Below are 144,179 nucleotides of genomic sequence, written 5' to 3' on the forward strand. Positions count from 1 at the left end.
AAGGTGTTTATTCTTCAACTTCCATATCCTTAAACACCAAGTTGCATCTGTTCTTGATTTGTTTCCTCTAGGATGAGTTTTTCTTTAAGATTCCTCAGTTGTGTGGATTTTCAATCTACACAACTCTAGAACCTAAGACAAGAACACTTAGTGAAATTCCTCAAGACATCCATGGTCAAATTCCTCAAACTTGATTCTTTTTAAAAAACAAATTCTGAGAACACATATGACCTCTCCAAATTCTTCACACCTATACTCTATTCACAGGTACACATGTCCGCTGTTGAATCACTAGGTTCTCATCAACTTAACTCATTTGCAACGTTCCTCGAAGACAAACTGCATACCTCCTCAGAAACTTCGATTGTTCAAAATCCTCAAGTGCAGAAAATGGTAGATGGTAAGCGTCCACAGAAAGGAGGAAAGAGGCCTAAAACAAATACTGCTTTTGAAATCCCTGAAGAAATCTGTGATGAATATTGCACTCTTGATGAAGCCACTCATGTCAAGGAGAACGAAGATCAGCGCAAAGTGTGCATTCAGCGGATTGAAAGAAGACGGGCAAGAGAATGGAGGGAATATCGTTATGTCACTCCAAAATACATGAAGAAATTCGTTGTTAACCTTCCATGCCCAAGACCTCCATTGGCTCCATGCCAAGAAGCTGATCCCTCTAGCATCAGAAGAGGTGAGGAATTTCCCAAGGAATGGGGCAAACGACATGCCAAGTTGGCTAAAGTAGCAAAAGAAGCAGTGAACAAATTCAACGAAGACTCTGCTGCTGCCGCTGAGGCCTTTGCTAGCAATCCCATGAAGGCTTTGCCGAAGAAATATGCTGTAAAGCCGAGTTCCTCAACTACAATGCCCTCAAGGCCAAGCTCTTTAAAGCCCTCACGGCCAATTCCTCAAGCAACATCTTCAAATATAGCTCCAGCTCCCTCAGTTGCAAAATCCTCAGCTACACCTGCAAACTCCTCATCACCTGTGCATCTTGTCACGTGCCAATGGACAAATGGAATCTCTATTGCTTCAGGAGCCTCTGCAAGTTCCTCAGCTCTGAGTTAGTCCTCAACAGGTCCAACCTTGCTAAAGAAAAAGGCTACTGCTGGACGCAACACAAGGCCAAGTCCTCACAAGAAGTAGGTTGCCTTTCAAGTTCCATCAAGTGACGATGAGGCTGATGATGAAGAACTCACTGAGATCATCAGAGACCGACAACAAAGGGACGCTAGAGCCAAAGGCAGTGTTGTGCCTCTCTTACTGGATCCGAAGAAGATCCTGGATTTCATCGACCTATGGCACAAGGACCCCAACACCCCTCTTCCTAAATTAAACCTCTCGCCTGGCGAAAGTCATATGTTGACTGCCTTCATTAGTGAATAAAAATGGAAATTTGACAAGGCCAGGCAAGTGAAGAAAGCTTAGTACAAGAAGGAGCGTTTTCAGAAGAAGAATGTTGTAAACATGTCTCCTGAAGAACTTATGACTCTAGAAACTAAGATTAAAGCTCTTAGTGATGAATTTGACGCATATCGTGCAGATTGGCTAGGTGCCAAAGTCAGATTCATTAGAATGGCGAAGGGTTTCAAGACAAATGTTGCAGCTGCATCACAACAATAAATCCCTCAGGCTGAAGCATCTGCTCAGCCTACTGAAGAAAATGCTAGCATAGTTGAGGAAAATCAGGCTGTTGAAGAAACTGAAAGTACCAGGGGTGCTGAAGAAATTCCAGCTCCTGAAGAAACTGTCAGGGAAACCTCCATTGTTACGCCCGAAGAACAACCCAGGCTAGCTGAAGAATCTTCTGTTGTGCCTCAAGAATCTGAACCTACCAGGGCAACTGCATCAGTTGTGCCTGAAGAAATTGAACCAATTTCATCTGTTCCTCCTGCAAAGTCATCACAGATGAAAAGTATCAACCTTCCTTCTACATCTGAAGCGAAGAAGACCAAAGCTACGGAGAAGGCAGCAGTGAAGAAAAGAAAAGCATCAACATCTTTAGTGTCTCCAGCTCCTAAGAAAGTGAAGACTTTCACGAGTTCATACACCAACCCCATTGATGTTGTTCCTCTCTCAAGCATGCCATCAAAGGAGATTGTTCCCTTTGGTGTGGAATATGTCATTCCAGATGACAGTGATGAAGAAAATCCCTTTGCTACAACTTCAGAGTGGTTGGATGAAGAAATGGATAACCTTCAACTCTGTAGGTGTCATCGCCCATGCCTCAGTTCATAGAGGAAGAGGCAGGCGTTGAAGAAATTGATGATGAAGATGAGGATGTGGACATCGGGTCTACAACTCCTATTCTGAATGATGATTATTGGGAAAGACATCATCCCAATTCACCATTGACCACTCCTCTACATCAAGTTACTCAGTCCCATGTGCAGACCGAAGAAATTCATATGGGATCTAAAGGATGTCAAGCTTCTCTTCATTCTATTCCTGAAGAAGCTCTAGCTATTATGCTGAAGAAATGGAGACCAAGACTGTTGCTGATGAATCTGCCGCTAAAATTCCTTAGTCTATGGATCCATAGGTTGTGCAACAAGAGACTGTGAAGACTTCAACTCTTAATCTTCAGCCCAAGCCACAAAATCCTCATACAAAGAACCAGAAATTCAAAGTTGATGATTTCTTTGCTGAGCATCATTTCTTGACGGATTACAATCCATATGACTCTGCAAGACTTCAATGCAACCGCTTCTGGACAACCAGTCAGATGAACTTTTATTCTACAGTCCTATTTGACAAAGACAAGGTATTTGAGCATCAGCAAATTCCTCATGTGGATATGGAATCACTTCCTTGCTTCCAACCTGTCCTCAGTGGTCTTCATGACGCTGGACTTCTGAACTTCTGCACTGATATCTATGACTGGAATGAAGAACTTATTCTTCAATTCTATGCAACACTGCACCTCACTGGAAATGTGCAAGATGTGAATTCAAGGGTGATTGACTGGATGACTGAAAATACTCATTACAAAGCACCGGCCTCTGAATTGCTTCATGCGGTCCTAGTCAGTCCTCCCACAGAAGGTGCACTACTTCTCTATGAGGAACCTGAACTTCCAAATCATTTGATGCAAGTACTGATGAAGCCTTTGAAGGCTGGACAAGCTCCAAGGACCACATTCCTCGTGAAGGAATTGCTCTATGTGCCACGGACAGTGTACCGCATCTTGACCAAAACCCTCAGTCCAATCAAGGGCCACACCTCTGATGAAGAAGAGGTTGTTGGCATCATGAAGAATTTGCTTTTCAATATCATGCACGGTATTCCTATCAACTACCATGATTTCTTCATGAGGACTTTGGCCAATGTTGCTCTGTCACCTTTTGAGTTGAAGCCTTATGCTCTCTGGATCATGAAATTCATCAGATCAAGGTCTCCAATTCATTACAAGGCTGACTTTCAAAATCATCTCAGCTATTTGCCACCTATTGAAGTCCTCAAAAGGACTATTTCCTCAGCCGATGAAAAGGGCAAAGCAGCTGTTATTTATGAAGGCACTAGTCCATTGGATGGTCAGTTTCGCAAGGCTGCATCATATTCTACCAATGATGACTCTGCACCACAAGATTCTGCCGGCAAAGCTTCAAAGCAATATCCTCAAGACACTGCTCCGCGTGTAATGACTGATCTTGAGCTTCTCATTAGTCTTCACCAAAAAGTTGATTGAAATGACAAGTGGGTCAAGCGTCATTTTGGTGTAGTCCTTCAGAAAATGACAGTCACTCAAAACACTATGAAGAAGAATCACCATTCTCTGCATCAAGTCTTCGACTGAACTTGGGCTATTCTTTCACATCTCTATAGTGCTGAAGAACTCAAGGAAATGGACTTCCCACAGGACTTTGACTGGTCTCACCCACCTTCGAAGAAATTCAAGAAGGACAAAGTTCCCCAGCTGGTCGCCAGTTCATATTCTTCATCGTGCGAGACGGATGAAGCTAAAGATTTGAACGACACTGCGGCAGGCCCTAGCTCAACGGACGACCCCAACAACGCTGGCGCTCCTCTATCAAACATCATGATGATATTCTACAGGGGCATTAGTCCTCTTTTTTTCATCCCTTTTGGTCATTTGATGAGAAAGGGGGAGGAATTTGAGTTAATCTTAAAGCGGGTCTCTTATATATCGGCGTTTTTTTTGTCAAGTCACAACTCTTGCTCTTCTAAGGTGTTTGCTTTGATGAGTTGCAAACTTAAGTCCTATGGTGCTCTGATACTTTTGACTGCTGATAAGCCACAAGTATAGGGGATCACAATAGTTTTTGAGGGTAGAGTATTCAACCCAAATTTATAGATTCGACACAAGGGGATCCAAAGAATATTTGAAGGTATTAGCAGCTGAGTTGTCAATTCAACCACACCTGGAGATTAATTATCTGCAGCAAAGTGATTAGTAGCACAATAGTTTGATAGTTTTGATGATAGCAACAATAGTAACGGTAACAGTAACAGTGATAGCAGTGATATTGTAGCAGTAATGATAGCAGTAGCAATAGTAGTAACTTAGTAAGAACAATATAAGATAAATTCGTACGCATTGGATCGGTGACTCGTTGGATGATATTCATCACGAGACAGTTATAACCTAGGGCGATAAGGCACTAGCTCCAGTTCATAAATATAATGTAGGCATGTATTTTGTAAATAGTCATACGTGCTTATGGAAAGAACTTGCATGACATCTTTTGTCCTACCCTCCCGTGGCAGCGGGGTCATATTGGAAACTAAGGGATATTAAGGCCTCCTTTTAATAGAGAACTGAAACAAAGCATTAACACGCGGTGAATACATGAACTCCTCAAACTACGGTCATCACCGGGAGTAGTCTCGACTATTGTCACTCCGTGGTTGCCGGATCATAACACGTAGTAGGTGACTATAACTTGCAAGATCGAATCTAGAATATGGATAATAAGGTGATAACATAAATGGTTAAGATATGAAATCATGGCACCCGGGCCCAAAGTGTCAAGCATTAAGCATGGCAAAGTCATAGCAACATCAATCTCAGAACAAAGTGGATACTAGGGATCGGGCCCTAACAAAACTAACTCGATTACATGATGAATCTCATCCAACTCCTGACCGACCAGTGAGCCTACGAAGGAATTACTCACTCCCGGTAGGGAGCATCATGGAATTGGTGATGGAGATGTGTTGGTGATGATGAAGATCAAAGATCCCCCTCTCCGGAGCCCCAAACGGACTCCAGATCTGCCCCCCCCCCCGAGGAAGAATAGGGCTTGGCGGCGGCTTCGTCTCGTGAAACGCGATAATTCTTTCTCCCTGATTTTTTTTTCTGGAAATATGGGATTTTATTGCATCGGTTTGAGGGTCAACATGGCCACCAGGTGGGCAGCACCCACCTGGGCGCGCCTGGGGGGCTGGCGCACCCTGGTGGGTTGTGCCCACCTAGGTGCCCCCCTCATGTCCATCCTGGCTCCAGAAATTCTCTTATTTGATATAAAAAATCCTCGCAAAGTTTCATTCCATTTCGAGAACTTTTATTTCTGCACAAAAATAACACCATGGTAGTTCTGCTAAAAACAGCGTCAGTCCGGGGTTAGTTTCATTCAAATCATGCAAATTAGAGTCCAAAACAAGAGAAAAGGCATTAGGAAAAGTAGATACGTAGGAGTCATATCAACTCCCCCAAGCTTAAACCTTTGCTTGTCCTCAAGCAATTCAGTTGATAAACTGAAAGTGAAAAAGAAAAATATTTACGAACTCTTTTGCTCTTGTTTCATAAATAAGCTTAAACAACACCCAAGTTTTTAGAAAGGATTATAACTAACCACGTTGACAATAACTCTTAAAAATTATATTAACTCATATCAATGACATGATCAACTGGAGAGCAATAACAAGATATCTCAAATAGCAACCATGATATAATATGGCAATAGTGGTATCTCGCTAGCCATTTCTGAGACCGGAAAACATAAACGAAGAGCAACCCCAAAGTTCAAGCGGCAACTAAACATTGTAATTCATGGTAGAAAAGATCCAGTCATGATGCACGCAACATTAGCTATACACAATGCATCAACATGACAACAATGCTCTCAGGTTCTCGCGCTTATTTGAGAAGGTGATGACACAACATAAAAGTAAATACATAGTCCCTTCATAGAGGGAAGCAGTGATTTGAAGTGGTGCCAGAGCTCAAGTTTTAAAGTAGAGGTAAATGATTTTTTGAGATATGCACCCTTCTCATTTACTCCATGACCATCAGTTATCAATATCTTCCATGCTAAGCACGCTAGTAGCAGTTCCCAAGCGGAAAGGTAAAGGTTATGACTCCATTGGGAGTTTTTGTTTGATTATTTGTAAGTTGTTTCTTTTTGCAGTTTGGGACTGGGCATCCCTATTACCGCCCTTTTCTCGTGCAATGGCAAGTGAATAAACACTCGACCTGAGAATAACCCGCTTAGCATGGAAGATACCGACTACCTCCTGTTGTCCCATGAACGATCCAGGCACACAAAAATGATATTTATTTGAAGTTTTTAGAGGTGGCACATGCAAATTTACTTAGGACGGCAGGGTAATACCGCATATAGGTAGGTATGGTGGACTCATCTGGAATAACTTGGGTTTCAGGTTTTTGATGTACAAGCAGAGTTCCCACATAGTACAGGCGAAGGCTAGCAATTAGGTTGAGAAGCGGACAGCTAGAGAACAACAATGGTCATGAACATGCATTATGCATAAGTAACATTGGAAACTAGCATGAGTAGGATATGAACACCATAAACATAAATATCATAGAGGCTATGTTGGTTTTGAATCAACTACATGTATGAACATGTGCCAAGTCAAGCCACTCGAACATTCAGAGGAGGATACCATATCATCATACTACATCACAATAATTTTAACACAATGTTGATATCCAAGATAAGTCATTATTCACTCCTAGCTACTTATGCATGGCATGAGAAACTATAATCTCTAATTGTCATTGCAAACATGTTTGAACATAATAGGCTAAACCATGGGTACTAGGTTAAACATATTTACAAAAACAGAACAAGTCGAGTTCATACTCGTTTCTCTCTGCCACGGCCAGTTCATCTAATATCGTCATCATTGCCTTTCACTTGCACGACCAAATGATTTGAAATACTCCCTCCGTTCACTTTTATAGGTCGTTTCAGACAAGTAAAATTGTGTTGTTTTGCACACTGTCTGAAACATCTACAAAGCCTTATAAAAATGAACAGAGGGAGTAATAATAGTGCAAGAGTGTTGTGGACTAAGCTGGAATATACAAATATTTTATTCAAGAGGAGAAGACAAGGTAATATGGGCTCTTTGTTAGATCAACAATAATGCAAATGAGAGCCACTCAAAATTTTCATCGTGGACTTCTCCTCGGTATGATTTGATAAAAGAAAAAGAATATTAGAGAAACACACTGAAATATTTTTGGAGTTTTTGATTTTTCGAAGGCAAGCAAATGGAAAAGGGAAAAGCAAGAACGATAAAAACTATTTGCACGGGAAACCTCCCAACAAGTAAAAAAAGAACAAGGAAATATTTTTGGGTTTTCTTTTAGTGCTACAATAATTTAAACTAGAAAGAAAAATCTAAAAGAAGCAAGAAACATATTTTTGGATTTTCTCAAAGTTTTTCAAACACGCAAGAAGAAAGCGAGAAAAATAATTTAAGCATGGATGATACAATGAAAAAGTGTGGAAAACAACAACTAGAATGAAATGTGAGAACATGAATGTAATGTCGGTGGAAATACGTACTCCCCCAAGCTTAGGCTTTTGGCCTAGCTTGGTAATCAGTCAGTAGCCGGGATGGTAGTTGGCATGGTATCTCACGGAGGCCCTCGTTGTCGATGCCTCAGCCCACCGCGCCGCCTCCACTGCTGCACTGTGAGCTCGAGCCTCTCTCTCCAGAACATAATATCTTCCGTTGCTGTGATAGTCAAAAAGAGCAGGCGTAGGCAAATATGTGTGCACAACAGAGGATTGGTTAAACAACAAATTATAAGTGAAGTCATGAATTTTTCCTTTGAGAATATTATGGATTTTTAAATCCTCAAAATCTAAATACTATGTGGGTAGGATAAGGTCAAAGGGCAAATGTGAAACACCCAGCTCTCGTGCTAAACGTGTGGCATAAATTCCACCATAAAGATAGCCACTGCTAGAGTTGTGCTGCAGTCAGCGTGGAACAATCGCTGCAAGATTATAAACCTTTTCACTGGTGAGAGCGGCACGTATGAGGCTCAAGTCTGGAGCACAAAGTGTACTATAGTCTTGCTTGCCTACTATGCATTTTCCATTGAATAATGCAAAGTACTGAATTGCAGGAAAATGTATGCTCTTTATTCTACCTTGTGCCACCCCCCTAGTTTCACCAAAGCAAAGGCTAGTTAAGAAAGACTCAAACTCATACCTAGGTGGCTCATCGAGTAAACCACAGAATGGGATTTTTGTAGAGGTGAGCAAACCTTTCTAGAGAAATGGTAAACGGATTGCAATAAAATCTAAAAGACACCCTAGACTCCCGGGGGAAGAATTTAAATTCTTCAACAAATGATTCAGTGAGGATGAGGCGTTGGTCCCACTTATCTGAAATGTAGGGACCGAGTTCGGCATTGTGAACTAGTTGCTCAAATTCTTCCTTAATACCCACTCTCGCCATGTAATCGTCACATGGCCATAAGCATGTTTTAGTTGTGGCACTTTGAATGGATTTTTCGCTTGGTTCAGCATAGGACTGGCGAACGGAGCTGCTAGTAGAGGATGCATCCGAGGATCTCCTCCTCGAAGAACTCCTTCCAAAGAAGTTCATAATGTTCGTGTACAATTTTCTGAAAATTTTTGCTCATGAAAAATTTATTAACAAAACTTCACAAGATTGATATCAACTACTCATAGGGATGTGTAGAGGCCATAGTAAGCATTCAAACTACTTAGAACTCTAAGAATTTAACATGCAAGCTCATCTACAGCAGAAGCAAGAATAGATAATTATTCTAAATATAAACCACAAAAACAAAAACTAATTAGACACATGGAGGAGTCACATACCAAGCAACAAATTCCCGAAACAATTTCAGAAACGGAGCTTCGAGCAAAGAGATCGAAATCCGCGGTCTAGGGAGCAAGAACATGAGAGAGAGTGTGTTGGTGATTTTTTTCTGGGTGAATGGAGTGGTGTTGGAGGAAAAAGTAAGTGAGGGGGCCTACCAGGTGGGCAGCACCCACCAGGGCATGCCTAGGGGTGCTGGCGCGCCCAGGTGGGTTGTGCCCACCTGGTGCACCTCCCTTGGGTATTATTTGCACCAGAAATTCAGAAAAATTCAGAAAAAAATCATGTCAGGTTTTCAGAGCATTATGAGAACTTTTATTTTTGGGTCATTTTTTATTGCACAGAAAAAGCAGAAAACAAAGAAAGCATGGCATTTTATTTTATTTGACTAACAAAAACAGAAAAACAAAAGGTAGGGACATAAGGTAGTGCTAACTAAATTCATCAACTTCATACCTCTCAAAAATGATCCATTAATAAGGTTGATCAAGTCTTATTAACAACCAATTTCGATTAGCATGAAACCAAAGAACTTTCGTAAATCACTAAGTTACCTCAATGGGGATATGAATGTCCATACAATAAGCATTTAAGATTTCTTTTTGACAGTAGGTAGAGGTAGTTGAAAACTTCCAATAGTGATTGTCGGAGATTTTTCAATGACATTAATACCATTCACTTGGAATTGTCTCTCCGGAAAGTGCACTGTATGCTCATTACCATTGATATGAAAAGTGACCTTGCTTTTATTGCAATCAATAATAGCCCCTGCGGTATTAAAGAAGGGTCTACCAAGGATAATCGACATGTTTTCATCCTCGGGCATCTCAAGTATATCAAAGTCAGTCAGAATAGTAACATTAGCAACAACAACGGGCACATCCTCACAAATACCGATAGGTATTTCAGTTGATTTATTAGCCATTTACAATGATATTTCAGTAGGTGTGAGTTTATTCAAATCAAGTCTCTTATATAAACAAAAAGGCATAACACTAACACTATCTCCCAAATCACATAAAGCAGTTTTCACATAATTTCTTTTAATGGAGCAAGGTATAGTTGGTATTCCCGGATCTCCAAGTTTTTAGGTACTCCATATTTGAAAGTGTAATTAGCAAGCATAGTGGAGATTTCAGCTTCTGGTATTTTTCTCTTATTAGTGATGATGTCTTTCTTGTACTTTGCATAAGGAGGCATTTTCAAGATATCAGTCAAGCATGCGCGCAAAAAGACAAGCCTAATCATTTCAGCAAAGCGTTCAAATTCTCCATCATCTTTCTTTTTAGTTGACTTAGGTGGAAAGGGCATAGGCTTTTGAACCCATGGTTCTCTTTCCTTTCCATGTTTTCTAGCAACAAAGTCTCTTTTGTCATATCTTTTATTCTTAGGTTGTGGGTTATCAAGATCAACAGCCGGTTCTATCTCAACATCATTATATGGTTCTTTATCATTAGGTTGAGTGTCTTCATGAACCTCATCATTATCTTTTTCATTATCAGAAGTTGAGTGTTCATTACCAGATTGAGTTTCAGCATCTGATATAGAAACTTCATTATCATTAATAGGATTTTTTTCTATTTCAGGTTCACTAGAAGCAGGCAAAGTCTTATCATTTTTCTTCTTCTTTTTCTCTTTAGAAGAACTAGGTGTAGTGGTGTTGTTCCTTTGAGAATATTGTTCAATTCTCTTTGGGTATCCCTCAGGATAAAGTGGTTCCTGAGCCATTTTACCTCCTCTAGTTTCTACTCTAATAGCAAAGTCACTTATATTATTGTTCATTTCATCAAGTAACTCTCTTTGAAATTTAGCAACTTGTTCTAATTGAGTTTGAACCATAGAGGCATGTTTTCCTACACCTCTAACATCATTTGAGATTCTAAATAACAAGCCACTCAAGCGGGCAATCATATTAGAGTTGTATTTCAGTTGTTTCATAACATTTGCATTGAAGTGATCTTGCTTTCTAATGTAATTATCAAACTCAGAAAGGCATTGACTAGGATGTTTATTATGAGGATCATAACTATCATTGAATTTCATTAAAGATTTTACCTCTACCACCTTGGGTGGTGGTGGTGCTTCAAGCCCACGTATTTCTTTGATAGGTGGTAAATTTTTAACTTCCTCGGCCTTAATACTTTTTCCTTCATATATTTCTTTGCCTCTTGCATATCTTCAGGACTGAGATATAAGATACCCCTCTTCTTTGGAGTGGGTTTAATAGGTGCTTCAGGAGGAGTCCAATCATCATATTTTTTCAATATGTTATTCAATAATTCCTTAATTTGTACAATAGTTCGTTCCCTCAAAACACAACCAGCACAACTATCTAGGAAGTCCCTAGAAGCATCGATTAGTCCATTATAGAAGATATCAAGTATTTCATTTTCTTAAGAGGATGATTAGGCAAAGCATTAAGCAGTTGCAAAAGCCTCGCCCAAGCTTGTGGGAGACTCTCTTCTTCAATTTGCACAAAGTTAAATGTTTCCTGCAAGGCAACTTGTTTCTTATGAGCAGGGAAATATTTCTCAGACAAGTAATAGAACATATCCTGGGGACTACGCACACAACCAGGAGCAAGAGTATTGTACCAAGCTTTAGCATCACCCTTTAATGAGAACGGAAATAACTTGAGAATATAGTAATAGCGAATCTTCTCATCATGAGCAAAAAGGGTAGCTATATATTCAACTTAGTAAGATGTGCCACAACAGTTTCAGTTTCATAACCATGGAAAGGATCAGATTCAACCAAAGTGATTAACTCTAGGTCGACATAGAATTCGTAATCCTTATCAGCAATAACAATAGGTGAAGTAGCAAACTCAGGATCACATTTCATTTTAGCATTCAGAGATCTTTCGTTATACTTGCATAATTATTTCTCTAGATCATATCTATCCTTACAAGCAAGAATATCTCTAGTTGCCTCCTGACTCATAGTGTAATGATACGTCTCCAACGTATCTATAATTTTTTATTGTTCCATGCTATTATATTGCCCGTTTTGGATTTTTATGGGCTTTACTGTACACTTTTATATCATTTTTGGGACTAACCTACTAACCGGAGGCCTAGCCCGAATTGCTGTTTTTTTTGCCTATTTCAGTGTTTCGAAGAAAAGGAATATCAAACGGAGTCCAGACGGAATGAAACCTTCGGGAGCGATCTTTTTGGAACAAATGCAAACCTGGAGACTTGGAGTGGACGTCACGCAACAAACGAGGCGGCCACGAGGGTTCCTGGCGCGCCCCCACCCTTGTGGGCCCCACGAGCGTCAACCGACCTACTTCTTCCTCCTATATATACTCCCGTACCCCGAAAACACCGGGGAGCACCACGAAAACCTAATTCCACCGCCGCAACCTTCTGTATCTGCGAGATCCCATCTTGGAGCCTTCACCGGTGCTCCACCGGAGGGGGAATCAACCACGGAGGGCCTCTACATCATCTCCAAGGCCTCTCCTATGAGTTGTGAGTAGTTTACCACAGACCTTTGGGTCCATAGTTATTAGCTAGATGGCTTCTTCTCTCTCTTTGAATCTCAATACAAAGTTCTCCTCAATCTTCTTGGAGATCTATTCGATGTAACTCTTTTTTGCGGTGTGTTTTGTCGAGATCCGATGAATTGTGGGTTTATGATCAAGTTTATCTATGAGAAATATTTGAATCTCCTCTGAATTCTTTTATGTATGATTGGTTATTTTTGCAAGTCTCTTCAAATTATCAGTTTGGTTTGGCCTACTAGATTGATCTTTCTTGCAATGGGAGAAGTGCTTAGCTTTGGGTTCAATCTTGCGGTGTCCCTCTACATCATATTGCATGAGTTTATCCCTCTACATCATGTCATCTTTCTTAATGCATTACTCTGTTCTTCATGAACTTAATACTCTAGATCCAGACAGGAGTCGGTCGATGTGTGGAGTAATAGTAGTAGATGCAGAATCGTTTCGATCTACTTGTCACGGACGTGATGCCTATATATATGATCATGCCTAGATAATCTCATAACTATGCACTTTTCTATCAATTGCTCGATAGTAATTTGTTCACCCACCGTAATACTTATGCTATCTTGAGAGAAGCCACTAGTGAAACCTATGGCCCCCGGGTCTATCTTTTATCATACAAGTTTTCCATCTACTTTTATTTGCATCTTTTACTTTCCAATCTATATCATAAAAATACCAAACATATTTATCTTATCTTATTATATCTATCAGATCTCACTTTGGCAAGTTACCGTGAAGGGATTGACAACCCCTTTATTGCGTTGGTTGCGAGGTTCTTGTTTGTTTGTGTAGGTGCGTGGGACTTTTGAGGAGCCTCCTACTGGATTGATACCTTGGTTCTCAAAAACCGAGGGAAATACTTACGCTACTTTGCTGCATCACTCTTTCCTCTTCAAGGAAAACCAACGGAGTGCTCAAGAGGTAGCAAGAAGGATTTCTGGCGCCGTTGCCGGGGAGGTCTTCGCTCAAGTCAAGACATACCAAGTACCCATCACAAACTCATTTCCCTCGCATTACATTATTTGCCATTTGCCTCTCATTTTCCTCTCCCCCACTTCACCCTTGCCGTTTCATTCGCCCTATCTTTACCGTTCGCCTTCCCGTTACCATGGCTGTATCAAAAAGAACTAAGGGTTCTTTCTAGGGTTTTAGTACCTTGGACAGTCCTTCTATCCTCTCTAAGCTCATAAATAATGATGCTATGGAAAGACCTACCGGGGTCGCCAATGAGAGTTTGAATAATTTTGATGAAGATGACTCCTGAATTTTTCGTTATTTACTTGACGAGTCTTTGAAAGATGCTTGGGATAGGTTATTAAGGATTCAGGCTAGCTATGTGCCACAATATCAAATTGAGGTTTACTTAAAAAGTTTCTATGTTCGCTTACCCGCTTCTTTCAAGCAAGTTCTAGATTCTATTTTGAAGGAGGTTTTCTTGAAGGGGATGCTATAGATACCTATGAAAAATGAAAACTATATTTTGGCATCCCATGAATGATAAGGTTGAATCTACCACTCTTTTATGCTTTTATCAAAACGAAATTATTAAAGAGATGAAGGCTAGCTTAGATGCAAATATCTGTAATGTGCTTAATCTTACTTCCTCCATTAATGGCAATGTACTTTCCCAAAATAGAAGGATGAATGCCATATAAAGGAAATTCTCTCTTTTCTTTCCTAATATGAAAGATGGCACTACTTAGATCTATTCTCGCTTTTATGCCTAGCTAGGGGCATTAAACGATAGCGCTAGTTGGGAGGCAACCCAATTTTATTTTTGTTTCTTACTTTTTGCTTCTGTTTAGTAATAAATATTTCATCTAGCTTCTGTTTAGATGTGTTTTCATGTTTTAATTAGTGTTTGTGCCAAGTAGAACCTATAGGATAACCTACGGTGATAGTTAATTTGATTTTCCTGAAAAACAGAAACCTTTGGCTGCATGAAAATAATTTTAGTAAATCACAGAAACGTGCTTTTGCGTTGATTCTTTTTGCTGTAGATCAATAGACGTATTGCCCAGGATTTCCTATTTTGGTAGGATGTTTAGAGTTCCATAAGTATTCAGAAGTTACAAATTGCTACAGACTGTTCTGTTTTTGACAGATTCTATTTTTCGTGTGTTGTTTGCTTGTTTTGATGCATCTATGGCTAGTAACGGGGGGTATGAACCATAGAGAAGTTGGAATACAGTAGGTTTAACACCAATATAAATAAAGAATGAGTTCATTACAGCACCTTTTGTGGTGGTTTTTCTTTCTTGCACTAACGGAGCTTATGAGATTTCCTTGTTGAGTTTTGTGTTGTGAAGTTTTCAAGTTTTGGGTAAAGATGTGATGGACTATGGAATAAGGAGTGGCAAGAGCCTAAGCTTGGGGATGCCCATGGCACCCCAAGATATTCAAGGATAACCAAAATCCTAAGTTTGGGGATGCCCCGGAAGGCATCCCCTCTTTCGTATTAGTCTATCGGTAACTTTACTTGGAGCTATATTTTTATTCGCCACATGATATGTGTTTTGCTTGGAGCGTCTTGTATGATATTAGTCTTTTAATTTTAGTTTACCACAATCATCCTTGCTGTACACACCTTTTGGGAGAGACCCACTTGATTTGGAATTCATTAGAATACTCTATGTGCTTCACTTATATCTTTTGAGCTAGATAGTTTTGCTCTATGTGCTTCACTTATATCTTTTAGAGCATGGCGGTGGCTTAACTTTGTAGAAATTGTTGATCTCTCATGATTCACTTATATTATTTTGAGAGTCTTTTAGAACAGCATGGTATTTGCTATGGTTATAAAATTGGTCCTAGAATGATGGGCATCTAAGTTGGGTATAATAAAAACTATCATAGAAAGTGAGTTGGATGCTATGATCAATTTGATGCTTGCTAATTGTTTTGAGATATGAGGATGGTGATATTAGAGTCATGCTACTTGGGTAATTATGAATTTTATGAATATTTGTGTTGAAGTTTGTGATTCCCGTAGCATGCACGTATGGTGAACCGCTTTGTGATGAAGTTGGAGCATAATTTATTTATTGATTGTCTTCCTTATGAGTGGTGGTCGGGTACGAGCGATGGTCTTTTCCTACCAATCTATCCCCCTAGGAGCATGCGCGTAGTACTTTGTTTTCAATGGCTTGTAGATTTTTGCAATAAGTATATGAGTTCTTTATGACTAATGTTGAGTCCATGGATTATACGCACTCTCACCTTCCGCCATTGTTAGCCTCTCTTGTGCCGCGCAACTTTCGCCGGTACCATACACCCACCATATACCTTCCTCAAAACAGCCACCATACCTACCTATTATCGCATTTCCATAGCCATTCCGAGATATATTTCCAAACAACTTTCCACCGTTCTGTTTATTATGACACACATCATCATTGTCATATTGCTCTTTGCATGATCATGTAGTTGACATCGTATTTGTGGCAAAGCCACCTTCATAATTTCCATACATGTCACTCTTGATGCATTGCATATCCCGGTACACCACCGGAGGCATTCATATAGAGTCATATTTTGTTCTAAGTATCGAGTTGTAATCTTGAGTTGTAAGTAAACAAAAGTGTGATGATCTTCATTATTCGAGCATTGTCCCAAGCGAGGAAAGGATGATGGAGACTATGATTCCCCCACAAGTCGGGATGAGACTTCAGACTTCACAAAAAAGAAGAAGAGAAAGGCCAAATAAAAAAAAGAGAAAGGCCAAGCAAATAAAAAAATGAGAGAAAAAGAGAGAAGGGACAATGCTACTATCCTTTTACCACACTTGTGCTTCAAAGTAGCACCATGATCTTCATGATAGAGAGTCTCCTATGTTATCACTTTCATACTAGTGGGAATTTTTCATTATAGAACTTGTCTTGTATATTCCAATGATGGGCTTCCTCAAAACGCCCTAGGTCTTCGTGAGCAAGCAAGCCGGATGCACACCCACTTAGTTTCTTTTGTTGAGCTTTCATACATTTATAGCTCTAGTGCATCTGTTGCATGGCAATCCCTACTCACTCACATTGATATCTATTAAGCTTGGGGATGCTTGATACGTCTCCAACGTATCTATAATTTTTGATTGTTCCATGCTATTATATTACCTGTTTTGGATGTTTATGGGCTTTACTTTACACTTTTATATCATTTTTCGGACTAACCTACTAACCGGAGGCCCAGCCCGAATTGCTATTTTTTTTTGCCTATTTCAGTGTTTTGAATAAAAGTAATATCAAACCGAGTCCAAACGGAATGAAACCTTCAGGAGCGATATTTTTAGAACAAATGCAAACCTAGAGACTTGGAGTGGACGTCAAGCAACAAACTAAGCGGCCACGAGGGTGCCCGGCATGCCCCCTAGGGGTGGGCGCGCCCCCACCCTCGTGGGCCCCTCGAGCGTCAACCGACCCACTTCTTCCTCCTATATATACTCCTGTACCCTGAAAACATCAGGGAGCACCACGAAAACCTAATTCCACCTCCTCAACCTTCTGTATCCGCAAGATCCCATCTTGGAGCCTTTGCCGGTGCTCCACCAGAGGGGGAATCGACCACGGAGGGCCTCTACATCATCTCCAAGGCCTCTCTGATGAGTTGTAAGTAGCTTACCACAGACCTTCGGGTCCATAGTTATTAGCTAGATGGCTTCTTCTCTCTCTTTGAATCTCAATACAAAGTTCTCCTCAATCTTCTTGGAGATCTATTCGATGTAACTCTTTTTTGCGGTGTGTTTTGTCGAGATCCGATGAATTGTGGGTTTATGATCAAGTTTATCTATGAGAAATATTTGAATCTCCTCTGAATTCTTTTATGTATGATTGGTTATTTTTGCAAGTCTCTTCAAATTATCAGTTTGGTTTGGCCTACTAGATTGATCTTTCTTGCAATGGGAGAAGTGCTTAGCTTTGGGTTCAATCTTGCGGTGTCCCTCTACATCATATTGCATGAGTTTATCCCTCTACATCATGTCATCTTTCTTAATGCATTACTCTGTTCTTCATGAACTTAATACTCTAGATCCAGACAGGAGTCGGTCGATGTGTGGAGTAATAGTAGTAGATGCAGAATCGTTTCGATCTACTTGTCACGGACGTGATGCCTATATATATGATCATGCCTAGATAATCTCATAACTATGCACTTTTCTATCAATTGCTCGATAGTAATTTGTTCACCCACCATAATACTTATGCTATCTTGTGGAGATCTATTCGATGTAACTCTTTTTGGATCTCAATACAATGTTCTCCCCCTCTCTTGTGGAGATCTATTCGATGTAACTCTTTTTTGCGGTGTGTTTGTCGAGATCCAATGAATCGTGTGTTTATGATCAAGTTTATCTATGAGAAATATTTGAATCTCCTTTGAGTTCTTTTATGTATGATTGGTTATCTTTGCAAGTATCTTCGAATTATTTGTTTGGTTTGGCCTACTAGATTGATCTTTCTTCCAATGGGAGAAGTGCTTAGCTTTGGGTTCAATCTTGCGGTGTCCTTTCCCAGTGACTGATAACCCACAAGTATAGGGGATCGCAACAGTTTTCGAGGGTAGAGTATTCAACCCAAATTTATTGATTCGACACAAGGGGAGCCAAAGAATATTCTCAAGTATTAGAAGTTGAGTTGTCAATTCAACCACACCTGGATAAATTAGTATCTGTAGCAAAGTATTTAGTAGCAAAGTAGTATGATAGTAATGGTAACAATGATAAAAGTAACGGTAGCAGTTTTTTAGTAGTTGTAATAGTAGCAACGGTAAAGTAAATAAGCAAATCACAATATGTGAAAAGCTCATAGGCATTGGATCAGTGATGGATAATTATGTCAGATGCGATTCCTCATGTAATAGTTATAACATAGGGTGACACAGAACAAGCTCCCGTTCATCAATGTAATGTAGGCATGTATTCCGAATATAGTCATACGTGCTTATGGAAAAGAATTTGCATGACATCTTTTGTCCTACCCTCCCATGGCAGCGGGGTCCTAGTGGAAACTAAGGGATATTAAGGCATACTTTTAATAGAGTACCGGACCAAAGCATTAGCACTTAGTGAATACATGAACTCCTCAAACTACGGTCATCACCGAGAAGTATCCCGATTATTGTCACTTCGGGGTTGTCGGATCATAACACATAATAGGTGACTATAGACATGCAAGATAGGATCAAGAACTCACATATATTCATGAAAACATAATAGGTTCAGATCTGAAATCATGGCACTCGGGCCCTAGTGACAAGCATTAAGCATAGCAAAGTCATAGCAACATCAATCTTAGAACATAGTGGATACTAGGGATCAAACCCTAACAAAACTAACTTGATCACATGGTAAATCTCATCCAACCCATCACCGTCCAGCAAAACTACGATGGAATTACTCACGCACGGCGGTGAGCATCATGAAATTGGTGATGGAGGATGGTTGATGATGACGACGGCGACGAATCCCCCTCTCCGGAGCCCCGAACGGACTCCAGATCAGCCCTCCCGGGTGAGATTAGGGCTTGGCGGCGGCTCCGTATAGTAAAACGCGATGAAACTTTCTCTCTGATTTTTTCTCTGTGAAAGCAAATATATAGAGGTCGATGGAGCACCAGGGGGCCCACGAGGCAGGGGGTGCGCCCAGGGGGAGGGGGCACGCCCCCCCCCCTCGTGGACAGGGTGTGGGCCCCCTGGCCTTGATTCTTTTGCCAGTATTTTTTATATTTTCCAAAAGTTATCTCCGTGGATTTTCAGGTCATTCTGAGAACCTTTATTTTCTGCACAATAAACAACACCATGGCAGTTCTGCTGAAAATAGCGTCAGTCCGGGTTAGTTTCATTCAAATCATGCAAGTTAGAGTCCAAAACAAGGGCAAAAGTGTTTGGAAAAGTAGATACGTTGGAGACGTATCAACTCCCCCAAGCTTAAACCTTTGCTTGTCCTCAAGCAATTCAGTTGATAAACTGAAAGTGATAAAGAAAAGATTTTACAAACTCTGTTTGCTCATGTTGTTGTAAATATGTAAAGCCAGCATTCAAGTTTTCAGCAAAGATTATAAACTAACCATATTCACAATAACACTTAGGTCTCATGTTTACTCATATCAATGGCATAATCAACTAGCGAGCAATAATAATAAATCTCGGATTAAAACACTTTCTCAAAACAATCATAATATGATATAACAAGATGGTATCTCGCTAGACCTTTTTGAGACGGCAAAACAAAAATGCAGAGCACCTTTAATGATCAAGGACTGACTAAACATTGTAATTCATGGTAAAAGAGATCCAGTCAAGTCATACCCAATATAAACTAATAGTAATGCATGCAAATGACAGTGTGCTCTCCAGCGGGTGCTTTTTAATAAGAGGGTGATGACTCAACATAAAAGTAAATAGATAGGCCCTTCGCAGAGGGAAGCAGGGATTTGTAGAGGTGCCAGAGCTCGATTTTAAAATAGAGAGGAATAACATTTTGAGCGGTATACTTTCTCTGTCAAAGCAACAACTATGAGATCTCGATATCTTCCATGCTACATACATTATAGGCGGTTCCCAAACAGAATGGTAAAGTTTATACTCCCCCACCACCAACAAGCATCAATCCATGGCTTGCTCGAAACAATGAGTGCCTCCAACTAGCAACAACCCTGGGGGAGTTTTGTTTAATTATTTTGATTTGCTTTGATCTTTTTGATCATGGGACTGGGTATCCCGATTACCAGCCATTTTCTAGTGAATGAGGAGTGGAGTCCACTCCCCTTGAGAATAACCCACCTAGCATGGAAGATACATACAGCCCTAGTTGAAACATGAGCTGCTCGAGCATACAAAACAGAATTTCATTTGATGGTTTGGAGTTTGGCACATACAAATTTACTTGGAACGACATGTAAATACCGCATATAGGAAGGTATGGTGGTCTCATATGGAATAACTTTGGGGTTTATGGGGTTTGGATGCACAAGTAGTATTTCCGTTTAGTACAGGTTAAGGTTAGCAAAAGACTGGGAAGCGACCAACTGAGAGAGCGACAACAGTCATGAACATGCATTAAAATTAATCAACACTGAGTGCATGCATGAGTAAGATATAATCCACCATGAACATAAATATCATGAAGGCTATGTTGATTTGTTTTCAACTACATGCGTGAACATGTGCCAAGTCAAGTCACTCGAATCATTCAAAGGAGGATACCACCCTATCATACCACATTACAACCATTTTAATAGCTTGTTGGCACGCAAGGTAAACCATTATAAGCTCCTAGCTAACTAAGCATGGCATATACAACTATAATCTCTAATTGTCATTGCAAACATGTTTATTGATAATAGGCTGAATCAGGAACGATGAACTCATCATATCTACAAAAACAAGAGAGGTTGAGTTCATACCAGCTTCTCTCATCTCAATCAATCCGTTATATATCGTCATTATTGCCTTTCACTTGCACGACCGAATGGTGTGAATAATGATAATAGTGCACGTGCATTGGACTAAGCTGGAATCTACAAGCATTCAATTCAAGAGAGAATGCAAAGTAATATGGGCTCTAAGTTAAATCAACAATCATGCATATGAGAGCCACTAAACATTTTCATTATAGTCTTCTACTGTCGACCCCCAAAGGAAAGAAAAGAAATAAAACTATTTACACGGGAAAGCTCCCAACAAGTCAAAGAAGAACGAGAAATATTTTTGAGTTTTCTTTTTAATTTCTGCTACAAGCATGGAAATTAAACTAACTATTTTTTTGGTTTTTCTTAAGGTATATCAAACACACAAGAAGAAAGCTGGAAAAAGAAATTAAACTAGCATGGATAGTACAATGAAAAGGTACGAGCACCGACGACTAGAATAAGTGTGTGAACATGAATGTAATGTCGGTGAGAAATACGTACTCCCCCAAGGTTAGGATTTTGGCCTAAGTTGGTCTATGGCCATGGACCGTGGCTACTCTCCCCGGTGTACTGAGGAGTGTCATCTGGATACCACTGGCTGGCGATCTCCTCCGGATTCCACTGATAACATGATAGTCAACAAGGGTCAAGTGGTGGTTCCGGCTCAGGCTCTGGAGCTGATGTCTGGCCTCAGTGCGCGTACACTGCCGACGGCAAGACGAGGTAGTGGCCTACAGTTAAATCAAACAAATAAGGTGCAGGCGGGGTAATAATCTCATTGTGTTTCTTATTAAATCTCAGGTTGTACAGGAGCATCTTATCATCATTGTCAACAATAAACTCATGCGCTACCATGCTCCTATAATCTAAAAAGGTAAGAGGCAGTAGTGTCTCCTCTTTCTCATAATGCCTAATAGGTATCTCAAAATTTTTAGCAAGGCGTGCAACATAGATACCTCCAAAGATGGGGCCCTTGGTACGGTTTAGGCTTAATCATTTAGCAATAAAGGCACCCATACTAAAAGTGTTGTCACCAAATAAGGCATGGAATAGAATAATAATATCAGGAACACTAAGGTTTCCACAGTTTCCGTGACCAATTAAGCATCGACTAGCAAATATGGTAAAGTAGCGTAAAACAGGAAAATGTATGCTAGTTATTCTCGCATCAGAAACCTTCCTCGATTCCCCTACAGTAATAGTGTCAATAAAACCATCCACATCTTTACGATGTGGTTCATCTAGGCTGCCCTCAAAGCGTATTCTACAAACCACGCAAAAATTATGTAATGACATTTCCTTAGCCTCATCATATAAATGAAAAGCTACTGAAGGAGGTGAATTCTTAGGATAATAGTACAAGTTTTGCACGAAAGTATTGGTAAGTAAAAGATACTGTTCGACCCGATCATGGAGGAAGTCGATGAGGCCCGCATTATCAGCCAAAGAATAAAAGTCATCATAAATCCCGGCTGCTCTCAAGAAATTATCACAAGGCCACTCACACGGCCTTACTTCCGCTACGCGAGGAAGATTATACTTGGCCTTTTCTTTCTCCTTAGCTTGTTTATCTTTGGAGCCTTGGCTACAAGAGCCCCTCAATAATCTCCTCATCATTTTCTGAAAATTTCTGAAATATTTAGTAACTTTGAAATAAAAGTGAATCAAACTAAACAAGATTGATAGCAACTACTCCCACAAGTGCCTAGAGCCTATATCATGCATTAGAATTACTTGGGACCTCATAAATTTAACATGCAAGCTCAAGAACAGGATCACCTAGGTAGCAAAAATTTGCAATAAGTAAAACACTAGAACAAAAACTAATTGGACCAATGGAGTAGTCACATACTAAGGAACAATCTCCCAAAGCAATTTTGTGAATGGAGCTTTGAGCAAGGAGATCGAAAATCGTAGCAAAATGAGCTAGAACTCGTGCTTGAGCTGAATGGGGATTTTTTGGGAGGAAGATGGAGTGCATGGCTGTAGGAATAAGTGGAGGGGGGCCACCATGGGCCCACGAGGCAGGGGGCGCACCTAGTAAGAGTGGACGCGCCCTGGACCCTCGTGGCCAGGTGCTTGCCCCCCCTGCTGTGTTCTCAGTGCCTAAAATCCTCAAATAATCCATAAAAAATCAAACTAAATCGGCAGGGCATTTGGCTAACTTTTATTTTCGGGATATTTTTTATTGCATGGATAATTCAGAAAACAGACAGAAAATACTATTTTCCCCTTCTTTAATCTAAATAACAGAAAGTAAAAAGAGGGTACAGAAGGTTGTGCCTTCTAGTTTCAGCCATCTCATGATCATCAAAAGGAATCCACTAACAAGGTTGATCAAGTCTTGTTAACAAACTCATTCCTAATAGCATGGAACCGGAGAAATTTCGAATAACACTAGGTTACCTCAACGGGGATATGAACATCCCCAATAATAAGAATATCATATTTCTTCTTGACAGTAGGAAGAGGAAATTCAAAACCTCCAATAATGATAGTTTGAATTTTTCCAATAGAATTGATGCTATGAACTTGAGGTTGTTTCCTCAGAAAGTGTACCGTATGCTCATTACCATTAACATCAAAAGTTACATTGCCTTTGTTGTAATCAATAAAAGCCCCTGTAGTATTCAAAAAGGGTCTACCAAGGATAATCGACATACTATCATCCCCGGGAATATCAAGAATAACAAAGTTCGTTAAGATAGTGACATCTGCAACCACAACAGGCACATCTTCACAAATACCGACATGTATAGCAGTTGATTTATCAGCTATTTGCAAAGATATTTCAGTAGGTGTCAACTTATTCAATTCGAGTCTACGATATAAAGAGAGAGGCATAACACTAACACCGGCTCCAAGATCACATAAAGCAGTTTTAACATAGTTTCTTTTAATGGAGCATGGTATAGTTGGTACTCCTGGATCTCCAAGTTTCTTAGGTATTCCACCCTTAAAAGTGTAATTAGCAAGCATGGTGGAAATTTCAGCTTCCGGTATCTTTCTTTTATTTGTAATGATATCCTTCATGTATTTAGAATAAGGGTTTATTTTAAGCATATCAGTTAAGCACTTACGTAAGAAGATAGGTCTAATCATTTCAGCAAAGCGCTCAAAATCCTCATCATCCTTTTTCTTGGATGGCTTAGGAGGAAAAGGCATGGGTTTCTGAACTCATGGTTCTCTTTCTTTACCGTGCTTCCTAGCAACAAAGTCTCTCTTATCATAACATTGATTCTTTGATTGTGGGTTATCAAGATCAACAGCAGGTTCAATCTCTACATCATTATTATTGCTAGGTTGAGCATCAACATGAACATTTTCATTAACATTATCACTAGGTTTATGTTCATTACCAGATTGTGTTTCAGCATCAGAAATAGAAATATCATCGGGATTCTCAGGTGTGTCTACAATAGGTTCACTAGAAGCATGCAAAGTCCTATCATTTTTCTTTTTCTTCTTTTTAGAAGGACTAGGTGCATCTAAATTATTTCTCTGAGAATCTTGCTTAATTCTCTTAGGGTGGCCTTCAGGATACAAAGGTTCCTGAATCATTCTACTAGTTCTAGTAGCCACTCTAACAAAAAATCATGTTTATTATATAATTCATCGAGAAAATCACTTTGAACTTTAAGTACTTGTTCTGCTTGAGTGGTAACCATAGAAGCATATTTGCTAATGAGTTTAAGTTCACCTTTATCTCTAGCCATATAATCACTCAAGTGTCCAATCATGTAAGCATTATTCTTTAATTCTCTACCAACATAAGCATTAAAACTTTCTTGTCTAGCCATAAAGTCATCAAATTCATCTAAACATAGGCTAGGAAATTTAGTAGACGGGATTTCAACTTTATCTTATCTATAGAGAGAATTTACCTTTACTACCTGTGTCGGGTTATCAAGACAATGTGTTTCTTCAATAGGTGGTATATTAAGACCATGTATTTCTTCAATAGGAGGTAAATTCTTAACATCTTCATCTTTAATAACTTTTTATTTCATTGATTTCTTTGCCTCTTGCATATCTTTAGGACTGAGAAATAGAACTCCCCTTTTCTTCGGAGTTGGTTTATGAATCGGCTCAGGAGTTAGCTCCATTGGCTCAGGAATTGCCTTAGGAATTGGCTCAGGAATTGGCTCAGGAAGAGTCCAATTATTTTCATTAGTCAACATATTATTCAATAACATTTCAGCTTGGTCGATTGTTCTTTCCCTGAAAACACAACCAACACAACTATCCAAGTGGTCCTTGGAAGGATTGGTTAGTCCATTATAAAAGATATCAAGTATTTCATTTTTCTTAAGAGGACGATCAGGCAAAGCAGTAAGTAATCGGAGAAGCCTCCCCCAAGCTTGCGCAAGACTCTCTTCTTCAATTTGCACAAAATTATATATTTCCCACAAGATAGCTTGTTTCTTATGCGCAGGGAAATATTTAGCAGAGAAGTAATAAATCATATCCTGGGGACTACGCACACAACCAGGATCAAGAGAATTAAACCAAGTTTTAGCATCACCCTTTAATGAGAACGGAAATATCTTAAGGATATAATAATAGAGAGACTTCTCATCATTAGTGAACAGGGTGGCTATATCATTCAATTTAGTAAGATGTGCCACAACAGTTTCAGATTCATAGCCATAAAAAGGATCAGCTTCAACCAAAGTAGTTATCTCGGGATCAACAGAGAATTCATAATCCTTATCAGTAGCAAAGATAGGTGAAGTAGCAAAAGCAGGGTCATATTTCATTCTAGCATTCAGAGATTGCTACTTCCATTTAGCTAATAACTTCTTAAGATCATATCTATCATTGCAAGCAAGAATAGCTCTAGCAGCTTCTTCATCCATAACATAACCCTCAGGAACAACAGGCAATTCATACTTAGGGGGAGAACCTTTGTCATCACTCTCTTCAATAACATCATCTTCAATAATTTCATTCTCTCTAACCTTAGCATGTTGTTCATCAAGAAATTCACCTACTGGCAAAGTAGTATCAAGCATAGAAGTAGATTCATCATAAGTATTATGTATAGCAGAAGTGGCATCATCAATTACATGCGACATATCAGAATTCCTAGCAGTAGCAGGTTTAGGTGTCGCAAGCTTACTCAAAACGGAAGGAGAATCTAGTGCAGAGCTAGATGGCAATTCCTTACCTCCCCTCGTAGTTAAGGGGAAAATCTTAGTTCTTTCATCTTTCAAGTTCCTCATAGTGATCAGCAGATATAAATCCCAAGTTACTCAAAGAATAGAGCTATGCTCCCTGGCAACGGCGCTAGAAAATAGTCTTGATAATCCACAAGTATAGGGGATCGCAACAGTTTTCGAGGGTAGAGTATTCAACCCAAATTTTTTGATTCGACACAAGGGGAGCCAAAGAATATTCTCAAGTATTAGCAGTTGAGTTGTCAATTCAACCACACCTGGATAACTTAGTATCTGCAGCAAAGTATTTAGTAGCAAAGTAGTATGATAGTAATGGTAACAATGATAAAAGTTTCGGTAGCAGTTTTGTAGTAGTTGTAATAGTAGCAACGGTAAAGTAAATAAGCAAAGCACAATATGTGAAAAGCTCATATGCATTGGATCAGTGATGGATAATTATGTCAGATGTGATTCCTCATGTAATAGTTATAACATAGGGTGACACAGAACTAGCTCCAGTTCATCAATGTAATGTAGGCATGTATTCCGAATATAGTCATACGTGCTTATGGAAAAGAACTTGCATGACATCTTTTGTCCTACCCTCCCATGGCAGCGGGGTCCTAGTGCAAACTAAGGGATATTAAGGCCTCCTTTTAATAGAGTACCGGACCAAAGCATTAGCACTTAGTGAATACATGAACTCCTCAAACTACGGTCATCACCGAGAAGTATCCCGATTATTGTCACTTCGGGGTTGTCGGATCATAACACATAATACGTGACTACAGACTTGCAAGATAGGATCAAGAACTCACGTATATTCATGAAAACATAATAGGTTCAGATCTGAAGTCATGGCACTCGGGCCCTAGTGACAAGCATTAAGCATAGCAAAGTCATAGCAACATCAATCTCAGAACATAGTGCATACTAGGGATCGAACCCTAACAAAACTAACTTGATTACATGGTGAATCTCATCCAACCCATCACCGTCCTGCAAGCCTACGATGGAATTACTCACGCACGATGGTGAGCATCATGAAATTGGTGATGGAGGATGGTTGATGATGACGATGGCGACAAATCCCCCTCTCCGGAGCCCCGAACGGACTCCAGATCAGCCCTCCCGGGAGAGATTAGGGCTTGGCAGCGGCTCCGTATCGTAAAACGCGATGAAACTTTGTCTCTGATTTTTTTCTCCGCGAAAGCAAATATATAGAGTTGGAGTTGAGGTCAGTGGATCACCAGGGGGCCCACGAGGCAGGGGGCGCGCCTAGGGGGAGGGGGCGCGCCCCCACCCCCGTGGACAGGGTGTGGGCCCCTCGCCTTGATTCTTTCGCCAATATTTTTTATATTTTTGAAAAGTAATCTCAACAGATTTTCAGGTCATTCTGAGAACTTTTGTTTCTGCACAAAAATAACACCATGGCAGTTCTGCTGAAAACTGCGTCAGTCCGGGTTAGTTTCATTCAAATCATGCAAGTTAAAGTCCAAAACAAGGGTAAAAGTTTTTGGAAAAGTAGATACGTTGGAGACGTATCAGTGACAGCAGGGGCAGCAAGGCACGTATTGTATTGTTGCCATCGATGATAAAAAGATGGGGTTTATATCATATTGCATGAGTTTATCCCTCTACATCATGTCATCTTTCATAATGCGTTACTCTGTTCTTCATGAACTTAATACTCTAGATGCAGGCAGGAGTCGGTCGATGTGTGGAGTAATAGTAGTAGATGCAGAATCGTTTCGATCTACTTGTCACGGACGGGATGCCTATATACATGATCATGCCTAGATAATCTCATAACTATGCACTTTTCTATCAATTGCTCGATAGTAATTTGTTCACCCACTGAAATACTTATGCTATCTTGAGAGAAGCCACTAGTGAAACCTATGGCCCACGGGTCTATCTTTTATCATATAAGTTTTCCATCTACTTTTATTTGCATCTTTTACTTTCCAATCTATATCATAAAAATACCAAAAATATTTATGTTATCTTATTATGTCTATCAGATCTCACTTTTGCAAGTTATGGTGAAGGGATTGACAACCCCTTTATTGCATTGGTTGCGAGGTTCTTGTTTGTTTGTGTAGGTGCGTGGGACTTTTGAGGAGCCTCCTACTGGATTGATACCTTGGTTCTCAAAAACTGGGGGAAATACTTACACTACTTTGCTGCATCACCCTTTCCTCTTCAAGCAAAACTAACATAGTGCTCAAGAGGTAGCATGTAACCTTCCGGTACCTTTGGCAATTCATATCTAGGAGGACTAGTTCTAGTAGGTGTTTCAGTAGTTTCAGTTTCAAGTTCATCATCATATTCAACAATATCATGTCGTCTTACTCTAGCAATTTGCTCATCAATAAATTCACCTAGTGGCAGATTATCATCAAGCAAGGTACTAGCCTCATCATGATCAACATTCATAGCAAAAGTAGCATCATCAATAACTTGTGACATATTAGAATTAATAGCATGTTGTGGAGTTGCAAGTTTACTTATAACAGAAGGTGAATCTAAAGCAGAACTGGATGGCAGTTCCTTACCTCCCCTCGTCTTTGAGGAAAAAATCGTAGTCTTAGCATCCTTCAGATTCTTCATAGTGATAATATGATAATAAGCGCAAGAGACCCAAAAAATATAGCTATGCTCCCCGGCAACGGCTCCTGAAAAAGGTGTTGATAACCCACAAGTATAGGGGATCGCAACAGTTTTCGAGGGTAGTGTATTCGACACAAGGGGAGCCAATGAATATTTGAAGGTATTAGCAGCTGAGTTGTCAATTCAACCAAACCTGGAGATTAATTATCTGCAGCAAATGATTAGTAGCATAGTAGTATGATAGTTTTCATGATAGCAGCAGTAGTAACGGTAACAGTAATAGTAACAGTGACAGCAGTGATATTGTAGCAGTAATGATAGCAGTAGCAATAGTAGTAACTTAGTAAGAACAATATAAGATAAATTCGTAGGCATTGGATCGGTGACTCGTTGGATGATATTCATCATGAGACAGTTATAACCTAGGGTGATGTGACACTAGCTCCAGTTCATATATATAATGTAGGCATGTATTCCGTAAATAGTCATACGTGCTTATGGAAATAACTTGCATGACATCTTTTGTCCTACCCTCCCGTAGCAGCGGGGTCCTATTGGAAACTAAGGGATATTAAGGCCTCCTTTTAATAGAGAACCGGAACAAAGCATTAACACACGATGAATACATGAACTCCTCAAACTACGTTCATCACCGGGAGTGGTCCCGACTACTGTTACTCCGGGGTTGCCGGATCATAACACGTAGTAGGTGACTATCACTTGCAAGATCGGATCTAGAACATGGATAATAAGGTGATAACATAAACCGTTAAGATCTGAGATCATGGCACCCGGGCCCAAAGTGTTAAGCATTAAGCATGGCAAAGTCATAGCAACATCAATCTCAGAAGATAGTGGATACTAGGAATCAGGCCCTAACAAAACTAACTTGATTACATGATGAATCTCATCCAACTCCTCACCAACCAGCGAGCCTACGAAGGAATTACTCACTCCCGGTGGGGAGCATCATGGAATTGGCGATGGAGATGTGTTGGTGATGACGAAGATCGAAGATCCCCCTCTCTGAAGCCCCAAACGGACTCCAGATCTACCCTCCCGAGGAAGAACAGGGCTTGGCGGCGGCTCCATCTCGTGAAACGCAATAATTCTTTCTCCCTGATTTTTTCTGGAAATAAGGGATTTTATAGCGTTTGTTTGAGGGTCAGCGGGGCCACCAGGTGGGCAACACACACCTGGGTGCGCCTGGGGGGCTGGCGCGCCCTGGTGTGTTGTGCCCACCCAGGTGCCCCCCTCAGGTCCATCCTGGCTCCGAAAATTCTCTTATTTGATATAAAAAATCCTCGCAAAGTTTTTTCCATTCCGAGAACTTTTATGTCCGCACAAAAATAACAGCATGGTAGTTTTGCTGAAAACAGCGTCAGTCCGGGGTTAGTTTCATTCAAATCATGCAAATTAGAGTCCAAAACAAGAGGAGAAGCGTAAGGAAAAGTAGATACGTTGGAGACGTATCAACTGCTTTCTGCTTGCTTATTTCCTCAAAATACTTCAATGCACGCATGCTGAATTTCGTCAGACACCATATTTGATCATGCATTACAAATTCTTCATATTTTATGTCAAATGCATGTATGAATTACAATTTATAGGGGGGTGGGGCTCTCCACGATATTACTCTACAATGTGCATTTGCTATCCAAAGCAAATTCCTCAAATATGCACATTTTCAGGGGGCGATCTTGTATATCTTGCAATCAAATTCCTCATTATTAGCATTTACACTTCATATTATTATCCCCGTTGAAACGTTAACCTATTTGTCACTCAATTACCAAAAAGGGGGAGATTGTAAGTGCATCTAGTGCCCCTTAGTGATTTGGGTGTATTGAAGACTTATAGGCTAAGGGACAAATATGTATGTCTTCACTTGAAGACTTTGGTTTTCTTGAAGACTTTGAAAGTGACGACATTGGTGTGACCTTGAAGAGGACTATGATGCGTGAAGACTTTTGTTTTTCACTTTCTCTTTCTTAAGTCATAGGAAACACCATACTGTTAAAGGGGGTCGAGGTAAAACTAAGGAAACACTTTCCAAGTGATGCTCATCTCAAATCCTACACCTACCCAATTGATGAGGACATCAATACCATTGTTACACCCACAGCCCCTACTGCTACATATACGGGACCAATTACTAGAGCTCGCGCACGCCAATTAAATTATCAGGTACTTTTGTTTCTTGGTAATGATTCTAATGTTCATGAGAATATGATGCTGCCTAAATTGGATACATTTGTTTTGCTTACAAATGAAGGGCCTAGCTTGGAGAAGGATGAACATTGGAGCAAGAACAAGCATGGAGATGATGCCATGCGCAAGGGGAACAAGAACGGAGTTACAAGTGATGATTTCAGGACTTTGAAGCCACCATAATGGGTGCATGAAGCCTTGGACGAAATATACAAGATGCCACTTCATAAATTTCGTCCCGAGGCTAATATAGGTGCTGCGTCACCTTTTTATTGGGCCAGGCCCATGTAATTTCGAAATACATAGGTATAGGCTATTTTTAGAGTCCGTATGTGTGGGGAAACAAGAGATAGGGTTGATTTCGGACCCCTCCACCAAGGGCCACGAAATTCCCCCTCTCTTCCTCCATATATACAGCCCTTAGGGCACCGTTTAGACTTTGGGTTTTGTTTAGATTAAAAGTTCGCCATAGCTGCAACTTCGCATACTTCGTTTGTGTTCAACGACGAGACAAAGGCGTCACAGAACCCCACCTTGATCAATAAAGCTTTCATCTTATATTCGCAATATCCAGATTGCAATCTTAGTTTCTTGCTTGTTCTTCGTTTGCTCACAGGAAACAGACCCTCGTGGTCAGGTTGATCGTGCTCCGACGTGGTCAATAACCTCTCGGAGTTGGTTTAGCGATTGCTAAGGCGCGACGTCCTCGCACGTTCATAGTCGGATCGTCAAAGTCGACTTCCACCAAAGCGATATCCATCATCTCATCGAAAGATGGGACACCTTTGCCTCTATCAAGTGGTATCAGATTTCCAGGTTGCTCGGTGAGATTTTACAGTTTTTCGTAGTTTAGATCGAGTCTGTTCTTCATACCTATAGTCCACGAAAAAGCCAAAAAAAATTAGGGTTAGTTCATCCCATCCGAACCAATCTGAGCCTTGCATAATCTTTTCTGTATTTGCTTTGTTGAATTTGCGGTTGCATCGTCGTGTCCAGTTGCTGGTCTTAGCGTCTAGTCTTTTAGAGTTTCGAGTTCTGTTCACAGGTTGTCACGTCGCCGCTGCCATATATCACCACCGCATCATCATCGTCGTTGTTGCCATATACCACCACCACATATTCATCGTCAATCCGAATCCATATACGCCACCACATATCCGCCGCCATCACGCCAATCCGAGTTCACCTGCAACATATATTCGCCACCTGTCCGTGTTCCACCAGATTCATCTTCGCCACCAGTCCGAGTTCCACCAGATTCATCTCCGCCACCAGTGCTAGTCCGAGTCCAGTAATTGTTGCATTGTTCTCGATTTCCAGATCACGCGATACTCCGAGTCGTGACAGAGAAGGACTCCCCAACTTCCGAGCCATCCACAGAAGAAAAATAGTTCCAATTTAAAAAAAAAACTAAGTCTGGAAAATTCTGGCTAGGCAGTTTTTAGACCATTTGTAGACTTTTTCGAAAAAAAATTGTTGCGGAGCAAAAAAAAAGAGGAAAAAAAGTGCAAAAAAAAGAGAAAAAAAATTCAGAGTGTGCTCTTCCCTTGTTTACGTGCCGCGCCATGCTTTTGTTGCTGTTCTAGGCTCGCGTCTCTAGCACAGTCTAGCCTAGGACCAGCACAGTACCGTCGTTGAGCATTTATTCAACTTTGCATCTCTGAATTGATTATTGCTGACCCTTTTTGCTACCATATTATAAGCCTTCCCAGCTCCACATACATCTACGTCGTGCGTTTGACTCTCCCTGGTAATCGCTCTATCCAAGCTTTGAGAGTTTTGACTACAACGGTTGCCGATCACCGCCTGCTGCTGGGTAAGAACTGGTAAGAATTTGAGTTTTGCTTGACGGGTTTGTGACACCCACCACCACCACTTGTTCGTAGTCTGTAGGATCATATTCTTGTGTGTTTCTATTGCTGCTAACCATGCCAGGATCACAAGCCGACGAGATTGACTGGGAGAATTTATCGAACAAGGAGCTTCATGATAAGTTTCAGCAAATGATGACTGAACAGGTGCAAGATGTGCTGAACAATTTTGAAGAGGCCATGGAGAAGATCACTGGCCTTGAGAAGACGTTCGAAACAAAGCTCAATAACAAGTTTAATGAATTGCTCGCGCGTCTTCCACCACCACCACCCGCTGCACCTAACGCACCTCTCCAACAACAACAAGAACGACTACCTCCACGTCGCGAAATAGACCTCCACCGAGCAAGCCGTGTTCCTCTTGCGTTTGGCCAAACTGTTGGTGCTGCTATTGATACTTCTATGGCTCCTGCTGCTGATGCGAAGGAGGATGATTATGTGGGAGATTATGAGGATGAGGTTGATCAAAATCAGCACTACGTGCAGCCACCTGTACCACCACCAGCAGGTCGACCTCAGGTATATATTCGTAATGGTAGGCCTGCACCACCACCTCAGGTACGAGATGATGTCCATATTCCTAAACTGAAATTGAATATTCCACCATTTGAGGGTAGATATGTTCCTGATATATATCTTACTTGGGAGTTAGAAACTGAACAACGATTTACATGTTTACAATATCCTGAGGAGAGACGAGTTGTTGCTGCTGTTTGTGCTTTCACTAGTTTTGCATGTGTATGGTGGTCTGAACATTGTAGATTATATCCTATTCCAACTACTTGGGCTGCTTTGAAAACTGCTATGCGTACGCATTGGGTTCCACCATATTATCAACGTGAATTGCTTCAAAAATTGCAGCGTTTAAGACAAGGGAAAAATTCTGTAGAAGAATATTATCAGGAATTACAAACTAGCATGATTAGATGTGGTATTGTTGAGGAGAATGAAGCTATGCTTGCACGTTTTCTGGGTGGATTAAATAGAGAGATTCAGACCATTCTAGACTATAAGGAGTATACTAATATCACTCGTTTATTCTATCTTGCTTGTAAAGCTGAACGTGAAGTGCAGGATCGACAAGCATTGGGGCGAACTAACTTTTCTGCAGGCCGACCTTCATCACGGACACCACGTGCATCTTCTACTTCAACTGCACCAGCACCTCCATCCGGTGCCACCTCCAGCCGTGATACAAGAAAACAGGCACAACCACCATTATCTGCCAAGAGCGCACCTGCGGGGCCTGCACAACATTCTTCTTCTTCCATGGCATCAACAGGGCACACAAGTGATATTATTTGTCGTCGTTGTAAGGGAGGAGGTCATTATGCGAGAGAATGCAGATCTCCGCGTGTGATGATTGCTACCGCGGATGGTGGATATGAGTCTGCTAGTGACTATGATGAGGAGACTTTGGCTCTTATTACACGTGAAGAACATGGTGGAGATGATTCCGATCATGAGACGCAATACATGGCTCCTGAAGACGCTGACAAGTATGAATGTTTAGTTGCTCAATGTGTTTTGAGTGTGCAGATCACACAAGCTGAGCAAAATCAGAGGCACAATTTGTTCCATACCAAGGGAGTTGTGAAGGAACGTTCTGTGCGCGTCATCATAGACGGAGGGAGCTGCAATAACTTGGCTAGCATGGAGATGGTGGAGAAGCTTTCTCTCACCACAAGACCACATCCACATCCTTACTACATCCAATGGTTCAACAACAGCGGCAAGGTTAAGGTAACACGTACTGTTCATGTGCATTTTAGTATCTCTACATATGCTGATTATGTTGATTGTGATGTGGTACCTATGCAAGCATGTTCCTTATTACTTGGTAGACCATGGCAATTTGATAAAAATTCTATACACCATGGTAGAAACAATCACTATACTCTTGTTCATAAGGATAAAAATATTACTTTGCTTCCTATGACTCCTGATTCCATTTTGAAAGATGATATTCATAGAGCTAATAAAGCAAAACAGGAGACGAATAAGAGTGAAAATCAGATTGTGGCAAAAGAATTTGAGCAGCAAATGAAGCCTAATAATAAACCATCTAGTGTTGCTTCTGAAATTAAATTGAAAAGTGCATGTTTATTTGGCACCAAATCGGATATTGATGAGCTAGATTTCAGCAACTCTGTTTGCTATGCTTTTGTGTGCAAAGAGGCATTATTTTCATTCGAGGACGTGCCTTCCTCTTTGTCTCCTGCTGTCACTAACATTTTGCAGGAGTTCGCTGACGTCTTTCCACAAGACGTGCCACCGGGATTACCGCCTATTCGAGGGATTGAGCATCAGATTGACTTAATTCCCGGTGCTTCACTGCCAAACCGTGCACCATACCGTACCAATCCAGAGGAGACGAAGGAGATTATGCGTCAAGTACAAGAGCTTCTCGACAAAGGTTATATACGTGAATCCCTTAGTCCTTGTGCTGTTCCTATTATTCTAGTGCCGAAAAAGGATGGTACATCACGTATGTGTGTTGATTGTAGAGGCATTAATAATATTACTATTCGTTATCGTCATCCTATTCCTAGGCTAGATGATATGCTTGATGAATTGAGTGGCTCTACAATATTCTCCAAAGTTGATTTGCGTAGTGGATACCATCAAATTCGTATGAAATTGGGAGATGAATGGAAAACAGCATTCAAAACTAAGTTTGGATTATATGAGTGGTTAGTCATGCCTTTTGGGTTAACTAATGCACCTAGTACTTTCATGAGATTAATGAACGAAGTTTTACGTGCTTTCATTGGACGATTTGTGGTAGTTTACTTTGATGACATATTGATTTATAGCAGATCTTTGGAAGAACATTTGGAACATTTACGTGCTGTTTTTATTGCTCTACGTGATGCACGTTTGTTTGGTAACCTTGGGAAGTGCATCTTTTGCACCGATGGAGTGTCTTTTCTTGGCTATGTTGTTACTCCACAGGGAATTGAAGTTGATAAAGCCAAGATTGAAGCTATTGAGAGTTGGCCGCAACCCAAAACGGTCACACAAGTGAGGAGTTTTCTTGGCCTCGCTGGATTCTATAGGCGTTTTGTGAGAGATTTCAGCACCATTGCTGCACCTCTCAATGAGCTTACAAAGAAGGATGTGCCTTTTGTTTGGGGTACCGCACAGGAAGAAGCTTTCACGGTGTTGAAAGATAAGTTGACACATGCTCCTTTACTCCAACTTCCTGATTTTAATAAGACATTTGAGCTTGACTGTGATGCTAGTGGAATTGGATTAGGAAGTGTGTTATTACAAGATGGCAAACCTGTTGCATACTTTTCTGAAAAATTGAGTGGGCCTAGTCTGAATTATTCTACTTATGATAAAGAATTATATGCTCTTGTTCAGACTTTAGAAACATGGCAACATTATTTATGGCCCAAAGAATTTGTTATACATTCTGATCATGAATGTTTGAAACATATTAAAAGTCAAGCTAAACTGAATCGCAGACATGCTAAATGGGTTGAATTCATTGAGACTTTCCCTTATGTCATTAAACACAAGAAGGGTAAAGATAATGTTATTGCTGATGCATTGTCTCATCGCTATACTATTCTTTCACAACTTGACTTCAAAATATTTGGTTTGGAGACCATCAAAGATCAATATGTGCATGATGCTGATTTTAAAGATGTAATGCAGAATTGTAAAGAAGGAAGAATGTGGAACAAGTTCGTCGTTAACGATGGATTTGTGTTTCGTGCTAACAAGCTATGCATTCCAGCTAGCTCCGTTCGTCTTTTGTTGTTGCAGGAGGCGCATGGAGGAGGATTAATGGGACACTTTGGCGTGAAGAAGACGGAGGACGTACTTGCTACACATTTCTTTTGGCCAAAGATGAGACGGGATGTTGAGCGTTTTATTGCTCGATGCACTACATGTCAAAAAGCTAAGTAACGACTCAATCCTCATGGTTTATATATGCCTTTGCCTGTACCTAGTGTTCCTTGGGAGGATATATCTATGGACTTTGTTTTAGGTTTACCTCTAACAAAGAAGGGGAGGGATAGCATATTTGTTGTCGTGGATAGATTCTCGAAAATGGCACACTTTATACCATGTCATAAAAGCGATGATGCTGTTAATGTTGCTGATTTGTTCTTTCGTGAAATTATTCGCTTGCATGGTGTGCCAAATACTATTGTTTCAGATCGTGATACTAAATTTCTTAGCCACTTTTGGAGATGTTTATGGGCTAAGTTGGGGACTAAACTGCTTTTTAGTACTACTTGTCACCCCCAAACTGATGGACAAACTGAAGTAGTCAATAGAACGTTGTCTACTATGCTTAGGGCTGTTTTGAAGAATAATAAGAAAATGTGGGAGGAATGCTTGCCTCATATTGAATTTGCTTATAATCGTTCATTGCATTCTACTACTAAGATGTGCCCTTTTGAAGTTGTGTATGGTTTCCTACCTCGTGCACCTATTGATTTGTTGCCTCTTCCATCTTCGGAGAAGGTTAATTTTGATGCTAAACAACGTGCTGAATTGATTTTAAAAATGCATGAGTTAACTAAGGAAAACATTGAGCGTATGAATGCTAAATATAAACTTGCTGGAGATAAGGGTAGAAAACATGTTGTGTTTGCACCTGGAGATCTTGTTTGGTTACATTTGCGTAAGGATAAATTTCCTAATTTGCACAAATCAAAGCTAATGCCACGTGCTGATGGTCCCTGTAAGGTGTTAGAGAAAATAAATGATAATGCATATAAACTTGAACTGCCTGCAGATTTTGGGGTTAGTCCCACTTTTAACATTGCAGATTTGAAGCCTTATTTGGGTGAGGAAGATGAGTTTCCGTCGAGGACGACTTCATTTCAAGAAGGGGAGGATGATGAGGACATCAATACCATTGTTACACCCACAGCCCCTACTGCTACATATACGGGACCAATTACTAGAGCTCGCGCACGCCAATTAAATTATCAGGTACTTTCGTTTCTTGGTAATGATTCTAATGTTCATGAGAATATGATGCTGCCTAAATTGGATACATTTGTTTTGCTTACAAATGAAGGGCCTATCTTGGAGAAGGATGAACATTGGAGCAAGAACAAGCATGGAGATGATGCCATGCGCAAGGGGAACAAGAACGGAGTTACAAGTGATGATTTCAGGACTTTGAAGCCACCATAATGGGTGCATGAAGCCTTGGACGAAATATACAAGATGCCACTTCATAAATTTCGTCCCGAGGCTATTATAGGTGCTGCGTCACCTTTTTATTGGGCCAGGCCCATGTAATTTCGAAATACATAGGTATAGGCTATTTTTAGAGTCCGTATGTGTGGGGAAACAAGAGATAGGGTTGATTTCGGACCCCTCCACCAAGGGCCACGAAATTCCCCCTCTCTTCCTCCATATATACAGCCCTTAGGGCACCGTTTAGACTTTGGGTTTTGTTTAGATTAAAAGTTCGCCATAGCCGCAACTTCGCATACTTCGTTTGTGTTCAACGACGAGACAAAGGCGTCACAGAACCCCACCTTGATCAATAAAGCTTTCATCTTATATTCGCAATATCCAGATTGCAATCTTAGTTTCTTGCTTGTTCTTCGTTTGCTCGCAGGAAACAGACCCTCGTGGTCAGGTTGATCGTGCTCTGGCGTGGTCAATAACCTCTCGGAGTTGGTTTAGCGATTGCTAAGGCGCGACGTCCTCGCACGTTCGTAGTCGGATCGTCAAAGTCGACTTCCACCAAAGCGATATCCATCATCTCATCGAAAGACGGGACACCTTTGCCTCTATCACCAATCTTTTGAGTGAAGCCTTTGGAAATCTCATACAGTTCAGTCAATTTCTTCAGTGACAGAGACGAAGATCTTGTTCTCTAAGAATTAGTTCTGACTGAGGAGTTACGAATTCGCCAGTGCAGATTGCTTACATAGTGAGGAACATCATAGCCCTGAGGAATTTGAGAGATCAAATCTCCGATTGTTGTTGTGCTACGCGCTAGCTGTCCAAAATATCCTACCAACCTAACGGTCATATCAATCAAGGGCATTTATGTCTTATCATGTCAGGCTGCTCCCTAGGCTATAAATAGCCGCCCCCTACAACCACTTGCTGGTTGGCTGCTCTGAGAGAAACTGACACTTGTCACTGAGAGCATCCCATCCTCCAAGGACTTTAAGTGAAAATCATCTAGTGAGGAAAAACCAAAACCCAAACACCTAGAACCCAAAGTGAATGAGGATCACTGAAGAGATTGTTCCTGTGTGGAATAGACGCTTGTTACCTTTGAGGACTGTGCATCCTCCAAACGGTTAGGTGTCATGGTCTAGAGCGTCCAAGAGGAATTGTGGATCGCCAAGTGACCAACTCTGTGAAGGTTCGGAAGTCACCTGAAGACTTACCACGAGTGATTGGGCGAGGTCGTGTGACTTTAGCTCAAGGAGAATATCGTGAGGACTGTGTGTCCGGGATTGTGTGTCCTCAGGTTTAAATTCCCAGCCGCTCCAACCAGACGTACAATTGTCACAACAGTTGGAACTGGTCTACCAAATCATCGTCTTCACCAAGCTACTGGTTCTATTTCCTCAACTCTTTCAGTTCCTCATTCATGTGTTGATGAACTTGATCATTACTGTTTGAAGACTTTGACTGAAGACTTTCTCTATTTCCTCAACCCTATTTTTTCAGTCACTTTGTCTTCAGCCTGCTTATCATGTTTTCACACTACCTGTACTCTGTGCTTGTTTTCATTTCATCATGATGACTATGCTATTGCTCTATTATACTTGTACCCGAGTACTTATTCCACTGCTAGTGTGTCGTTGCTTAGGAAATCCTCACTTAGAATTTCCTCAGTGATGAATTTGTAAAAATCGCCTATTCACCCCACTCTAGTCGATATAACGCACTTTCATGAATTGGATGTACAAGCAACATTCCGCTTAGTACAAATGAAGGCTAGCAAATAGATTGAGAAGCGACAAACAAAAGGCAAAAACGGCCATAAACATGCATTGAACATAACTAACACTTAATAATGCACCATAAGTAGCATATAACTTCGTTGCATAACTATTGACTTTACGTGCATGCATAGGGAATCACAAACCTTAACAGCAATATTCTTACTAAACCACAAGTACTCACTAACATGACACACATAGTATCATCTCCATATCGCAAAACTATTGCAAAGAATTAAACTTATCATATCCAATGATCTTTCATGAAAGTTTTTATTATATACATCTTGAATATTCATCACTTTGGGACCTGTCGGGGAAATCCATCACCTATGGGGTCACAAGGATCCCTTCTACGTTCGGCGGGGGATTAGTTGCATGAAGAGCAAGTCGAGCCGTTAGGATAAGAGGATTTTTATCCACGTTCGGGCCGCAGAGACGCGTAATACCCTAGTCCTGCTTTATCTGGTTATAATGAGTGTTCTTGAGCTTTTGAACAAGCTATGATGCATGCTTTGTCCAAAAGTCTGAATCCCCTCTCTGTGTGCCTTGGGCCTCCTTTTATGCACAAAGGGGTTGCCACAGTGGCACACAGGAGGTGGCAAGCTACAGTGGTACGAGCTTGCGTAGGGCAAGCGCATTTAATGCGATGCCTATGTGTCCTCTTGCTTTATTGGCGACGACAACTGAGGCCATCCCGTCCTTCGCCGCTTCCCCTCGCCTTGCCACTTGTCTGGGCCGACGAGGCATGCAGCACCACGCTAGCCAACCAGCTGCTGTGTTGGCAAAGTGGTAAGATTCCACGAAGATCTGCATGCCGCCATGTAGGCGCCTGCTTTGCTGGCATGCTTATCGCCGCGTTGGAGTGGTGGTGAGGTGGTGGAACCCTACCGAGCGCGGGCCTGGCCGCGGCCCAGCGATCATCCCCGGCAAGGCTTGCCGGGGGCCTTGGAGTCGTCCCCGGCAAGGGTCTTTTCGAGGGTCTTCATCATTTGATCCCACGTGGACTCATGGGCCATCAATCTTCGTGGGGAGCCGCATGCTACCAGGCACGTGCTCTTCAAATCTTGGTCTTCATCATTGTCGATGATGTCAGAGCTCTCAATCCCAAGGGTGGCGGTCCTGCCGGTCCCTTCGCAAGTTGCCCCGGCAAGGGGCTTGCCGCGGACCTCGCAGGTCGCCTCAGCAAGGCTTGTTGCCGGGCGTAGTCCTACTTGCCTCTTGCTACTCGCTACTCTGAGCACTTGCCTTGATGTTCTTTGTTCTTGTGTCCTGTCGTCTTCCTTTGCCTCGCCAAGCCCTGCTATAGGGGTGGTTGCGACCGTCCGTGCACAAGTAAGGGGTACAGAAGTACCCATACTTTTGTACACCGGCAGGAGCCCCCGGGCCTGGGCCACATATAAGCGCAAGGCGTAGTTGGGCCAGGCCCAAAGCAGTGCGCGGGCAGGCATGGCAGAGGCGAACCGCCACGATTTTTCTGGCAGTTGCGTTTCCCCACACCCCGCATCGCGTGCGTGACATGGGGGTCATGCGTGGACTGATCGTAGCATTCTTGCATGACCCCATGGCAAATGGTAAAGAGGCGGCCCGTTTCCGCCTCAAAAGAGTGGGGGAGATCGTGGGGTCACTACTCATGTACTCTCCTTGCCTTCCTCAATCTTAGACCCGCCATTCCAAGTTTCCTCCTACGCCCGCCTTTTCCGCCATGTACGCCGCATGCAAGGCGCGGGGTAGATGATGGACGCATGTGATACAGGAAAGCGCGCCATGGTCGATACCCATGTGCCTTTCATTGGCGGGGGGAGGGCGGTCGACGGCCCTGCTCGTTATCAGTGGCCTTAACGAGCAGGATTTGAAAAGGGTTTTCAGAGGCGCAAGGCCAGCCTTCTGTCTCCTTGGTTTGGCTATAAAAAGGGGTCCAGGAGGAGGAGGGGAGGCATCTTCTCGCGTCTTCTCCTTTCCCCGTCCTCCATCCGACACCATGCCGAGAGGGCGAGGCCGTGGTCGTCACTCCGGGGAGGCGACATGACCTTCTTACCGCCAGAAATCCACGATGGTCAAGGAAGAGCCAGATGCTCGAGGCGAAGGCGTCGGACGGGGCCGCGGTCGGCGAGGTGGTCGATGCAGAGGTGGGCGTGGAAGAGGGGTATCCGTTGCGCCACCTTCTCCACCTCCGTCTCCTCCTGCCTTGTTGAGCGTCCATGTCGGAGACACGACGCTGGAGTTTATCCTACAGTTGCACGAGCCGCCATGTAACCGCCTCCGCCTCCCCGAGGCATTTTCAAGGGTGATGGAGATCGACCAGCCGCCGAAGTTGAGGCTTCACATGAAGGGGTGCTGCAATGGCGACATGTGGGCGAACACAAGGTTCCCTGTCCCTCATGTAATGCTCCTTTGACAGGGTTGGAAAACGTTCGCACGCGCCCACTGCTTGATGAAGGGGAGCGTTCTCCACTTCAAACTAGTGGAGAGCGACCTGCTCTCCGTCAAGGTCTTCGGGTGCTCGGGACACAGGTTAGGATGCTGTGCAGAGAGCTCAACCAATGACGAGAGCTCCTCCTCGAGCAACGGCGACGAGGAGGGCGGCGACAGCAACAACGGGAGTAGCGGGCGGGAGGATGGCGGGTCTGACTAGGTGTCGGACATACCATCCCTGGGCGACGCCGGCAGCACCATCACCTACACCTGGCCTCCCCTCCGGCAGAGCAATTTACCGGGGAGTAGTTCTTAGCGGTGGCTTCCTAGACCAGCTCCTTGAACTTCTCAGGGTTGCCGTCCTTGGTGGCTCACGCTGGAGGGCCAGAGAAGACAAAGAAGGCAGGTGGCGGGCCGTCAAGTTGGAGGACGATGGCATCGGCACCTTTGTCTCGTATTAGCGAGCCGCTGCCTCATCTTCCAGCTTCTTCCCCGGCACCGTCATCACCAGCCCTCTTCTCGACGGCCGCTGGGAGGCTCTCTTGGTGCCTTCTGCTGCTCGTACCTCGCCTAGGCGCTCTTTTTGCCCTCGTGCTATCTTGGTCTGCTTCCTAAGGAGAGGAACAAGAAAGGGATTGCGGGCACCTTATCTTTTTAAAAAAAATCTTAAGCCCGTGGGCACTTGTCGAACTTAAACTTTGCAATTCCTTGCTCATGTTCAAATCCTGTGTGAACTGCACTTGTAAACAACATATCAATGAAGAAAAGGGTGCTTGTCGGGTTCTTTTGTGCGCGAGCGAGGCTCACACCAAGGGGCGAGTCCTCGTTATCTTAAGATAAACATCGTCACCCGGCACAGACCTTGCCGTCCTCCCGCTCCATAGCTTGTCTACACTCATACCCTTGGCGGGAGTAGGAGATGAGAAGGATCAGGCCCTTCATTTATTTCATTCCTAGCACACTACAACCAAGTTCCGGCCCAAGGAAGGGTTTCTGGGTGTGGAAAAAGGGGGCACGGTGGTATAGGAATGAACGAAGTTTCGTACGTCCATGTTTCATGGAAGTACATGGCATGGGACAAAAAGACTTATCGAAGTCCGTAGCCCCCGGAAACTTTGGCTCACTATGGATGGATGCTTGAAGTTGCAGCCCTCGGCAACATTGGCTTGCCGGGGTCGGGACAGCGATCTATCTCCTCTCCTCCAAAGGGTTTGGTCGAAACGCCTGGGCAGCCCACAAACCAAAAAAGACCGGAAGGGACAGAAAGACACGCACTCGACCTCTGTGCTAGGGATTAGTTGTTGTTGAGCACTATGGACCCTAACATAGAGGGAAAAAGACTTGACCTAGCATGCGTGCTAAAATTCAGGGCGCCAGCGCTTCATTTATTTATTTGTTGCTCAGGGTCTATGTCTGGCTTGTAAAAAGGGTGACATGCCTTGCCGGAAAGGCTTGTACGAAAGGTGGTCTGCCAGGGGGCCCGACAACCGCGCCTTATGGGTAAAATTTACGAAGATGTTTACTGTTCCAGGAGTTGCTCACCGGAACACCATCTTCGGTCCCCAGGCAGACAGCGCCGGGCCTGGTGACTCGTATTACCCGACAAGGGCCTTCCCACTTTGGCGTCAACTTGCTAGAATTCTTGGCCGACTGAATGCGCCGAAGAACAAGGTCGCCTCCCTCAAAGCTTCAGGCATGAACCTTGCGGCTCTGGTAGCGGCACAAAGCTTGCTGGTAGCACGCAGCTCGCACAGCCGCCCGAAGACGATCTTCCTCAAGGAGCACTGTGTCATCTTGCCGCAACCGCTCTTGCTCAAGCTCGTCATAAGCGAGCACTCGAGGTGACCCGTATGTGTGTTTCATGGGGAGAACTACCTCTACCCCAGATAAGAGGGAGAGGGGTGTCTGGCCGGTGGCTCGATTTGGCGTCGTTCCGACCGACCAAAGAACCACCAACAACTCATCAATTCGGCGCCTTCTGCACTTGCTTGGCTTGTCCAAAGTTTTTGTCCTTGACGCAGAGGTCTTGGAGGTACTGCATGATGGTGCGGCTTGAGAATCATGTGCCGTTGTCAGTGGCGACCCTATTTGGCACACCAAAATGGCAGACTTAACCCTTAAGAACTTAACCGCTGGTAACCTCATAAAAGGGACAATTACTCAAGGTTAAGATAACTTAGCTTTTTGGTCGCTATGTGGATCATCATTGCGGCCATGGGCACCACCGCTTGCCTGGTCCTTCAGATCCATGGTGACGAAGGCGGCGCCGCCCTAACCAACAGAATAGATTCTCGCAACTAACCGCCCCCTATCTGGCGCGCCAAAGATGTCGGGGAAACCAATCACCTATGGGGTCACAAGGATCCCTTCTACGTTGCAGGGGATTAGTTGCACGATGAGCAGGTCGAGCCGTTAGGACACAGAGAATTTTTATCCAGGTTCGGGCCGCGGAGACGCGTAATACCCTAGTCCTGCTTTATCTAGTTATATGAGTGTTCTTGAGCTTTTGAACTAGATACGATGTGTGCTTTGTCCAAAAGTCTAAATCCCCTCTCTATGTGCCTTGGGCCTCCTTTTAAACACAAAGGGGTTGCCATAGTGGCACACAGGAGGTGGCAAGCTACAGTGGTACGAGCTTATCGCTCGATCAACGTAGGACAAGCGCATATAATGCGATGCCTACATGCCATCTTGCTTTATTGGGTACGGCAACAGAGGCCATCTCGTCCTTCACCGCTTCCCCTCGCCTTGCCACGCGTCTGGGCTGACGAGGCATGCAGCGCCACACTGGCCAACCAGCTGTTGTGTTGGCAAAGTGGTAAGCTTCCATGAAGATCTGCATGCCGCCACGCTGGCATGTTTATCACCGCGTTGGAGTGGTGGTGAGGTGGCAGAACCCTGCCGAGCGCGGGCCTTGCCGCAGCCCAACGATCATCCCCGGCAAGGCTTGCCGGGGGGCTTGGAGTCGTCCCCGGCAAGGGTCTTGCCAAGGGTCTTCATCATTTGATCCCACATGGACTCGTGGGTCATCAATCTTCGTGAGCAGCCGCATGCTACCAGGCATGTGCTCTTCAAATCTTGGTCTTCATCCTTGTCAATGATGTCAGAGCTCTCAATCCCAAGGGTGGTGGTCCTGCCGGTCCCTTCACAAGTTGCCCCGGCAAGGGGCTTGCCGGGGGACCTCGCCGGTCGCCTCGGCAAGGTTTGTTGCTGAGCGTAGTCCTGCTTGCCTCTTGCGGCTCGCTACTCTGAACATTTGCCTTGATGTTCTTTTGTTCTTGTCTCCTGCTGTCTTCCTCTGCCTCGCCAAGCCCTGCTATAGGGGTGGCTACGACCATCCATGCACAAGGGGTACAGAAGTACCCATACTTTTGTACACTGACAAGACCATATTCATATCTTTTGCAAATTACCATTACTATTATCAATTCTCAAAAAGATATAAGTGAAACATGAGAGTGCAAATATTTCTTCAAAATTTAATCACCACTGTGCTCAAAAAGATATAAGTGAAGCACGAGAGCAACTGCCTAGCTCAAAAGATGTAACTGAAGCACATAGAGTATTCTAACAAATCATGGTAAATGTGTGGCTCTCTCAAATAGGTGTGTCCACCAAAGATGATTGTGACAAAATAAAACATAAACAAAGCAAAGACTCATATAATACACGACGCTCCAAACAAAACTCATAATATGTGACAAATAAAAATATAGCTCCAAGTGAAATTACCGATGGTCGGTAGAAGAAAGAGGGGATGCCTACGGGGCATCCCCAAGCATGGGAATCCTTGAATAATACCTTGGAGTGCCTCGGGCATCCTCAAGCTTAGACTCTTGCCCCTCCTTATTCCTTCATCCATCGTGATCTCACCCAAAAGTTGAAAACTTGAATCACACAAAACTCAACAAAACTTTCATGAGATCCGTTAGTATAATAAATCAAATCACTACTTTAAGTACTGTTGCAAACCCATTCATATTTTATTATTGCATTATACCTACTGTATTGTAACTTCACGATGGCTTATACCCCCGATACACTCCATAGATTCATCAAAACAAGCAACAGAGCAACAAAAATTGTATCTGTCAAAAACATAACAGTCTGTAATAATCTGAACATTGACCATACTTTAGTCACTTCAAAATTCTAAAAAGTTAGGAAATCATGGAAATTTGTATATCAATCATGTGTAAAAATTTCAGAATTTTATCATGCTCCAGGAAATTCTAAAAATACTGCTACTTGATGCAATTTTTTTTCTGTTTTTGCATAGAATCAAAGAAACTATCATCCAAATCATCCCAAAGGCTTTACTTGGCATAAACTCTAATTTAAACTCAAAAAACAAAAACCATAACAGTACCATAATTTTGCACACACAAGAAAACACAAAAATAAACACAAAAATAAAGATAACTATTGGGTTGGCTCCTAACTAGTGCTATTGTTTTACGCCCCTAGCTATGCATAGTGCATAGTTTCAAGTATTGTCATCTTTTTTCTCCTTTCCTAAGGATGTTTTCTCATCAGGAGGCTTTTCAAAGATTATGTGAAACACATCATCCATGGGAATTTTAGCATTACTAAGTTGACCATCTCTAAATCCCTCTTGATTCCCTTTTACAATCCAAGAATACTGTTTATTAATACCATTGAAAACTTGTTGGATTATGTTTAAGGGAGGGACCTCATTTTTGGTATTCTCATCAAAATTGTGATCATTGCAAAGTAAATATCTCAACAAGTAATCACTATTGTATAAAATCTCATCTATCACTGGTTTTTCAGGGTTCATACCATAAAAATAAAGATCTCTCTAGCTTCTCGCACTATGTAATCAAATTCATTTATGAGGACAAGGGTAGCTATTTTCTTAGCTCTAGGATTTGTAATAACTGGCAACTCATAAAACAATCTTTGCAAAGTAGGACGGGTACAGATAAATCTTCTCTCGAGTTTAAGAACAATTGCAGAAATAACTTTGGCATAATTTTTTGTTCTTTTAAGTATAGGAGCATCATCACAAGCCAAGGTTCCAATCCAATTAAGGATTCTTGGATAACACTTTTTCCTATAACATTCCCTTGTCCCATCACAAAAATTTTAGCATCAAGATTGGCAGAAATTTCAATTTTAGGAGTTTTACCATCGTCGTTTCCCGCCATGCCAAAATCACCCATGATTGCAACTTCAAGCAAACAAACAAGAAAACATGCAAAAAGGCAAAAGGAAAATATTTTTATAAATTTTGTTAAAACTTTTTAGAAGTGTGTGTGTGGAGGGGATGAAAACGAGAGGCAAAGACAAATAAAATAAATGCAAGGAGATGAAACTTTATGCGTCGGTACTTGATATATGTTGATGATGTCTCCCCGGCAACGGCGCCAGAAATACTTCCTGCTACTTGTGAGCTGCATTGGGATTTCTAAGAGGAGGGGGTGGTGCAGTACAGAGATAAGTATTTCCCTTAGTTATGAAACCAAGGTTATCAATCTAGTGGGAGAATCATGCAAAAACACGTTAACAACACCTGCACACAAAATAACAAATCCTTGCACGCAACGCAAACAAGAGGTTGTCAATCCCTTGACGCTTAATTTAAAGATTAAATTGTATGGTGATAGATAGATAGATAGATCAAACAAAAATAAAATTAATAAATAAAGTAAAATTGCAGCAAGGTATTTTTAGGATTTTTAATATATGATAAATGTAGACCCGAGGGCCTTAGTTTTCACTAGAGGCTTCTCTCTTGAAAATAGCATACGGTGGATAAACAAATTACTGTTGGACAATTGATAGAAAAGCAAATAATCATGACGATATCCAAGCAATGATCATGTATATAGGCATCATGTCCAGACAAGTATACCGACTCCTACCTGCACCTATTACTATTACTCTACACATTGACCACTATCCAACATGCATCTAGAGTATTAAGTTCATAAAGAACAGAGTAACGCCTTAAGCAAGATGACATGATGTAGACAAAGTAAACTCACACATGAATAAACTGTCGGATTCCGGGCTCCGTGGACCCAAGAAAGGTTCAAACTTAGGGGTGTGTGCGAAGAACTCAACCTCTCATGCCGATTGACTGATACGTCTCCAATGTATCTACTTTTCCAAACACTTTTGCCCTTGTTTTGGACTCTAACTTGCATGATTTGAATGAAACTAACCCAGACTGACGCTGTTTTTAGCAGAACTGCCATGGTGTTGTTTATTGTGCAGAAAACAAAGGTTCTCAGAATGACCTGAAAATCCACAGAGATAACTTTTGGAAAATATAAAAAATACTGGCGAAAGAATCAAGGCCAGGGGGCCCACACCCTGTCCATGAGGGTGGGGGGCGCGCCCCCTCCCCATGGGCGCGCCCCCTATCTCGTGGGCCCCCTGATGCTCCACCGACCTCAACTCCAACTCTTTATATTCCGTTTCACGGGGAAAAAAATCAAAGAGAAAGTTTCATCGCGTTTTATGATACGGAGCCGCCGCCAAGCCCTAATCTCTCTCGGGAGGGCTGATCTGGAGTCCTTCGGGGCTCCGGAGAGGGGGATTCGTCGCTGTCGTCATCATCAACCATCCTCCATCACCAATTTCATGATCCTCACCGTCATGCGTGAGTAATTTCATCGTAGGCTTGCTGGACGGTGATGGGTTGGATGAGATTTACCATGTAATCAAGTTAGTTTTGTTAGGGTTTGATCCCTAGTATCCACTATGTTTTGAGATTGATGTTGCTATGACTTTGCTATGCTTAATGCTTGTCACTAGGGCCCGAGTGCCATGATTTCAGATCTAAACCTATTATGTTTTCATGAATATATGTGAGTTCTTGATCCTTTCTTGCAAGTCTATAGTCACCTATTATGTGTTATGATCCGACAACCCCGAAGTGACAATAATCGGGATACTTCTCGTTGATGATCGTAGTTTGAGGAGTTCATGTATTCACTAAGTGCTAATGCTTTGGTCCGGTTCTCTGTTAAAGGGAGGCCTTAATATCCCTTAGTTTCCATTAGGACCCCGCTGCCACGGGAGGGTAGGATAAAAGATGTCATGCAAGTTCTTTTCCATAAGCACGTATGACTATATTCGGAATACATGCCTACATTATATCGACGAACTGGAGCTAGCTCTGTGTCACGCTATGTTATAACTATTACATGACGAATCGCATCCGACATAATTATCCATCACTGATCCAATGCGTACGAGCTTTTCATATATTGTGCTTCGCTTATTTACTTTTTCGTTGCTACTATTATAACTACTACAAAACTGCTAACCTTACTTTTATCACTGTTACCATTACTATCATACTACTTTTCTACTAAATACTTTGCTGCAGATACTAAGTTATCCAGGTGTGGTTGAGTTGACAACTCAACTTCTAATACTTGAGAATATTCTTTGGCTCCCCTTGTGTCGAATCAATAAATTTGGGTTGAATACTCTACCCTCAAAAACTGTTGCGATCCCCTATACTTGTGGGTTATCAAGACTATTTTCTGGCGCCGTTGCCGGGGAGCATAGCTCTATTCTTTGAGTAACTTGGGATTTATATATGCTGATCACTATGAGGAACTTTAAAGACGAAAGAACTAAGATTTTTCCCTCAACTACGAGGGGAGGCAAGGAACTACCATCTAGCTCTGCACTAGATTCTCCTTCTATTTTGAGTAAGCTTGTGACACCTAAACCTGCTACTGCTATGAACTCTGATATGTCGCATGTTATTGATGATGCCACTTCTACTATGCATGATACTTATGATGATACTACTTCTGTGCTTGATACTACTTTGCCATTAGGTGAATTTCTTGATGAACAACTTGCTAGAGAATGAAATTATTGATGATGAAATATTGATGATAGTGATGATGAAGGTTCTCCCCCTAAATATGAATTGCTTGTTGTTCCTGAGGGTTATGTTCTGGATTAAGAAGAAACTGCTAGAGATCTTTTTGCTTGCAATGATAGATCTGATCTTAAGAAATTACTAGCTAAACTTAAGCAGAAAAGTCTGAATGCTAGGATGAAATTTGACCCTGCTTTTGCTACTTCACCTATTTTTGGTACTTATAAGGATTATGAATTCTCTATTGATCCTGAGAGAATTACTTTGGTTGAATCTGATCCTGTTTATGGCAATGAATCTGAAACTGTTATGGCACATCTTACCAAGTTAAATGATATAGCCACCATGTTCTGTAATGATGAAAAGTCTCTCTATTATTATATCCTTAAGATATTTTCATTCTCATTAAAGGGTGATGCTAAAACTTGGTTTAATTCTCTTGATCTTAGTTGTGTGCGTAGTCCCCAGGATATGATTTATTACTTCCCTGCTAAATATTTCCCTACTCATAGAAACAAGCTACCTTGCGGGAAATATATAATTTTGTGCAAATCTAAGAAGAGAGTCTCCCACATGCTTGGGGGAGGCTTCTCTGATTACTTAGTGCTTTGCCTGATCATCCTCTTAAGGAAAATGAAATACTTGATATCTTTTATAATGGACTAACCGATGCTTCCAAGGACCACTTGGATAGTTGTGCTGGTTGTGTTTTCAGGGAAAGAACAGTCAACCAAGCTGAATTACTATTGAATAATATGTTGACTAATGAAAATAATTGGACTCTTCCTGAGCCAATTCCCGAGGCAACTCCTGAGCCAATTGAGCCAACTCCTGAACCTATTCTTAAACAAACTCCGAGGAAGAGGGTGTTCTATTTCTCAGTCCTGAAGATATGCAAGAGGCAAAGAAATCTATGAAAGAAAAAGGTATTAAAGCTGAAGATGTTAAGAATTTACCTCCTATTGAAGAAATACATGGTCTTAATATACCACCTATTGAAGAACCACATTGTCTTGATAACCCGACACAGGTAGTGAAGGTAAATTCCCTCTATAGATATGATAAGATTGATATCCCGTCTACTAAATTTCATAGCCAATGCTTAGATGAATTTGATGACTTTATGGCTAGACAAGAAGTTTTAATGCTTATGTCGGTAGAGAATTAAATAGTAATGCTTTCATGATAGGACGCTTGAGTGATTATATGGCTAGAGTTAAAGGTGAACTTAAACTCATTAGCAAATATGCTTCTATGGTTACCACTCAAGCTGAACAAGTACTTAAAGCTCAAAGTGATTTGCTCGATGAATTAAATAATAAACATGATTTTCCTGTTAGAGTGGCTACTAGAACTGGTAGAATGACTCAGGAACCTTTGTATCCTAAAGGCCACCCTAAGAGAATTGAGCAAGATTCTCAGAGAAATAATTTAGACGCACCTAGTCTTTCTAGAAAGAAGAAAAAGAAAAACAATAGGACTTTGCATGCTTCTAGTGAACCTATTGTAGGCACACCTGAGAATCCTAATGATATTTCTATTTCTGATGCTGAAACACAATCAGGTGAGGAACATGAGCCTAGTGATAATGTTAATGATAATGTTCATGTTGATGCTCAACCTAGCAATAATAATGATGTAGAGATTGAACCTGCTGTTGATCTTGATAACCCACAATCAAAGAATCAACATTATGATAAGAGATATTTTTTTGCTAGGAAGCACGGTAGAGAAAGAGAACCATGGGTTCAGAAACCCATGCCTTTTCCTCCTAAACCATCCAAGACAAAGGATGATGAGGATTTTGAGCACTTTGCTGAAATGATTAGGCCTATCTTCTTACTTATGCGCTTAACTGCTATGCTTAAAGTAAATCCTTATGCTAAAGATATGAAGGATATCATTACAAATAAAAGAACGATACCGGAAGCTGAAATTTCCACCATGCTTGCTAATTACACTTTTAAAGGTGGAATACCAAAGAAACTTGGAGATCCAGGAGTACCAACTATACCATGCTCCATTAAAAGAAACTATGTTAAAACTACTTTATGTGATCTTGGAGCCGGTGTTAGTGTTATGCCTACTGAAATATCTTTGCAAATGGCTGATAAATCAACTGCTATACCTGTCAGTATTTGTGAGGATGTGCATGTTGTGGTTGCAAATGTCACTATCTTAACAGACTTTGTTATTCTTGATATTCCCGAGGACAATAATATGTCGATTATCCTTGGTTGACCCTTTTTGAATACTGCAGGGGCTGTTATTCATTGCAACAAAGGCAATGTCACTTTTCATGTTAATGGTAATGAGCATACGGTACACTTTGGGAGGAAACAACCTCAAGTTCATAGCATCAATTCTATTGGAAAAGTTCCAACTATCATTATTGGAGGTTTTGAATTTCCTCTTCCTACTATCAAGAAAAAGTGTGATATTCTTATTGTTGGGGATGTTCATATCCCCGTTGAGGTAACCTAGTGTTATTCAAAATTTCTCCGGTTCCGTGTTATTCGGAATGAGTTTGTTAACAAGACTTGATCAACCTTGTTAGTGGATTCATTTTGATGATCATGAGATGGATGAAACTAGAAGGCACAACCTTCTGTACCCTCTTTTTACTTTCTGTTATTTAGAATAAATAAAGCAAAAATAGTATTATCTATTTGTTTTCTGAACTATCCATCCAATAAAAAATATCCCGAAAATAAAAGTGCTCCAAATCCCTACAAATTTAGTATGATTTTTTATGGAATATTTGACGATTTTAGGCACTGATAACACAACAGGGGGGCAAGCACCTGGCCACGAGGTGGAGTGCGCGCCCACTCCCCCTGGGCGCCCCCCCTGTTTTGTGGGCCCACGGTGGCCCCCCTCCACTTATTCCTGCACCCATACACTCCATCTGCCTCCCAAAAAAATCCCCATCCAGCTCAAGCACGAGTTCTAGCTCATTTTGCTGCGATTTTTGATCTCCTTGCTCAAAGCTCCATTCACAAAACTGCTTTGGGAGATTGTTGCTTGGTATGTGACTCCTCCATTGGTCCAATTAGTTTTTGTTCTAGTGCTTTATTCATTGCATATTTTTGCTGCATAGGTGACCCTGTTCTTGAGCGTGCATGTCAAATTTATGAGGTCCCAAGTAATTCTAATGCATGATATAGGCTCTAGGCACTTGTAGGAGTAGTTGCTATCAATCTTGTTTTGTTTGATTCACTTTTATTTTGAAGTTACTAATTTTTTTAGAAATTTTCAGAAAATGATGAGGAGATTATTGAGGGGATCTGCTAGTCAAAGCTCTAAGGATAAACATGCTAAGGAGAAAGAAAAGGCCAAGTATAATCTTCCTCGCGTAGCGGAAGTACAATTGTGTGAATGGCCTTGTGATAATTTCTTGAGAGCAGCCGGGATTTATGAAGACTTTTATTCATTGGCTGAAAATGCTGGCCTCACCGACTTCCTCCACGACCGGATCGAACAGTAACTCTTACTTACCAATACTTTCGTGCAAAACTTTTATTATTATCCTAAGAATTCACCTCCTTCAGTATCTTTTCATTTATATGATGAGACTAAGGAAATGTCATTACGTAGTTTTCGCGCAGTTTGTAGAATACCCTTTGAGGGCAACTTAGGTGAACCAAATCATAAGGATGTGGATGGTTTTGTTAACACTATTACTGTAGGGGATTCGAAGAAGGGTTCCGATGCGAGAATGACTAGCATACACTTTCCTGTTTTACGCTACTTTGCCATATTTGCTAGTCGATGCTGAATTGGTCGTGGAAATAGTGGAAACTTCAGTGTTCTTGATATTATTATTCTGCTCCGTGCCTTACTCAGTGATAACACTTTTAGTATGGGTTCCGTTATTGCTAAACGGAGCTTAAACCGTACAAAGGGCCCCATCTTTGGAGGTATCTATGTTGCACATGTTGCTAAACATTTTGAGATACCTATTAGGCATGATGAGAAGGAGGAGACACTAGTGCCTCTTTCCTTTTTAGATTACAGGAGCATGGTAGCGCATGAGTTTATTGTTGACAATGATGATAAGATGCTTCTGTATAACCTGAGATTTAATAAGAAACACAATGAGATTATTACCCTGCCTGCGCCTTCTTTGTTTGATTTAACTGCAGGCCATTACCTCGTTTTGTCGAAGGCCATGTACACGCACCGAGGACAGACATCAGCTCCAGAGCCTGAGTCAGAACCACCACTGGACCCTTATCGTTCATCCTGTTATCAGTGGGATCCGGAGGAGATCGTCAGCCAGTGGTATCCAGATGACACTCCTCAGTACACTGGGGAGAGTAGCCGCCATCCTTGGCATTAGACCAAATTAGGCCAAAAGCCTAAGCTTGGGAGAGTACGTATTTCTCACCGACTTTACATTCATGTTCACACACTATTCTAGTTGTCGGTGCTCATACTCTTTCATTGTATTATCCATGCAAGTTTAAAATTTCTTTTTCTAGCTTTCTTGTGTGTTTGATAAACCTTAAGAAAACCAAAAAAATTAGTTAGTTTAATTTCCATGCTTGTAGTAGTAATTAAAAAGAAAACCCAAAAGGATTTATCGTTCTTCTTTTGCTTGTTGGGAGCTTTCCCATGTAAATAGTTTTATTTCTTTTCTTTCCTTTGGGGTCGAGAGGAGAAGACCATAATGAAAATGTTTAGTGTCTCTCATATGCATGATTATTGATTTAACCTAGAGCCCATAGTACTTTGTCTTCTCTCTTGAATTGAATGCTTGCAGATTCCAGCTTAGTCCAATGCACGTGCACTATTATTATTATATACACCGTTCGGCCGTGCAAGTGAAAGGCAATAATGACGATATATAATGGACTGATCGAGATAAGAGAAGCTGGTATGAACTCGACCTCTCTTGTTTTTTTAAATATGATGAGTTCATCGTTCCTGATTTAGCTTATTATGAATAAACGTGTTTTCAATGACAATTAGAGATCATATTTACTTATGCCATCCTTAATTAGCTGGGAGCTTATAATGGTTTACCTTGCGTGCCAACATGCTATTAAAATGGTTGTGATGTGGTATGATAGGATGGTATCCTCCTTTGAATGATTCGAGTGACTTGACTTGGCACATGTTCACGCATGTAGTTGAAACAAATCAACATAGCCTTCATGATATTTATGTTCATGGTGGATTATATCCTACTCATGCTTGCACCTGGTGTAGATTAATTTTAATGCATGTTCATGACTATTGTCGCTCTCTCGGTTGGTCGCTTCCCAGTCTTTTGCTAGCCTTCACCTGTACTAAGGGGGAATACTGCTTGGCATCCAAACTCCATAAACCCCAAAGTTATTCCATATGAGTCCACCATACCTTCCTATATGCGGTATCTACCTGTCGTTCCAAGTAAATTTGTATGTGCCAAACTCCAAAACTTCAAATGAAATTCTGTTTTGTATGCTCGAGCAACTCATGTTTCAACTAGGGCTGTTTGTATCTTCCATGCTAGGTGGGTTATTCTCAAGGGGAGTGAACTCCGCTCCTCATTCATGAGAAAATGGCCGGTAACCGGGATGGCCAGTCCCATGATCAAAAAGATCAAAGCAAATCAAAATAATTAAAACAAAACTCCCCCATGACTGTTGTTAGTATGGACGGTACCCCGTTGTTTCGGATGGCCGTGGAGTGTGATTGTTGGTGGTGGGGAGTATAAACTTTACCATTCTGTTTGGGAACCGCCTATAATGTATGTAGCATGGAAGATATCGAGATCTCATAGTTGTTGCGTTGACAGTGAAAGTATACCGCTCAAAATGTTATTCATCTCTATTTTAAAATCAAGCTCTAGCACCTCTACAAATCCCTGCTTCCCTCTACGAAGGGCCTATCTATTTACTTTTATGTTGAGTCATCACCCTCTTATTAAAAAGCACCCGCTGGAGAGCACACTGTCATTTGCATGCATTACTATTAGTTTATATTGGGTATGACTTGATTGGATCTCTTTTACCATGAATTACAATGTTTAGTTAGTCCTTGATCTGTAAAGGTGCTCTGCATTTATGTTTTGTGGTCTCAAAAAGGGCTAGCGAGATACTATCTTATTATATCATATTATGATTGTTTTGAGAAAGTGTTGTCATCCGAGATTTATTATTATTGCTCGCTAGTTGATTATGCCATTGATATGAGTAAACATGAGACCTAAGTGTTATTGTGAATATGGTTAGTTTATAATCTTTGCTGAAAATTTGAATGCTGGCTTTATATATTTACAACAACAAGAGCAAACAGAGTTTGTAAAAGCTTCTCTTTATCACTTTCAGTTTTATCAACTGAATTGCTTGAGGACAAGCAAAGGTTTAAGCTTGGGGGAGTTGATACGTCTCCAACGTATCTACTTTTCCAAACCCTTTTGCCCTTGTTTTGGACTCTAACTTGCATGATTTGAATGAAACTAACCCGGACTGACGTTGTTTTCAGCAGAACTGCCATGATGTTGTTTATTGTGCAGAAAACAAAGGTTCTCGGAATAACCTAAAAATCTAGGAGATAACTTTTGGAAAATATAAAAAATACTGGCGAAAGAATCAAGGCCAGGGGGGCACACCCTATCCACGAGGGTGGGGGGCGCGCCCCTCCCCCTGGACGCGCCCCCTTATCTCGTGGGCCCCATGGTGCTCCATCGACCTCAACTCCAACTCTATATATTCCGTTGCACAGAGAAAAAAATTAGAGAGAAAGTTTCATCGCATTTTACGATACGGAGCCGCCTCCAAGCCCTAATCTCTCTCGGGAGAGCTGCTCTGGAGTCTGTTCGGGGCTCCGGAGAGGCAGATTCGTCGCCGTCGTCATCATCACCCATCCTCCATCACCAATTTCATGATGCTCACCGCTGTGCGTGAGTAATTCCATCATAGGCTTGTTGGACGGTGATGGGTTGGATGAGATTTACCATGTAATAAAGTTAGTTTTGTTAGGGTTTGATCCCTAGTATCCACTATGTTCTGAGATTGATGTTGCTATGACTTTGCTATGCTTAATGCTTGTCACTAGGGCCCGAGTGCCATGATTTCAGATCTGAACCTATTATGTTTTCATGAATATATGTGAGTTCTTGATCCTATCTTGCAAGTCTATAGTCACCTATTATGTGTTATGATCCGACAACCCCGAAGTGACAATAATCGGGATACTTCTCGGTGATGACCGTAGTTTGAGGAGTTCATGTATTCACTAAGTGCTAATGCTTTGGTCCGGTTCTCTATTAAAAGGAGGCCTTAATATCCCTTAGTTTCCATTAGGACCCTGCTGCCACGGGAGGGTAGGACGAAAGATGTCATGCAAGTTCTTTTCCATAAGCACGTATGACTATATTCGGAATACATGCCTACATTATATCGATGAACTGGAGCTTGTTTTGTGTCACCCTATGTTATAACTATTACATGAGGAATCACATCCGACATAATTATCCATCACTGATCCAATGCCTACTAGCTTTTCATATATTGTGCTTCACTTATTTACTTTTCCGTTGCTACTGTTACAACTACTAAAAACTGCTATCCTTACTTTTATCACTGTTACCATTACTATCGTACTACTTTGCTACTAAATACTTTGCTGCAGATACTAAGTTATCCAGGTGTGGTTGAATTGACAACTCAACTGCTAATACTTGAGAATATTATTTGGCACCTCTTGTGTCAAATCAATAAATTTGGGTTGAATACTCTACCCTCGAAAACTGTTGCGATCCCCTATACTTGTGGGTTATCATTGACCCGCTGCTCTCACGACCTAGCTCGATGAACATGAAGGAAATGAAAGTGGCAGTTTACCCAAGTTCGGGCCACCTTGCGGTGTAAAACCCTACTTCTGCTTTGTTGGGGATTAGCCTCGCGGGGGGCTGAGGATGAACTAGTACAAGGGGAAGAACAACCTCAGGAGGCTTGTTATTGTGATGAGCTCTTGGGGTTTTGTCTCTCAAGGACTCGATGATTCTATCCCTTCTACGGTGGTGGCTAGGCTATATTTAAAGGAGCCTTGGTCCTCTTCCCCCAAAACATAGGTGGGAAGGGATCCCACAATGGCCAATTTTGAAAGGGGACAAGTAGTACACTTGGTCCTGACGAATGGTGGTCTTTGCCTGCAAAGCTTCTAATCATGATGTCGTGGTGGGCTCGACGAAGACATCCATCCTGCTGTTCTGGCAGTCCTGGTCTTGTTGCATGCAAACGACAACCTTTGGCTGATTCCTTGGGACTCCACACCTGCGCTTGCCTCCTTTGCACCAAAGAGGAAACCTGCCGCTCTATGCCCGCTGGCGCACGCCTGGCCTTGGTCGTCCTGGCTGATGTCATTTCAGCCTCATGAGGTGAGGGCTTGCATAGAAATCCCCGCTCCTCCGAAGGCTGCCTGAGGAGGCCGCTCCTTTGTGAGGTCTTGATGTCGCCCACCTTGTGAGGCTTGGCCCCTCGTGAGGGTCTTGTCTTGTCGGGGTTGAATATGGGCCATACCAGGTCGTCGATGGAGCCATGCTGTGGGCTGCAGACAGGCAAGTCTGGGTACCCTGGTTCCCAGAACGCCGACAGAAGCCCTGGGTATTAAATAGATCAGAGGGTATTAAATAGCATAATGGATCTGAAGATATAATCTTCCACCAAATAAACCATATAGAAATCAACTACAAGATGTAATCAACACTACTAGTCACCCACAAGCACCAATCTATAGTTTTGATACAAAGATTGAACACAAGAGATGGACTAGGGTTTGAGAGGAATTGGTGTTGTGAATATGTTGATGGAGATAGCCCTCCCCAAGATGGGAGAGTTATTGGTGATGATGATGACGATGATTTCCCCCTTCGGGAGGGAAGTTCCCCCGGCGGAATAGCTCCACCGGAGGGCAAAAGTGCTCCTGCCCAAGTTCCACCTCGAGGCGGCGGCGCTTCGTCCCGAATGTCCTCCCCTTATTTTTTATAGGTCAAAATGACTTATATGCCAGAAGATGGGCACCGGAGGTGGGCCGAGGAGGGCAGCACCCACCAAGGCGCGCCTAGGCATCCCGGCGCGCCCAGGTGGGTTGTGCCCACCTGGTGGCCCTCCTCTGGTACTTATTTGCTCCAATATTTATTAAATATTCCATAAAAAATCCTCGGGGAGTTTCAGCTCATTTGGAGTTGTGCAGAATAGGTAGCTTGACATAGTTTTTTCAGGTCCAGATTTCTAGCTGCCAGAATTCTCCCCCTTGGTGCATACCTTGCATATTATGAGAGAAAAGGCATTAGAATTACTCCAAAAAGCATTATTATACAATAAAACAACATAAATAATAGTAGGAAAACATGATGCAAAATGGACGTATCAACTCCCCCAAGCATAGACCTCGCTTGTCCTCAAGCGAAAACCGAAATCGAAAAACATGTCCACATGCTTAGAGAGAGAGGTGTCGATAAAAACAAAAACACGGACATAGCAGCATCATGTGACTTGTTATAACAGCAACAAATTTTAATATAAAACTTTTATTATAGAACTTTTATCATAGACTTCTCATGAACAAGTGAAAATTCATCACAACATTGAAGTATAAAGAATTAACTCTATTGTAAACCAACAAACTATGTTCTCAGTCAACTTTGCAACTACAATTCATCGTCTTTTCAGTAAGGGTCACGTATCAGTGCTTTTAGGCAAGTCCACATACTCAACCAGCATTTAGTCTTCTATGACTGCTAACACTCACCGCGTACACATGAGCAAAACGTTTCAACCGGACACAAAGAAAGATAGGGGATTATAGTTTCGCCTCGCAACACACTCACCTCAAGGGTGATGTCAACAATAATAATTTATGCCACCCATATTCAACTGGACATATGTGCCTAGATCTTTCCTCACCACATCATGCTTTCTAAAGGCGAAAAATAAAAGGAAAAGAGAGAAAAACTTTGACTCTTGCATGAAAGTAAAAGATAGGCCCTTCGCAGAGGGAAGCAGAGGTTGCCATGCGCTTTTTGTTTGTATGCTCAACCCCTTAGTGCAAGAGAACGTCACGTTATATTGCCCCTTGTGATGGCAACCTTTATTATGCAGTCTGTCGCTTTTATTCTTCACCATCACAAGTTCGTACAAGACTCAATTTTCCCTTACAGTAAATGATCTCACATTTTTATAAGCAATTTTTATTGCCCTTTTTGCACCGATGACAACTTACTTGAAGGATCTTACTCAATCCATAGGTAGGTATGGTGGACTCTCAAACAAGTTAGGGTTTAAGGGTTTTGGATGCACAAGTAGTATCTCTACTTAGTGCGGAGTTTTTGGCTAGTGAAGATAGGGGCAAGCACCACATCTTGAAGGATCTATGACAATATGACTTCTATGTGAATAAGAACAAACATAAATAATTAGGTTGTCTTCCTTGTCCAACGTCAACAATTTATGTATATAATATTTGATGGGTGCTCACAATCACAAAAGATTTCCATGATAGTGTATTTATATGTGAATCTTCTCTTCCCTTATTAATTCTTTCATGTGTTGCATCATTGACCAATGCTATGTTTGTCAATCTACAATACAATTTTCTACTTATACTTTTCCTTGTGTAATGTCATCACTTACCATAATATTAGCATATGATATTTTCTTTTATTTCCTTTCTTTTTATTGCAGCAAGAAAGTAAAGAAGGCAAAAACTCAAACTAGACTTTATTATATCTTGCACACGATTACAAGGATTCATCACTAAGCAAACTCATAAAAGAAAGGATCGAACTAAACTTTTATTCATCTAATAGCAAAAGATAGCCATTGATCGAACTAACAAAGTAAAGGCAAAAGACAGTAGAGATGATACGATACTGGGGCACCTCCCCCAATCTTGGCGAAAGCCAACGGGAGTGCCCATACCCAATACTTAGCTTTCTTTTGGTGGTGATGAAGAAGACGGTGGTGATGACGTAGATGGTTTCTTGTCCTCGCGTCTCCACGGCAGAGGCTCACCATCATAAGAGGAGGAGTAAGTCTCCCGGATCCTGCAACTAGCAGCCAAACTCATACCTTTAAACCTTGCCTCATATTCAAAGACTTGGCTCTGAAGGTCATGGATCTGGCTATGGAGGAAGTTTATTTGCTCGTTGAGGAAGAAGATGCTGTCCTTTATGGGCTTGCCATCCACCTTGAGATCACGGGTATAGTCCGCGATCATGAGGTGATTGGCATTGAGTCCATGCTCCACCATCCCCTTGCACTTGAAGATGTCCTGCTCCATGGCTCCAAGCCTGGCCTCCACAGATCCAGTCCACCTGGGTCCTTGCACATCGCGGATGTGCAGCACCCCATCGTGTATCTAGATAGCTTGAGGGTGCTGCATCACCTCCCGCAGATATGGGTTGATGACATTGTTGAAGAACTTGTCCTTGGAGGAGCTTGAAGAGGCCATGGTGGATTGGATCAGACAGAAAACAACAAGAAAAGAAAATAGGAGATTTCTCCGTGCTACGGAGGTTAACAAGTTTGGGAGGTATATATAGATTTTTTTATCTTAGGGAACAAGCAGAACGGAAGAAAAACAGATATTGGAAAGTACCCAAGGTGGGCACAACCCACCTGGGCGCGCCAGGCATGGCTGACGCGCCCTGGTGTATCATGCCCACCAGGGTCACTTTCCTGGAAGTTTCTTATTTTCAAATTTTTCTTAATATTCCAAAACTGACAAAAAATATTTTTGCGGATTTTTTGGAGTCCGTTTACTTACCGTATCACGTACCTCCTTATTTTCACGATTTTGGAGTATTCTGGAAGGACTCTTTTATGTGATCTTCTGGTGTCAAAGTTTGGATAACATTGCTTTCTGCATTAATGGGCGTACCTGAGATATAGTGGTTTATTCGTTGCCCATTGACAACGTTTGTGTTAGTCCCTTCGGCAATATTTATTTTGATAGCTCCGGATCGATAGACCTCCTCGATGACATAGGGTCCTTCCCATTTGGGGAGGAGTTTTACTGCAAAGAATCTAAAATGAGAGTTGTACAAAAGAACATATTCTCCGACTTTGAACTCACGCTTTTGGATTCTTTTATCATGCCATATTTTAACTTTTTCTTTGAATAACTTAGTATTTTCATAAGCCTGAGTTCTCCATTCATCTAATGAGCTAATATCAAATTACCTCTTTTCCCAGCAAGTTTGAAATCATAATTGAGTTCTTTTATTGCCCAAAATTCTTTCTGTTCTAACTCAAGAGGTAAATGACAAGCTTTTCGATAAACCATTTTATATGGAGACATACCCATAGGATTTTTGCAAGTTGTTTTGTAAGCCCAAAGTGCATCATCTAATTTCTTATACTAATTCTTCCGGGACCTATTGACATTCTTTTGTAAGATTAGTTTGATTTCTCTATTGCCAAGTTCAATTTGACCACTAGACTGAGGATGAAAAGGTGATGCAATTCTATGGTTAACATCATACTTAGCAAGCATTTTACGGAAAGCACCATGAATAAAGTGTGAACTACCATTTGTCATTAAATATCTAGGGACTCCAAACCTTAGGAAAATAACTTCCTTAAGCATTTTAATAGAGGTGTTGTGATCAGCAATACTGGTTGGAATAGCTTCTACCCACTTAGTAACATGATCAACAACAGCCAAAATATGTGTATACCCATTAGAGGAAGAAAAAGGTCCCATGAAGTCAAATCCCCAAACCTCAAATGGTTCAACAGCAAGTGAATAATTCATAGGCATTTCTTGACGCTTACCGATATTACCTATTCTTTGGCATTCATAATATGATGAGATGAACTTACGGGCATGCTTGAAGAGAGTAGGCCAGTAAAAACCAGATTGCAATACCTTGTGAGCGGTTCTGTCTCTCGTGTGATGTCCTCCATAAGCTTTGGAGTGTCATTTCCGTAGTATTTGTTCCTGTTCATGCTCAGGTACACAACGTCTAATAATACTATCTACTCCTTCTTTATAAAGATGTGGGTCATACCAAAAGTAATGTCTTAAATCATAGAAGAATTTTTCTCTTTTGTTGTTATGTGAAGCTAGGCGGTATGTATTTAGCAACAATATAATTAGCACAGTTAGCATACCAAGGTGTACTATGAGAAACATTTATTGCAACTAGTTGTTCATCAGGGAAGCTATCATTAATTGGTTGTGGGTCATCAAGAATATTTTCAAGTCTACACAAGTTATCAGCCACTGGATTCTCTACTCCTTTCCTATCAATGATATGCAAATCAAATTCTTGTAGCAGAAGAACCCACCTAATGAGTCTAGGTTTAGCATATTTTTGTTTTCCATAAGATATTTTATAGCAGCATGATCAGTGTGAACAATTACTTTAGAATGAACAATGTAAGATCTGAATTTATCACAAGCAAACACCACTGCAAATAATTCTTTTTCCGTAGTAGCATAGTTTCGTTGAGCACTGTGTAGAGTTTTACTAGCATAATGAATAACATTTAGTTTCTTATCAACTCTTTGTCCTAGAACAGCACCAACAGCATAATCACTAGCATCACACATCATCTCAAAAGGCAAATTCCAATAAGGTGGTTGAACAACATGTGCAGTGATTAAGGCTTTCTTTAGTGTTTCAAAGGCTTCCATGCAATCATCATCAAACACAAAGGGAATATCCTTTTGTAAAAGATTAGTAAGAGGCCTAGAAATTTTAGAAAAGTCTTTGATAAACCTCCTACAGAAACTTGCATGACCAAGGAAACTACGAATACCTTTGATATCTTTAGGACATGGCATTTTCTCAATTGCATCAACCTTGGCTTTGTCCACCTCAATGGCTCTTTTAGAAATTTTATGGCCCAAGACAATACCTTCATTAACCATGAATTGGCACTTCTCCCAATTCAAGACAAGATTTGTTTGTTCACATCTCTGCAAAACTCGGTCAAGATTGCTTAAACAATCATCAAAAGACTTCCCATAAACAAAAAAGTCATCCACGAAAACCTTAACAATCTTTTCACAAAAATCAGAGAATATAACAGTCATATACATGTTTGAAAGGTAGCAGGTGCATTACATAAACCGAAAGGCATACGTCTATAAGAAAATGTTCCAAATGGACAAGTAAAAGTAGTTTTTTCTTGATCAGATTGTAAAACAGGTATTTGTGAAAAGCCAGAGTATACATCAAGGAAGTAAAAATGTGTGTGCTTAGATAATCTTTCTAACATTTGATCGATAAAAGGTAGAGGGTAATGATCTTTTCTAGTAGCTTTATTTAATTTTGTATAATCAATTACCATTCTATAGCCTATGACAATTCTTTGTGGAATAAGCTCATTCTTATCATTAGGAACAACAGTAATACCTCCCTTCTTAGGGACACAATGAACATGACTTACCCTTCTTAGGGACACAATGGACAGGACATATTATTAGGACTTGTCCGGAAGTTTCAATATTTCCGTTCTTACCACTTCTTTCATCTTCGCATTTAACCGACGTTGGTGATCAACAACAGGTTTAGCATCAGGTTCCATATTAATCTGTTGCTGACATAGAGTGGGACTAATGCCCTTAAGATCATCAAGAGTATATCCAAATAGCAGCCCTATACTTCCTTAGAATTTTCGATAATCTTTCTTCTTCATGTTTTGAAAGGTTAGCACCAATAATAACATGATATATCTTCTTTTCATCAAGATAAGCATATTTCAGAGTGGATGCCAATTGTTTTAATTCAAACATAGGATCACCTTTAGGTGCAGGAGGACCTCCTAGAGTTTCAATAGGCAAATTGTGTTTAAGCAGAGGTGGTTGTTGGAAAAAGATTTTATCTATTTCATTTCTTTCACGTATATGCAAATCATTTTCATGGTCTAGCAAATATTGTTCCAAAGGTTCAATGGGAGGCACAACAATAGAAGCAAGACCAATAATTTCATCCTTACTAGGCAAATCCTTCTTATGAGGTTGTTTACCAAACTTGGAAAAATTAAATTCATGAGATTCATCACCAAAGCTAACACCGACAGTTTGTTTCTCACAATCTATTTTAGCATTGACGGTGTTCTAGAAAGGTCTACCAAAAATAATGGGACAAAAGTCATCTTGTGGGGTGCTAAGAACTAGGAAATCAGTAGGGTATTTTATTTTCCCACATGAGGCTTCAACATCTCTAAGAATCCCAATTGGTGATATAGTATCTCTATTAGCATGTTTAATAGTAACATCTATGTCTTCTATTTCAGCAGGTGCTATTTCATCTTTAACTTCTTGGTATAAGGAGAAAGGAATAGCACTTACACTAGCACCTAGGTCACATAACCCATGATAACAGTGGTCTCCTATCTTAACTAAGACAACATGCATGCCAACAATTGGTCTATGTTTATATTTTCCTTAAGGTTTGGCAATTCTAGAAGCTTCATCACAAAAGTAAATAACGTGCCATCAATATTATCAACTAAGAGATCTTTAACCATAGCGACACTAGGTTCAACTTTGGTTTGTTCAGACGGTTTGGGTGTTCTAACATAACTTTTGTTAACCACAGTTGAAGCTGTAGCGTGTTCCTTCATCCTAACAGGAAAAGGTGTTTTTTCAATATAAGTAGTAGGAACAACTGGATCGTCATTGTAAATGATAGTTTCTTCTTTAGCTTTTACCGGTTCTTTAACTTCTTCTTTAATTGGTGGGTGATATTTAAACCACTTCTCCTTAGGGATATCAACATGAGTAGCAAAAGATTCACAAAAGGAGGCTACTATCTCAGAGTCAAGTCCATATTTAGTGCTAAACTTTTGAAAAGCATCGGTATTCAGAAAAGAATTAACACAATCAAACTTAGGTACAATACCTGACTCTTTACCTACATCGAGTTCCCAATCTTCAGAGTTGCGTTTAATTCTTTCTAAAAGATCCCACCGGAATTCAATAGTCTTCTTCATAAAAGAACCAATACAAGAAGTATCGAGCATGGATTGATCATTACAAGAAAGCTGAACATAAAAATTCTGAATAATAATTTCTCTCGAGAGCTCATGATTCGGGCATGCATATAACATTGACTTAAGCCTCCCCCAAGCTAGAGCGATGCTTTCTCCTTCACGAGGCCAAAAATTATATATATAATTCCGATCACGAGATAAAATTTCTGATGAAATTCCAATTTGAAATGGTTCCAGTTCCAAGATCCAATAATATTGCATAGCCTGTACCATGTCAATGCTTTTCCCTTCAAAGATAAAGGGAAAACCTTCTTATTAGCTTCATCTCCGGGCAAACCTGCAAGCTTAAATAATTCACAAATTTCATCCACATATATCAAGTACATATCAGGATGTTTGGTTCCATCTCCTGCATAAGGATTAGCTAGCAGTTGCTCTAACATGCCAAAAGGAATTTCATATTCAATATTTTTTCAGTAGGTGCAGAAGGTTGAGGGGTAACTAATTGTGGTTCCGGTCGAGGTGAAGATACCCCGAACAAACCCCTCAAACGATTGTGTTCCATAGTAGCAAGTGACAATAAATTTCAGCACATAATAATAATGTTTCCTTACCAATTTCCACTTACCAAGAGCGCCTCACTCTCGGGAAATGGCGCCAGAAAGTTTCCTTGATGACCCACAATTATATGGGGTCAATTGTAGCCCTTTTCGATAAGTAAGAGTATCGAACCCAACGAGGAGCAGAAGGAAATGACAAGTGGTTTTCAGCAAGGTAATGTCCGCAAGTGCTAAAATTGTGAGTAGCGGAGTAGTTTGATAGCAGGATAATTTGTAACGAGCAAGTAACAATAGTACTAACAAAAGTGCAGCAAGGTAGCTGTCGGTGTCAAAACCGGCGGATCTTGGGTAGGGGGTCCCGAACTGTGCGTCTAGGCGGATGGTAACAGGAGACAAGGGACACGATGTTTTTACCCAGGTTCGGGCCCTCTCGATGGAGGTAAAACCCTACTCTTGCTTGATTAATATTGATGATATGGGTAGTACAAGAGTAGATCTACCACGAGATCAGAGAGGCTAAACCCTAGAAGCTAGCCTATGGTATGATTGTTGTTCGTCCTATGGACTAAAACCCTCCGGTTTATATAGGCAGCAAAGAGGGTTAGGGTTACACAGAGTCGGTTACAATGGTAGGAGATCTACATATCCGTATCGCCAAGCATGCCTTCCACGCCAAGGAAAGTCCCATCCGGACACGGGACCAAGTCTTCAATCTTGTATCTTCATAGTCCAGGAGTCCGGCCAAAGGTGATAGTTCGGCTATCCGGACACCCCCTAATCCAGGACTCCCTCAGTAGCCCCTGAACCAGGCTTCAATAACGACGAGTCCGGCGCGCATATTGTCTTTGGCATTGCAAGGCGGGTTCCTCCTCCGAGTACTTCATAGAAGATTTTGAACACAAGGATAGTGTCCGGCTCTGCAAAATAAGTTCCACATACCACCATAGAGAGAATAACATTTGGACGAATCTAATCTGCTGATGTATTCCGCAGTGCGACATCATGCTGCGGCCAAGCCTTCATTCGAATCGTTTTATTGTCCCACCTCAGCGCGTTTAGCGAGGCGGTTTCCTTGGCACGTCTTGTCAAAGCAGAGATCGTGTCCCCTTATTCCAGGATTCTCATCAATACGGGCGTGGGTAACCCAATCATGCCCGTTGGTTCGCCCCCTCTATCGAGGGCGAGTCCCAAATGGTCACGGGGAAGGCTCTTGGTATTCAACCTCTTTATAAAGAGACCAAGGCCCCGCTCCTTTATTTCAATCTCAATCGAATCCGCCCCTCGCTTCGAGTTCCAACAACCAAAGCTCCAGATTCAGGCGCTTCGGACCTTCGATGATGTCCGGCTCCAACCTGCAAGGCCGATGGATGCCTTCCTCCCTTACGAAGGAAGACGTGCTAAGGTTAAGAGATGCCAGGTATCTAACTGGCGAAATTTCGCATAGGCTACCTGCCCAAGGGCAGGTTATTCCCACTCCCAGGCCCGGCGAAAGCGTGGTGTTCGCATCTCACTTTCTTCGGGGGCTAGGCTTCCCAACGGAGCCCTTCGTGAGGGGGCTCATGTTTTATTATGGGTTGGAATTTCATGACTTGGATCCGGAGTCCATCCTCCACATCTCATCGTTCATTGTCGTATGCGAAGCCCTCCTCCGCGTTACCCCTCACTTCGGATTGTGGCTCAAGACCTTCAAGGTGGAGCCGAAGATGATTAAGGGGTAGCAGGCAGAGTGTGGAGGGGCTGTTATAAGCAAGAATGCTGATGCTCCGTGGCCCGAGGGCTTTTTTCAAGAGGAGCTCGGCCTATGGCAACAAGAGTGGTTTTATATCACAGTTCCCAGGGGCACCAAATGGGTGGCGCCACCTGCCTTTCGCTCGGGTCCTCCACCGCGGCTGGCGTCATGGGTTAATAAAGGACTTGACTGGGGGCCGTCCAAGGACGTGCCCTTGTTGCAGGGCCGCATTTGAGACCTCCTAGAGAGGGAGATCACTTTGGTCGTAGTAGCGCAGGTCATGCTGATTCGTCGCATCCTGCCCTACAAACGTCGCCCCCTCCGCCTGTGGGAATTTAACTCGGAGGGACCACGAGCTCTCCAACACTTTATGGGCGTGACACCCATGGAGATGTACAAGCTTCTCTCCGGATCACAAGCGATGTGTCCGGACTTGACCGAGGACGCAGGTCTGAGCTGCAATCGCCCGGATACTCAAGTAAGTAGCCCTATATCTGAACACACTATCCCGTATTTATTATGAACTTTGCCCTTTGAAAGAGCTGCTCCTTGAACAGGAGTGGATAGCGAAGGCAAAGTTAATCAGGTTTCCGTCCCCCCTCCCTGAGACCATGTCGGATCCCGTGTTAACCAGGATGCTGGAGGTTGCGCCTCCGGAAGAGGGCAAAGGGGGGAACAAGGAAGCTACCGCCTCCGCGAAGGAGGCTGTCAGGAGAGGGGGGATCGAGAATCCCTCCCTCCAAGGGAAGAAGAGAACCGCCTCTGAAAACCCGAAGACAATGGTCTCAAAGCTGGGGAAGAAATCTTCGCCAGAGGGTCCTGCGCCGAGAGATGCCTCGGTCGCATTATACCCCCAAGGGGATCAGCCCTCTACCAAGCCGTAAGTAAAAAAGGGGAGTTTAATTTAAAATAAAGGATATCCCTGCCCAATTTCTGATAAAGATGACCGAAATTTACCTTGTAGTTCGGATCTCAGCCCTTCTCAGTAGAGCTCATCTTCGGGGGATCTTCGTTCGGAGATGATAGAGAGTGAAACGCCTCCCCCTTCTGTACCGTCTAGCGAGGCGGGCGACCCTGAGGGTCGTCGCGGAGGGCTTCTCCGAGTCCGGCGCCACCTGGTGTATGGTCGGAGGAGCTAAAGGATCTGCTCGGGCGAGCGTCTATCTCAGAAGATCACCGTGCGTTAATGGGTACGGTGATTGAAAGGATCTCATCCGCTGAGAGCGGATTACACAAAGCCGTCAGAAGTTTACTAACAGGCTTTGAGGTACGCAAAATGATGTACCCTGTGACAGTTCCGCATATAACATGCGCCGTATGTACATAGTAGCCCCTGAGGCTCAATGTGTTGTCAAAAAGGATAGCGCGCCAAGGATCATAATCCCAGGTATAATGTGTCGCCCTTCCAATGTAGGTGACGAAGGTTCCGGTGGCTAGCCGGACTTAGGAATTTGCCGAACTAAAGCGGCAACTTGACGTGGCGGATGCCGACATCGCGCTTGTCAATAAGCGACTTGACGAGTCGCAAGGTATGCAATTTCTCCACAGACACCTGGTAGGGGAGCTTGATGCCCGTGCCTTACAACATGTATGCTTGATGCAGATGGTGCCGCTGCCATGGAGAACCTACGGGCAGAGCTCGCCTGGGCCAAGGAACAGGCCAGAAAGAGTGATGCGGCTGCCTTAAAGGCGGCCGAAGAGCTAAAAGCCGAACAGGCTGCTCACTGCTGAAGCAAGAAGGAAGTGGCTGAGATGGCCGTGAAGTTGAAGAATGCTGCCGACCACTGTAAGCTTCTTGAAAAAGAAGATCGAGCGGCACAAGAGGACCTGAAGAAGGCTGCTACCGAGGCCAAGGATGCTTGCTCTGCGATGAGATCTATGAAGGAGGAGCTGCGTCAGGCCGGAGATATCGCGGCTGGAAAGCCCTTTCTGCTGCGGAGGAAATTCGTGGATCCTAAATGTGCTCAGTTGGACCGGCTGTGGAGTTCGGAGGATGCTTATCTGGACTTGGCAGCAAGTGCCGTGGACGCGGCCGAACACTTCTGAGATCAAAAGGATCACGAAATGGAAAAGGTTTTTTGGTCGCAGTTCCATAATCCAGAGCGCCCACTTCCATTAACCGATCGCTTGGCCGAATGGGCTGAGCTGAATAGGTTATCCGGGCCTGCCATGAAGGATGTCGTGAGTATTTTGTGGCCGAGAAGGCCTGAGCCGAAGAGTTATTTTGGCTTGGTGCAGCAGTTCCTTGGTGCGGTGCCGCATATCAAAGCAATGAGGAGGTCGGCATGCATAGAGGGTGCGCGGATGGCTCTTTCCCGTGTCAAGACATACTAGGCGGAGACGAAGGCCACCGATATTGCATCCCAAGATTCGGACGAATGCCGAGTACCTGTCGAGCACTATTTTCAGGAAGTTCTGCAGGGCGCTCGTTTAATGGAGACGAAGTGCTCGAAGGATATTATGTTTGAATAACATGTATTATTGTGAAACAATATAAGAGCTTTTTATACTTGTGCCTTTCAAGAAGTAAAATACCTCCTGTGCGGCCGCTAGTGTATATGTATATATAACCTGAAAGATGACAGTCTTCGGCTTCAGCCCCCACGCATATAATGCAGGGGTGTTTGCGAAAAGGCGCATTTTCACACTTGATCCAACGTCTTGGTCCTATAAAGGAGGTGGTAGCGCAGCAAACTAGGCAACCGGACTATAATGGTTTATCACTTTCACTTAGCCATAGGAGTTTGACAGTGGGGCTACGACATAGCCCCTAGGGGCACCGCGCTCACCCGAATTTGGGGCGCGTATGTGCCTGCCCTGGAAATGGTCCTTCGTCAATGCGGAGGAATCCTATAGATTCTGGCGGGTCATCGAGTGGTTGACCAGTCTCACACGATATCATGATAGTCAGTTTTCGGCTTTCTCTACTGAGGTGCTCGCCTGGCAGAACCGGGGCACAATCGTAGTAGTTCTCCTGGTGCCGCCTTAGCCGATAGAGCAGAACGTAAGGCAGCAAAAGACAGGAGCTGGGCAAACCCAACATTTTACCAAAGACATGATTCGGAGCTGATGCATATAAGGCCTAACTCGAGACGCCGAACACTCCCTAAGGTATTCGGTCTTTATGAAAACGGGCCGAACAATGACCGTGGTAATAAGCCCCTGGTGTCCTGGTACGCGCAAAATTCTGACGTGGCCCATGCCAAAACGTCAACCTCCTCCTTGGTTATAGCAAGAAACCAGGGGATGTGTATCAACAAGAGACAGTAAAAAATGTTTACGCAGGGTCTTAATCTGAAAAGAATCCTTGTCACGGGTCCCTACTGCACGTCTGTGCCTGTGTCTCCATTGTGACGTATCCTGGACGGGTGTAGCACGGTGTTCATCTGGAAAAGAGAGGATCTTAATTGAAAAGATCGTGCGAAAATGTATGTTATAAAAAAACAAAGTACAATTCAAAGAATGAATAAAATTGAGCTTTATTGTATCTTGTTGTACATGCGCGGAGCCCCTTGTATGTTTACGCCGGACTCGTCTAACCGTGTCCGGGGTCCGAACGACCTACTTAGGTGCTTTGCTTAGTGAAGCTGTTTTTAGTGTGTGGCTGTCAAGGCAGTCACACAATCTTTCGCGCTCGAGGAACACTCGATATTTCCCTTTAAGGAGATGACGCCTCGTGGACCGGGCATTTTAAGTGTAAGGGATGCATAATGCGGTATTGCGCTAAAGCGGGCGAAAGCTTCACGTCCCAGTAGTGCTTGATAGCTACTTGTAAATGGGGCGAGGTGGAAGGTTAACTTTTCGCGTTGGAAGTTGTCTGGTGAGACGAACACAACTTCTAGCAGTACAGAGCCCGTACAATGGGCATATGGGCCTGGCATAACCCCTTGAAAGGAAGTGTTGCCATGGCAAATTTTGGTTGGGTCTTTCCCCATTTTGCGGATTGTGTCCTGGTATAGCAGGTTTAGATCACTGCCACCGTCCATGAGGACTTGTGTAACTTGGAGTCCGTCAATTATCGGATCTAATATCAAGGCAGTCCATCCTGCATTCCGGATACTTCTAGAGTAATCCTAATGGTCGAAGGTGATTGGTTTTAACAACCAGTTGCGGGACTCCTCTGGGATAGGCCGTGTGGCGAGTACCTCTATGGGAACCACTCTATTTTTCCCTTTTGCCACGTGAAGTGAGTTTACTGCTTTGACTTCTTGCGGGAAACTCTTTTGTATTCCGGTGCTCTGCTTGTGAGGTTCGTCATCGTCCTCGCTTGGTGTGTCAAGCCCCCTGTGTTCGGCGTTAAGTTTGCCGGACTGCTTGAAGACCCAACAATCTCTGTGGGTATGGTTTGCAGGCTTCCCGGGAGTACTGTGCATTTGGCATATCTTGTCCAAGATTTTGTTTAAGTTAGATAGCTCGTCCCTGTTATCCTTAAGGGGCAGTTTTTTATGATTCTGCCGAGAGCTTTTGAATCCGGCATTGACTGCCGTGCTCTTTGCGTTGTTTCCCTTGGTCCGGCGCTGGTCCTTGCTGCGTTGCGGTTTCCCATTTCCATCCCTGACTTCGGATGTACTTGGGTCGCTGGTACTGCATCTTGCCAGCCAGCTATCCTCTCCCGCACAGAATCGGGTCATGAGGCTTGTTAATGCGGCCATTGTTCTTGGATTTTCTTGGCCGAGGTGTCTGGCGAGCCATTCGTCTCAGACGTTGTGTTTGAAAGCTGCTAAGGCTTCGGCGTCCGGACAGTCGACTATTTGGTTCTTTTTAGTAAGGAATCTGTTCCAGAATTTTCGGGCTGACTCTCCGGGTTGTTGAGTAATGTGACTTAAATCGTCTGCATCCGGAGGTCGGACATAGGTCCCTTGAAAATTTGCCCAAAAAGCATCCTCGAGCTCTTCCCAACTTCCAATGGTGTTTTCGGGGAGGCTTTTGAGCCAATGCCGGGCTGGCCCTTTGAGCTTGAGGGGTAAGTATTTTATGGCGTGGAGGTCATCTCCTCTAGCCATGTGTATGTGGAGGATGTAATCCTCAATCCAGACTCCGGGGTCTGTTGTTCCGTCGTATGCCTCTATGCTTACGGGTTTGAATCCTGCTGGGAATTCATAATCCAGAACCTCATCGGTGAAACATAGGGGGTGTGCGGCACCTCTATATTTAGGTGTACCGTAGCATTCGGATAATTGATGTGTTGCATTGCTTACTAGAGCTTTCTTTCTTGGCCCATAGATAGATCTAACTGGGCCATCTCTTTGATGCAAATCCGTATGTGGATCGCGTGCCGGCTTGTGTGCGGCGCCGTTTGCCGTTCTATGTTTGCCATGGGGTCGTCTATCCGACCGGGTGGTCCCCCTGCTTTTTGATTGCGGGGGCTCTACGGCCTCCTCATCGAATTCGGGTAGTAGTTTTCGCTTCGGGTAGCTCTTTGTTCGGCGACTATCGCCGTATTTTTCTGCGGTGTTGAGTACTTTGCTCCATCTGATTCGGAGCGCCTCCTCCGCTGTTTTGAGCTTCCGCTTCTGCTTTTTCAGGCTACGTGCGGTGGCAACGAGCCTTTTGTGAAGGTTCTTCTGTTCCAGTAGCTTGTCCGGCGTTAGATCGTCCAGACTGTTATCTTCGCCTGGGACGGATTGTTTATCTAGGTTGTCCTGTTTGGACGGTTGTGCGATGGCATGTTCGTCGTCCACCGGTTCGTCCTGCTCTATGGCTGGGTCTGCATGGCTGCTCTCTTTGTCGAGGCGGGATTTTGAACGGCGCTTACGTCACCATTTTGACTGCTTTTCAGGGGAATGATCCCTCGTGGCGTCCCGTTGTTCCTCGTTGTCGCTTCCTTTAGGTGTGTACACCATGTATACATCGTGAGATGAGGTGGTTGTCCAGTGCCTTATAGGTGCTGGTTCATGCTTATCTCCTGCATCGTCGTCCATACCGCCGATGTCTTCGGAGTCGAAGTCGAGCACGTCGTTTAAACTTTCGACAGTGGCTACGAAGTGGGTGGTGGGTGGGCTTTGAATTTCTTTGTCGTCCGCATCCCAACCTTGCTGACCATAATCCGGCCGGGGCTCTCCTGATAAAGAGAGAGACTTTAGTGAATTCAGGATGTCGCCAAAGGGCGAGTGCTAAAATATGTCCGTAGTGGTGAACTCCAGGATCGGTGCCCAATCGGATTCGATCGGCCGGGGCGCGGAAGGTTCGAAGTCCTGAGAGGAGTCCAGCACCTTGGAGTCACGAGCTTCGCAAAGGACTGGGTTGGTGTTCGGTGCAATCGCCATAGAGATAGCATCCCCCGAGGAGGTGTCCAGCCACCCGTCCTCGGTCGGCACAGTCGGCTCCGAGCTAAAGGTCGGAGCAGACACTTGTGCGGACTCCAGGGCACTGTCCGGCGGCAGAGCTAGATGTGCCCATCGTGACAGTGCGGCACGCTCGGCTGTGGCTCAAACCCGTCGAAGATCAAGTCTCTGCGGATGTCAGCCGTATAGTTCAAACTTCCAAATCTGACCTGATGGCCAGGGGCGTAGCTTTCAATCTGCTCCAGATGGCCAAGCGAATTGGCCCGCAGTGCAAAGCCGCCGAATACGAAGATCTGTCCGGGGAGAAAAGTCTCACCCTGGACCGCTTCGTTGTTGATGATCGGAGGAGCCATCGGGCCTAAGGATGACGACACAGAGGAACTCTCAATGAAAGAACCAATGTCGGTGTCAAAACCAGCGGATCTCGGGTAGGGGGTCCCGAACTATGCGTCTAGGCGGATGGTAACAGGAGACAAGGGACACGATGTTTTTACCCAGGTTCGGGCCCTCTCGATGGAGGTAAAACCCTACTCCTACTTGATTAATATTGATGATATGGGTAGTACAAGAGTAGATCTACCACGAGATCAGAGAGGCTATACCCTAGAAGCTAGCCTATGTTATGATTGTTGTTCGTCCTATGGACTAAAACCCTCCGGTTTATATAGGCACTGAAGAGGGTTAGGGTTACACAGAGTCGGTTACAATGGTAGGAGATCAACATATCCGTATCGCCAAGTTTGCCTTCCACGCCAAGGAAAGTCCCATCCGGACAAGGGACGAAGTCTTCAATCTTGTATCTTCATAGTCCAGGAGTCCGGCCAAAGGTGATAGTTCGGCTATCCGGACACCCTCTAATCCAGGACTCCCTCAGTAGCCCAATCCTTTTGAGGAAAAGGACAAGCCAAAACGGTTTCTTATTATAAGCAAAGTGTTCTTGAGGGTACACGGGAATTTCATCTAGTCACTTTCATCATGTTGGCTTAATTCGTGTTCGGTACTTTGATAATTTGATATGTGGGTGGACCAGTGCTTAGGTACTGTTCTTACTTGAACAAACCTGCTACTTATGATTAAACCTCTCGCAAGCACCCGCAACTACGAGAAAAGTACTAAGAATAAATTCTAACCATAGCATTAAACTTTTGGATCCAATCGGTCCCTTATGGAATAGCATATAAACTGGGTTTAAGCTTCTGTCACTCTCGCAACCCACCATCTAATAACTACTCCACAATGCATTCCCTCAGGCCCAAATATGGTGAAGTGTCATGTAGTCGACGTTCACATGAAACCACTAAGACAATGGCAACAAACATATCATCAAAATATCGAAGACATATCAAGTTCACATGATTACTTGCAACATGATTTCTCCCGTGACCTCAAGAGTGAAAGTGACTACTCAGAAATGATAAACATGCTCTAGATCAGAGGGGTATTAAATAGCATAATATATCTGAACATGTAATCTTCCACCAAATAAACCATAGTAATCAACTACAAGATGTAATCAACACTACTAGTCACCCACAAGCACCAATCTATAGTTCTGATACAAAGATTGAACACCAAAGATGAACTAGGGTTTGAGAGGAATTGGTGCTGTGAAGATGTTGATGAAGATAGCCCTCCCCAAGATGGGAAAATTGTTGGTGATGATGATGACGACGATTTCCCCTTCCGGGAGGGAAGTTCCCCTGGCGGAATTGCTCCGCCAAAGGGCAAAAGTGCTCCTGCCCAAGTTCCGCCTCAAGGCGGCGGCGCTTAGTCCCGAATGTGCTCCCCTTATTTTTTCTAGGTCAAAATGACTTATATACCAGAATATGGGCACCGGAGGTGGGCCGAGGAGGGCAGCACCCACCAGGGTGCGCCTGGGCCTCCTGGTGCGCCTAGGTGGGTTGTGCCCACCTCGTGGCTCTCCTCTGGTACTTATTTGCTGCAATATTTATTAAATATTCCATAAAAAATCCTCGAGGAGTTTCAGCTCATTTGGAGTTGTGCACAATAGGTAGCTTGACGTAGCTTTTTCAGGTCCAGATTTCCAGCTGCCAGAATTCTCCCCCTTGGTGTGTGCCTTGCATATTATGAGAGAAAAGGCATTACAATTACTCCAAAAAGCATTATTATACAATAAAACAACATAAATAACAGTAGGAAAACATGATGCAAAATGGATGTATCAAGGACTTCGTCAGGCAGATGTCGCGCTTCCATGGGTGGGGGCTACTTCTCGCGGGCCACAAGGGGCCATGTGAGAACCCCGTTTTGGTGGCCCCTGTGCTTGCCTCGCTACCCGGTAGCGGCGACGCACACGCCGCCGACCACTCCCTCATGCTACTGAGACGGCCCTCGGGGGCCAGGTGCCGCCAGATGCTCGTGAGGTGACCCCCCATGGCCCTGAGAGTGACCCAAGGGGAGCCCCGTCCGTTGCAGCGATTGTCTCCCTGCCTCCGGGACAACATGGCCCACTCCAGCACGCCACCTCCGGTCGTCGAGGTCTCCCGCAAGAGGAGATTCGGGAGCTGCCGCGGCGTCGCCCCGTGGGCCCTGAAATAGAGGATATGGATGGCTGATGATGAGTAAGTACCTTCCCCCTTGGATTCTTGCATGACGGGTTCCCTCCTGACATTTGCCCTTCAGCCTTCCTCCTTCCTTGATGACGAGGCCGCTCGTGATGTGCCCTCTGAGGGCCCCGGAGCCGGCCCTCGCTCCAAGCCTCCTGAATCAAGCGGTCGCCCTGGAGAGGGTGTCGTCCCGAGAGTCATGCTCGCCAGCAGAGGATCGTGAGCCCGCTCTCCCGGTGCCTCACCATCAGAGCAGCCTCCGCGACGCGGAGGCTGCACCGAGGGCCCTTTCGATGATCCTCACGAGTGATTGGGCGTATCACGTGACGGATTTGTGTTCGAGCGGTGGAGCTGCGCCCCGCTGCACGAAGCCTGGAGTCCGAGGGGTGGCCGAAGAGGCTCCCACCGCCAAGCCCTTGCCGAGGGCGGGCTAATTGTCTCATGCCTCTGAAGCAGGTTAGGGCGCAGAAGAGAGGCCTGGTCTAGCGCTGGAGCTCACACGATGGTGGAGCGTCATTCACCACAACCTTTTGCAGGCAGCGGCAGGTGCGCTTGGCCGGCCTGGAGCGAGGGCCGGCTCCGGGAGGCGAAGATTCAGCTAGAGGTCGACCGGAAGGTGGCGGAGATTTGCCAATCCCTTGCCGCGGAGTATCGCCGGAAATTGGGGCTTCAGGAGGCCCGCTTCAAGCACCGGCAGGCCGAGTTGCAAGGCAAAGCCGATGCTCTCCAAGCCCAGCTTGCCACGGTAGAGCGGCACGGGAAGGCCGTCGAGGATGCCCAAGCCGTCGCTGTGGCCGAGCTGTCCTCTCTTCGGCATCAGGTCACGGGCGTCTCGTCCCTTGTGGAAAGGGCATCGGATGATGCGAACCACCGCCGAACGCTGCAACAAGAGTGCTCCAAGATGCTTGACATCCTCAGGGCGAAGGCCAACCGTGCCTTGGACATCATCTCCGAAGAGAGCGTCGCCCGCCCGCACGAGGCCGACGACGCCGGCTACCTGCACTTCTTTACCCAAGTTGTGACTTGCCTTGAAAGCAGGGTCGTGAGGGCTCGCCAGGTCGTCGAGGCGAAGAGCCGGGATCTCCTTGGGTGTGCATTCTTGTGCGTCTTCAGCTACCTTCTCAGTCGGGATCCGGATTTTTACTTCAACGCCGCGATAGCCCCCCTGCCCGGAGTCGTATAGGGCGACCTGGCGAGCTGGGTGGACGATCATGTGGACGACCTAATCAAGGAGTTCTCTCTTGCTGACGACGTGGCTGCACTCGTGGCCAAGGAGGGCCAAGCCGATGATGATGGCGACAATCGCGATACGGGCGACAGCGCGTCACGCTAGGCCTGTACTTCTCTGTTCTTCCTGTAAAGATTTTTGGACGTGTCCCCGCGGGGAGTGAAAGCATTTTTCCTTAGGGAGAGGATGGTCTCCTTGTGGTGCACGGAATGATGATATGTTTCCTGAGTTAATTTTAGAATGCATCATCGCGAGTGGGGGCCTCTTGACTAGAGTAGCAGGTGTGATTTACCTTTCATGTTCACGACCTTGGGCTAGTCCTTGCGCCGCAGACACGCCTTCCTCCCGGGAGAGACCTTTGGGGGCTGCCAAGGGAGGGGCTTCCTAGTGTGATTGTTGGCCGGCTCACGGGCGCCGCACGAGGAGCCAAACGCCAAAGCTTTGGGCAAGGTGTGCACGTAGGCAGGCATACTGCAGTGGCATCCTTGGCCCCAGGGGGACCTTGGCCTGCCTAGGTGCGCACACCACACCCAGCCCCACTCGCGGGGCACTCGCGGGGAGGGGTAGCAAGCAGGCAGTATGCTTTCCAAGCGAAAATCAAAGAGCAAAGAACACCGCGGGTAAAAAAAGTTCCCCCCTTTTCTTTTATTAAGCACACGAAACTCCAAATTCATTCAAAGGCAGCAAATCGGTTTACAGAAAAAGGGCAAAGAGAACAGCCGCGTCCGGCGCCTATGCTAGTGTTCTCACTAGCGCGGAGCTAAGTGCTTCCACTGTGCATGGGCATAGTCATTGGGGAACAGTGTCGATGGCCAGCATGGAGCATGGTGCTTCCACTTGGACATGGGCGGGAGACCCCGTGAGGCCCATGGGTGGCAATGAGGAGACTCCGGGCGTGTACAGTCCCACTCATTATTATGTGAGAGTGTCACGAGCTGAGATCTTCACGTGCGCTCCTTGCTCCTTGCGGCGACCCCGCCAAGCGCATCCTGTTACCACCGTTGGGGTGTCCGGAAACCAGGATGAGACCAATGGGCAAGGGAGTACACTGGCGGTGGTCGGGCGATCGCAGACCATCTACCGGGGGAAGGGCTTGTCGGCGTTCTGGGAACGGGGGTCTTGATGTGAGTAGTTGAAGCATCTGGAACTTGTGAAGTTTGTGCTGCCTTCTCTACTTTAGCTATCTCCATCTTCTCCTGAGCCTCTACTAAAGTAGGATGTGTAGCATCAATGACAACTTCATTGTCTTCAAATTCAGGCAATAGGGGAAGGTTCTCCTTGTCCAAGAGAATTGTGCAGCATATCCACATGATCTCTTCTGATCAGCAGCAGTCCTCTAGATTGTCTCTACAATCAATGTCATCACTTTGAACTTCTTTGGAATGTCAACCATGTGCAGCAAATTGATGGAATGCCCTCTAATCATCCTGCCATCTCCAGACTTGGGCAACAATGTGTGCGTGAGGATAGTGTTGATTGTGGGTAGTCCAGACAGCAGATAGTAGATAGAGCCATATTTGTGGGTATCCAAGGCAGCATTAGGAATCTCCTTGTAAATGTGTGCCATGGAGTTGTTTCCTTTCCTTGGCTTGGCATACACATCTATATCATCCTGTTGCTCTTCAGGGGCATTGATAAGCTTGGCCCACTTACCAACTATAGACCGGTTACTTGTGCCCTCAGTCATCCAAACAATTCTACCATCGGGGTAAAAATGTGTTGTGGATTAGAACTACATCACCATCTCATCATTCCACTTGGTGAGTTTCTGGCCAACAAATTTGTCAACTCCAGTCAGTCTGAAGCTGTCATGAACTCCTGGGAAGTGATCTGCATTGTTGTCAATGTAAGTCCAGTCAACCCATCTCATATCACTGACTATGGGCTTCTTGTCCAGGAGCACAGTCTCATAGAAATCATGCTGCTCCTTTGTATGGAACCTGTAGTCCATAGCAGTCCTTCTCCTGGTGGCATATGGGTCTGTCTGCCTCCATAGCCTAAGACCTGCATCCTTCCTTAGCTTCATGTTTTCTACCACAGGATGTGTATCATCATGATCTAGGATCTTGGGCTTCAGTTGTCTAAGCACTTGGGTTTCTTTTCTTCCACTTCAGGCAATGGGGCATTGTTCTTCTTAGCAGCTAGTATGTTCCTAGTTGATCTATTGGGTGCTGCAGGCTTAGAAGCTTGAGTAGCAACAGCAGCCTTGAAGGCAGTCTTGGGCTTTGATTGAGCAGCCCCTGACTTGATGGCATCCCCCATCAACTTCTGAGTCTTGGCAGGAGGTGCATCTTGCTCTTCCGCCTCCTCATATGAATCCCTGACCATAGATGGTCTGCCAATCACTCTGGTCATGGTCTTCTTGACCCTTTCCTTCCTCTTCTGGCCCTCACCAGCCTCCTTTGGTTCAAGAGTGAAATCAATGGTTTCCTGTGTTGAGGCTCTAGCTTTGGACATTGGAATCCTTCTGGCTGGTGCCTTCTTCTTCATACCTGGCTTGGTTGAAGCTATTGTGACGAACTCTTTCTTGACAACCTTTTTCCTTGAAGTGACTTCCTCATCTGTTACAAAATCTTCATCCTCTGAATAAGATGTTCTCTTCTTCCGCTGCCTGGTTGCATCCTTAGGCAGGTTGCTAGGAGTACTTCTGCGCCCGTCATCATAGCTGTCAGAGGGACTAGTGCCCTCACTCATGTGAACCTATTCCTTAGACCTGTTTTGACTGTCACTGTTCCCTGACATGGCTGAAAGCTGAAAGCTGATCCTTTGAATAGATATAGTTGAAACAGAGTGGATGAGCATCACAAAGTGCAGAGATTTTGCAAAAAAAATGAGTCAAAAACTTAGTTTTAGTTTTTTATAAAAGTCATTTCGGAGCTACCGATTTGTAGAACTCGGTGACACCGAAGGTACATTAGAGTCTAAACTAATGAAATCGGTCAGACCGAGTGTCACAGCCCTAGATCTATGTTTATAATTAGTGGCTTTGCATCCATGCATCATGTCTAAAATTCTGAAAGTTGAACTGAGGAAATTTGAAAACCTCAAAAACTTAAATAAAAGAAGGGCAAAGAACCCTAAAATTGCATTCATTGTTTCCAACATGTTCCTTTTATTGTTCTGATAATTTTGGCAAGGATTATATTTCAAACCAAAATTAGGGAACATTTATAAGGAATTATTTGGGACTTTGGATTTAAATCAATAATATATTTGGGTTGGATTTATTTCTGCTATATAAGAAATAAAGTTCAAATATTTTTGTAAGTTTGCATGTGACCTTGGACTAGCTCTCCGAGCTCACATAAAAATTTACAGAAAGTTTAAAAATGGTTTGGTTTGTAAATAAAATCAAAACATATTCAAAGAAATAGAAAACTGAAAACAAAATACAGAAAATAAAAAAGGAAAAGACTCACGTGGCCTCATATGTGAAGCCCACTAGAGAGGACAGCCCACCTACGCGGCCCGCTACTGTGCAACCCAACTGCCAGTCGTCTTCCTCCCCCTCACCCTGAAGCAGCTGCGTGCCGCCCCGTGCTAGCCCTAGCCACCTCCTTCTTCCACCTCTTGCTTCCTCCCCGCCCTTGTTCGAGCGCCTGGAGACGCCCAGAGCCCCCTGGTTCTTCTCCCTCACTATCTGCTCTCTCCCTCGCCCTCTAGCCCCCTTCCCCGAGCTCACCCGAGAGCGCTCTGCCATCGCCGTGCTTCACTCGTGTGGCCACCGCATCTCAGTCGACCGCTCACCATGTTTGAGAGCTCCGCCTCGACGTCCTTGTCCTCTCCGCCAACTCATGCAACGCTAGAAGCCCCGTCTCTTCGTCCCCGTCTCTTCGTCCCCGACCTCGTCTCAAAGCTCCAGCCGCCGAGATCGCCTTCGCCGTTCTGCCTCATCAGACCCTCCCCGAGCTCGCTGACGACGCCTCCGGATCCTTTGTGAGCCATCGCATTGACCCCCTCTTGTCCCTTGTCCTCCCGTGCCCTCTAGCTACCCTGCCACACGAGCCGAAGCTCGCCCCTGCCATTGCTGCAACACGTGCGCTCCCCATGCTCCGTTCGCTGCCGTCGCGCGAAGGGCGTGCCCTAGAGCGTTCCTGGCGCTGACGTGCAGCCTAGGTAGCTCGGTACCAAGCCCTAGTGCAGCACCCGCACACCACCGAGCTCCGCCCCTGCATATGCTCGCCGCCGCCACCGCTACACGCCGTCCCCGGCATCCCCACGACCAGCACTGGATGCCCCGCACCACAAGCTCTCCAACGCACCTAACTGCGCGACCAGCCATGGCCGGAAATGGCCGGTCGGCGATCGCCGCCGCATCGTTCATCGCTGGTGTAACCGCGCCAACGTGGCACAACCATTAGGGGATTATCCCACTAATTAGCCGCCCTTCAGCCACTGATAGTGGACCCCATGGAGAGTCAAAGTCTGAGTCGACGTGGGATTAGTACCCGTGTCACTGACCGGTGGACCCCGCTAGTTAGGTTTGACCAGGTCATCCTCAGTTGACTCGCTTACGTCATGCTTACACAATGCTGACGCAATTAATCGTTTTCTGGATTAAAATAATCCGGAAAATTCCAGAAAATGTTTAAAACTTCAAAAATTCATAGAAAATTAGCTATAACTCCAAAAGAAATAATTTATATATGAAAATGATCAGAAAAATCAAATGTTTCCATCTGTACCATTTTCATGCATGTTAGAACAACTTTTGGCTAATTTTTAAAGCAAATCAAATAAATGACATTTGAATATCCACATATGGAGTTTGAATTTGAATCTTGTGTTCAAACCAACTCCATTTAATTCGTTGCTAGCTGCATTAGCTCAAATCACAGCATATTGCCATGTCACATTCATGCATCATATTGTCGCATTCCATTGATTGTGTTCCCTCTTGTTTGCCGATGGTTGTTTCCCATCGGTAGACGTATGTTCCGATGATGAGTTCGATGACACCGATGAAGAGCTATATCATCTTCGGAAGTGCCACGAAAGCAAAACCCCCTTATTCATTCTCTTACAATCCCACTCTCTCGCTCCTTACGGCATTAGGACAACATTGATTCAACTGTTACATGCTACGGTAGTTGAACCCCTTTTCCTTTCCATGACCTATCTTTGCCACAGTAAATAGTTGAAACCCACTAGTATGAGTAGGAGTTGCTTGAGCCATGTTGTGCCTACTCATTCATGCTTGCTTGTTATGCCTGCTATGCTTAGAGTTTTGTCAGGCTTGATTCATCTGGGATGGATTGGAATGGTGTGAACATTTCCTACTGTTGAGAGCTAAGAGTGTGAACACGATTTGGTAAAGGTATCGATCAGACACCATGTAGGAGTACATGGTGGGTTGTTTCATTCGAACTATTGGATTTCGGGTTCCACAAATGCTTGAGTGGTTCGAACTCTGGGGTGCGTGCGGAGATCTCAACCTACCCAGTCTGCCGACTCGCCAATCTCATAGCCTAATGCGTCGAGCTCGAAGGGAAAGGAAGACACATAAGTTTACCTTGGTTAGGGCCACCATGCAGTGTAAAACCCTACTCCTGCTTTGAGGTGGATTTTCCTCAAGGGGATGAGGAAGAACTAGTACAATGGAGAACAACCTCAGGAGGCCTGTTCTTGGGCTCAAGTGAGCTGGTGAGCTGGTGAGTGTCGAATGGATCCGACCGGCTCGATCTGTCCCCCCTTCTCTTGGTGGTGGCTAGGTTCTATTTATAGTGGCCTTGGTCGTCTTCCCAAATGAAGGCGGGAAGGGATCCCACAATGGCCAAATTTGAAGAGAGACAAGTAGTAGATCCTATCCTGACTAAAGTGGTCTTCGCCTGCAAAAGCCTCTGGTCGTTACGCTACGGTGGGCTCGGCGATGACATTCGTCCTGCCGTCGTGGCGGTCTTGGTCTTGTTGCACGGGAATGGAAATCTTTGGTTGATTCCTCGGAACTCCGCGCCTGCTGCTTGCCTCCTTTGCACCGAAGAGGAAACTGGTACTCTGCGCCTGCTGGCGCCCGCCTGGCCTTGGTCGTCATGGCTCACGTCAGTCGAACCTCGCGAGGTGAGCCTTGCATAGAAATCTCCGCTGCCAGGAGCCAGCCTGAGGAGGCTGATCCCTTTGTAGGTCTTGGTGTCGTTTGCCTTGTGAAGCTTGGCCCCTCGCGAGGGTCTTGAGTTGTTGATGTTGAAGCTAGGCTGTATAAGGCCGCCGATGGAGCCACGCCATGGGTCGTAGGCAGGAAAGTGTGAGTACCCCCGTATCTAGAACGCCGACAGTAGCCCCCGGGCCCAAGGCGTGCTCAGACTTGGCTTCTGGGCGAAGCCCAAAGGAAAGTGCGGAGCACCGCGGGCCATAACCACCTGCGGCCTTGGACGATGCGTGGTGATTGATGGGACGTGGGCGACTTCGCTTCCCCATGCTGCCTCGGCAACTGCCCGATTAGACAAGTCGATGCTGCATGCAGAGAAGGCATCATTATCCGGAATTGCGGAGGATGGCAGTTGGCCTCCCTCCGACTATAAATGAGGGGAGGGGCGGAGCCTCCCTCGCTCATCACCACCTTTGCCTTCCCGCTGCTCCTTCCTTCTACTTTTCCACTTCGCCGTAGCATCCATGGCGCCGATCAAGAGATTCTCTACATCAGAGAAGGGAAAAGCCCCTCGGAAGGGGACTGAACCACTTCCACCGAAGAAACGGTTTTGCCGTCCCTGCAACGCCGGTGTGGGGCAGGAGGTGACCAAGCCTTGGCGCGCACGGCCTCCGCCCGACTTCCCCCTTCCCTTGTATTCCCGCGCATAGGACGACAATGTCCGGCGCCGAGAGATCCCAGGCAGCAGCGGGCCAGCCAAACCGTGCGGCCAGCAGGGCCGTGAACCCACACCGAGGGTAGTTCGCGTGAGTTCGTGGTGTGTGCAGTGATGCCAACTGGCTTGTGGATCCATCTCCCGAGGTTCTTCACCGATGAGATGTCGCCGAGGCGGCCGCTTGAGCTATAGCTGCAACACTCCGGGTGCTGCGGCCTGGCCACCGGGGCTGAGGTCGAGGTGGTGCCTCCTGGCGATGTCTTCATGACCCATGGATGGGATGAGGTCACCCGCGCCTGCCGCCCGGAAGGGGCCCTCGCAATCCACTTCGAGTATGACGGTGCCTCTACTTCGTTCTTCAAGGTATTCAACAAGGAGGGCCGGCGGCTGGAGTCCTGCCCCGAAGGAAGCAGCCCGCGGGATGCAGCAGTGGGCGTTGAGCCCGCCTCTGACCCCACCGGCGTCTCCGCTAGCAGCAGCGACGACTCCTGGGAATCCAACATCTCTCCCGAGCCTAGTGATTCTCCGGAGTCCAACGACGACAGCTACGTGCCACCAAGCTCCTGTTGCGCCCGGAGCGCGGTAGTGGCAGCCGCTCAACGTTGACGGTGACGCACACCAGCCTGGTCCTTTGAAGCCATTCTTCTTTTGTTTCCCTACGCGGAATTATGACCAGCCCCGTGGGGGAATGTAAAAATCATGATGCTTTAATTCCAACATTACTCTTCTTGTTACTGTGGTCCTCCCGAGCGTGGTCGCGCCACTCCTGACAATGGTCGCGGCCGTCCCAGCGTCCTCCACCTCGGCCTCCCCCGTGACTGTAGCCTCGATCGTTGTGCTCGGGGCAAAAACCGAGGCACCCGTCGTGGAGGGCCCTGAACTCTTGACAATCATTGGTGTTGTGGCTGTGCATGTTGTGGAAGATGCAGAATGGACGGCTGCCCTTGGATGACTCAGGGTGATCGCAGCCGTGCTTCATCTCTGGCTCGGTCGCGAGTACAGCTAGTCCCTTGTGCTTCACATCCTTGGCCTTGGCCTTCTTGTCTTCTGGGTATGCATTGGGGAGCTTGAGGAGGGAGAGGTATCCCTCTTCAGCTCTGCACACTTGTTCGCCATGTTGAACATCTCCAAAGCTGTACAAAGGTCTTCATGTATGGCGAGCTCCTCCTTCATCTTGACATCACAGACGCCATCAACGAATGCGGAGATGATGGCTTCGTCCGACACCTTGGGGATCTTGAGGCGAACGTTGTTGAAGCGTTGTATGTACTTCTGGAAGGTCTATCCTGGCTGCTACTTGATGCGTTGAAGGTCACCCGCGGTGGGCAGGCAGTCGGGTGTGCCCTGGAAGTTGGCGAAGAAGCGCTCACGCATCTCATCCCGGGAGGAGACTGATCCCACGGGGAGGTTCAGGAGACAGGAGCGCGTGCCGTCCTTGAGGGCCATGGGGAACTAGTTCGCCATGATCTTCTCATCGCTGTTGGCCACCTTGATGCTCAGCTCGTAGAGCTGCAGGAACTCGGCAGGGACGATGGTGCCGTTGTATTGTGGGGGAAGGTCAGGCTTGAACTTCCCCGGCCAGATGACGTTGCGCAGCTCCGAAGTGAACGCACGGCACCCTACTGTGGTCATGGGAGCCCATCGGGATGGTGGAGCCTGGTCTTGGTGCTCGCGCGCCACCACCATAGGCGGCGCACGGTGTTGACGTGGAGGTGCTAGGAGCGCACGTGCATCTTCTTGAGGCCACTGCACCACTTGACAGCTTGCTTCTTCACGCACGGGCGCCTGACGCTGCGGGTCACGCCGAGGCGCTGCCCACCTTGGCTCGATGATGGTGCCCTACACGGGAGGTGGAGGAGGCGCCCCGTGAGCCACGTCGCCCCCAGCAGGCGGCGGTTGAGGCAGGGAGCGGGATGGTGCAGCAGAGTCTCTGGCGGCTCTGACGAGCTCGGCGATGCGCTCGAGCCACTCGTTGTAGAAGTCGTCGACTGGGCGGTAGCGCAGGAGCAGCCGTGCCTTGAGTAGTGCGGCGTGCGTGTTCACCAGGCCACGACGTGCGTGGGAGGACGAAGCAGCCGGAGTCAGTGATGGAGTAGCGGTCCGTCCATCGTGGCACACAGAGGGGTACAGCAAAGAAGCTTGCTGCTCGGGGCCAGCAGGGCCCATGGAAGTATTTGTCGCTGGCGATGGCGGACGGCGAGGACAGCCGTCGCCAGCCAGGGGCGTCTGAGTGATGTAGGCTGCGACTGTGGCCCGGCACTCAGCTTGAGCTCGACCCGTGTCAGCCATGGAAGCGTCGGAGCAGCGGTGGATCGATCGGCGGAAGGGAAGAACCCACGCACCCCTACCTGGCGTGCCAAATGTCGGATTTCGGGTTCCGCAAACCCTTAAGAGGTTCGAACTCTGGGGTGCGTGCGGAGATCTCAACCTACCCAGTATGCCGACTCGCCAATCTCACGGCCTAATACATCGAGCTCGAAGGGAAAGGAAGACACAACAGTTTACCCAGGTTCAGGCCACCTTGCGGTGTAAAACCCTACTCATGCTTTGAGGTGGATTTGCCTCGAGGGGCTGAGGAAGAACTAGTACAGTGGAGAACAGCCTTCGGAGGCGTGTTTTTGGTCTCAAGTGAGCTGGTGAGCTGGTGAGGGTGGAATGGATCCGATCGGTTCGATCTATCCCCCCTGCTCTTGGTGGTGGCTAGGTCCTATTTATAGTGGCCTTGGTCCTCTTCCCAAATTAAGGCAGGAAGGGATCCTACAACGGCCAAATTTGAAGGAAGACAAGTAGTACATCCTATCCTGACTAAAGTGGTCTTCGACTGCAAAATCCTCTGGTCGTGACGCTGTGGTGGGCTCGGCGATGACCTCCGTCCTGCCATCCTGGCGGTCTTGGTGTCTCGTTGCGCGGGAATGAAAACCTTTGGTTGATTCCTCAGGATTCCGCGCCTGCTGCTTGCCTCCTTTGCACCAAAGAGGAAACTGGTACTCTACGCCCGGTTGCACCTGCCTGGCCTTGGTCGTCATGGCTCACGTCAGTCGAACCTCGCGAGGTGAGCCTTGCATAGAAATCTCTGCTCCTCGGGAGCCAGCCTGAGGAGGCCGATCCCTTTGGAGGTCTTGGTGTCATTTGCCTCGCGAAGCTTGGCCCCTCGTGAGGGTCTTGATTTGTTGATGTTGAAGCTAGGCCGTACAAGGCCGTCGATGGAGCCAAGCCGTGGGCTGTAGGCAGGCAAGTCTGGGTACCCCCGTATCCAGAACACCGACAGGAACCATCTTTAGGAACTGAGTTCTGTGTGTGTGATTCAAGATCAGCTACTACCACACATTGGGATCCTTAATTGACTCTCTCGACTTATAACCGCCCTTGTCCTCTGTCCAGGAGTTGCAAGTAGTTTCTGGTGTTTGTAGTATACTGGAGGCCATGCACACCGCTGATCCTAGGGGTGGGCCGTGATGTGGTTGGTATGTGGCACGGTGTACTGGGACGCCCGTTTGGTGCCTCGGGAACCCTGCACACATCGTTCGGGGCCGTAGTGGAAACCCCGGTCGGACTCCCTGCAGATGGAACCTGAATAGGCGATAAACTTGGACTAGGGACTTGTGTGGTTAGTCAGGTCATGGCGGACACCCTCGCCAGGCTTCCGCTTGAAGGTTGCCGAGATACATGATGTGTATATGGAGGTAAGTGGAGAGAGCGTGTGTGAAGAAGTACACCCCTGCAGGGTTAACATCATCTATCCGAATAGCCACGTCCGTGGAAAAGGACTACTTGCTGGCTTATAGAGTTCATAGACAAGTGAAAGTGGATACTCTAAAATGCACAAGATAAGCATGAGTGCCATGGATGGCCTTCTCTTGTAGGGAGACGGGAGCGATCCATAGTGGTGTATTGATATGGTGAATATGTAGACTCGTGTGCGCCACCTCAAAAGAGTTACTTGGAGAGGTAGTTCAGGATAGCCACTCAATCAAAGATGGCTTGCTGCAGTTAAACTCCACCACCCCTTTGTTGATACTGATGCATATGTAGTTCGTTCTGATGTAAGTCTTGCTGGGTACATTTGAACTCAAGTTTGCTTAATTTATGTTTTTGCAGAGCGATACTTCAGTCTCACTAGTAGTTTCGCGTGGACTTTGATGTTTAGATTGTTACCTCAGCTACAATCTTGTACCCTTGGGAGGGTCTTGTAGATAGTCAGGCTTCTCAGCTCTTTTCATTTGTAGTTTTCTGTACTCACACATGTTAAGCTTCCGTTGCTTGTATGCTCTGTATGTTGGGTCATGAGACCCATGTTTGTAATATTTGGCTCCTCGGAGCCTATTGAATAAATACTTTGAGTCGTAGAATTTTGTTCTGTTCCCATGTTGTATTTGCACATATCGAGCATATTGCGTGTATGCTTTTGAAATGCTTGGTATGTGTGGGATCCGGCAACCTAGTTGTTTATTCTTGGTAGCCTCTCTTATGGGGAAATGTCTCCTACTGCTTCCACTGAGCCAGGGTAGCTTGCTACTGCTCCGAAACACTTAGGCTAGCCGGCATGTGTCCTTCTTCGTTCCTGTGTTTGTCCCTTTGGGGAAATGTCACGCATTGTTACTTTAAGTCCTTGTAGCTTGCTACGACTTGGGTTCATACGTTGATGATTGACACGTTCATTGCTGGGTCATGTATGCCTGTCCATGTAAGTTAGCACCACCTTGGGTGTATGACTAGTCATGTCGGCCCATGTTCTTTGTCATATGGATGCTAGCGACACTATCATATACATGAGCCAAAATACGCAAACGGTCCCGGGCCAGGTAAGTTGGCACCCATGGGAAAACCGTGCGTGAGGCCGCAAACTGATATGATGTGTTACATGCTAGATCGGTGTGACTTAGGATCAGGGTCCTGACACCAAGACAGAGTTTGGTGACTCCGAGGTTGCTAGGGTTTCACTGAGAGTTGTACTCGGGCACACCGATTTGTGAGTTTCGGTCAGACCGAAAATCACAAGTGCAATGGCCTGGGCCAAATCTGTGAGATCGATTTCTCCAACTCGGTGGGTCCGAGATGAGTTCGGCGGAAACCTAACCCTAAGTTTTCGAATGAAAACTAATCTAAAGGAGTTTTTGATTGGATAGAAGTATCTCAAACGTGGTAAAACTCATGGCATTGACCTAAGTGCAAGAATCAGAGGTAAAGATTGCACAAAGGGGTCGAGTTCATACCCTTACTCGGCGGTGAACTCTCTATGGCGACAACGGCAGCGAAGATTCCATTGACGGCGGCGGAGACCGGCGCAGGAGGTCGCTAGCAATGGAGGAGACGATCCAGAGACCTCGAGTCAGCAGAGATAGACAGGCGTGGGCGAAAGGTTTCGAAGAAATTTCCAAAATTCGACCCGTGGGTATATATATCCAGACCCTGTCAGTGTGACCAAGTTGAGCAACTCAGTGGAACCAAGATGCAGAATCGCAAGCGGTTAGCGCAACTCGGTGCGACCGAACTGTTCAAATCGGTTGCACCGATATTGAAACCTAGATCAACTCAATGAACTCGGTATGATCGAAAATAACGAATTGGTCAGACCAAAATACATCAAAGAGGTTTTGGAAGTTTAAGTCTATGACGAATCGGTGGCTCCGAGTGCTCCTCACCCAGAGGGTTCAAATCTGACTTGATCAAACTTTGTGATGTAGCATGAATAGAGTTTGAGACGAGAAAAGCACTGATAGCTAGAGGGAGTACTTGGGCATTCTTGTCCACCCATTTGGCAAAATAAAAACCAAACAAGCAACAAATGGATGTCCTCAAATGAAGAAAACTATGCAACCAACATGCTCACACAATAAGATAGTAAATGAAATATGTGGAAAAGCATGCACAAACACTCTAGCATCTATCAAGCAATTTGCGATGACTAGGTCATCTATATATGAGTATATTGACTTAGGAGTCAAATGAGAACATTTGATCATAGGTCATATTCATCGTTTAAGCACAAGTGGGGTTACCACTTTTACATAAAGCATTGTTGTGTTTACACCATTAGAGTTGCTTTAGCTCAATTCTTAGAGTAAAGCTCCCCCTAGATGTGATATCCCCTTTTAGAGGGATGAACTAACCTTGGGTTTTGTCGATGATGACTTCATGTAGATGTTGAAGATGTGGATGCTCAATGTTGATGTAGATCATTTGGAGCAATCCATTAGAGTGAGTTGCACTTTCAATACCTACATGGGTTAGTCCCACAAGGAACAAATAAGGATATCCATAGACATAGTGTGAAGTACACACAAAATGATGTCCATGAAATCATTAGGTTACCTTGTCCCTTGAATTAATAACAAGAGGGTTTGTGACTCCTTGAACTAGTGCAAGATGTGGAAGTTGATTGCACTTGTCCTTACCAATATGAATATGAGTGAAGTATGTTGGCAGAGTCACCCTCAAGAGCTCTCTAGTTCTTCTTCTTCTTGGGGTCCACTTCATCTTGATGGGAATCCTTGGGGTTGTAGATGTACTTGATGAAGTAGGACTGAGGTAGTCTTGGGAACCCACTTGACCAAGGCTTTGGAGCTTCTTCAAATGCATGAATCTCCTCTTGAAGCTTGTCCTTGCCTTTTAGCTTGTGGTCTTGTGGTGGAAGATCAACTTGAGCTTGTGTCCCCTTGAAGGAAGTAGGATCATACTTCTCTTGTTGAGGAAGAAACTTCGTCTTGGGGTATTGATCTTCTTCCCACTCAACTCCATTGGCATTGAACTTTCGTTCAAAACCAACACCTTGATTATTCTAGTGCCTTCCTTGCTTGTGTACAATCTCCTCAAATTGCTTGCTTTCGGCAAGGCTCTTGTAAACACCTTTCTCTATAATTCCATTCAATAAGCTATTTTCTTTCTCAAGTGTAAGTTGGCTAAGAGAATCATTAGTGGAATCAAGACAACTACAAGAAGCAACAATATTGGATTTAGCATGATTATTGTTTCTACTAGAAGAAGAATCTTTCTTACTCTTGTTGCTAGATTTTACTTGTGGCATGTAAGTAGACAAGAGTAAACGCTTGGCAATGTAAGAAGAACTTTTCTTCAGAAGATCATCATTGATAGCTTTTAAGAACCCATGCTCTTGCTTTAGGTTCGGCTTCCTGAAGCATAGCTTCTCAGGAGTTTTTAAAAGTTCTGAATGATCTTCCAAAGTAGTTTCATGAGCTAACTCAAGAGTGTTTAGTTCTTTGGTTAGACACTCAATCTCCTTATCATTGTCATTCGTTTCATCTTGATTACCATGATTAATACCAATTTCATCATAGTTTTCATCACTAGCATTGTCAACAAGTAACTCATCATCACCTAGCAAATCATCTTCATCACTATTGAAATCAACATACTTGGGGTGTGATACCTTGGGGCCTTTAGCCATGAAGCATCTTCCAATTCCTTCATTTGGTGAGTCAAATATGTCATAGGAGTTGGTTGACATAACTGCAAGATCGGCAACACCTTCATCTTGAGTATATCCGGAGTCGGAGTGATAACTTCTCATGGGGTGGTGGTCGGAGTCAGAACCGGATACCAATTCACTAACATGAGCTTGATGTCTTCGTTTTGTGTAGTCCTTGCTGACTTGTCCTTCCTTTTTGAATCCTTGCTTCTGCGAGAGGTTCTTCGTTCATAACGATCATCTCTACTCCTCTCTCTTTGAGGTGATTCTTCTCTTCTACTTCTTCTTTTAGGTGAGTCTTCTTTTTATTTGTATGTGGCCGTACACTCATTGGAGTAGTGTCCGGGTCTTTCACAATTGTAGCAATTTCGTTCAGGACTAGCAGATCTTTTGTCATGGTAGGATCTTGACTTGGAGCTTCTCTCTTTGCATCTACTCTTGTAGATTTTTTTGAAGTTCTTCACCATTAATCTCAATTACTCATTGAAGACTTGTTTTTCACTTGATGTGTCAGGAGCATCACATGAGGCTTTATAAGCACCACTAGACTCGTTGTGAAGCTCTTCTTTATCATTGAGTGACCTCTCATGAGCAACAATTCTTCCAATGACTTCTGTTGGCTTGAGATCTTTGTAATTGGGCATCATTTGGATCAATGTGCACACATTATCAACATCCAAGGCTCTTAGGATCTTCTTGATGATGAATATGTCAGTCATCTCTTCACTTCCTAAGCCAACAATCTCATTTGTGATGAGAGCAAGCCTAAAGTACATTTCAGCGACACATTCACCATCCTTCATTTTGAGCTTGTCAAGCTAACTTTGAATCACATCCAACTTGGATTCCTTGACGGACTCGGTACCTTCATGCATATCAATCAAAGTGTCCCAAATTTCCTTTGCATTCTCAAGGTGGCTGATTTTGTTGAATTTTTCGGGGCAGAATCAATTGAAGAGGATATCGCAAGCTTGAGCATTGCATTGCAACATTTTCAACTCTTCCGCAGTTGCTTCGCGATTTGGTTCTCTCCCATCGAATAATTCACCTTGCAAACCAATACACACAATAGCCCAAATGGCAGGGTTATGTCCAAGAATATGCATTTTCATCTTATGCTTCCAACTAGCAAAATTAGTACCATCAAAGTAAGGACCTCTACGGTGGTAATTCCCCTTGCTAGACGCCGTACTCTCCTAGGTTGTGAAACCAAGGCTATGATCACCGAAGCTATGGAAATCAAGGCTAATGGAGACCAAATCTCTAAAACCACTTGTAGGATCGAAAGTATGTCTAGACAGGGGGTGATTAGACTATTTGACCAAATAAATGTCTAGCCTTTTCCCAATTTTAAGTCTGGGCAAATTTTAGCAACTTAACACAAGTCAAGCAATCAACCTACACATGCAATTCTAAGAGTATACGAGCAGAATGTAAATCATTGCATATGAAGGTAAAGGGGAGGAGTTTGGAGGGAGCAAATGCAATGTAGACACAGACATTTTTGGCGTGGTTCTGATATGTGGTGCTATCACACATCCACGTTGATGGAGACTTCAACCCATGAAGGGTAGTGATTGCGCACATCCACGGAGGGCTCCACCCATGAATGGTCCATGAAGAACCAACCTTGTCTATCCCACCATGGCCATCACCCACAAAGGACTTGCCTCACTTTTGTAGATCTTCGCGAACTAGGCGATCTCCTTGCCCTTACAAACTCCTTGGTTCAACTCCGCAATCTTGACGGAGGCTCCCAAGTGACACGTAACCAATCTAGGAGACACCACTCTCCAAAAGGTAATAGATGGTGTCTTGATGATGAACTCCTTGCTCTTGTGCTTCAAATGACAGTCTCCCCAATACTCAACTCTCTCTCATAGATTTGGATATGGTGGAAAGATGATTTGAGAGGAAAGCAACTTGGGGAAGGCTAGAGATCAAGATTCTTGTGGTTGGATTGGAATGTCTTGGTCTCAACACATGAGTAGGTGGTTCTCTCTCAGAAAATGACTAGTGGAAGTCTAGGCACATTCTGATGGCTCTCTCTCAAATGGAGATGGGGTGGAGGGGTATATATAGCCTCCACACAAAATCTAAGCGTTACACATAAATTTAGGAAACTCGGTGGGACCGAATAGTGAAATTCGGTGAGACTGACCAGGTTCAAAATGTGAATGTTAGGCTTTTCGGTGGGACCAACAATACCAAATCGATGGGACCGATGCGCTAGGGTTAGGGCAAAACCTCATCTCGCTTAGACAGATCACATAAACTCGGTTAGACCGACTTCAGTAATAAGCAAAGAGAGACTTGGTCAGGCAAACTCGGTGGGACCGATCGCTCATTTCAGTGAGACCGAGACGTTACGAAAAGGAAACAGAGAGTTTGCATTGCCAACTCGGTGGGACCGATTGCTCATCTCAGTTAGACACAAACGTTACAAAGGGAAACAGAGAGTTTGCAATCCCATCTCGGTTAGACCGAGATCCCTATCAATGAGACCGAACTGATTAGGGTTTCTGGCTATGGCTATGTCAAGTGAACTCGGTGGCGCCGGATAGTTCAAATCAGTGCGGTCGAGTTTAACTTTAGGTTTAGGACATATGTGGAAATGAGAAAGTGGTTGAGGGCTTTGGAGCATATCACTAAGCACTTTGAGAAAGCAATCCATTAAGCAACACCTCATCCCCTTTTAATTGTATTGGCTTTTACTGTGGACTTAGTGTGATCTTGGATCACTAAAATGAAAATGAAGACTCTTGAACTTTTGCCAATATGTGTCGTTAGCATTTTGAGAGGTCCAAATCTTGAGTCCACGCCATACCAATCATAGAACTTTTTGAAACATTAATCTTGAATGGATATTAGTTCAATGAGCTAATGTTTTTATGAATTACCAAAACACCTGGGGATTAGTCGCACTTTCACCTACTCCTGCTTTGTGGTGGATTAGCCTCGCGAGGCGCTAAGAATGAACTAGTACAAGGGGAAGAATTTCCTCAGGGGGCTTGTTCTTGTGATGATCTCTTGGTGTTTTGTCTCTCAAGGACTCGATGATTCGCTCCCTTCTACGGTGGTGGCTAGGCTATATTTATAGTGGCCTTGGCCCTCTTTCCGCAAAACTTAGGCGGGAAGGGATCCCACAACGACCAATTTTGAAAGGGGACAAGTAGTACACTTGGTCCTGACAAAAGCTGGTCTTCGCCTGCAAAGCTTCTGAGCATGATGTCGTGGTTGGCTCGACGATGACATCCATCCTGCCGTTCTGGCGGTCCTGGTCTCGTTGCACGCAAATGGCAACCTTTGGCTGATTCCTTGGGACTCCGCACCTGCGCTTGCCTCCTTTGCACCAAAGAGGAAACCTGCCGCTCTACGCCCGCTGGTGCGCACCTGGCCTTGGTCGTCATGGTTGATGTCATTTCAGCCTCATGAGGTGAGGGCTTGCATAGAAATCTCTGCTCCTCCGAAGGCTGCCTTAGGAGGCTGCTCCTTTGGGAGGTCTTGATGTCTCTCGCCTCGCGTGGCTTGGCCCCTCGCGAGGGTCTTGTATTGTCGGGGTTGAAGATGGGCCGTACCAGGCCGTCGATGGAGCCATGCCATGGGCCGTGGGTAGGCAAGTCTGGGTACCCTGTTTCCCAGAACACCAACATAAACCCCATCTTTTGTCCTTAATAGCAACGATACAATACATGTCATTTCTCTTTCTGTCACTAGGATTGACACCGCAAGATCGAACCCATTACAATGCACCTCTCCCATTGCAAGATAAATCAATCTAGTTTGCCAAACCAAATCAATAGATCAACGAGAAATACAAAGCTACAATCATGCATACAGAAAATCTGGTCATAAACTCACAATTCATCGATACCAACAAACACACCGCAAAAAATGATTACATTGGATAGAACTCTAAGAACATCCAGGAGAACATTGTATTGAAGACCAAATAGAGAAAAGAAGCCATCTAGCTATTAACTATGGACCCGTAGGTCTGTGGTAAACTACTCACACATCACCGGAAGGGCAACAAGGTTGATGTAGAGCCCCTCCGTGATTGATTCCCCTTTCGGCAGAATGCCAAAAAAGGCCTCCAGATGGGATCTCTCGAGAACAAGAACTTGCGGCAGCGGAAAAAGTATTTCGTGGACTCCTCTGTTGGTTTCCTAATTTTAGAGATTTTATAGAGGCGGAGTTAGGTAAAACAGAGCCATGTGCCCCCACTATCCACCAGAGCGTGCTCTACCCCCCTGAGCACACCCTGGTGGCTCGTGGGCCACTGCTCCATCTTCTCGTCCCCTCCCGAAGCTTCCAGGGTCACTTATGTCCAGAAAAAACTCCAATTTTTTATGGCATTTGGACTTTGTTTGGTACTGATATTCTAAAAGACCAAAAAGAGGCAAAATATAGCAATTGACACTGGGCACTAAGTTAATAGGTTATTCCAAAAAATGATATATGATTGCACAATAAAAAAATACACTTCCGTGATGATACGTATTTGTCATAGTAGGTCAAGTTTTTTGTCATGCATGTACATCCATGATGATTTTATGACAGAATCAAGATAGTCATACATGTGCTGTTGTAGAAGTGTTCCATGACAATACCAAAATCATCATCATGGAAGTGTCCACTTCCATGATGATAAATGTCGCACCATGGAAGTGCTTTTGTCAAGGGTAACCGACACGTGGTATCCACCATAACGGGTCGCTGTTAAGCTATCGGTTTTCAGTTTGGATCTGATAACCTGTTAACATCCCGGACCAATGGGGATTTTCAACATGTAAAATCATCATTAGCTGGAGGAAACACGTGTCGGCTCCTCGATGGGCAAGATGTTGTCCGTCCAATGGAGAGACATGCCTATGATACGTCAACACGTGGCATGGCCCAATCGAGGCCCATATAGGTTAAAAAGGCAGGCCCAGTCAAAGGCACGTAGTATTTACTAAGGTACTAGTGGGCTAGCCCAATAACGGCATGTTTAAACATGGCCCATTTACGGCCCGAAGCCAGATCTATCCCGTTAATTGTTCGCCCAATATTTGGGCCCAATTACGGACCAGTGACATTACGGCCTGTCAGAGGCCCGATGTAGACATGGGCCCATTTAGCCCAGTGTGTCTTTCACCTGGGAATGGCCCGTGCTTCCCATAGGCCATATATGGTCCGACGCAACATCCATCCCTCTAAAAGCCCGTGATAAAGGTGGCAATAGTTCAGCCCAACGAGACTTTGGGCCTGTTAAAGGCTTGTCATATAATTCGGCCCATTGATGCCTCTACTAAGCTTTCAGCCTCTTAAAGGCCCATGATATCAGTGGGCCAACTAAGGCCTGAGATACGTTTCGTCCTGGTAATGGAATGTCATATAACTGGGCCAAAAATGGCACAATCTACATTTTAGCCCGCTGAAGGCCCGTCGACGACTAGTGAAAATTGAGGCCCAACATGCATTTCGGCCTGCTAAAGGCCCATGGTTTCTTCTGGGCCGTAATAGGCCAGTAGAATATTCAGGCTGTTAATGGCCCAAACCTACATGGGCCCAACTAAGCGCTAGGTCCACTAAAGGCCCAACTAAACTTTGGGTCGAATATAGGCCCATGTAAGTTCTAGGCCTGGCACAAAGTGTGAAGGCCCCAATGGCCTTTCAGGTCCAAGAAAGTTGCAGGCCGACCCAATTGTCGACCGCTAAAAAGCAGGCCAGTTAGAGGTAAATGTTTCAGCCCGACCGACTACATCAGATTTTCTCCGTTTTTTCAGATAGCGGATGATGGCAGTAACTAGTAGGAATTAAGAACAAACATACTCTATACAATAAAGAAATGACGACATAGTAACTTAGAATAAACCAACACTATACAATAAAGGATTTATGGTATATTACATCCACTGGGCATCAAAGTTTGCCACCAGTGATCAAGCGCAACAAAGAAGCAGATTACAAAAACTGGGCGCAATTGCAGTGTAACAAAATAATACTGAACCAAGACCACTTCCAAGAAAGTTCAAGAAAGGTTAGCCTTGCGCGGGAACTACTACGCAAGATGTTGAGAAAGGCTGTGAGACCGGCCTAGCATGTCGGTCATAGCTTCCAGGTGTAGCTATTTAGCAATGAGGATTTCATTGGTGTTCTTCGCAATCTTTCTTAGAGATAGGAGTTCAAGTCGAAGTTGAGTTGCAGAATGTCTTTCTGCTAGAACTTGGGACTGAAGATGTCAAACTGATCCAGACAACGAATTATGTGAGCTTGTCTGACTACTAGTGTCAAGTAACTTGAACACTGCATCAAGACAAGACTTTGGGGTTGTCTCACTATCTTCAAGATGTTTTGCCTTCTTTGCTGCAAAATATGTTGGGTTTGTCTCATAGCCTTTAGCAGACTTGTGCATGTCATCGGGCATATCACCCTGAAACAAGCAGAGCCATGACATGTTTTGCACGTGTATAAACAAAGATGATAACTGTGTTGTTAATTCCATCCAATTTCAAATTGGAAAATAAAGAGTAAGTTCAAAATATCAATAGCATAATTTGGCATTGTTCATAATGCGGGGAGCTTGACCACACTACTGGATTACCATGTCAACATAACAAGCATAGATGAAGGGCAAAGACAATCATTGTATATATTTTGGTTAATGTGCAAGGCATGTTGTTCATATCATCAGCCACATCAGTAAGATAAAATAGGAGATGGCAAGGTGCAAATGTGGGCTGCTTCACCACACACTCGATTATTGATCCACAAAAACAAGCATACATATAGGGAGTATTGAGTAATGTGCATGGTATGAATAAGGAATTTGGTTTTCCAAGTAAAACTTGGAACTTACGGTTGTTGCAAACATGCATTTTGATAGAAACAACAAAGTAAACAACAGTTAACGATAGGGAGTATGAGCAAATTAAACAACAATTGAGAATAAAGGCTTTAGAAGGACTGACTTACATTAACAATTAACACCAGCTTTACAATTCCTTTCTCCATGTCAAGGGAAGGATAACTCAAGAATTTCAGCACCAAATCTTCTTCATAAGCATTGCCTATACTCTACATTTTGTAGAGAGTAATTATAAATATGTTAATACTGGAAGGGATAGAGGATAAAGAAGATAAGATGCAGATTGATGCTACATAATCAACTACCAATCCCTAGAAGTACAAGCGTTACAGGAATTTTTTTTACTAACAAGAGCAATGGGCTACACTTCCGCACTGGCATTGTCTGCGTATTCAACTTTTTGCTAAGATATAATATAGATCTGTAAATGGTGGGCGAGGGAGATAAGATGCAGAATGCTACACAATGAATCAATCCATCTTCCCATAATATAAGTGTTTTGAACACTGGTGTACTATACAAAACGTTCTTATATTCTAGGATGGAGGGAGTAGCTGTTAATATAAGTACAGTGATAGACGATGTTCAGTCCTTACAAGAGGACTACATAGCTAAACCTCTTCAAAAGCATTTGGTTGATTCTAAATTTATGTAGGAGTCCATATGGATCTTATAATGTCCACCAAATGGACGACAACGAGGCTAACATGTGTAGTGATGCTACATAATCAACCAGCTATGAAAGTAAGTATGGTCATACAGGGCAAGAGGTACTCACAAGAGCAATGGAGTGTGCAGTATAGTTGTGAGATTCTGTGGTCCCTTGAGAATGAATGTTCTTCTGCAAACAGTTTTCGTACAAGTGAGATGTTAAGGCACATGCAGAAATGTAGTTCAAATTGTGATGTGATATCATAGACAGTACCTTACGCTGCAGACGAGACCAATGTGTAACAAGATTATTCCAGTCCCTGTCTGATAAATGTAGCACCGGAGACTTTACAGAATTTTTTTTAGAGGCTTGCCATCGAAGTGTGCTTGCCTCAGGTAGGAACAATACTTCATCAACGAGTGCTTGAAAAGCGCAACCAACCCTTGCTCGTCTTGACAATCCAGTTTGGTCCTCGCCTATTTAAAAGAATGAAATCTTGTGTCTTTTGTCAGCAGAAACATATGTAGTAATTACCATGAATAACATTAGTACATTACTTACCTGTAAGTTGTAGAGGAAGATTGGAAATTGTTCTTTGTCTGTGGTATAATCTTTCCATGAAGGAAAGATGCGCACAAAGTTCCTGACAATAATATAAGCTTTGTCTTGTAAATTGGGAAGAAGTGGAACAGGAGTCCTATGTGTTGCAATTGGGTCTCTCTCTCGTTCGAAAAGGGATTTGGCAACTGGATTTGGTGTACTCCTTGTTGGAATGGGGGTTTTGCATCGTAGAGGTGGTGCTATGTCAACTGGCATCATCATACTGTTTGCGGCAGTTGGGGTCTGCTAAGTTGAGGCATCAGAGATGGCCAGTTAGTAGGGATAGAGTCTGCTAGAGTTGTGGCCATGTTTTCTGGGTTAGGTGATATTGCAACTACACCTAATGGGATATTTGATTTATCAGGTGTCACTACCTTTTCCAAATACTTTGTTCGTGATCCTCTGTGATTAGCAATCGTCCTCTTCCTTTTGAACGTCTGATACACAAGAACAACATTTCAATGGATAAATATGGTATGATAACAGATGGAATATGTACTGAAAATGGATATGCAGGGCGTATTCACATACACAATGTGTAAACTAAGCTAATGGCAGCGCAACAAAGTAGAAGCAATGCAAAAAGCATCAATTGCAAGATATGTGCGACCAATATAACCTTGGAAAGTTAGGGCAAGCACCTTGATGGGTGAATAAGATAGGGCATCTGCCTCTGACTCCTCCACTAGGGAGCTACATTGACTAAGGTCTCCCTCTAGCTTAGAATCACTGTTAGGATCATATTCTGAGCATGAATCTGTAGGTGGAGAGTGTTCGCATTGCATTGCATCCAGACTTGATTTCAGTCCCTTAATGCCAAGATGGACAGCCATGGCATTGTTCTGCTTTATTCTTTTCATGCACGCAAGCTCATAATCATTATGATGTTGTTCAGTATCTGAGATTCATCAAAACATAAAAAGTAGCCAGATTATCTATGGAATGCATTGCGGATTCAACTCGAAGAGTGTCTCCACTATAAACACCTGCATATGCAAAGTTCACCCCAACCATGCTGACCAGACCACACACAGAAATACAAACCTCTTATGTCTCTATAACAGGCAGGCACACATTTCAAAACTAAAGTAGGAACATTAGAATCATATCAAATTCATATTTTAACAAATAAACTAAGGAATTATGAGTGTCATAATGTTTAGCTTCAAGGGTGGAGTGCTGGTAGTGTGACACAAAGCAAGTAGGCAGATTGTATTCCATGTAAAAGAATGTAGTCTATGTAAAAGGTGGAGATGACACTTTCTTTCTATACAATGCAGTGTTCGTTGCCCACACATGATGGAAGAGATCACACAGAGAAATACTGTTCACTCATGTCTGCAGTTCCAGTATTTTGAAATAGGGTGGTCCACCCTAAACGAATATTGGCAACAAATATGACAAGGCAAGCATAGATGTAGTGAATCTATCATTACTTGTGAGCTTACTAGGACAAGTATGCAGAATAGTAACTATAATAAGAGACCGTCCAAAATTTTGAATCAATAATTTGGTCTAGCACTTATTGTTTGCACCTAATCGACGTGAATAATTGGATATCACATCGAATGAGTAAGAAAGACAATTTAAATTGTCAATAAACCTGGCCTGCAGTAGTAATTTGGGTCAATGTCACTGTGACTAACAATCCAAAATGACCAGTGTCTATTCCTAGGGCTGGACCCAACATCTGTGAAACTTATCATGAAGCTCCTTGTTTGTCATGTTCTCCCAATCAATCACGTCGGCTTGTGTTCCTGCCATAGTTAGCAGCAATAGAAACAGACAAGAATATGATCCTACAGACTACTGGAATAAGGTGGTGGTGGGGTGTCACAAATCCGTCAAGCGAATCTCAAATTCTTACCAGTTCTTACCCAACAGCAGGTGGTGATCGGCAACTGTTGTAGTCAAAACTCTCAAAGCTTGGATAGAGCGATTACCAGGGAGAGTGAAATGCACGACGTAGATGTATGTGGAGCTGGGAAGGCTTATAATATTGTAGCAAAAAGGGTCAGCAATAATCAATTCAGAGATGCAAAGTTGAATAAACGCTCAACGACGGTACTGTGCTGGTCCTAGGCTAGACCGTGCTAGAGACGCGAGCCTAGAACACTAACAAAATCACGGCGCTGCACGTAAACAAGGAGGAGCACACTCTGAATTTTTTTTCTCTTTTTTCACCTTTTTATGCACTTTTTTCTCTGTTTTTTTTTGCTCCGCAACAATTTTTTTTCGAAAAAGTATACAAATGGTCTAGAAACTTCCTAGCCAGAATTTTCCAGACTTAGTTTTTTTTGAAACTGGAGCTATTTTTCTACTACAGGTAACACGAAAGTTCAGGAGTCCTTCTCTATCACGACTCGGAGTACGGCATGATCTGGAAGTCGAAAACAAAGCAACAAATACTGGACTCGGACTATGACTAATGGTGGATATGAATCTGGTGGAAACTCGGACTGGTGGCGGAGATATGTAGGGCGGTGGAACACGGACTGGTGGCGAATCTGTGATGGAGGTGGACTCGGATTATCATGATGGCGGTGGATATGTGGTATATGGCTGTGGTGATGACGATGGTGGTCGATGGCAGCGGTGATGACGATGGTGGTATATGGCAGCGGTGATGATGATGATGCGGTGGCGGCGTGACAACTTGTGAATAGAACTCAAAACTCTAAAGGACTAGACACTAAGACCAGCAACTAGACACGACGAAGCAACTGCAAATTCAACAACGCAAATACAGAAAAGATTATGCAATGGCTCAGACTGGTTCGGATATGATGAACTAACCCTAATTTTTTTGTGGCTTTTTCATGGACTATAGGTATGAAGAACATACTCGATCTAAACTACAAAAAACTGTAAAATCTCACTGAGCAACCTAGAAATCTGATACCACTTGATAGAAGCAAAGATGTCCCATCTTTCGATGAGATGGTGGCTATCGTTTTTGTTGGAAGTCGACTTTGACGATCCGACTACGAACGTGCGAGGATGTAGCGCCTTAGCAATCGCTAAACCAACTCCGAGAGATTATTTACCACGCCGGAGCACGATCAACCTGACAACGAGGGTCTATTTCCCTCAAGCAAATGAAGAACAAGCAAGAAACTAAGATTGCAATCTGGATATTGCGAATAACAGAGGAAAGCTTTATTAATGAAGGTGGGGTTCTATGACGCCTTTGTCTGGTCATTGGACACAAACGAAGTACGAGAAGTTACAGCTATGGCGAACTTTAATCGAAACAAAACCCAAAGTCTAAACGACGCCCTAAGGGCTGTATATATGGAGGAAGAGGGGGGGGGGATTTTGTAGCCCTTGGGGAAGGGGTCCGAAACCATCCCTATCTCTAGTTTCCCCACACATACAGACTCTAAAAACAGCCTATACTCAAGTATTTCGAAAATACATGGGCCTGGCCCAATAATAAGGTGACGCAGCACCTAGAATAGCCTCTAGACAAAAGTTATGAAGTAGCATCTTGTGTATTTCGTCCAAGGCTTCATGCACACATTATGTGGCTTCAACATCCTGAAATCATCACTTGTAACTCCGTTCTTGTTTCCCTTGCACATGCCATCATCTCCATGCTTGTTCTTGCTCCAATGTTCATCTTTCTCCAAGCTAGGCCCTTCATTTGTAAGCAAAACAAATGTATCCAATTTAGGCAGCATCATATTCTCATGAACATTAGAATCATTACCAAGAAACGAAAGCACCTGGTAATTTAATTGGCGTGCGTGAGCTCTAGTAATTGGTCCAGTATGTATAGCAGCAGGGGCTATGGGTGTAACAATGGTATTGATGTCCTCATCACCTAACCTGCCTGTGATTATCGCCTGTTCGATTGGCATCTACCACTGGAGCTGCTCACGCTGGCACGGCGCTTGCGCATGGGTCTGTCTCTCTATAGCGGGTGGCACAAGCCAGATAATAATAATAATAAAATAAATAAATAAAAATTCTTTACATAATTTATTTATGTGAAAGAATTATTAAAATAGATTTGGCCTGGCGCGAGGCTGATGTCGACACAGGGCGTTCATGTGATGAGGTGACAAAACCGGATTCGCAAGGTCACCCTAGTTGTGGACATGATGCGCACAGGATAGTGATGGCATATGGGATCACCCTGAAACAATGGCCGCATGTAGATTGGAGTGCAAAACTTGTACCATCAAGAATCGCTGACCAGTAGAAAATACTCTTTGAAATATTATTAATATGCATATTGTGAATAACTAGCACAATTGCACCTGATGATTTATCCGACGACGTCCGAACTGATGGCAGACGAGATGATTATGGATGAGGGATGCCCTGGCGGGAGTGCCTCAAGACTACATCGAGCCAATCAATATACGAAATGACCGATCAGACACGGAGGTTGGTTTCACGACATGACAATGCGGCGCCCGTACGTCGACGCGGGTTAGAGTTCCATGGACAATGGTGACGAGGTGCATGCGGTGACGTCGTGACGAAGTGACAGTACATAGAGTAGGTCATATCATGTCTGCTGTGTCGGCTGGCCTGCGTTCATAAATCTAGGCTCCAAATTACGGATGATCAACATACTTTGATGAAGCATATGAAGTGCTCCTATAGGATATGGGACATTAATACTAGCATATGGAAAGTGCACCAGGCGACAACAAGTCAAAAATTATAGCCTCACTCCACACTTTATTAATTAAATAATTAAAGGAAGGATGGATGGAATCTTCCCTGTATGTTGCCGCCTAGCAGAATTCACGCCAGCCCACCCTGTATTTTCATGCAGGTGCACGCGCCGCTTTGTAACACGGGGCAGTCGCAACCCTAGACTTTGGGACATGGCGTACAACTTCGGATCCTGCCGGCCAGGTTGACCTTTACGGAGAGTTGCAGCAACAATTGATGAGAAATAGCAAGAGACAAACATTAGATTTAGCCTTTACGTAGCTAGTCAAGGAAGAGCTAAGATGCATAATTCATTGATTAAATCTTGAAACCCATCCTGTACTCTGACTAAATAATAGTAGTACTAGTTGGGAAATCGGTTCACTTTCCTGATGGCTCACGTGCAAAGGAAGAGAGAGCTCAAACAGAACCTTTCCCTTGAGCCACGTGCGGGAAAAAGAATCAATATTCGATCAATGCATGCATGGGTTTGCCTTGGCCTAATTTCTATGAGGTAGCAGAGGTGCGGAGCGGCTCCTATATGTTCGGCCACATGCACGCGCACCTCGCGGATACCTTGTCCATCCTACTGTGGTCGGATCATGCGGAAAAATCACCGCGGCCTGCAAGACCGAAACCAATCTTCAAATAATATAGCAAGGCAGTAGAAATACTTCCAAAAGGAATTGCCTTACTCCATACGTATTTAACTAAAAAATATCACCTGATAATCCATTGATCTGCGACGATCACCCAGCAGGCTCTCAATGAAAGCACCAATGTCGGTGTCGTCTTGGAACGATGGTAACATGGGCACGGGATACCCAGGTTTGGGCTCTCTTGAAGAGATAATACCCTACGTCCTGCTTTTGATTTTATTGATATGGGTGTGGTTTGATTTTATTGATATGGGTGTGGTACAGGTACATGTATCTACCACGAGATTGTTCTAATGAATATTAGATCCCCTATTGACTAGCCTGGCCTCGGTTTATATAACACACCAGAGGCCTAGGGTTTAAGAGTGTCCTCGTCTTATGGAAACCTCCTTGTATGCGGCATGGGCTGCACGAAGTGGCCCATGAGTGAACCGCCTCGGCCCGATCCAGCTGGTCGAGAGATGACGTGGTTAGTACCCCCTAGTCCAGGACACCACCTACACCACTCTCCAAAAGGTAATAGATTGTGTGTCGATGATGAACTCCTTGCTCTTGTGCTTCAAGTAATAGTCTTCCCAACACTCAAATCTCTCTGACAGATTTGGCTATGGTGGAAAGATGATTTGAGTGGAAAGTAACTTGGGGAAGGCTAGAGATCAAGATTCTAGTGGTAGGATTGGAATATCTTTGTCCCAACACATGAGTAGGTGGTTCTCTCTCAGAAAATGTGTAGTGGAAGTGTTGGCACGCTCTAATGTCTCTTTCTCAAATGAGAAGGGAGTGGAGGGGTATATGTAGCCTCCACACAAAATACGACCATTACACGCATTTGACCCAACACGGTCAGACCGAATAGAAGAACTCGGTGAGACCGATTTAGTTCAAAATGTGAACGTTAGGAATGTCAGTGGGACTGACTGGAACAACTAAGTGGGACTGATGTGCTAGGGCTAGGGCAAAACCTCATCTCGATGAGACCAATTGCTTTAACTCAGTGAGACATATTTTAGCAAAGAGCAAAGAGAGAGTTGGTCAAGCAAACTCGATGGGACAGATTTCAAATTTTGGTGAGACCGAAATACTACAACAGGCACTGGAGACTTTCCAAGGCCATCTTGGTGAGATCGAGATCCGTATTGGTGTAACCGAATTGCTAGGGTTCCTAGGAGTGGCTATGTCAACTGAACTCGGTGGCGCCAGATGGATCATTTTGGTGGGGCCGAGTTTGACTTTGAGTTTTGGACATATCTGGAAATGAGAAAGTGGCTGAGGGTTTTGGAGCAATATCACTAAGCACTTTGAGCAAGAAGACCATTAAGAAACACTTCATCCCCTTTTAATAGTATTGGCTTTCCTCTGGACTCAATGTGATCTTGGATCACTAAAATATATATGAAGAGTCTTGAGCTTTTGCCAATCTTTGTCCTTAGCATTTTGAGGGGGTTCCACATCCTCTTGTTCTTACCACGCCATAGTTAAACTCATCTAAAATATACTAGATAAAAGTACTAGTCCAACAAGAGGTATGTTAACATTAATTACCAAAATCACCCAGGGAGCACTCGTGCTTTCAGATGTCAACAATAATAATTCATGCTCACTCACCTCCAACTGGATATATGTGCCTACATCTTTCCTCACCACATGATGCTTGCAAAAAGAGAAAATAAAAAGGAATAGGGAAGAATACTTTGAATCTTGCGTAGAAAATAAATACATAAAAGTAAAAGATAGGCCCTTTGCAGAGAGAAGTAGAGGTTGTTATGCGCTTTTTGGTTTTTATACTGAATCTCTTAGTGCAAAAGAATGTCACGTTATATTGCCCCTTATAGCAACCTTTTTTATGCAGTCTGTTGCCTTTATTATTTTTCCATCGCAAGTTCGTACAAAGCTCAATTTTCTCTTACACTAAATGATCCAACATATTTAGAAGCAATTTTTATTGCCTTATTACACCGATGACAACTTACTTGAATGATCTTACTCAATCCATAGGTGGGTATGGTGGACTCTCAAAACAAGATTTTGGGTTTAAGGGTTTTTGGATGCACAAGTAGTATCTGTACTTAGTGCGGAATTTTAGGCTAGCAAAGATATTGGGCAAGTACCACATGTTGAAGGATCTATGGCAACATAACTTCTAGGTGAATATGAACAACCATAAATCATTATTTTGCCTTCCTTGTCCAACGTCAAATTTTTTGGCATATAATATTTTGATGGGGTCTCACAATCATAAAAGAAGTCCAAAATAGTGTATTTGCATGTGAATCTCCTCTTCCCTTATTAATTCTTTCATGAACTGCATCATTGACCAATGCTATGTTTGTCAATCTCCAATAAATTTTACCACTTATACTTTTCCTTATGTGATGCCATTACTTACCATAAGATTAGCATATGATCTTTTTCATTATTTCCTTTTATTTTGATTGAAACATAAAAGTAAAGAAAGTTTCGGATATCGGGTTCCGGCAAAACCCTTGAGGTTCGAACTCTGGGGTGCGCACGAAGATCTTCTCCCTACCGATCCACGCCCCAAAACCTCGCCGCGAATCTAAGCTACACGATGAACAACACAAGGGACACGAGGTTTATACTGGTTCGGGCCACCGGTGTGGTGTAATACCCTAATCCAGTGTGTGGTGTGGTGGATTGCCTCTGGGGCTGATGATGAACAGTACAGAGGAAGAACCGCCTCGCGAGGGGTGTTCTTGAGCTGGTGCGGTGTTCTACTTGGAAAGGATTCGCTCCCCTCTACTGTGGTGGCTATCTCTATTTATAGAGGCCCTGGTCCTCTTCCCAAATATTGAGTGGGAAGTGAGCCAACAACGACCATTTTGAAGGGGGACAGCTAGTACAAGCTATCCTGACTAAAGTTGGTCTTCGACTGCCAAAGGTACTGGCGATGACGCTGTCTTGGGCTCCACGGTGATGTCCGTCCTGCCGTCCTGCTGGTCTTGGTCTCGTTGCACCGATATGGAAACATTTTCTTGATGCCTCGGTACTCCGCGCCTGCGCTTGCCCCCTTTGCACCAAAGAGGAAACTAGGACACTGCGCTGGGTGGCGCCCGCCTGGTGCCCTCCTGGTCTCGATCGTCATGGCCTGCGTCACGAGCACCTCGCGAGGTACTCCTTGCTTTGATATCTCCTCCTCCTCGTGTCACAACCCTAGATTGGCCTTGTTTGTCTTTGCATCTCATCATGTCATCATCATAGTTATGTGTATGAGATATGAATTGAGGTTAGTTGAAACCCTCATAAATCATTTCAGAAATAATCAACATTAAAATCTCTTCAAAGAAGTCCAAGAAAATGTTCCTCTTAGTCTCTGAAAATATTGGCAAGAGGTAAAAGTCAAACCAATATTTTTGTTGTCTCAGAAACATTTATTTTGGTCCTTTGAATTAATTCAATAACTATTTGCATTGGATATATATTTCTTATATAATTAATATATGTCCAATAATTCTGGAACATTTTATGTGGTTTGGTATATTTTAGTTCTACCCACATAATTAATTTCAGCATTTTATAAAATTGTTTAGTATTTTTACTAAATCAAAACAAAACAGAACAAAATAGAAAACTGAAAAAAAGAGAGAGAAAGAAAACCTCACATGACTTACCGCAGCCCACCTGGCCGGCCCAGTCGGCCAGCGCAGCCACCTGGCCTAGCCCACCACCACCTCCTTTCCTGTCGTCTTCCTTCCCTCGCCCCAAAGTAGCTCGGTGGCGAGCGCTGGCGATGCTGTGGCCTCCTCCCTGCCTGCCTCACGCCCTCGAGGCCCTTCCAGCGCCACGGAGATGGCCACGCACCCCCAGGCCCTCTCACTCTCTCCCCGAGTTCCTCTCCTCCCCTGGCTCTCTAGCACGCAACCACCAAGCGATGTCGCCGCCGCCGACGAACACCACCGCGGCCATCGCCTCTCCCTCGACTCTCCATGCTGTCCAGAGGCTCCGCCTCGACGCCACGGAGCCCCAAGATGAAGACGTGCTTGCGGGACGCCCGAAGCGACGCCATCATCCTCATCCATGCCGTCGGCCGCCGGAGATCCCCCTCGCCGCCCCGCTTGCTCCGACCCCTCCTCGAGCCCGCTGAGTCCTTCGTTGAGATCGTTGTGAGCTCCGCCACCATTTCCCCTCCTTCCCGCATTTGTTCCCGCACTCTAGCCGCCCTTTTCGCCGGGGCCGTGAGCTCCTCGCCGCCGGCGATGACGCAGACGAGGCCAGAGCCACCGTAGCTCACTCCTGAGCGTGGCAACGTGCTCCACACCTCACCAGGAGCCTAACACACACACCAGCTCCCCCTCCCGTGCACTACAACGCCAAACCCGCAGGTGCCCGAACTCTGACCGCCGCGGAAATACTCGCCGCTGTCGACTCCGGCCATCCCAGGCCCGGCTACTGCCACCAGCCGGCGCACTGCAATGCCAGCTACCCGTAGAGACCAACCGCGGCCTGTACGCGAAACCCCAGCAAGTCCAGCGAGTTGCCGCCACGGTTTTGGTCGCCGCCGGCTGAACTCCGGTGACGCCGACATGGCGCACTTACTTAGCAACTAATGACCCTGCTAATTACCCCCTGACTCACTTACATCTGGGCCCCACGCCCTAATTTACCCGGGTTTGTTCCTGTTTAAATAAAACTAACCCCACGGGCCCCACAGGTCAGTTTGACCTGGCCCCGTCACACTTTGACCGACCCCACACGTCAGTGTTGACCATGCTGACGTGTCTGTTGACCGGGCCCACCTGTCAGCGTCGCTAACCAGCCCCAGCCACTGACCAGTGGGCCCCACTGGTCAGGTTTGACCTAGAGGCGCCCAGTTGACCTGCTGACATCAGGGTGATGTCATGCTGACGCAACATGTATTTTCTGAATTTATTTTAAATCAGGAAATTTCAGAAAATGTCCTAAACTTCTAAAAATCATATAAAATCAACCGTAGCTCCAAATCAAATAATTTATGTATGAAAAATTATCAGAAAAATATGAAGAATCTGATTATGGCACTATCATGCATGTTTGAACAACTTATGCCTGCTGATCAGGTCAAATCAAATAAGTGGCATTTAAATAATCACATATGTAGTTGAATTTGAATCTTTGGTTCAAACCAACTTCATTTAATCTGGTTTTAGTTGCATTAGCTCAAATCACAACATCTTGCCCCGTTATGATCGTGCATCATATTGTGCATTGCATTGATTGTGCTTTCTCTCTATTGCCGGTACCTGTTCCCTCCGGAGTAGACGTTGTTACCGACGACGTGATCGATGACACTGATGAAGAACTATATTATCTTCGGAAGTGCCAGGCAAGCAAAACCCCCTTGTTCATTCCGATACAATCCCACTCTCTCGCTCCTACTCTCTTTTATTGCATTAGGACAACAATGATTCATCTGTTACTTGCTGTGGTAGTTGAACCCCTTTATCCTCTGCATGACCTGTCATTGCCACAGTAAATAGATGAAACCCACTAGCATGAGTAGGAGTTGTTTGAGCCCTGTTGTGCCTACTCATTCATGCTTGATTGTTATGCCTGCTACTGCTTAGAGTTGAGTCAGGTTTGATTCATCGGGGATGAATCAGAGGTGTGTGAACATGTCCTACTGTGTGTGAACTAAGTGTGTGAACACGATTTGGTAAAGGTAGCGGTGAGAGGCCATGTAGGAGTACATGGTGGGTTGTCTCATTGAAGCCGTCCTCAGGAACTGAGTTCTGTGTTTGTGATCCATGAAACAGCTACTACCATGCATTGGGCCCTGAAATATGACCCCGCTCGACTTCTTAATCACCCTTGTCCTCTGTCTAGGAGTTGCAAGTAGTTTCTGGTGTTTGTAGTATGCAGGAGGCCGTGCACAGCACTGACCGGAGGGGTGGGCTGTGATGCAGTAGGCACGTGGCCGGGTATACCGGGCGCCCGTTTGGTGTCTCAGAACCCTGTACACATCATTTGGGGCCGTATGTCGAAACCTCGGCCGGACTCCCTGCGGATGGAACCTGAATAGGCGATAAACCTGGACTAGATACTTGAGTGTTTAGGTAGGTCGTGGTCTACACCCACGTCGGCTTTCGCTTGTAGTCTGCGGAGCACATGTCGTGTGCAGACGCTAAGTGGTGGAAACATGTATGAAGAAGTACACCCATGCAGGGTTAACATCATCTATTCGAATAGCCGTGTCCGCCGTAAAGGACTTCTGGGTTGCCTATAACAGTTCATAGACAAGTGGAAGAGGATAATCTAAAATGCGCAAGATAAGCGTGAGTGCTACGGATGGCGTTCTCGTAGGGAGACGAGAGCGGATCCATAGTGGTGTATTGATATGGTGAATATGTGGACTCGTGTGCGCCACCTCAAAAGAGTTACTTGCAGTCGTAGTTCAGGATAGCCACCGAGTCAAAGCTGGCTTGCTGCAGTTAAACCCCACCATCCCCTTTGTTGATAATGATGCATATGTAGATAGTTCTGATGTAAGTCTTGCTGGGTACATTTGTACTCATGTTTTCCTATTTTTTGTTTTTGCAGAGAGACTTTAGTCTCACTAGTAGTTCCACGTGGACTTCAACGTTTAGCTTGTTACCTCAGCTACGATCTTGTGCCCTCGGCAGGATCTGATAGACAGTCAGACTTCTCAGCCTTTTTCTTTTGTAGATGTCCATACTCAACATGTTAAGCTTCCGCTTGTGCTTGACTTGTTTGCTCTGAATGTTGGGTCATGAGACTCATGCTTGTAATATCTCGCTCATCGAAGCCTATTGAATAAAATACTTGAGTTGTAGAGTCATGTTGTGATGCCATGTTGTATTTGCACATATCGAGCATATTGTGTGTATGTTATTGAAATGCTTGGTATGTGTGGGATCTGACTATCTAGTTGTTTATCCTTGGTAGCCTCTCTTACTGGGAAATGTCTCCTAGTGCTTCCACTGAGCCTTGGTAGCTTGCTACTACTCCGGAACACTTAGGCTGGCCGGCATGTGTCCTTCTTCGTTCCTGTGTCTGTCCCTTTGGGGAAATGTCACGCAGTGTCTACCGGAGTCCTGCTAGCCCAGTTGCTACAGCCCGGATTCACTCGCTGATGACCGACACGTTCGTTGCTGGGTCATGTATGCCTGTCCCTATAAGTTAGTGCCACTTTGGGTTCACGACTAGCCATGTCAGCCCGGGTTCTTTGTCATATGGATGCTAGCGGCACTATCATATATGTGAGCCAAAAGGCGCAAACGGTCCCGGGCCAGGTAAGGTGGCACCCGTGGGAATACCGTGCGTGAGGCCGCAAAGTGATATGATGTGTTACATGCTAGATCGGTGTGACTTAGGATCGGGGTCCTGACAGTTTTGGTATCAGAGCCTGACTGCCTGTAGGATTACCAAGCCAAACTGGTCGAAGTTGAGTCTAGAAATTCTTTAGTTATATAAGGGAATTGATTGTGGGATGGAACGTAGGGCTCTTTTTACTCCTTATACCTTATGCCCTTCTGATCTGAGTCATCTTACCTTTCCTACGGGGTTAAGGAACTAGGCTTTCTCTTCTCTCTATCAGGATCACGTGTTACTAATCCATAGACTTATAAGATTGTTGGATTTAAGCCTTAGTTCAGTTTCTACTACCTCTGTGTGTTCATAGTTGATCTCGGAACCTTGATATTGTGATGATCGAGTGGTTATGCCACCATTTGCAGGATGTCTTAAATCCTTTTAAGCATTTACAGCCGTTATGCCGTCTGAGTCATCTCAGGTTTCTAAATAGTCTGAAGCATTTGCAAAATCCTTTCCTCCCGTTTCGATGTTCCTTTGGGCCAGATTAACCACACTAAACAGTGAGTTAAGGTACTCTGTTGCCTTCACATATATGTTGGAGTTATTATTATGACCCTAGGAGTCTTAGAGTGCCACCTAGTTATCTAGCCATGTATTGTGTTCCCAGTGTGATCATTCTGGCCAACATTCTCGAAAGCATCATGTGATGCAATTTAGCTAGTAGGTATTCTATTCCTGGGTTTGAACCCGAGATTCACCCTACTTACTTCATGTTGATAGTGTTTGCTCATTCCTTTAGGTTATTAGTAACCTTTGCATTAGTCCTCGAGGTCCGTGGTATTTCCTTCTTCCAAATACTATGAACCACTTACGACAGATATTTGTTGGATCAAAAGATCACAACAGGAGAGCTCTCGATGGGTTCTCCATTCTATATTGCGACACTGCCAGTTCTACTTTTCTGCATGGGTTATCCGGAAGAAACTTGTTGAACTTGGTTCGACATACTAATCTATGCATCCACAACTCAGAAAACCGTATGTTCCTTTGAGTTGTCCCGCTTTAGTTGTCTTCCAAACCTTGTCTATCAATTGATAGTCAAGAGTATGCATGCATTCGTTCATCGATGCCTGTTACTCTTGTGGTCCGTCAAGCCATTCTATTCCAGAATGACTAGGAGAAACAAACTCCAGTATCTCATCCATTTCCAGGATCGGGTCAAAGTAGTCGTACTCCGCAGATCAAAATACTAATCCAGTTTTTGTTCTGTTCCTCCTTGGAGTGTTACCATCTTGATACAATGATACTTCTCGCCCTCATTAGTCATTTCTCGGCTCCCGTGTTGTTGCAACCGGAATGCCGACAAATGAACTATGATGTGTTAAATCAATACTCCTAGCAACCCCGTTGCCTGGTAGTTAAAGGACAATAATGTTATCCTTGGCGTGTTGATTTTTGAATCCTCATTCTAAGATTGATTGTGTCACCTAGACTTTATTTCCTGGTGCACTCCTCGATCAATGAGCTAGGATTGTGACAATCCCTCGCTCATTTGGTCATATCATCTTGCCCTGAAAAGCAAGATTGTTCTCGAGCTTGGTAACATATCGGTGGTTCGTAATTTTCTGAATATCTTCTCGGAAGTATCACCAGGTTGTCACCTGACTATTATGTTGAGCTCGTGATCAAGTTGGTTTTCCTATAAACCACCCCTTCTCCAAGAATCTGTGTTGGATACCCCTGAGCTAGTTGGTTAAGCTAACCAACAACTTGGAGAGTTGAAAGATAGAAGCTTGTCCGATTTAGTTCATTATAAGGGATATCTTGTATGTGTGTTGAAGAAAGATGGCATTTTCATCTACTGGCCCTCGTGATCAGTTTATGGATCTATCATCTTAGCCAATCTTTGATTTGAGTATGGGCTATCGTCAAATTAAATCAGAACCAACGATGTTCTTAATGTTGTCTTACTCGCGGTTGATCCCTCGAGCATACACCATTATATCCTTTGATCTGACCAATACTATCACTTGTTCTCATAATCATGGAATTCCATTTTTATGGAAACCTGGATGAATAGTTGTTGAGCCCATCGACAACATCCTTGTCTTCTCCATAATTTTGATGAACATTAAGCTAGTGTTGGAAACTTTTGAAAGCATTTATTCATGTTAGCTCATGAAGCATATGTTCGGATGTAAGAAGTGACTTCCTCCAGTTCATGTGCATTTGATGCAAGTTGCCGCCGTGGATTCGAGAAAGTCAATGTTGATTCCTTTGGAATCATCCCAAATCATTCATGCATACGTGCGAAGTATTCTGTAGTTCAGAGACTTGCAACCTTCATTCTATATGTATCCCTAGGACACCAAGCCACCAATTGATTTGTTCAAGGAGAAGAAGTTCCTTCTTAAGAGTATACGTTATGCAAGGACTTCGATATCCTCGATGATGGTTCCCCACCTGAACTCGGTAGTGTTTAGTTATAAGACTACTACGTGGCCATGCTTGTCTGGGACAACGTGTTCACATGTTTGTAGCAGAACTAGCTCATGTTTTGGAGCTTACTATCGTAGTTCATTTTCCCGAGAATCTCGCAACGTCATCTCGTCGATTTGTGTTGCAAACTTTGATTTTTCTTTCCAGACTCGATAAGTCTGGATTATTCTGACATCAACCAGATCTGAATCTCAGGCAGATATGATGGTTGGAACGTTTCCCAAGATCTATAATACTGGTCTCTCTGTAACCCGGTAAAGTGGATGTCGTGGCCAACACACCCGACCGGAAGACCCATTATTGTAGTATCTTGATTGAGGAAGTTCGCCACCTCCCCATGAGGATTTCGTAGGATTTACTCCCTAGTTGTTCCTTATGGATTTTTGTGTTCCCAAAGTCCGACCTTTACTTGATGTTCTAGATATCAAATCATATCTATAAATGGAATATGCTAGTACATCAAGGAGAACATTAGAAGCGGAGTGCTAAATGTCTCTCGGTCGATCATCCAGATTGTGTTCCCTTGGCCTCGCTAAGGTGAAATCTGAGAAGGTGTTATCTTCCCTTGCATCTGCATCCTCCATCACCATTCATCATGGTAGTAAGTTGTGTTGCCATGATCCTTGACACAGATATTGGTAAAACCTTGATGAATATGGAGATGCTCAAGTTTTTGAGAGCACGCACAAGCACTAGGTGTTATCATCAACACTAACGGGGATTGCTCTCAGTTTCCTGGGTTATGCTATAACTTTTCAAACAGTGGACTCACTCTCTACTGTTGAACTTCTCCCCAGTTACCAAAAGCATCCCTTGTGTTGTCTTCAACAAGGTAATCCACATCATCCATTCCAGTCCGAGTATGTCATTCTACCGAACTCCTTCAAACGATTGCTCGAGAATTGCCCTAGGCTGCTATAGAGAATTTTATTGATCTCTGAATCAAAAGTAATTCTTTTTTCCACTTAAGGGATAATTCAACGAGTCACCCTCCTCTAAGGTGTCTCGTTATGGTATCATGGCAACTCAACTCCTTGCTAAGTTGACAACCGTTCACCACCTTCCTAAGCGTGAAATTGATGTCTACCTAGTGAACCTCCGTCATCTGCTTCACTCCATTCCTATGGATGTGTGCTTCGCGTCTCAGCTCGTGAAATGTTGCTATGTCTCATTCCATGAGTTGATCCTGAGTTGTTCGATCTTCGAGAAGATTGATCCTTCTAGAGTTTCCTTTTCCTCATGTTGTTATGTTGGCTGGAGTTCTCGGAGCAAGACATCGAGGAAAAGTTGGTGATCGAAACAACGTCCTTATGAAGTGCAACTTGGATGATGAAGAGTGTGGTAGTTTGCGTTCCCCTTAAATCTGACCCTACGCTTGAATCTCGGGACGAGATTCTTGCTTAGTGGGGGTGAGTTGTCACAACCCTAGATTGGCCTTGTTTGTCTTTGCATCTCATCATGTCATCATCATAGTTATGTGTATGAAATTTGAATTGAGGTTAGTTGAAACCCTCATAAATCATTTCAGAAATAATCAACATTAAAATCTCTTCAAAGAAGTCCAAGAAAATGTTCCTCTTAGTCTCTGAAAATATTGGCAAGAGGTAAAAGTCAAACCAATATTTTTGGTGTCTTAGAAACATTTATTTTAGGCCTTTGAATTAATTCAATAACTATTTAAATTGGATATATATTTCTTATATAACTAATATATGTCCAATAATTCTGGAACATTTTATGTGGTTTGGTATATTTTAGTTCTCGCCACATAATTAATTTCAGCATTTTATCAAATGGTTTAGTATTTTTACTAAATCAAAACAAAACCGAACAAAATAGAAAACTGAAACAAAAAAAGAGAGAGAAAGAAAACCTCACCTGACTTACCGCAGCCCACCTGGCCGGCCCAGTCGGCCAGCCCAGCCACCTGGCCCAGCCCACCACCGCCTCCTTTCCTGTCGTCTTCTTTCCCTCGCCCCGAAGTAGCTCGGTGGCGAGTGCTGGCGATGTCGTGGCCTCCTCCCTGCCTGCCTCAAGCCCTCGAGGCCCTTCCAGCACCACAGAGACGGCCACGCACCCCCAGGCCCTCTCACTCTCTCCCCGAGCTCCTCTCCTCCCCTGGCTCTCTTGCACGCAACCACCGAGCGATGTCGCCGCCGCCGACGAACACCACCGCAGCCATCGCCTCTCCCTCGCCTCTCCATGCTGTCCAAAGGCTCCGCCTCGACGCCACGGAGCCCCAAGATGAAGGACATGCTCGTGGGATGCCCGAAGCGACGCCATCATCCTCATCCATGCCGTCGGCCGCCGGAGATCCCCCTCGCCGCCCGCTTGCTCCGACCCCTCCCCGAGCCCGCTGAGTCCTCCGTTGAGATCGATGTGAGCTCCGACACCATTTCCCCTCCTCCCCGCATTCGTTCCCGCACTCTAGCCGCCCTTTTCGCTAGGGCCGTGAGCTCCTCGCCGCCGGGGATGACGCAGACGAGGCTAGAGCCACCGTAGCTCACTCCTGAGCACGGCAACGTGCTCCACACCTCACCAGGAGCCTAACACACACACCAGCTCCCCCTCCCGTGCACTACAACGCCAAACCCGCAGGTGCCCGAACTCCGGCCGCCGCGGAAATACTCGCCGCTGTAGACTCCGGCCCTCCCAGGCCCGGCTACTGCCACCAGCCGACACGCTGCAATGCTAGCTACCCATAGAGACCAACCGTGGTTCAAACCGCGGCCTGTACGTGAAACATGAGCAACTCTAGCGAGTTGCCACCACGGTTTTGGTCGTCGCCGGCTGAACTTCGGTGACGCCGACGTGGCGCACTTACTTAGCCACTAATGACCCTGCTAATTACCCCCTGACTCACTTACATATGGGCCCCACGCCCTAATTAACCCAGGTTTGTTCCTGTTTAAATAAAACTAACCCCACGGGCCCCACAAGTCAGTTTGACCTGGCCCCGTCACACTTTGACCGACCCCACATGTCAGTGTTGACCATGCTGACGTGTCAGTTGACCGGGCCCACCTGTCAGCGTCGCTAACCAGCCCCAGCCACTGACCAGTGGGCCCCACTGGTCAGGTTTGACGTGGAGGCGCCCAGTTGACCTGCTGACATCAGGGTGATGTCATGCTGACGCAACATGTATTTTCTGAATTTATTTTAATTCAAGAAATTCCAGAAAATGTCCTAAACTTCTAAAAATCATATAAAATCAACCGTAGCTCCAAATCAAATAATTTATATATGAAAAATTATCAGAAAAATATGAAGAATCTGATTATGGCATTATCATGCATGTTTGAACAACGTATGCCTGCTGATCAGGTCAAATCAAATAAGTGGCATTTAAATAATCACATATGGAGTTGAATTTGAATCTTTGGTTCAAACCAACTTCATTTAATCTGGTTTTAGTTGCATTAGCTCAAATCACAACATCTTGCCCCGTTATGATCATGCATCATATTGTGCATTGCATCGATTGTGCTTTCTCTCTGTTGCTGGTACCTGTTCCCCCTAGAGTAGACGTTGTTACCGACGACGTGATCGATGACACTGATGAAGAACTATATTATCTTCGGAAGTGCCAGGCAAGCAAAACCCCCTTGTTCATTCCGATACAATCCCACTCTCTCGCTCCTACTCTCTTTTATTGCATTAGGACAACAATGATTCATCTGTTACTTGCTGCAGTAGTTGAACCCCTTTATCCTCTGCATGACCAGTCATTGCCACAGTAAATAGATGAAACCCACTAGCATGAGTAGGAGTTGTTTGAGCCCTGTTGTGCCTACTCATTCATGCTTGATTGTCATGCCTGCTACTGCTCAGAGTTGAGTCAGGTCTGATTCATCAGGGATGAATCAGAGGTGTGTGAACATGTCCTACTGTGTGTGAACTAAGTGTGTGAACACGATTTGGTAAAGGTAGCGGTGAGAGGCCATGTAGGAGTACATGGTGGGTTGTCTCATTGAAGCCATCCTCATGAACCGAGTTCTGTGTTCGTGATCCATGAAACAGCTACTACCATGCATTGGGCCCTGAAATATGACCCCGCTCGACTTCTTAATCACCCTTGTCCTCTGTCTAGGAGTTGCAAGTAGTTTCTGGTGTTTGTAGTATGCTGGAGGCCGTGCGCAGCGCTGACCGGAGGGGTGGGCTGTGATGCGGTAGGCACGTGGCCGGGTATACCGGGTGCCCGTTTGGTGTCTTGGAACCCTGTACACATCGTTCGGGGCCGTATGTGGAAACCTCGGCCGGACTCCCTGCGGATGGAACCTGAATAGGCGATAAACCTGGACTAGAGACTTGAGTGTTTAGGTAGGTCGTAGTCTACACCCACGTCGGCTTTCGCTTGAAGTCTGCCGAGCACATGTCGTGTGCAAACGCTAAGTGGTGGAAACATGTATGAAGAAGTACACCCCTGCAGGGTTAACATCATCTATTCGAATAGCCGTGTCCGCGGTAAAGGACTTCTGGGTTGCCTATAACAGTTCATAGACAAGTGGAAGTGGATACTCTAAAATGCGCAAGATAAGTGTGAGTGTTATGGATGGCGTTCTCGTAGGGAGACGGGAGCGGATCGATAGTGGTGTATTGATATGGTGAATATGTGGACTCGTGTGCGCCACCTCAAAAGAGTTACTTGCAGTCGTAGTTCAGGATAGCCACCGAGTCAAAGCTGGCTTGCTGCAGTTAAACCCCACCATCCCGTTTGTTGATAATGATGCATATGTAGATAGTTCTGATGTAAGTCTTGTTGGGTACATTTGTACTCACGTTTGCCTATTTTATGTTTTTGCAGAGAGACTTTAGTCTCACTAGTAGTTCCACGTGGACTCTGACGTTTAGCTTCTTACCTCAGCTACGATCTTGTGCCCTCGGCAGGATCTGATAGACAGTCAGGCTTCTCAGCCTTTTTCTTTTGTAGATGTCCGTACTCAGACATGTTAAGCTTCCGCTTGTGCTTGACTTGTTTGCTCTGAATGTTGGGTCATGAGACTCATGTTTGCAATATCTCAGTCCTCGGAGCCTATTGAATAAAATACTTGAGTTGTAGAGTCATGTTGTGATGCCATGTTGTATTTGCACATATCGAGCATATTGTGTGTATGTTATTAAAATGCTTGGTATGTGTGGGATCTGACTATCTAGTTGTTTATCCTTGGTAGCCTCTCTTACTGGGAAATGTCTCCTAGTGCTTCCACTGAGCCTTGGTAGCTTGCTACTACTCCGGAACACTTAGGCTAGCCGGCATGTGTCCTTCTTTGTTCCTGTGTCTGTCCCTTCGGGGAAATGTCACACGGTGTCTACTGGAGTCCTGTTAGCCTACTACAGCCCGGTTTACCGGAGTCCTGCTAGCCCAGTTGCTACAGCCCGGATTCACTCGCTGATGACCGACACGTTCGTTGCTGGGTCATGTATGCCTGTCCCTATAAGTTAGTGCCACTTTGGGTTGACGACTAGCCATGTCAGTCCGGGTTCTTTGTCATATGGATGCTAGCGGCACTATCATATACGTGAGCCAAAAGGCGCAAACGGTCCCAGGCCAGGTAAGGTGGCACCCGTGGGAATACCGTGCATGAGTCCGCAAAGTGATATGATGTGTTACATGCTAGATCGGTGTGACTTAGGATCGGGGTCCTGACACCTCGCGAGCGTGCCTGGCGAGGCCGCCCCTAAGGAAGCCTTACGTTGTCCGCCCCGCGAGGCTTGGCCCCTCGCGAGGGTCTTGAACTTGGGTTGATGAAGACGGGCATGTGACACCCCAAAAATTTTAAGCCTGTTTTATTAATTAAAATTTGGCCAGGAACTTAAACTTTTGTTTTCTGGATTTTCTTTTGATTTCAGAACCATTCTTCCCATTATTTTTATGGAGTTTTTACCTCAAGTGAAAAAACTTCCCAATTTTATTGGACTCTCTTACCCTCTCAAATAAAACAATTCTTTTATCAGTAGGATTATTTATATAATTATTTTTTTCTGAGCTTTATTTCTCTAATTTGGTTTTTCATAAGTTTAGGGTCCCATTTGCACTGCAACCCTTTTATAAATTCATTCAAAAATCCCACCAAAATTTCGAGATGTCATGTGATGTTTTTAAAACATTTTTATGCAAAAATATATTTCAATCTCTGGATATTTTGAGTTCTACTCTTTATTTTCAAATCTGGTCCAGTGGGCAGTTTTACACTACAACCTATTTAAATATTTCCTTCAAACTTCCACCAAAATTTTGGGATGTCAATATGAGTATGTTAATTGACTTTTTGCAAAAACCCAGTGTTGTCCTTTGAAAAATTTGAGTGAATCAACCTCTTTTCCATTCTGGTCCAACTTGTTGATTTGTACAGCAACTATATTTTAAATTGCTCCTTTATCCTTGATTTATTTTCCTACTTGTAGTCCTCCCTGCTAAACCCTTAAGTCCAAGAGGTTGGACTCATTGGAGCAATTCTAGTTCCTGCAATCATGCCCTATTCTTTCTGTCCTAATCTGAAGTTCTGCAAAACTTGCACTAACAAGTTTGTTCTTTTTACAAACTAACCTCACCACCCTTTTATGAATCCAAAGAGACCCCAATATGGAAGATTTGACCACTCCAAGAAATGCCTAGGTGTCTGTGGCATTTTTTCAAACACCTTGAGAGCATGGACAGATTGGGCATGAGTTTTTGTTTACATTGTGAACCTGACCCCCTGACCAGACCAGCATGTCCCATGGTTTTGCCCTAGCCTACAACTCCACCCTGCTAACCCTCTTGTGGTTTAGAGCCCCATAGCATGCATTAGCATTTTGTCGAGCACATTCCATGCATGCTCTGGGCGCGAGCAGAGCACGCATTTTGCACGTGTCGCGCCCAAGCCGCCATGTCGCGCCCCTGGTTTTGCCCACACTGCAGAGCCGTGCCACACACTCTCCCTCTCACCAGAACACACCAAGCAGCCCCTCGCCACGTCTCCGACAAGCCAGGAGCTAGCCGCCACGGCCGCCCGACAGCCCCTGCTCTGGTCGGCGCCGCCCGAGCCTCTCCCGCTCGCCACCTGCCCCTTGGAGCAGCGCGAGCTCATCCACAAGCGTGTTCCCTAGTGCTCGTCGCTGCCACGTTCCCCGGATGCTACAGAAAGACGGTCGCCGGGGAGCTTATCCACGGCCGCCGTGAACCGACTTGGATGTGCTATAAAAAGAGGCCCCCGAGCGCGTCCCATTCCCCAGCTAGCCTCAAACCACCCCCCTCATTTCCCCGTGGCAGCCAACCGACCCGGGGAGGTCTTCTTCCCCATCTCCGGCAACCACAACCGCCGCCACTATCCCGGTCATTCCGGCACGACCAGGGCCTCCCCCTCTCCACTCTCTTCACCAGGAGCCCCCTCTCCCCCTCATGAGTCCATCCCCCTACTCAATTTTGATCGGGACTCGCCGCGGGCGAAAACTCACTCTTCCCGACGACCACCGTCCGCTGTGGAGCTCGCTGCCGGCAGCTCTGTCCACCACAGAGACCAAAGCGACCACCGGAGTGACCGCCTCAAACCCCTGAGCCCACGGATGACCTCTGTTTCTCGAACGATGCCGCCGTTCGCTGGCGAGCGTCGCCGGAGTCCCGCCCCCTCACGGGCAAAGGAAGAGGAGGGAAGGTGGACTAGTCAAACCTGACCAGTGGGCCAGGCGGGCCCACTGTCAGTGACCACGCACGGTCCATGCTGGATAAGTGGAGGCGTAAAGTCGGAATGCGTCTTCGACGTGTACATATATTCGAATCATTTTCTTTTTCTGTTTCATTTTTTTAAATAACAGATTTTGACCAAAACTTTCACTGTCTATAACGTTTTAAATATAACTCCAAATGAATTGATTCTTTTTCCTACCTCTCCCAAATGTTGTCTAGTTTATTTTAAGATTTATTTCAAAAAAATTTAGTCAACTTTTTGGTACTGTCTTTGAAACTATATATTGATTCAAAAATCTTTTAAATAGGATTTTTGGAGAAAGGAGAAAGCCTTCAAAAACTTTTGGAGTGCACCTTGCCTCCCCACAACTTGAAGGCAAGCATCCTGAACCCTGGTATAATATTTTTGATGTGTTGGTTGACACGATTATAACACCACCTTATTTCGGAAAACTCGTTATTTTATGTGGTGATACGATCCTTTGCATGAATGCATATTAGTGATTTCCTTGCTGGTGGAAATGAATATACTTGAGATGGTAATCATCCTCATGTGCCTTGCATGCATGCCGGAAAGGAATCCGGGAAAACCTCTGCCTTGGACAGGCGTGAGCTTGTCGCCGGTCTCTGTCGGGACGGTTATGTCCGGTATGGCATAGTAAGATTTAAAGAGCGGTGATTCTGTTGGTTGAAATATAATTGTCATGCATGTCATACAGGGAAATTATTAACCTCCTGAGTCGACCGTAGATCAAGTCTTGTTCTAGTAACCCCCACACTTGTTTCGTGCTAACACTTGTAGATCGAGGTTGTAGCCTCCCCACTTAGAGTTTTAATTAACGAGTGTCGTGGGTGATTCCAGATACCGGTAAGTTAAGCTGGTGTGTGCAAGTCATGTGCGTTTTCATTTAAAAGACCGTAGACGGAATTAGTCCCGATGGACTAAAGGAATCCGTTACTCGTGGGTAAAGAGTAGACCCTCTGCAGAGATTAAACCTATTCGAGTAGCCGTGTCCATGGTTAAGGATTACAGTCTGGGTTGGGTCAAGTGTCGGTCTTAGTGTCGGTCTTCGGAGGAGGAACCGTTAAAACAAAACTTGGATCATGACTTGTGCTGATTATGATAATTTTGATTATTATTATGGACTAACCCATTATATTATTTGAATTATTGAGTATCCCTGGGACGGTTCTAGCCCCTGGATATTCATTGTGATTATTTGTTTTATAAGCCCTTTATGCGGTGTCGCTGAGACGCCCGACTGTGGCATTGCTTGTTATATATTTACTTTATAAGCCCTTTATGCGGTGTCGCTGAGACGCCCGACTGTGGCATTGCTTGTTATTTATTTACTTTATAAGCCCTTTATGCGGTGTCGCTGAGACGCCCGACTGTGGCATTGCTTGTTATTTATTTACTTTATAAGCCCTTTACGTGGTGTCGCACAGACGCCTGACTGCGGTGTTTTATTTCCACTCCATTATTGCTCATTCATGTTGCATGTAAATAACCTGTTTGCATGCATAAGAGATTTTATTTATGACTGACGATGTGATCATAGAATATTTCAGTGCATGATTATCATTTATATTATCCCAGTGTTCATAATGTTTGTGAGTACATTCAAAGTACTCACTGGCTTGTCCCTGGCTATTGTCTTGGCCAGATTTCTTGCACGGAGAGGAGTGACGCGATGATAGCCCCGGAACCTAAGCAGTGGTGGTAGCAGCCTCGCAAAGATAGGAGTTACCTGGTCAGCTGTTCTTGTGGGAAATGGAGTCCATAGATACTGATGATTCACAAACCGCTTCCGCCATAAACCACTAGAAACCATTTGTTGTACTCACAGGCCAGAATGGTCTTGTACTACATATTTTGTATTTTGCTTGGAAATTCTGTATCAAGTCGGTGTCTCATCAGCTAACAGTAATCCTAGGGCTGGTGAGCACAACGGCCATTTTCTAGAAATTAATACCCGGAAAACCGGTCGTGACAAACTTGGTATCAGAGCCAGGCTGGCCATTGGCTAATCCTATCTTAGCCAGGTCGAAAAACTTAGGCAAACCAACCCACCAGACCTTACCAAACCCCAGCCAAGCTTCTCGTGCAAGATAGCCACACAGTGACCCCGACGCCTTTTGGCAGTCGGTGCCCAACCTATCAACCTAGCCTGTCTATCACGCACCAGTGACCAGCACCCAAGATGTCTCATTCGCAAGCGTGCGAAGGAAGACTCCGTCCCCATTTCCTATAAAAAGGGCACACTAGCCCCAACCCAGCACAACACAGCCTCTACCCCAAACCGAGCCATAATGCCTGGGCCCGTCGTGCACAATGAGACCACAGCAACCAACCTTGGAGGTTTTGTGACCATACTCGCAGACCTCACCCGTCGTGCCTATGCGTTAGAAGAGCCCCCGGAATATGTTGTGTACCAAGGACCCATGAGCGGTGAGGATCATCAATTCTGGGCCACTGTGCACATCTACGGTAGGAGTGTGTCGCCAGAACGCCCCTACAGGTTCACCAGAAGGACAACTTCCTTTGAGCGACAAGCCATCCAGCTAGCTGCTCGAGAAGCTATAGTTCAACTCCGGCACTTGTCGCCCAGAGTTAACTATCGCTCCTTCTACTACTACCCCAGACGTGAAGGGTATGGTAGACCACCCCAAGTTGCCAACGGAGATCACGAGACGGATCCTGCATTGTTGCACCTAGTACGCTATGTAGGTGCACTAGAGGCACTGTTCGATCAAATCACCATTGATCTGATCGCAGCTCGTGGAGAGCTGGTTCGCCGAGCCCCGGCAAGTAGGGAAGATGAGCCCAACGCCGACAACCCAGTTCGTGCTGTTCGGACACCCGATCGAGACCCTGAGGTCAGCCCCAGCCATCAACCAAAGTGCTTTGATGACCCCAGTAGTGCTTCGTTGCCTTTTGGGAGCCCACTCCAACGGGATTGTGGCCAACAATCCCCGTGATGGTCATCATTGCCACCCCGACCCTGCAACCCCTCAACCTCCTCCAGCTAATCCCGACAGTGAGACCTAAGGAGAAGCCTCGACATCGACAAGGCACGCCCGCTTGGATATAAACGAGGTAGACTAAGTCACTCGAGTAGTGTCGAGTCCCAGTGTATCCTTGCTTTGTAATCGTGTGACCTTGTAAATAAACGCAGCCTGTCGTCGTGCCTCTGTTATTTAAATAGTAACCTTGCAAGGATATATCAACCTGCAGTTGCATTTTATTCTGGGAACAGCTACCAAAACCACCTCGACGACCCCCATAGTGATACGTCACTTTAGTGAGATGTGTGTATCTGTGGCTTTGACCCCGACCCTTGGAGCTGAACTGGCAAATTCATTACCTTTCACCATGGTAAAATGACCCAGCTCCAGTGCTACAAAAAGGCTACCTCGTGACCTTGCCAAGCACCCCTCACCTTATGCACCATTTCCTGCCATGCCGAGCCCTAATATTTATCTGAGAACCCCAGATGCAACCCCAGGTAGCTTTGTCAAAATATTGTGGGATTTTACCTGCAGTACCATGGGTTCTACCCAGCCACCCCACTACGAGCTTTTCAAATCGAGAATCACCCGGTCCACCTCGAGATATTGGGCAGTAGTACACATCCCTCCTGTAGACTCAAACCAAGACCCAACAGAGGTATCCTTCATGGGAAATCTATGCTGACCCCGCATATGGCCATAGAAGCTGATGCGTACGAAGCGCTTGCTTGCCTTCAATTCGCGGTACCCTATGCCAGCGAACGAGGGTATTATTACTTTCCGAGCCGTGCAGCACCCGGGGAAGTAACATCCTTTCCCGGTGGATGATGAGAGAGACCCAGTACTAGCCAATCTTGTCCAGTACGTCATCGCTCAAGAACGTTTAACCCAACGTGTGATGGGTTATCTCCAGAGCCTCGCGGATTTAAATCCTCAGATCGCCATCGGCAGATCACTGAGGCCCGACCAGGAGAGACGCATTCATCGACTGGTCAATCCACTTTCCCCTATAGAAGAGGAGTGTGTCCCAGTACCAGAGACGTTTTCTAGGGACCCCGTCCAGTTACCGTTTGCATTATAGATGTCACTGCTATGTTTATTATTGCAACATTTATTTATAAGTTGTAACTTATGTGTGGTACCTGAGTTTGCGAGGCGAGTAAATCATTTAGTTTCTATTAATGTGAGTAGTTCTGTTGCGGTTTGACTCTAATATACTACTGTTTTCTCTCGCGAAAAATCCTGGAGTGAGATTTCTTTTCCCTGAGCTGCTGCATCATACACCTTCTCACGACATGGATTATTTTATGTCACACAGCACCACAGCAGTAGACTCCCAACCGCTCAAACACATACCCTATTTGCAAAAACATGTAACAGTGGAGTATTTGTTTTTTTCAAAACAACTCCTAACATATCTCGAGGACGAGATTTTTTTAAGAGGGTTAGTGCTGTGACACTCCAAAATTTTTAAGCCTATTTTATTAATTAAAATTTGGCAGGAACTTAAACTTTTGTTTTCTGGATTTTCTTTTGATTTCAGAACCATTCTTCCCTTTATTTTTATGGAGTTTTTACCTCAAGTGAAAAAACTTCCCAATTTTATTGGACTCTCTTACCCTCTCAAATAAAACAATTCTTTTATCAGTAGGATTATTTATATAATTATTTTTTTCTGAGCTTTATTTCTCTAATTTGGGTTGTCATAAGTTTAGGGTCCTATTTGCACTACAACCCTTTTATAAATTCATTCAAAAATCCCACCAAAATTTGGAGATGTCATGTTATGTTTTTAAAACATTTTTATGCCAAAATATATTTCAATCTCTGGATATTTTGAGTTCTACTAATAATTTTCAAATCTGGTCCAGTGGGCAGTTTTACACTACAACCTATTTAAATATTTCCTTAAAACTTCCACCAAATTTTTGGGATGTCAATATGAGTATGTTAATTGACTTTTTGCAAAAACCCAGTGTTGTCCTTTGAAAAATTTGAGTGAATCAACCTCTTTTCCATTCTGGTCCAACTTGTTGATTTGTACAGCAACTATATTTTAAATTGCTCCTTTATCCTTGATTTATTTTCCTACTTGTAGTCCTCCCTGCTAAACCCTTAAGTCCAAGAGGTTGGACTCATTGGAGCAATTCTAGTTCCTGCAATCATGCCCTGTTCTTTCTGTCCTAATCTGAAGTTTTGCAAAACTTGCACTAACAAGTTTGTTCTTTTTACAAACTAACCTCACCACCCTTTTATGAATCCAAAGAGACCCCAATATGGAAGATTTGATCACACCAAGAAATGCCTAGGTGCCATTGGCATTTTCTCAAACACCTTGAGAGCATGGATAGATTGGACATGAGTTTTTGTTTACATTGTGAACCTGACCCCCTGACCAGACCAGCATGTCCCATGGTTTTGCCCTAGCCTACAACTCCACCCTGCTAACCCTCTTGTGGTTTAGAGCCCCATAGCATGCATTAGCATTTTGTCGAGCACGTTCCGTGCGTGCTCTGGGCGCGAGCAGAGCACGCATTTTGCACGTGTCGCGCCCAAGCCGCCATGTCGCGCCCCTGGTTTCGCGCCTCTGGTCGGCGCCGCCCGAGCCTCTCCCGCTCGCCACCTGCCCCCCTGGAGCAGCGCGAGCTCATCCATAAGCGTGTTACCTAGCGCTCATCGCCGCCACGTTCCCCGGATGCTACAGAAAGACGGTCGCCGGCGAGCTTATCCACGGCCGCCACGAACCGACTTGGATGTGCTATAAAAAGAGGCCCCCATGCGCGTCCCGTTCCCCAGGTAGCCTCAAACCACCCCCTCGTTTCCCCGTGGCAGCCAACCGACCCGGGGAGGTCTTCTTCCCTATCTCCGGCAACCACAGCCGCCGCCACTGTCCCGGTCATTCCGGCACCACCAGGGCCTCCCCCTCTCCACTCTCTTCACCAGGAGCCCCCTCTCCCCCTCGTGAGTCCATCCCCCTACTCAATTTTGCTCGGGACTCGCCGCGGGCGAAAACTCACTCTTCCCGACGGCCACCGTCCGCTGCAGAGCTCGCCGCCGGCAGCTCCGTCCACCCCAGAGACCAAAGGAACCACCGGAGTGACCGCCCCGACCCCCTGAGCCCATGGGTGACCTCTGTTTCTCGAACGGTGCCGCCGTTCACCGGTGAGCATCGCCGGAGTCCCTCCCCCTCATGGGCAGAGGAAGAGGAGGGAAGGTGGACTACTCAAACCTGACCAGTGGGCCAGGCGGGCCCACTGTCAGTGACGACGTACGGTCCATGCTGGATAAGTGGAGGGGTAAATTTGAAATACGTCTTCGACGTGTACGTATATTTGAATCGTTTTCTTTTTCTATTTCATTTTTTTAAATAACAGATTTTGACCAAAACTTTGACTATCTATAACTTTTTAAATATAACCCCAAATGAATTGATTCTTTTTCCTACCTCTCCCAAATGTTGTCTAGTTTATTTTAAGATTTATTTCAAAAAAATTCAGACAACTTTTTGGCACTGTTTTTGAAACTATATATTGCTTCAAAAATCTTTTAAATAGGATTTTTGGAGAAAGGAGAAAGCCTTCAAAAACTTTTGGAGTGCACCTTGCCTCCCCACAACTTGAAGGCAATCATCCTGAACCCTGGTATAATACTTTTGATGTGTTGGTTGACACGATTATAACACCAGCTTATTTTGGAAAACTCATTATTTTATGTGGTGATACGATCCTTTGCATGAATGCATATTAGTGATTTCCTTGTTGGTGGAAATGAATATTCTTGAGATGTTAATCATCCTCATGTGCCTTGCATGGATGCCGGAAAGGAATCCGGGAAAACCTATGCCTTGGGTAGGCATGAGCTTGTCGCCGGTCTTCGTCGGGACGGTTATGTCCGGTATGGCATAGTAAGATGTAATGAGCGGTGATTCTGTTGGTTGAAATATAATTGTCATGCATGTCATACAGGGAAATTATTAACCCCATGAGTCGACCGTAGATCGAGTCTTGTTCCAGTAACCCCCACACTTGTTTCATGCTACCACTTGTCCCTACCACAGGTAGGGTACGGTTCAGTAATTTGTCAACCCCTTTCTAGCACACACCGTACAGAGGGGCCGGGATGAGGGTACCATGGCCATGGATTAAAGCCAGTCGTCTGGTCAGGGGGCATGGGTGTTTCGGTTGTTGCCGAGGCGGTAGCTTCCCTAGTTTTGCACGCGGTATAAATATTGTGATCCCATGCTAATCAAGGTTGTAGCCTTCCCACTTAGAGTTTTGCTTAACGAGTGTCGTGGGTGATTCCAAACACCGGTAAGTTAAGCTGGTGTGTGCAAGTCAGGTGCGTTTTCACTTAAAAGACCGTAGACGGAATTAGTCCCGATGGACTAAAGGAATCCGTTACTCATGGGTAAAGAGTACACCCTCTGCAGAGATTAAACCTATTCGAGTAGCCGTGTCCATGGTTAAGGATTACAGTCTGGGTTGGGTCAAGTGTCGGTCTTAGTGTCGGTCTTCGGAGGAGGAACCGTTAAAACAAAACTTGGATCATGACTTGTGCTGATTATGATAATTTTGATTATTATTATGGACTAACCCATTATATTATTTAAATTATTGAGTATCCTTTGGACGGTTCTACCCCTTGGATATTCATTGTGATTATTTGTTTTATAAGCCCTTTATGCGGTGTCGCTGAGGCGCCCGACTATGGCATTGCTTGTTATTTATTTACTTTATAAGCCCTTTATGCGGTGTCGCTGAGACGTCCGACTGTGGCATTGCTTGTTATTTATTTACTCTATAAGCCCTTTATGCGGTGTCGCTGAGACGCCCGACTGTGGCATTGCTAGTTATTTATTTACTTTATAAGCCCTTTATGCGGTGTCGCTGAGACGCCCGACTGTGGCATTACTTATTATTTATTTACTTTATAAGCCCTTTACGTGGTGTCGCACAGACACCCGGCTACGGCATTTTATTTCCACTCCATTATTGCTCATTCATGTTGCATGTAAATAACCTGTTTGCATGCATAAGAGATTTTATTTATGACCGACGATGTGATCATAGAATATTTCAGTGCATGATTATCATTTATATTATCCCAGTGTTCATAATGTTTGCGAGTACATTCAAAGTACTCACTGGCTTGTCTCTGGCTATTGTCTTGGCCAGATTTCTTGCATGGAGAGGAGCGACGCGATGACAGCCCCGGAACCTAAGCAGTGGTGGTAGCAGCCTCGCGAAGATAGGAGTTACCTGGTCAGCTGTTCTTGTGGGAAATGGAGTCCCATAGATACTGATGATTCACAAACCGCTTCCGCCATAAACAACTAGAAACCATTTGTTGTACTCACAGGCCAGAATGGTCTTGTACTACCTATTTTGTATTTTGCTTGGAAATTATGTATCAAGTCGGTGTCTCATCAGCTAACAGTAATCCTGGGGCTGGTGAGCACAACGGCCATTTTCTGGAAATTAATACCCGGAAAATCGGTCGTGACAGGGCCGTACTGGACCACTGCTTGAGCCACGCCACAGGCCGCAGGCAGGCAAGTCTAGGGACCTCGGTTCCCAGAACACCGACAGAAAGCAAAACTCGAAGTAAACTTTATTATATATCTCGCACACGGTTACATAGATAGATAAATCACTAAGCAAACACTCGAAAAAGATTCAACTAAACTTTTTATTCAACTAATTCAAAAGATAACTAAAGATCGAACTAAGGCTGATAAAGGCAAAGATAGTGGTGGTGCTACGATACAGGGGCACCTCCCCCAAGCATGGCACAATCCAAGGGTGTCGCGGGAAACCACAACCAACTATGGGACCAGGATGGCCCCTTGCTGGTTCGGCAGGGGGGAGTCACGTGGCACAAAGAGCAGACCAACACGAGGCAGCACGGCAGGGATCACACAGGCTGTTTTACCGAGGACCGGGCCGCACGAGGCATAAACCCTACTCCTGCTTTGGTGGATTGATTGAGTAAAGGTGGTGATGGTGTGTAGTATACTTGCCCAGCAAGGGTGCTTCGGGGTAGCGGCGACTACGCGCGTAGGGGGTGTGGGTGGTCTAAGCTTCCAACCTTTGAATCGTTGCCATGGGCCTCCTTTTATAGATCAAGGGGCTACCATAGTGGCAAAATTTGTCATTAGGCACTGATATGATAGCAAATAGTGCTATCATACCTAACTTTGTAGGCTGACAGCATGCATTTAATGCGCCACTTAGGGTCATGTCATTGGTTGCCCGGCAAGGCTTGCCGGGCTAATCTGCCAGCTCCACGCGTTCTTGCTAGACACGTGACTAGACGGGTGCCATTTGTGGGTTCACTTGGTAGGAAGTGGCCGCCATGTAGCGAATGGCCGCCACTTAATCATCTTGTGTCTTGACACCGCACTAATCCATGACGTGGGTCATGGTGAAGCAGTCGGTGGGGTGATCTGGTCCCCACAAGTCTTGGCAGGCCCTGCCGGGATGCCTTGGTCTTCTTCTTCTAGGGGTGGCCTTGCCCCTTGTAGGGCTCGCCTGCCTGGCAAGGGAGGCCTTTTCCTTGATGATATCTATCTCTTCTACCTCAGTCTTGGTTCCTTCTGATCTGTTAAGTGATTCTTCGAGTCTCTTGATCTCTTGCTCTGGTGCTTAAATCTTGATCTTGTGCCTGTGCATAGTTAGGTCAACAGGCCCCGGGTCTGTTACACCGACAGAAGCCCCCGGGCCTGCTCCGATCGCATTGCCGAGCGTCGTCGGGGTAGGTCCTAACAAGTGCACAGGCCGCGCTATCGAAGAAGCTGGTCCCTTGAGATCCTCTCTGCTTCTTCATTAGTCTTGATTCCGGGCCAGTTTCTGGTTTCCCCGCGCGTCGTGCGCGATGTTACGAAAAAAGGTCCGGATCGTGTCCTGCATGGCGCTCGTGCCCCATGATCATGGGGCGGAAACAACCATCCCACTTGCCTCCATGCTTCTGGCCCATCCGCCACGTGTCCTCCATGCCTTAGGAAGGGTAGGTGGTGGACGTGGAGGGCATGGGTGTGATTGCCGTGGCGGGAAATCATGCGTCGCTGGTTGGAGCAGCGGGTCGGTCTAGACTCTCTACGTCCTTGAGGGTCGTATTGGATGAGTGAGGCGGCCGCCCTTGGGGGGAGGGGCCAGCCCCCGGCCCTGCCCTCCTATAAAAGGGAATAGAGATGGTGCTTTTTCACACACACCTTCTTCTTCTTCCTTCACAACCTCCTCCCGCTCGCCATGGTGAGAGGGCAAGGGCGTGCCGATGTTCCTCTAGCAGTGACGCGAGCCTTCGCTCGTCAGTGCATTCCTCCTCCTCTAGAGCTTGTAGCGGTGGAGCCCGCTGCAAGACGAGGAGGAAGGGGACATTGTCGAGGTCGCCGTGGAACTTGAGGGAGGGGAGGATGGGGTGGCGCTCTGGCCGTACCTCCGCCGGCAGCTCCCCCCGATGGAAGACTATGCCGGAGATCAGCCTTGAGAGTTCTTTGTTAGGCTGTATAAACCTCTGTGCGGCCATCTTTGGCTCCCTACCCCGTTCACTCAGGAAATGGAGCTTGACCCACCGCATGCTCTGAGTTTGCACATGAGGGGCTGAGGGAATACCGGTATGTGGGTCGATGTTGATTTCCCTACTCCTCATGTGACGTATCTTTGTCGTGGTTGGAAGACCTTCGCCCGTGCCCATAGCTTGACAGAGGGGCACGTTCTCCAGTTTAAATTAATGGAGAGTGGCCTGCTCTCCGTCAAGGTCTTCGGGCGGTCGGGAATTCGCTTAGGGTGCTGCATGGAGAGCTCTACCTACGATGAAAGCTCGTCCTTGAGCGACAGCGACGAGGAGGGTCGTGACGGCGATTGTCGTGGAATTGTCAAGGTAGATGTCCTAGTGTGAGGACTTAGTTGTGAGGCCAACGCATCTTTGTAGTAGCTTGAAGGGGTTGATCGGAATCGAGAGACGCAACACAAGACAAGGGTTTTAAACAGCTTCGGGCCCTGGGAAACATCATCCGGTAATAACCCTACATGTGGTTTGTGGCTAGGTCTCATTATCATCACGAGAGAGTCACCGGTAATCTGGCTCTTGTGTATAGCCCTAGAGATTGTTTCTTCTTCCCCCTCTTGGGGTGCCCTACCCCTCCTTATATAAGTTAAAGGGGCGGGTTACATGTGGAGTCCTATTAGGATTAGAACTAGTCTATTATAAGGGGAAACCTAGTCCGCCCCCTTAAGGGAAAACTCCTTATGTCTTTCCTCGTAAATCGGCCCACCATAGCATGAGCCGGTCTTCTGGGCCTTGGGCCTTGTCATCCGTTTGACCCGCTGATATGTCTCCAACGTATTTGTAATTTATGAAGCATTCATGCTATTTTATTATCTGTTTTGAATGATTACATGCTTTATTATACAATTTTATATTACTTTTGGGACTAACCTACTAACCGGAGGCCCGGCCCATATTGCTCTTTTATTGCCTGTTTCAGTATTTCGAAGAAAAGGAATATCAAACGGAGTCCAAATGGAATGAAACCTTCGGGAGCGTGATTTTTGGAAAGGATATGATCCTGGAGACTTGGAGTTCAAGCCAGGGAAGGCTCGAGGAAGCCAGGAGATAGGAGGGCGCGCCCACCCCCCTGGGCGCGCCCCCCTGTCTCCTGGGCCCCTCAAGGCTCCCCCGACCGACTTCTTTTGCCTATATAAGCCCACGTACCCTAAAAACATCAAAGACGAAGATAGATGGGGAGTTCCGCCGCCACAAGCCACTGTAGCCACCAAAAACCTCTCGGGAGCCCGTTCCGGCACCCTGCCGGAGGGGGAATCCATCACCGGTGGCCATCTTCATCATCCCAGTGCTATCCATGACGAGGAGGGAGTAGTTCACCCTCGGGGCTGAGCAGAAAACTCATGAGTGATGCCCAAGGTGTCAAGATAAAGGTCGAGGCCTGTGTTCTTGAATTCTATGCCGTTATCACTCCTAATGTGCTTGATCTTGACGCCATAGTTGTTCATGGTGCGATTTGCGGAGCGTCTGAAGACATCCTGCACTTCAGTCTTGAAGAGAATTATGTGCACCCAAGTGTATCTTGAATAATCATCAACAATAACAAAACCATAGAGACAAGCAGTAGCAGTGAGAGTAGAGTAGTGAGTGGGACCAAACAAGTCCATGTGGAGCAACTCAAAAGGTCGAGAAGTAGTCATGATTGTCTTCGAGGGATGCTTGGCCCTTGTCATCTTCCCAGCTTCACAAGCACCACATAGATGATCTTTCTTGAACTTGACGCCTTCGATGCCTATGACGTGCTTCTTCTTGGCGAAAGTGTGTAGGTTCCTCATGCCAGCATGCCCTAGCCTCCGATGCCAGATCCAGCACTCTGAAGACTTGGGTAGAAGACATACGACCATCTGTGGTCCTGCTGAGAAATCTACCATGTACAGATCATCTTTCTTGTACCCTTCGAAGACTAGAGACTTGTCAGATTCCATTAGTAGAAGGCAACGATATTTTCCAAACAACACAATCATGTTTAAGTCACAAAGCATTGAGACAGACATTAAGTTGAAACCAAGGGTGTCGGTGTCAAAACCAGCGGATCTCGGGTAGGGGGTCCCGAACTGTGCGTCTAGGCGGATGGTAACAGGAGACAAGGGACACGATGTTTTACCCAGGTTCGGGCCCTCTTGATGGAGGTAAACCCTACGTCCTGCTTGATTGATATTGATGATGTGGGTATTACAAGAGTATATCTACCACGAGATCAAGGAGGCTAAACCCTAGAAGCTAGCCTATGGTATGATTGTTGTTCGTCCTATGGACTAAAGCCATCCGGTTAATATAGACACCGGAGAGGGCTAGGGTTACACAAAGTCGGTTACAATGGTAGGAGATCTACATATCTGTATCGCCAAGATTGCCTTCCACGCCAAGGAAAGTCCCATCCGGACACGGGACGAAGTCTTCAATCTTGTATCTTCATAGTCTTGGAGTTCGGCCGATGATGATAGTTCGGTTATCCGGACACCCCTAGTCCAGGACTCCCTCAGTAGCCCCCGAACCAGGCTTCAATGACGACGAGTCTGGCGCGTATGTTGTCTTTGGCGTTTGCAAGGCGGGTTCTCCTCCATATTCCATGTGTTTGCCGAATAGTGTCCGGTTTCCTTATAAATGTTGCGCTCCTTGGCTTCCACGTCCAATAATGGCCCTCTTCCACGTGTCGTATGAATGCGAAAAGCCAAGGTATAATTACGTTTTACCCCCTAGCTGCGCGAATAAACCGCCTATAAGAGAGGCGAGGATCCAGATCCGAATCACACCATCCTCCTTCTGCAAGTACTCATCGAAGCGCATCTGACAAAAATCCATTCCAACATGGACAGTCGACGCGGCTCCTCCTCTCGTGCTCCCAGTCCTCAGCCAGGAGATTGGAGGAGATGTTCAGTCCCGCATAGCAAGTTAGTGACGCTCCAAGCAGAGGGATACCTTCCCCCAGCATTTATGGTTCCGGTTCGAGCCGGACTGGCCACCTACAAGGGTGGGAAGCAGGCGGAGAGCGTCCCCAATCCCTCCAAAGGAGATCGGGTATGCTTCGTCCCCTACCTAATAAGGGGACTCGGATTTCCCATACATCCGTTTCTCCGGGGGCTCCTGGAGTTCTATGGACTCCAACTTCACCACCTCACACCTGCCTCCATCTTGCACATCGCGGGCTTTGGAGCTCTTTGCGAGCTGTTCTTGGGCATCGAGCCCCATTTTGCGCTGTGGAAGAGATTGTTTTGCCTCGTACCCCATTCTCACGAGGGGTCGATATATCAAGTGGGCGGAGCCAAAATATGGCGCATCGCCGGGACCGGATATCTATCCGAAACCCCGAAGAAGGCGTCCGAAGACTGGCCTTCGGAGTTGTTCTATATGGAAGACGCCCCGCTGCCAGATCTAGTTCGGATCGGCCTCCCGGAGTTTAGCAACGCTCCTCTAAGGAAACGCCTGAGTTGGCACCCACGGAGCCCTCAACGGGAGGATGATAGGAGCGTCCAATATCTGATGGGCCGGATAAGGTTACTGGCCCATTTCGGATTGACCATGATTGGAGTTATGGCCACATGCATTATGCGAGGGGTGCGGCCGCTCCAATATAGGGGCCACCCCATGTGGGATTTCAACGGGGAGAATGACGCCACCCGTCATGGCCGCAAGGGGCCGGGATCGGCCGCCGATCTGGTGAAGATCATGTCCGGCTTGTACAAGGGGCAGAAGGAGGACTTCCTCCGCACAACTCCATTGAACGGATTCTCCATGAATAACCCTCGGAGATGGGTAAGCGGACGTTTATATATCTGATCCGTGTTTTCAAAGATAAGTGTCTTACTTTATGATTTCGACGCAGGAACTGCGCCGGGATGTGGAGGGCATAGAAAGCCTGACTCCACAACCCGAGGATGTGGGAAGATCCCTTGATCGGGCCTCCGGGGAGGATCCGGACATAATGGTGGAACTGATTGACGGGGTGTTCCACCAACTCAGCATCGACAATGCTCTAGTCGCCATTACGGCTGACTACCCCGGTTTATCTCCGGCTTCCCAGGTGAGTACGACCGAAGTCCTGACACCATTACTTTTTTAATGCTTATTTCTGACCTCCGTGTACCAACGGTGCTTCGCAGGAGGTGCCCTTACAACGGGAAGCCGAGCCCGCGGCGACTGACCAACCAGGGTCAGTGCGGCCCAGAATGCGGAAGAGGAGTGCGGCGCGAATCGAAACGTCGCCGCAAAGGTATGGCGCACCATTGTCTTTAAGGGAAAGACTCCTGGGAGGTATATTAATGCTCATGATTCTTCCATGAGAAAGAGCGCTCGCCGGAATGTGCCCAGAGAGGTTGCCAACCAAGCCTCCGCCAGCCAGGCTCCAACACCTGGTCCTGAGGGGGAGGCGAGCACAAGGCGCGAGCCGGATGCTCCTCCAACGGTGGATGCCGACAGGTTGTCCGCCACCGGGTTTGAGGTGGAGAGCGCCATGAATCACAGGTGCCGTCGGACAGTTCTTCGTGACGCATGTTTCTCCCCAGAGGCGTTGAATGCCTTTAATGCGGGAGACGCGCACCTCCGTGCTGCTCAAGATGGTTTAACCAGAGCCACGGAGCAGTATGTGAAAGACATACGGGTGAGAAATTTTAATAGTTATATATGCCAGTAGCCCCCGAGACTTAAAATAGTTAAACTAACTGATTTAAGGATCATTTGTTATGCAGGATCTTACGGAGAAGAATACCCACCTGTCCCAGGAGCTTCAGGAATGCAAGGCCCAACTTGAGGCCGCACTAGCCGCCGCCAGGGGAACCACAGAGACCCCCTCTGGTAATACATATTTCAAAAAGATAAGTAGTTGCGGCGTGTGCGTTTAGTTTGACAATAATATTGCAGAGGGTGCCGGACTAGATCCGGACAAGCAACATCTGCTGCGCCAGCTGAAGGCCGGCGAGAAGGTGCTTATGAGGGTGCAGCAGGAGAGGAACAAACTCCAAGATGCCAACACCCAGCTAGGTGAAGAACTAAAAGATGTTCGGGTCCAGCTGTCTAACTCCGCAAAGGAGAATCGGCGGCTTCGTTGCGGCATTTACAGTAAGTTCTTGAGCAAACTCTTTTGAAAAGAAGAGTTCGGCGAGGAAGTCAATTGACAGAATGTCTATGGGTGTGCTCACGGGTCGTCCGTCGGAGGAAATGCCTGGTTCCATGGGTGACCTTCTTCCCGAGCTGCTGCAACTGCACGAACATGTCCGGCAGGCGATGAGCGGCGTCGTTCAGGCCTTATGGCCTTCCGCCTCCCTACCCGAGGGTCTTGGAGGGCTTGCTGAGAAGCTTCAGGGAGTACAGCAGCGCTTCCGTCTGTGGAAGATATCGGCCTGCCGTCAAGGCGCCAGGGAGGCCTGGGCCATGGTGAAGACGCGGTACATGAAGGCTGATCCAAACCACATGGCCGAGGTCGGACCTGTGGGGCCTGATGGGAAGGAGATCCCTGTGAGCCTGATGTACGGCCAAGTAGATTTGGCTGCGAAATATTCCCAATGGGACTGTAAACTAGACAGCCTGTTAGATGGGTTTGAAGAGGAGTACAATCAGTCAGTTTGACGATGTAATTGAAAATGGCATGTAAAATGCCTTCTAGCCGGATTGTAGATCGTTTGTCTTTGCGGACCTTTTCGCTTTAACCTCGGGACCCAACAGTCCGGAGTGTGTCCGAATACCCTCACGGTTATACAAAAACCAGGGCATGCATGGAGACCAGACGTAGGGGTCATAAGTGCTTTATCAGACAAGTGCCCAACTAGCTATGTTATATTACATGGTTAGTAAGAAAGATCTTCCAGGGAGAATAGTTCCGTTAGGGGTTCCTTTCCCTGGGAGGCATGCCCTAAAGTGCATGTCCGGACTGCGAAAAGAGCAGAAAAAGCATCTGGGGGCAGATACATAAATAAGTAATAAATCATCTTTCAAGTCACCGACCGAATATTCCCTTAAGAACGCTAGCCTTCTGCTTCACCCAGTCTAAGGTACACATCCGGCTGACCCGGCGGTAACAATCGAAGAGGTGCTCCCTTTACCTCCTAGCCGAACAATCGGGAACGTAGGGGTAAGCACAGGAGCCAGGCAACCTAGCTTGGCCAAAACTTAAGTCATATCGATGCATATAATGGTGAGTAAAAGGTACATGCGGAAGTATGACACATGTGTTGGGCATGAAGCCCGTATAAATAAGCTTCTGTTAAAGAAGCCCCCAGGTATAACGAGTGTGAGTAGCACATCAAGTGTGTGCGAACAATGCGCAGATCAGCCCTCAAAGGCTGTTACTGAAAGAGGGAGGAAAAAGGAGGGAAACCAAAGACAGCGAAAAAATATGAAAGGTGGACGGAGGAAGGAGACGAACTCTGAGTCCGACGCTAGGCGTAGAATCTTTGGAGACGGGCTGCATTCCATGGGTTCGGCTCGAGTCGGTTGTTAGATGCATTGCGTACACGGTATGCACTGCCGGTAAGGACTTGGTCGATGATGAAGGGACCTTCCCATTTGGGCTTGAGTTTGTCCTTTTTCTTGTCCGGCAGGCGTAGAACTAGCTCGCCAACATTGTAAGTTTTGGCCCGTACTTCTCTGCTTTGATATCTTCGAGCCTGCTGCTGATAGAATGCGGAAAGGGATTTTGCCACGTCGCGCTCCTCCTCTAAGGCGTCCAAACTGTCCTGCCGATCCAACTTGGCTTCTCTTTCTTCATACATGCGCACGCGAGGTGAGTCATGAATTATATCGCAGGGCAAAACTGCCTCTGCGCCGTATACCATAAAAAATGGTGTGAATTCGGTAGTGCGTTTGGCGTGGACCGCAGCCCCCAGAGTACGGAGTCGAGCTCCTCTACCCAGTGCGTGTTAGATTCCCTGAGGGACTGCACTAATATGGGTTTAATGCCGCTCATGATTAGACCATTTGCTCGTTCGACTTGACCATTAGTTTGAGGGTGATAGACTGAAGCGTAGTTGAGCTTGATGCCCATGTTTTTGCACCAGAGTTTAACCTCGTCGGCCGTGAAATTCGTGCCGTTATCAGTGATGATGCTGTGGGGGATGCCAAAACGGTGTACTACCCCGGATATGAAGTCTATCACAGGTCCGGATTCTGCCGTTTTAACCGGCTTGGCCTCTATCCATTTGGTGAATTTGTCCACCATGACCAATAAGTATTTTTTCTTGTGGGTTACCCCTTTAAGGGGTCCAACCATATCAAGCCGCCAGACCGCGAACGGCCAAGTGATGGGTATAGTTTTGAGGGCGGTGGGTGGCATGTGGTTTTGATTAGCAAAGAGCTGGCAACCGATGCATCGTTGGACTATGTCTTGAGCATCTGCTCGGGCTGTCAGCCAATAAAATCCCGTACGGAAGGCCTTGCCTACAAGGGCCCGGGCTGCGGCGTGGTGCCCGCCGAGTCCGGCGTGAATTTTAGCCAGGAGATTTCGCCCTTCCTCTTCTGAGATACACCTTTGAAGTACTCCGGTTGAGCTTTTCTTATAAAGTTCTCCCTCATGGACCTTGTAGGCTTTGGATCGCCGAACTATGCAGCGGGCCTCATTTTGGTCTTCGGGAAGTTCCTGCCTAATTAAGTAGGCTAGGAATGGTTCCGTCCATGGGACAATTACTGCCATTATTTCGTGGGCTGAAGGTGTTATTTCATTGGCTGAGCCACCGATTGTGTCAGAATGTTCTGTGTTGGGTGGTGCAGTTGGTTCTGGGTTGTTATTTCTGGACTCCTCTTCCCATAATACGGATGGCTTAAAGAGCCGCTCTAGGAAGATGTTTGGAGGGACGGCGTCGCGTTTTGCGCCGATGCGTGCCAACACGTCTGCTGCCAGGTTATTATCCCGGGCTACATGGTGGAATTCGAGTCCTTCGAACCGAGCTAACATTTTTAGGACGACGTTACGGTAGGCTGCCATTTTCAGATCCTTGGCGTCAAAGTCTCCATTTACTTGGGATATTGCGAGGTTTGAATCCCTGCGCACCTCTAGGCGTTGAATACCCATGGAGATTGCCATCCGGAGACCATGTAGAAGGGCCTCGTATTCGGCTGCGTTGTTGGAGTTCGTGTACATTATTTGAAGTACGTATTGGACTGTGTCTCCGGTTGGGGACGTCAAGACGATGCCAGCCCCCAAGCCAGCCAACATTTTGGAGCCGTCGAAATGCATGATTCAATTGGAGTATGCACTGTACTCTTTAGGGAGTTCGGCTTCGGTCCATTCGGCGATGAAGTCAGCCAAAACTTGCGACTTTATAGCTCGCCGTGGTTTGTAGGTTGTGTCAAATGGTAAGAGCTCAATGGCCCATTTTGCAATCCTGCCCGTCGTGTCGCGATTGTTTATAATATCGTTGAGAGGTACTTCGGAGGCCACCGTTATGGAACACTCTTGAAAGTAGTGTCGCAGCTTCCGGGATGCCATGAACACCGCGTACGCTATCTTTTGATAATATGGGTACCGGGACTTGCATGGAGTTAAGACAGTGGATACGTAGTACACTGGTTTTTGAAGAGGGAATTTGTGCCCTTCTGTTTCTCGTTCGACGACGAGTACCGCGCTGACAACTTGATGTGTTGCCGCGATATATAATAACATAGGTTCGCCCAGGTTGGGCATGGCAAGAACCGGATTTGTTGCCAATATGGCCTTAATTTCTTCGAGTCCAGCCATGGCAGCATCCGTTCATTCGAAATGTTTGGCGCACCGGAGGAGGCGATAGAGGGGCAGTGCCTTTTCTCCCAAACGGGAGATGAAGCGGCTTAGAGCCGCCATGCATCCAGTTAGTTTTTGTATTTGTTTGAGGTATTTTGGGATATCCAATTGTGACAGAGCTCGGATCTAGGCTGGGTTTGCTTCAATTCCTCTACCATATACAATGAAGCCCAAGAGCTTTCCGGCTGGTACGCCGAAAACACATTTTTTTGGGTTAAGCTTAATGTCATATGCTTGGAGGTTGTCGAATGTAAGCCTCAAATTGTCTACTAGAGTTTCGACGTGTTTGGTCTTAACGACCACATCGTCTACGTATGCCTCCACTGTTTTGCCTATTTTGGTAGCCAGACATGTCTAAATCATGCGCTGATATGTTACGCCGGCGTTTTTGAGTCCGAAGGGCATTGTGTTGAAGCAGAATGGTATGTATGGAGTAATGAATGCCGTTGCGGCCTGGTCTTTTTCCGCCATCTTGATTTGATGGTATCCGGAGTATGCATCGAGGAAGCACAATGAATCGTGCCCTGCAGTAGCATCGATGATTTGGTCGATGCGGGGGAGGGGGAAAGGATCCTTTGGACAGGCCTTGTTAAGGTCTTTGAAATCGACACAAAGGCGCCAGGATTTGTCCTTTTTTGGTACCATTACCAGGTTTGCTAGCCAGTCCGGATGTTTTATATCTTTGATGAATCCGACTTCTAAGAGTTTGGCTAGCTCCTCTCCCATTGCTTGTCTTTTGGGTTCGGAAAATCGCCGAAGAGCCTGTTTGACTGGCTTGAATCCTTTTAGGATGTTTAGGCTGTGTTCTGCCAGCCTGCGTGGGATTCCTGGCATATCTGAAGGGTGCCAGGCAAAAATGTCCCAATTTTCCCGAAGGAATTCTCTTAGTGCGGCTTCTACATCAGGGTTTAATTGTGCCCCAATGGAGGCCGTCTTTGTGGGGTCCATTGGATGGACCTGGAATTTACCTATTTCGTCTGCTAGTTTAAAAGAGGTGGACTTAGATCTCTTATCTAGTATCACGTCGTCCCTATCCACCGTGGAGCGCAGCGCAGTGAGTTCCTCTGCCGCTAGGTCTTCGGATAGTGCCTCTAGGGCTAGTGCCGCTGTCTTATTTTCGGCACGGAGTGCTATATCTGGATCACTGACAAGAGTGATGATTCCATTGGGCCCGGGCATTTTAAGCTTCATGTACCCGTAATGGGGTATAGCTTGGAAAATTGTGAATGCCTCTCGCCCTAACAAGGCGTGATATCCGCTGCCGAACGGGGCCACTTGGAACCTGACCTCCTCGGACCTGTAATTGTCCGGTGAGCCGAACACTACATCTAGTGTGAGTTTTCCTGTGCAGCGTACTTCCCGACTAGGGATTATTCCTCTAAAGGTTGTGCTGCTTCGCTCAATGCGGCTCCAGTC

This window comes from Triticum aestivum, chromosome 4B (genome assembly GCF_018294505.1).
Source record: "Triticum aestivum cultivar Chinese Spring chromosome 4B, IWGSC CS RefSeq v2.1, whole genome shotgun sequence".
NCBI lineage: Eukaryota > Viridiplantae > Streptophyta > Magnoliopsida > Poales > Poaceae > Triticum > Triticum aestivum.